This window comes from Hevea brasiliensis, chromosome 17 (assembly GCF_030052815.1).
Source record: "Hevea brasiliensis isolate MT/VB/25A 57/8 chromosome 17, ASM3005281v1, whole genome shotgun sequence".
NCBI lineage: Eukaryota > Viridiplantae > Streptophyta > Magnoliopsida > Malpighiales > Euphorbiaceae > Hevea > Hevea brasiliensis.
The window spans coordinates 18674456-18816558 of NC_079509.1; the positions used below are offsets into that span (position 1 = coordinate 18674456).

Genomic DNA, 142103 nt, shown 5'->3' on the forward strand with positions numbered 1-142103 from the left:
GAGAATATAATTTAGATTTAAATTCGAATTTGAAACCTCATAGTCATGAGGAATTTTTTTTTTTTAAAAGTCATGAGGATTTAGGTATCACAATTATTGGAGAAAATATTACATAGAAAAATTAAAGTAAAATATGAATTGACATGGCAACAAATATGGGTAGGAAATTTTTTTGTTACTTTTACAAAAGAATGAAGGAATCAAATGCAAGCAAAGGGAAGTTGGAGATGAAGAGGAACTGATTCCAAATGAAAAATCTTGGCAAAATTTCTTCGATTCTTTTTACTTCACCATGTGCACCTGGACTGCATAAAACCTACTCTAAGGAAATAAGCTATGTGAATCCAGTAAGCCCTGCGACGTATGCTTTCAAGTCCATGTGATGTGAGCATCGACTACTTGCACATTTTATTTAAGGAAAAGGGTGCCAGAATTTGAACCTTAAACATGCTTTCACCACTGAATTACCGCGCTGAATGGGAGTTTTCGTCCCTTTCGAAGCAGTTCCTGCCAAAGAATAATTAGGAAGGCCCCATGCAGGAGCAGGCTTATCTAAATCTCTCAGAAAATATCATCATTCTACACATGGGTGGGAATAAAAAGTGTATGTATATATATAGGCCTAGCTCCCAATCTCAACACAACAAAACAAACACCAATTGCTGCATGCTACTTCACATTTGGAGCCTTCAGGTTAGAATCTGCGTCTTTATCAGGTGAGAGAAATGAGCTGGGCCGGTGGAGACTGGATGTGCAGTGCATGCCAATACATGAATTTTAGGAACCGGGAAGCATGCCAACGCTGTGGGTACCCAAAGTATCAAGGCCCTGATCCAGCAGGGTGGACTAGGATCTTGCCTGGAGACTGGTATTGCACTGCCTTCAACTGTAGAGCTCACAACTACGCTAGCAGGCCAAGCTGCTACAAATGTGGTGCAGTAAAAAACTATTATGCTAGTGGGTGTGAAGGTAGCAGTTATGGATCAGAAGGCACTTATCCTCCAGGATGGAAAACTGGCGATTGGATTTGCCCTAGGTTAGTTCACATTAATTATATTCACACTTCATGTTAAAAAATGAAAGGAATTAATTAACCAGAATTGTTTACCTAAAAGAAAATGAACAAAAATCAACCTGCATTGTTAATTTGCCATCTATATTATATATAATGTGCTATTAAATAGTAATTGCACATTTTTTATAGGACGATCATTTAATTATTATTTCTTATTATTTTGGATGTGTGTTAATTGGAAAAATAATTACACAAATATCAGCACATACATAATTAGCGCATGCATGCTTTTGATCTGCTTTTTAATTGCCTATACCTGATTCATCGTGTACTCAAAATTCAATATTTATAATGGAGTTTGCACGATTGTTTTTTGAGTCCATTATAAACCAAGTCTCTAGCTAAGTTTTTTCCTTAAAAGAATATCACTAATTAATAATTCATGCACTTCGAAAGAAAACCCTAACACAGCTAACTTACTGGACTGGACAGAATGGGATGTGGAGAACATAATTATGCTAGCAGGACTGAATGTTTCAGATGCAAGACACCAAGGGATTTTGGTAGGCAATAATTTACATAATCATATATATATATATATATATATATATATATATATATATATATATAATTCCATGCATGAAATTGGTTTTCAGATATGTAACGAATTTGTTTATTTTAACGTTTTCAGGAAGTACGGTTCAATGATTGCAATCAGGTGGACAAAAATATAACATGCAGTGGTAATTTTCAGATGATGAAGCTGTCTCCTCTCTACACAAATAACTCCTTTAATTTCTATTTACTTTTACAGTCGACCCTATTCAAAAGCATATGTAGCTAGCTATGCATTTGCTCTGATAAGAAGAGTTTCCGGCTTTTATTATATGATGCATATATAGTGTAATAATGTCCCAGTAAAGAGTAGTTAATTAATTAGTAGTCAATTTAGATATATGAACTTCTCTTTTTGGCACAGCAACGCTAAATTATTACTGAATGAGCTTGTACAACTTCTGCAAACGAAAAGGGTTTTCATGGTGTGTATTTATATGTATAAAGAGTGACTTCGTGCCCAAACTATCTCACGATTATGGGCTGTGACCTCTAAGTTACAAATGGGATAATTTTACCGTTACACTAAAGCCAATTCTATAAATTATTATGTATAAAAGGGGAAAAAGAAGATATCATTGCAGGACCGGATAAATATATATAAATATCTAGTAAGTGAAGCGGAATCAATGCCAAATATATAAAGGGTATATATATATAAAATTTTGTCAGCACTAATAATTATTATTCTTATCATTGAGTGATCCTGAAATACTTTGAACCTTAATTAGCTAGCTTAATTGAGTGCTAATTAATGGTGAGCAAAAAGTGAAGTTTTCCAATTAATTAAGAAGAGAAGTTATGAAATATGAATACTGATGAGTTAAGCATAGGATATACTCCAATGCCATTTTATATTATCCTGCCAATAACATTATGAACTATGATCATTTTTCAAATTTGTGTAAACCTGTAACAAATTAATTAACACTTGTAAACTGTTTTATATATATATATATATATATATGGATTGAAACTTGACTTTAAATTTTATAATTTTGAAAACGACTTCAATGCTATTGAACTTAAGTTTATTATTTATTTTTTCTTCTTAAAAATATTATATATATAGTCTTCTTCATGAAAGAAAATATAATATTGCTTTCCATTATGCTCCAAATTTAAAAAATCAGTTCTAGTTAATTAATTTGTAATATTAATTACGACAGAATATAATGAAAAATATAATTTTCTTACTAGAGTAAAAAACAATTCACAGGCAAGCTTTTATGGGTGAAATAAAAACGATTTATTATTTTGTAAGCAAATGCATTTTTTAATTTTATGGCTTTAGCCGTTTTGTCAAGCCAGGTATGTATCTCATCTAGATTTTTTCACTTAGTTTTTTGGGTCATAGGTTTTAATATATGGTGCTAATCTGCTGATCAGAGTTAGAATACACTTGTTTAGCTAAGTTTTTCCTGATTTATTAATATATTATATTTTAAAAAAATATCAATGTGTTTGATTTGATCTGGAAAACTAAAAAATTCAAATAAATCAAATTAAATTGAACCTAGAAAGCAAATCAAATTGAGCTGTTTTGGTTGATTTGATTTATTAGTTTGGGATTTTTTTTTTTTTGACTTATTTTAAACTCAATTCAAATCTAATTTTGAGGGTTTTTTTAATTAGAGATATAGTAATAATTAATTGAAAAAAAAAATATTTGATTCAATTTGATTTTATCTAAAAAACGATCAAAACCAAACAAATTGAAATTTTTAAATAAAAAAAAAATCAAATTGATTTTCAAAACTAAATCGGCTCCATCGATTTTTTAAAGAATAATCCTACAAAATTAAATTGAGATCATCAACAAATATTTCCCAAGTAGCAACTTGTCGAAGAGAATGATCCAGAAAGCATTTAACAGTCCAAAAACTAGTGTGGCCACATTCCTTTCAGCACAATTCCGAACAATATCCTCCGCCATATATACGAGAGCATTGTTGCTTTAGGCTGGGCATGATCATCCAGGACAACCACCCATGTATTTACACCATAAAACATGGACCCTAAGCGGAGAAATTATATAGTATGTCTATGATTTCATGTCAACATTTGACAGAAATAGCAAATCAATCATGAAATAATAATTAAGTATAAAGAGAGTCATGTTTTGAAAAAAAAATTATTCGTAACACAAACAAAACTGAATTTAGTGAAATTTAAAATAATTTAACTGTTACTCTATGATTATTTTGTCATTCCATATATGCTCATTTACGTAGAATAAACGATTTATAATATGATTTCTCTCTTAAGAGAGAGTAATTATTCTATGAATTGAATGTGTCATGTCAAAATACAATAGACTCATATTTTCTAATTTAGGAATTAAAATTTTTTAAAATTTGTGCCAATTGTCAAAATACAATAGACTTGTTGATTATTGCATATTATTTCACTTTTTTTTTAAATGCAGTAGACTTTGCATTAAACAAGGTTTAGAGGGCAAAACATACAACAATAGAGCCTAGAAACAAACAAATCAAAAAGTCCAAACTAGTTTCAAAACAAACCAACTCAAATACAAATCAACTCAGCCCAAAATACAGCCAGAAAACCCTAGCCTAGCAGAGGACCTAGCCATCTTTGTATCCCAGTGCCATCACTCACATCCCTGCTCTGAGTTGAAAATACTAGAATGGAAGATTTGAGAACCCATTGTCTTAAAGAAGAAAATAAAACCACCGCACAAAAACCATCAAATGGTCTTAATGAAACCAGAAAAGGATCTTCTTTTCCACGGTTCAGAAGTGTTGCCTGGTTGGGGAGGGTGACGCCGCAAATTAATTGGCCGTTCATTCTCTTTTAGCTTGGGGATCAACATTTAAACAGAGAAGAAGAGGTTTGTATCCTTGGAGTAGCTGATGTCCCTACAATGCTTTGAAGTCCTCCCTTCAGGCAAACAGTAGCTCCTAGGCCCAGATTTCACTGAAACAACTCTTAACTAAACCTATCCAACTTTTAAATCATCAATCCACTTCATGCCCTTTGGAAACTCCAATTGTTAAAACATAATAAATATGTATTTTGACATGGCATATATGATCCATGGTATATTTTCTCTAAAAAGAGTTGTTGTCCCAAAATAGTCCAAGAGGGGGGTGAATTGGACTTTAACAATTTTTCAGCCCTTGCTTGTAGCCTAATAAAAAATTGTGGCTTTGTTCAACTAGGTGCTTCTTAATATATAATGACAGTGATATGTATTTCAATAAAGTGTCCCTAAGTTGCAAGTCAAGCTTTAATCAATATTTATAGCTACCAAAACATGCATCACAAGATTTTCAACTAATTTCTCATCATACTCATAAATCCTCAAATATATCAACTCAATATATTCAATCAACATTCAAGGTCATGTATTAACATTAAATTGCATAAAAGTAAATAGGTTAAGGTTAGAGAGATCAAACACAATGATTTTTATAATGGTTCGGCTTAACTAGCCCACATCCACTCTCTCAAAGAACCCTCTTTGAGTCTTCTCTCCACTATTTGCTCTTTTAAAGGCAAAAAACCAAAAGCCCTTTACACTTTTTCAACACCAAGCTTTTACCAAGGCAGCTTGAACCTTTGACAAGTGCTATCACAAGCACTTACTCTCTCTCAAGCTTCAATAGGTGCTTGTACAACCTCTCTTAAATGCAACTTAATGTTTTAACACTCACTCTTACTCAATACAAATCAAACTATAAAGAAGAGATGAGTTGATTTGCCAATGGTAGCTCAAAGACTTTAAAGCTCTTGAATGAAAGCAATAAATGAAAATCAAGGTTGGAGTTCAAAACTAAGCTTTCATCAAGTGTAAAATGAAGTAAAGAAGATGTATTTATAGTCCCAAATCATTTTAGACTGTTTGAAACCTTTTTGGAACGTTATACACACTACTCAGGACAAAATAGCCGTTATTTTGTCCTTTTGTGCGAAGTTGAGCAGCTCTGATCATTTAGCAAACTAATGAAATTTTGGCAACAGTAGTAAACTGGTTAGTAAACTAATGTTTTAGCAAACACATTAGCAAACTAATATTTTAGCTAAGCAGTTAGCAAACTAAGTCAACAGCTACATGTCTCAACTTGTAATATTTAAAAACAAAGATTTAGACCTTAAAAGAAAAATAAGTTCCAATAGCAGTATCCAAGGTCATGATGAGAAAAAGTAATTAGAAAATAAAATTTCATTTTTGAGCTCCATTCGACTAAATTCTCATCTATTCTTTTCACATAAGACCTAAGACTCAATCTCTAACTTTATGACTTTCATACCTTTACTTTGAGTCTTGGCTTTCATAATCTTGTTCTTTTCTCATTTTGGATTTGTCTTGAGATGCCTTTGAGTATTCTTCCTCCTTAGATGCAACTTCAAAAATTCTTTATGAATAAGAGAAGGAATCTACACATTACTTTAAAGCTGGGTTAGATAGATTCTGTTTTGAGTTTTGTTATCATTAAAATCAATGCTCATTTTGAGCTACACGGGGTCAATAATCTCCCCCTTTTTGATGATGACAAAACTCAATTGAATCAACAATCAGAAATAAAAGTGTGTGAAAGTTTATGTGAATATGTGAATCCATGCAATATAGTATGCCGAAAATGCTCCCCTTAAATGTATGCATATAATAAATTTATTTGCTGTACAAAAGCTCCCCCTGAGTTTATGCTGTAAGAAATGTTCACAAAATATTCACAATATTCTCAAAAAAATAATATGCATATAAACATACTTCCATTTGTCACAAGTATAAAGTATAAACACATATCCATCAACACAAGTATAAACACATATCCATATCCATCCTATTCTCCCCCTTTTTGTCATTAATCAAAAAGGAAACAGGAGAAAATAACCCAAAAAGAATCATGTTAGCCCAAATTTAAACGCAGTAAGGGAAACAGTAGCAAACTAAAAACTAATAGTAGCAAACAGACTAGTAAACTAAAAATCCAAATAGGAAACTAAAAATCCAGATGAGATGCTAATCATTTAGTCTTTTGCTCTTGCGAGTGGCTTTGGAAGGCACCATCTTTTTCCTGGTGGGTTTAGCAGCTGGTGGCTGAGAACCTTGGTCAGCCAATTGGTCATGCCTCTGTGCCTCATCTTCATCAGATGGTGGTTGAAGAGCAGCAGCTAGGGACTGGTATGGATTTGACGCAGTCGACTTAGACCTTTTTCTACCTTTCTTGGCTGCAGGGGCAGCAGTTGCAGATAGTTGAGATGGAGCACTTGCTTGGTGATCCTTTAGAGAGGCTTCCTGCTGCTGCGTAGGGGCAGCTGCAGGTTCAAACAGTGGTGCAATTGGAGGTTCAACAGGTGGCTCACTTTCTGGTTCTATAATCTTTTCACTATCATGCTCAATAGGGACATCAGTTGCAAGACCAACTTCAGGTTCAATGACTTGTTCACTAGCATGTTCAACAGGAGCTTCAGCTGCAGGTTCAAGTTTAGATTCAACTACTTGGTCACTTTCATGTGCCACAGCAGCTGGAGACTCACCAACCTTATTACTTTCACCCTTATCAATATTGTGAGCAGAGACTTGAGTAGCAGCCTCAACTTTAGTTGGGAAACCAGTTTCCTTGGCCTACTGAAGATCCACAATTAGCTTCTTTAATTCCTCATTTTGAGTAAGCAAGTGACTCACTTTGTAGTCAACCACATCCACAAATTTTCTCAGAAGTTCAATGGACTGATGGGTTGAACTAAATTGATCATTAATAGCAGCTTTTAGCCCTTGTAGCTCACTCATAAACTCATTTGTAGAATCTGAACCAACCTTAGCTGAGGAAGAATCACCTTTTTCAAACCTTTTTTTTCTTCCATCAGTGTCAGAGTGAATTTCTCTAAGCACAATCAAATCAGTCCTAGAACTTTCCTTAGAGACATTTACATTCAGCTCTTTAAACACAGCAGTCAAAAGATGTGCATAAGGCAATTTTCCAATCCCATAAGCTTTGCACATGTTCTTAAAAATCAAATAAGCCAGATTCATCCTTACTTTGTTAACAATATGCCACATAATACACATGTCTAGGTAGCTCAAATAACCATAACTGCCAGACTTAGGACAGAAAATGTAGTTCACCATACTGTGAATGATTTTAATATATTGAAAAGCTTTTGTACTAGTGGACTTTTTATTTGTGGCAGTGTTGGCAGGGAACACTTTATTTTCAAACTCAGCCAAATTAAAGCCTGGAACCCTAGCAACATCTCTATGAGTGGAGATTTTATTTCCATCATTAGGCAAGTTCAAAGCCGTAGCAATCATCTCAACAGAAACAACATACACACTATCATTCAAAACAACTTCAAATTTGTCCTCATCATCAACTGTTCTTAAGGTTCTATAAAAATCTTGAACAAGTCTAGGGTAATACGCATTGGTGCACTCACAAACAGACATCCATTCTTGAAACTCAAAAAGTTCTTTAAATTGAAAATTTACCTGACCAAAGTAATCCCATTTGATGAATTTGCAATCATGCAGCGCTTTATCCACTAAACCCGAAGATTAGGCAGTGCCCTTTTTGCGTTGGGTTTCAATCCCTCGCATTTTTCTTCCCTTTTTCTTTTTTGGTGCCAATACAGTGGGTTCGATAACCTTGGATGGGTCAGAAGATGCACTAGTTGATTTCAATTCAGGTGAGTTCTTCTTTCCCTTCAATTTCTTTCGTAATGTGGCGACAGGGATATCGTCGGACGCTGATGAGGATGACGAAGCAGCAGCAGCAGCAGCAGTAGCAGGGGATTTGCGTTTAGCGCAAGCCATAGACAGGGAGAAAAAAAATTGTGAAATCTAAAATGGCTTTCGGTAAGTGATGAATGAAGAAGAGAAGAGATAGATGAGCGGTTAGATGAGAATGGGTTTGTTTTGCCAGAAAGAAAATTTTTGGAGGTGTAGAAAACCAATGCAGAGGAGAGAGGGTGACGGTTTCGTGTGGCAGAGGATTTAAGTTCTCTTGAGTCCCGCGCTTTTCTATTCCAGTGTACTTTATCTAAACTTATTTATTTATTTATTTTTATTTTAAATTTCAAATATGTCTCTTTATCTTTAGATGCACATATATATATTTCTACATGTCTGACATAGCACTGAGAATGTGATACCAACTGTGAATAGGTAAGTGCATTGCTGGACACGCAGAGAATTTTAAGCACAATTATTTTTTTTTGGTTTGAAATTTGAACAGTACATGATATAGCAAACTAATTTTAGTCACACAACATTAGCATAAAACTTAGTAAACTAATTTCTCGAGTACACAAACAAGTTAGCTAATGTTCTTTAGAGATTTCTCAGCAAACTTATATCACAGCAGATCACTCACACATTGGATAAAATGCAAATACATGAAATTATTATGACTTAAATTTCAAGCAAGTGGTTCACACATACCAATTTCCCTTCTGATCTTACAAAAGGTTTCCTCATTAAGTGGTTTTGTAAAAATATCAGCAAGTTGATCTTCAGAGGCAACAAATTCTATTTTGATATTTTCATTTTGAACATGATCTCTAATAAAATGATGTCTAATCTCAATATGTTTTGTTCTTGAATGTTGGACTGGATTTTTGTTCAAGTTTATGGCACTAGTGTTGTCACACCTAATTGGAACAAGATTATATTTTAAACCAAAATCTTCCAATTGTTGTTTCATCCATAAAATTTGAGCAACACAACTACCAGCAGCTATATATTCTGCCTCAGCTGTAGATAAAGCTACTGAAGTTTGTTTCTTATTGTGCCAAGAAACTAGTGCAAGACCAAGAAATTGACAAGTACCTGAAGTACTTTTTCTATCCAATCTACTTCCAGCAAAATTGGAATCACTATAACCAATAAGATTAAATGATTCACATTTTGGATACCATAAACCAATTGAGTATGTGCCAATGAGGTATCTAAAGATCCTTTTAATGGCACTTAGATGGGATTCTTTTGGACACGATTGAAGTCTTGCACACAAGCAAACACTAAAGTGTATGTCTGGTCTACATGCAGTAAGGTACAAAAGAGAGCCAATCATACCTCTATAAAGCTTGGTATCTACTTCTTTACCTTTTTCATCATTGTCCAATTTAATTGTTGAACTCATAAGAGTGCTTATGCTCTTCAAATCTTCCATTTTAAATTTCTTTAGCATATCCTTGATGTACTTTGATTGATTTATGAAGATGCCATCTTTCATTTGCTTAATTTGAAGTCCAAGGAAGAATGTGAGCTCACCCATCATGCTCATTTCAAATTCATTCTGCATAATCAAAATATTTTCTCAATTGTGCTCTAGTCATCATCCTCTGAGATGGATCATCAATAATGTCTTCTTGGGGATGATTTCTATGGAATCTCCATTCTTTAGGTAAATCTTCATGTTGGGGCTCAATTACTTGTAATTCTTCCAAATTTGACATTTCTTCACTGATTTGATCATCATTGGCATTATGGGCATCTATTGTAATATCTTCTTGAGTTTCTTCATCTTTGTCATCAATTTGTTCCGTTTCTTGACTTGATGTTATATTTTCTTTTCCAAACACCTGCTCATTATTATCATCACAAACATTTTTCTTTCTGATAGAAGGGTTAGTCTCATCAAACAAAACATGAATAGTTTCCTCAATAGCTAAAGTTCTTTTATTTAACACTCTATAGGCTTTACTCTTTGTTGAATACCCAAGAAAGATTCCTTCATCGGATTTAGCATCAAATTTCTTCAAGTTATCCTTCTTGTTATTTAAAATATAGCACTTACAACCAAATGCTTTGAAATATGAGATATTTGGTTTTCTTCCTTTCCACAGCTCATAGGGGGTCTTTTTCAAAATTGGTCTAATCAAAACTCTATTCAACACATAGTAAGATGTATTAACAGCTTCAGCCCAAAAGTACTTTGGCAAATTATTTTCACTCAACATAGTTCTAGTCATTTCTTGCAAAGTCCTATTTTTCCTTTCTACTACCCCATTTTGTTGTAGTGTTCTAGGAGCTGAAAAATTATGGTTGATTCCATATTTATCACAATATTTCTCAAATAAATGATTTTCAAATTCAATTCCATGGTCACTTCTTATAGATGTGATGCAAAATCCTTTTTCATTTTGAACCATTTTACTAAAAGAGGTGAATTTTTCAAAAGTCTCATCCTTGTGAGCAAGGAAAAATGTCCATGTATATCTTGAATAGTCATCAACAATAACTAAAGCATATGACTTCCCACCAAGATTAGTAGGAGTTACGAGTCCAAATAAATCAAGATGAAGCAATTTTAATAGCCTAGTGGTAGACACAATATTTTTAGATTTAAAAGATGCTCTAGTATGTTTCTCTAGTGCACATGCTCTATATTGAAATTCATTTTCATAATTAATCCTAGGAAGACCATTAACAAGTTCTTTCTTAGATAATTTTGAGAGTGTATGCATGCTTGCATGACCCAATCTTCTATGCCACAAATAACTAGAGTTATCAAAAGATACTAGACATGTACCATGATTAGTTTCAAAATTATTCATGTCAAGCAAGTAAACATTATTAGATCTATTGGCAATGAACAACGTGTCTTTTTCTAAGTTATTGATAGTACATAGAGAAGAAGTAAACTTTACCTCAAAACCTTTATCACAAAGTTGGCTTACACTTAGCAAGTTGTATTTCAAACCTTCAACAAGTGACACATCTTCAATACAAGGTTTGGTTCCAATTGTGCCATTTCCAATTATTTTTCCTTTTCCTTTATCTCTAAATTTTACATATCCTCCATCTTTCATTGTGATTTTTGAAAACTTGTCCTTTTCACCAGTCATGTGCTTTGAACAACCACTATCTATATACCATTTTTCACTTTCCTTCATCCCTTTGAAACATACCTGAAATTTAATCATTGAACTTTAGGTACCCAAGTAACTTTGGGTCATTGGGGGTTAGTGACCTTAGGTAAGGTTCCCTTTGGTACCCATACCTTCTTTACCTTAAGACAACCTTTCCTAAGTGCACAAGAACTAATCATATGACCTCTTTTATTGCAATAATAACATGTAACATTAGGCAAGGAAGATGTAGATGCTTTAATGAAATGATTCTTATATTTGTCATAGTTCATGAAACTATCAAAACCAATTCCATACTTTTCATTTGAAATTCTTTGGTTTCCAAGAAGTACATCTAGAGTTTCTTTTCCTTTTGTAAATTTTGCCAAATCATTTGTCAAAGACTCTACTTTAGCTTCAAGAACTTTATTTTTCTCAATGAGCATTTCACAAGTATCTTTTGAGATTTTTAACTCTAAATCTAGTTCTTTAAATAAGGCAATTTGTCCTTTGTAAAATTCATTTTCTTTATACACATTGGACATGACAATATTTTGTGATCTCAATGATTCAATCTCTAAATTCATTTTAGTGCACTTTCTCTTGTAATTTCTATACTCATCATATACTCTAGCAAATGCAAGTTCAAGTTTTTCTACATTAGGAGATTCATAAGAATTTACCTCATTGTCACTTTCTTCTTCCTTTTGTGAACTCTCGACTTTCTCTTCAAGTGCCATCATACAAAGAAGAGCAGTTTCTTTGTCACTTGATTCATCATTTGAAGATTCTTCACTGTTGCTCCTTACTACTTTCATAGCTTTCTTGCTCCTATCTTCTTTTCCTTTCTTCTTCTTGAGTAATGGACATTTGGGCTTGATATGTCCAGGTTTGTGACACTCATAACATACAACTTCTTCTTTTGAATCTCTGAAATGTTTATCCTTGGGAGTATACTTTTTCAAGAATTTCTTGTATTTGCTTCCTCCCTTCTTGAAAGCTTTTCTTGCAAGCATAGCCATTTCATCATCATCATCACTTGAAGCACTTGAGTTGTCACGTGAGTCAACTTTGAATGCAACTCCTTTCCTCTTATCTTCATCCTTGTTTGACTTGAGAGCAATGTTTTTCTTCTTCTTTTGCTCATTTTCAACTTCATCTTTCTTATATACCATCTCATGTGCAATGAGAGATCCAATGAGTTCATCATAAGTGAATGTTTTGAAATCCTTGGTATCTTGGATAACTGTTGTCTTTGCTTCCCAAGATTTTGGAAGTGATCTAAGAATTTTCCTCAAAAGTTCAGCTTCCTCAAATTTTTTACCAAGTGCTTTGAGAAGATTTACAAGATCGGTAAACCTTGTACTCATATCCGCAATTGATTCTCCTGGCTTCATTTCAAATAGCTCATAATCTCGAATAAGAAGGTTTGCTTTGGACTCTTTGATGACATCAGTTCCTTCATAAGTGACTTCAAGCTTATCCCAAATTTCCTTAGCAAATTGACATCCTGAAACACGATTGTATTCATTAAGGTCAAGTGAGCAATGCAAAATATTAATAGCTTTAGCATTTATAGAAATTTTCTTCCAATCATTGTCATCATATTCATCTTCATGTTTTGGAACTTTTGTGGTTCCTGGACCATTCTTTTGAGGAACATGTGGACCATTTTTAATAATTCTCCATGCATCAATATCTACAGATTGTATGAAATTTCTCATTCTTACTTTCCAAAATGAATAATTAGTGCCATTGAAGAGTGGTGGTCTAGTGATTGAGTAGCCTTCAGCTAGTGGTGCGGGCATACCGGCAGTATTGCTAGATGAACCAGCCATTATGGATCACTCTAAGGTTGTAATACCCTAAGCAAGAGAGACAGGCTCTGATACCAATTTGTTGTCCCAAAATAGTCCAAGAGGGGGGTGAATTGGACTTAACAATTTTTCAGCCCTTGCTTGTAGCCTAATGAAAAATTATAGCTTTGTTCAACTAGGTGCTTCTTAATATATAATGACAGTGATATGTATTTCAATAAAGTGTCCCTAAGTTGCAAGTCAAGCTTTAATCAATATTTATAGCTACCAAAACATGCATCACAAGATTTTCAACTAATTTCTCATCATACAATTAAATCCTCAAATATATCAACTCAATATATTCAATCAATATTCAAGGTCATGTATTAATATTAAATTGCATAAAAGTAAAAAGGTTAAGGTTAGAGAGATCAAACACAATGATTTTTATAGTGGTTCGGCTTAACTAGCCTACATCCACTCTCTCAAAGAACCCTCTTTGAGTCTTCTCTCCACTATTTGCTCTTTTAAAGGCAAGAGACCAAAAGCCCTTTACACTTTTTCAACACCAAGCTTTTACCAAGACAGCTTGAACCTTTGACAAGTGCTATCACAAGCACTTACTCTCTCTCAAGCTTCAATAGGTGCTTATACAACCTCTCTTAAATGCAACTTAATGTTTTAACACTCACTCTTACTCAATACAAATCAAACTATAAAGAAGAGATGAGTTGATTTGCCAATGGTAGCTCAAAGACTTTAAAGCTCTTGAATGAAATCAATAAATGAAAATCAAGGTTGGAGTTCAAAAGTAAGTTTTCATCAAGTGTAAAATGAAGTAAAGAATGTGTATTTATAGTCCCAAATCATTTTAGACCGTTTGAAACCTTTTTGAAACGTTATACACACTGCTCAAGACAAAATGGCTGTTATTTTATCCTTTTGTGCGAAGTTGAGCAACTCTGATCATTTAGCAAACTAATGAAATTTTGGCAACAGTAGTAAACTAATGTTTTAGCAAATACATTAGCAAACTAATATTTTAGCTAAGCAGTTAGCAAACTAAGTCAACAGCTGCATGTCTCAACTTGTAAGATTTAAAAACAAAGATTTAGACCTTAAAAGAAAAATAAGTTCCAATAGCAGTATCCAAGGTCATGATGAGAAAAAGTAATCAGAAAATAAAATTTTATTTTTGAGCTCCATTCGACTAAATTCTCATCTATTCTTTTCACATAAGACCTAAAACTCAATCTCTAACTCTATGACTTTCATACCTTTACTTTGAGTCTTGGCTTTCATAATCTTGTTATTTTCTCATTTTGGATTTGTCTTGAGATGCCTTTGAGTATTCTTCCTCCTTAGATGCAACTTCAAAAATTCTTTATGAATAAGAGAAGGAATCTACATATCACTTTAAAGCTGGGTTAGATAGATTCTGTTTTGAGTTTTGTTATCATCAAAATCAATGCTCATTTTGAGCTACACGGGGTCAACAAGAGTCTACCTCATTCAGTAAACGCCATCTCAATTTAGTAGAAAAGTTTTATTAATTGGCAAATCGTATATATCTGATGGATTTTTCTTATCTATTCCTAATTTATATAGTGAAATTCACTTGTTAAACAAATGAGTTTCATATATTTACATCTTAAGTCTATATTAGATGAAATTTAAGCAAAAATTTCTCATATCTGATATCCAAATTTCCTTCTTTTTACAGAAAAATCACCGTAAACTAATTAATAAGATGAATATTTTAGTGATACCATCATGATTGAAATATTTACCAAAGCAAAAGCAAAGATTAACTCATATTTTTTTTTTTTACAAAAAAATATATATATACCAAAGGCAGATCATAATTAATCAGCTTTAGTATTTTAAAAAATTAATTAAAATCATTTTGTCTTTGAATGCAAAGTTTTGTAATGATGCGTAGTGAAAAAATAAAATAAAAAGCTAGCTAGAAACGTGAAACAAACAGCTGAAAATGGTGGAAAGAAAACAATAAACAAAAATCCATCAGCTACATTAACCATCCACACCCAAGGTCCCAACCCAAAACCATGAACTATAAAGAACAAGTTCCTGTGTTGGGAAGTAATCTGAATCACGCGTGGCAGTCTAAAGGAGAGCACAGGAGGCATCCAAAGAGCAGAAACGGCTATGACAAAGACAAACCATTGTTAAGATTAAGAAGCATACCATAAATGTGCCTGAAATCTATGTGCCAAATTCAATTTTCTCTGCTTTGTTAATTTCATGGTTATAATGTTGTTTTTGTTAGATTTATAGAACTATTTTTAAAATATAAGTTTGAGCTTTCAGGTTCCACCTGAAAGAACAAAAACTTCATTTGAAAAAAAAAAATTCATTATTTTGATTTTTATTTCTTTTAAAATAATTTTTTTTAAAATTTAAAAGAATTAATTGCATTCTTTCATTTCAAATATGAAAATTAACAAAAATAAAAATTAATTAAACTGAATTCTTATAAAATTCTAGTTTCCAATCAAGGAAAAACAAGTGACTCTAATGTTGAAATTTGTCCGAAACCAGCAGCTAACTCTGTCTAACTACTGTTCCAAAACATCTATAAATATGCATGCAATTGTTGCAAATTCCATTACCTCTCTAATTTTCTTGTTTTTATTGATCGTCTCTTGGAATGGCCAAGAATGTGGCTGCTCAGTCTACTCTAATTAATGAAAGTGATAGCGCAGCTTTATCATCGCTTGACCAAAAGCCAGCCATGGCAAAACGTTGTTCTCATGGTATGCCATTAATCTGTTCTTTAATTATGTAGTAATTAATTACTGTGATTTTTGATGGAAAATTTTGCTCTCAATTATGGCACGTTTTGATGGATCAACAGAAGCTGTAATGGCTGGAGCTAAAGCAGCCGCGGTTGCTACTGTTGTAACTGCCATTCCAACTGTAAGTTAATATATATATATATTCTTTGGTTAATAAAGTTAATTATTCTGGTAATTTAATTTTGGTTAATCTGTATTAATGTAGATGGCAAGTGTAAGGATGCTGCCTTGGGCAAGAGCCAATATCAATCCCACTGGTCAAGCGCTCATAATCTCTTCAGGTCAAGAACCATTTATAAATGAAATTTGACATTGGATTTTTTCTTTTCTTTTTTATTAATGAAATTTGACATTGGATTTGCAGTTGCTGGAGCGGCATATTTCGTAGTTGCTGACAAGACTGTTCTAGCCACAGCTCGAAAGAACTCCTTCAACAAACAATCTAAAGTGTAATAGCTATGTAGTTAATTAACCTAAGAAGCAGCGTACCCAAGCATGCATAAATAAAATTGAGTGTTTATCCCTTTTATGATGATCATCTGCGCATTTAGAATTGATTTGAACATGTTTATATGTTCAGTCTGATGACATTAATTCAGTTGGTATGGTGAAATGAATCATTTACGTATCAAATTGGACTAATATTTTAAGGAAAATGCATGCTTGGCGGTATACATTTTACATCACGATTTGGTTTAATATTTTTCTTTAAAATATAAATGAGATCACAATATCTTTAATGAAAAAGATTAAAATTTGTGACTTGTCACGTGTCCCATGTGTCAAAAATAAAAATTCTCAAATTAAATTATGAGTTTTTTATAAAATTTTTTTAATTTTAAAAATTAGGATTAAATTATTTAAAATTAAAAATTTTAAATAAAATAAATAATAAATATAAAAGCTTAAATCTATCACGTCATTTCACCTTTAATCTTAGATGATGTAGCATGTATGTTTAACTATTTAATAGTAAAAAAGTTACATGTCATGGTATTACATCAATTTTTTTTCAAATTTAATTTTAAAATTGGGTAATTTTTTTTAAAATTTTTAAAAAAAATTATATTTTTATGTTAAAATTAAAATAATTAAATTAAATAAAAAATATTTAATTTTTCAGTATGATTAGGCGATTAATTAATGTGGCAACGCGTAATCGTCATATTAATATTTTATATTATTATAGAAATGGTGTCCCCCTAGGTGGACCCCAAATGATTATATATATATATATATATATGTGTGTGTGTGTGTGTGTGTGTGGCTAAAAGATGGAATTTTTTTTTTTCTCTCTTTCTTTCAACGCCGCCATGGTGGAACTGGAACATGCCAACCAAATATCCGTTTATCCATGGAAGACTCGCATTTATTTGGCCTCTCAATTAACTTTTCATTCTCCATTAATTTACCAAATGAAATAGTGTTTTATTGAGCTTCCAATTTTTTTAAAAAAAATTTGACAGATTTTATAACCACTTTAACAAGATTCTATTAACTTTTTAATTTTAATTTATTAAGTGCTAATTTGACAAAAATAACTTGCATAAATAACTAACAACATCAAAATTATGTGATGGTTAATATTTTTAATTATATTTTAGGTGTAACTGTTGCAAATTTGAATTTATATAAAGACGAGTATAATTATTTTTATATTAAATATTTATATTGAGATTTATATAAAATTAATATATTTATTATTTTAATTATATGCACATTTTAATTAGTATTGTATAAATATAAATATTTGATATAATTACCATATTGAAAGGTAAAAGTGCTTTAGAGATGGAATCATTAATTTATGAACCAATTAATTAAAGGTGAAATTACTTTAAAGATGGAATCATTAATTCTTTCTTCTAACATTTGTTCTCTCCTAAAGTCTCTCAATGGCTATCTCTATTCCTTTCTTTTCTCTTTGAGGGTCTCTTTCATGCAAAGCGTAACTTAATTCTTCCCATGCAAAACTTCTTTAGAAGCATATTGAAAGGCTTCTTTTAATGGGCATTGGGACCATGCAACTGGTAGAAGGATATGTGAAGGTTCCACAAGCCATATGCATTCCTTGAGAAGCTTTGAGAGGATGAAACCGAAGAAATTATAGTGGGAGAGTATCCATTTTTCCAATCTCTCAAGTTTCCTGATTAATTGCTATGTATAAGAAAAATTTTACCTGAATCTAGTGGATTTCAAAACATAAATATGTGAGTCTCATTATCTACTTTATATATTTGAATCCCACTTATATATAATGTATTTTTAATTCATAATAAACTAAATTTAAATAAAAATTTCCCAAATTACATTACATTCAACTTCTTATGCCTCAGATTCAGCTTTACTATGTAGTTTTATTAAGTACCTAATTGAATTGCTCAAACTTAAAAAAAAAAAAAAAAATTCCTCAAATTCAAGACTATAATAAATAAAAAGACTGAAACTTTTTTTTTTTTTTAAAGGAAAATACAAATGATTTTCTTATCGTCAGTAAATCAATCTATTTAATGTTGGCATCTATTCTCATAATCAAGGATGAAACAATTGCTATAGACACATATTTTAATTGTGGATTGGAATTAAGTTCTAGTTGAAGAGATTGTCATGCAGCAGGAAGAGAATATCCAAAATTGAAAAGCAACGGCTATATTTTTCACATCAAATCGCCCCCTCCCCGGCCTCCATATATATATAGGATGTGGATTCTCAACAGTATTATTAAAAGGAGATGGACCCTTCTGAAAGCAATCACTAGCAGAGAATAAAGAGTTGGAGCATTGAGTAAATGTATTTTTTACACGGAATATTCACCATGTCTGGCAGAAAATTGGTGATCATTAGTAGGATTCCTACTTATCGAACGCCAGGTCAACACGCAAGCATCTTTGCTTACTTGGAACTCAATATGTTTGCCATATCAGCATGCCCATGGGACCCTACATATCTCATACAATTGTCAATGTTTCATTGGAAAAGAAAATATATTTTGCTTTTGTTTAAAAAACTTAAACTATTTTTGAAGTGATGCATATGGAATTTGGATTTGGTTAAAGGCAGCAGCTTGACTATGCATGTTCATATAACTTGGCCATTTCAGGTACGTACTACCCCATAAGCTGATAATATAATAAATAAATTATAAATGCTAAAGTTCATGGCTGCATAGGTCCATCCATCTAAATATATCTAATAAACAAACCTATAATTGAAAGGACTATTAACTAATTTAGCCTTCAAATATATTCCCTAGTCGAAAGCAGCCTAAGAATTCCAATATGCCTCTTTTTATTATTCTTGTTGGTGACAAAAATAGGTGTATGTATAAATAGTTTGATCACACACTAAGTAAATCACACATCCGATAAAGAATATTGCACCTTTCATATTTATACACATTTTGGTTACCATCTCTACCACATTTACATCAAAGCTAAAACTTAGAATATTTTTGTAGATGAGTTAATCGGACATAAATATGCTACCACATCAAAATATCAGTGGTAAGATTTGAACATAATCTAAGATCTTTTAGACTGAATTAATATCTCTTATCACTTGAAACAACCCTTTGAGGGCTACCACTTTTTATTACTTGATATAACTAGACCATAACCTACCGCTGCCCATTCTTCCCAGCGTCGGTCCGCCGCTGTCCAAATTCCAGCAAAAATATGCAGGGCATTCCCTTTCTTTCTTGTTACGAAAAATAATGAGAGGGGCTGAGGAGAGTTTGGCTGGCCTTACCTGTCTGTGTTTCATGGTCAGAATCTGAGACTTTCGAACACGTGGCGGCCCGTGAGACGCACGGAATGAACACATGTTGGGTCGAGGTGTCTAAATCATATGTAGCAAAGGAATATAGACATGTATATACACTTAGATATCGAGTATAGAAAGGGAGAGCTATAGAGTGGGCAATGGATATATGAATCTTCCTGCTGCTGTTGCTTTTGAATTATTGCAAAGTAAGGAATCAAATACAAGGAAGAAAAGAATTTGGCAATGGATCGATGTGCATTATTTGTATGGAACTTATTCCAATTTCTAAATGTTTTAGCTGCACCATGCCCACCTGACCACATAAAACCTGCCTATGGATAGAAAGGTTTTATCTGCCATGAGGAGAGAAGAATTCCTGACGTATGTATTCACGTATGATTCCATGTCAGCAAATAAGGAGCCAACCACCCATGTGAATAATATTAAGATTAGGATGCATATTGTTTGATGCATGCATGCATGCCACCCTTCAAATAACAACTTCCCCTTATGCCACCTTACTATATATACAAACGACCATGGACTCATCAATACAAGATATTAGATCCTATGTTCCATGTAGATAATTTTACCTGTTTTTCTTACTCTGAAATTTATGCTTTTTTGTGATAATGCTGGGGATCAATCTAAATTAACTCAAACTACAAGTGGAATTTTTCCTTTTTTAAAAAAAAAAATTTGTACATGCGCTTAATAATAATCAATTGCACTTTTAAAATTATTAAAAATTAGCTAGGTTGATATAATATATTTAAAATTTTTCTTGTTTAAATTTGATTCACTATGAATTTAAGATATATGATGTATGATAGGACTTATCTATTAAATATATAAATCTCACATATTTATATATTAGATTCATAATAAACTAATTTTAATAAGAATTTCGCATATATTTATTTTGTATAAAAATATTTAGATTACACACGCAATGTATATATACCACCTGTTTTATTGTTAGATATATACGCAATGTATATCGATGTTAGTATTTTGACGACTACTTATTATTAATATAGAAAATAACTAATAAAAATATATATTTTATTATTTATTTTATGATTGAAACAGATATAATTATTAATTTATTATACTATATATATAAGAATTAAAAAAAAATTTTCAATAAAACAGTAATTATTTTTTCATTTATATATTATTTTGCATCTATATACTTATTTTATCATAAAAAAAATGAATATTATATATAACCAGTTTAATTATTATTTATAATATTTTATACTTATCTACTATCTTTTATAATTATAAATAATTATTTAATGTAAAAAATTAACTTGAGACAAAAAAAAAACATTTTAATCAATAAATTTTAAAAGGGTAACACATTTTAAGTAAAACATAAAATTAAAAGCTCATATTTCAGAGCTGATACGAACTGTAATTAATAAATAGTTTAATAGCTATTAGCTAAAATTTTAATAGATTTATCCAACAGATTAATCGATTCAGTTATTCGAATATCTATTAGTTATGAGCTGCATTTAACAACCAAATCAAATAGCCCTATATGTAGGAAAAGAAAATTTTATAATTATTTTCTTTTTAATAAAACAAATCTTACTTTTTAAATAATGTGTAAATGAATCGAGTCAAGCCATAATTTGAAGAGCACAAGCTTGCCCCATCAATAATTTTTCAAACTTGAACAAAACTCGAGTTTAACTTGTTCTTTAAACGAGTCAAATATCAATAAACTCAAGTTTGGCTTGATTAAAAATCAGCCAAGCTAAGTTGAGTCTCAAACAACTTACGAGCAACTCAATTCAATTATAACCCTAATAAGTTTTAAGTTTAAAATTATAGAATTCAAAAATATGGATTACCTTTAAGATATTAAATTTAAAATTAAATAATTTTAGTACTGAAACAAGTCAGTTTGTGAGCTAACTTGTTAATTTATAAAACAAATCAGCTCATAAATTTTAATAAGCCAAATACTAATAAGCTCGAGTTCAGCTTATTTATTAAATGAACTTAAAAATTTAGCTCAAGTTCGATTCATTTAAAAATGAATTGAGGCAAGTCGAGTCTCAAATGAATAGCTCACAAAAAGCACGATTTATTTACAATCTTATTTCCAAATAATCATCAATTAAATGAAATAATAGTATATCTGATGATAAAATTAATAAAGAGTAAAAAAGTGAATAAAACATAAAATAAATTAAAAAAACAACTATAAAATACATCATATATTGAAAAATATATACTATAGTAGTTAGAGTTTGAGATAACTTAATTGTTTTTTTATTTATTTTAAATGATCATATTTTAAATTCGAGTCTCTTGATTTATTAATTTATTACTAATAATTATTAAATTGAGAATAATATATTGAGGTCAGGTCAATTAGTGAATCTATTAGTAGTGATTGGTGGATAACATGGTAAGTTTAATACACACACCGCATTCATTCAGACTGTTTGCTATTTTCTATCTTAAATGAGAGAACACATATATAAAATTTTCAGTGATAGAAATAGATCACTATTAAAATCATTGGCTAATTTTAATAGGATTCTTATTTTCATAAAAAGTCTATACACCCACACTTCGTGGGACGCCGAAGCGCTCTAAAAGTCTATTTTTGTGAACATTATGTAAGGGAATAATATAAAGCAGGGGGCATAATTGGAATTGTGCTTAAAAGCAAGTGATGTATGCACTAACCAGTGCAGTTCTCACCTTCAGGAGCCCAAGAAGAATAATTTCTAAAGAGGCAGACGTTATCTAATAAATGATTTCTTGGAATCTGAACTTGACGGAAACAATCTGCAGAAAGGCTGAAAGGCAAAGCTAAAAATGAAAAATGATAAGACAATACCATAAATGGTCCAACTCATGGAGTAGTGCAGCCTGTGCAGGGTCTGGTAACAAGTATATAAAGGCCTTCCAACCCAAACACCAGAGTCACCAGCTGCATTGGCAATCTCTTCTGCAACTGCTGTAGACACTACTATTTTTTTTCTTCTACAGCTACTGTAAACATCAGTAGTGTACTACGTACAAATTCTCCAAGCTTTCAATTTCCCCACAGGTTAGTTTATTCTTCTTCTTCGTCTTCAGCCTTTTACTGCTTTCCATATCTCAAAAACCTTGGAGGATATGTAGGTATTCATCCTTGTAAACGTTTAAGGGCAAGAAACTTAACATTGGGGTTCTTAAAATTTATAATAGAAGGAGATTGGGCTTAAAACTGTAGTTTCAGTGTTCATCATCGCCATCAGGTTTTGGTGCACCTATGGGAGCAGTAGTGAAGAGGGACCTCAAGGGTCTAGATTTTTAATGCTAGTCCAAGCTTAGAAAGGATGAGCAGAGATGGGTATTTTTATTTTTTACACAAGAGTCTTTCAGGCCTCTCAATAAATAAGAGCAAGATTTCAAAATCAGGTGTAGCTCGGTCTACTTGTCATAATGAGGATTGCAGTTGAAACATAATTAAGGACAGGGGAATAAATCTATTAATTATTAGTTTCTGTCACTAATTTCCTATTCTTTCTGCAGCAGGGTTAATAATTAGGAAAATGAGCTGGGCAGGAGGAGACTGGATGTGCCCTGCATGCCAACACATAAATTTCAAGAAAAGGGAAGCCTGCCAACATTGCAGTTATCCCAAGTATGGTGGCCCTGATCCAACCACATTCACATACAGGCGGCCAGGGGACTGGTATTGCACAGCCATGAACTGTGGATCCCACAATTATGCAAGCAGGTCAAGCTGCTACAGATGTGGTGCAATGAAGAATGATTATGGTAGTGGGTATGGAGGAGATAGCATGTACGGATCAGATGGCAGTGCTCCGCCTGGATGGAAAACTGGTGACTGGATTTGTAGTAGGTGAGTTCAAATTGCCATGCATTTGCCTGTACTACTACTGCTGCTGCTAATTAATGCTTTTGTCCTGAAAAAAGATAAATGATTGTAGAAATATAACAATGCTGCAAATAATTCTGGGTTCCTTCTAGTGTACTAATTCCTCAAGAAAGAAAATTACCTAACATGGTCACACCTTGTATTTTTAATGAACAGAATGGGATGTGGAGAGCATAATTATGCTAGCAGGACAGAATGCTACAAATGCAAAACACCCAGGGATTACGGCAAGCTATTTTACAGAACTATTATTCACCATGCTTAATTACTATCTCTTTGCTTAATTATGAAAATAATTCCATTATTTTTGTGTTTTCAGGTGGAGTTTAACCAACAAAAAAGCAATTACAAAGTCCAGCTTTCTTGCCTTTTGTTTGCAGAAGCCTAATAACGAGCTTTAGATTGTTTTCAAGAGCATAGCCATGTATTTGAATTTGGAACGGTTTCTGGCTTTGTGTATGATTATTGATGTTCTTACATGAAGCTTATAGTATCCCTTCTTCTTCTTCTTTCTTTTTGTTTGTTCTCTTCCATAATTGGATATGGTAAATGCTTTCCCGGGATCCATCGAAATTACTCTTTCTTGGAGTGTGAGTTGATGTTTAATTGGTGTTGCAGTAGCTGCTTTTTATGAGGAAAGTGGTGGTCCAAGGAATGTATAGGAGTGCTAGCTAATATCAACAGAAGAATTCAAGTCTCTGTCATGGACCGCCATTAGAGAGAGCTTTGGATTCAACCAACATTTTTCAGAAAATAATAACTTAAAAACACAAATTGGACATGAGATTCAAGGAATCTCTAGGAGTATATAGTTCACTTCAAAAGAAAGGCTCTCTCAGATCAATAATTTAGGATCCCTTTAAGCATCAAATCTACAAGAACTATAAAAATTATGCAGATAAGAACCTGATGCTCATCATTCTTTAAAAGAATAAATAATGCAACACCAATACCAAGTTCAAATGTGAGTCAATTCCAACTTTTTTTTTTTTTTTTGGCTCTTTATTCTTTTTTCCAAAATCAGGAAATTACCAAAATTAAGCTTGGAATTCCATTGGGTCATGTTAGATTGTGGCTACACCTAATGCTATTTGTTGTCTCCCATCCACTAAACCATTAAAGCTTTTAAAATATTCTTGACTTTCCTTTTAGATAGCTTGAAGTTCCTTCAATTTGCTTTTGCAAGGTGTCAAGCAAATGCCCAATTTCAACCGAGCAAGTTCCCTTAGCATTTATGTGTGCTCAATTTACTATAAACCATTAATAAAAATTTCTCATAGTTTTTTTATCCCACATCACTTGCTTAGACCTCTTTATAATTTATTAGTCCGTCTAACTATTATATATAGGTTTTATATATGATTAGACTTGAGTTTCTAATATAGTATCAAAATCTATTATTTTTTTCCTTTTTTAAATCATTTCTTGTAAACTTAGATAAGAGTGAGTCATTAACAAAAAAAAATTTTCTTAATTTCTTATTTTACATCGCCTTCTTATAAATTCTAGGATTTTTTTTTATGAACTATTACTCCTCTAATCTTTGCACTTGAATTTTAAGATGGAAGTTGTGTATATTAATTATTTTGGAAGAATTAAGACCCCATATAAAAGGAATCTTTACAATAGGTGAGTTTCATAATGATGAAATTGAAATCAACAGAGTTTTTGTTGTTATGTTGACACAATTATATATATATATATATATATATATATATATATATATATATATATATATATATATAGACATATTAATTAAGTTTGAGAACATAAATTGAATATTCACACTCAATATCCTATTCTTATTCCTCATACATGTCAAAAGAAATTAAGAAAAAAGACAAGTCGAACATGTCAACTTTCGTTCCTTTCTTCATAAAATCTAAGTTCTAGCCATTTCCATTGTCCCAATATGAAACCTTATTTGCCTGAGCCTCTTGTGCTGGGAGATCTCGTTGATATTTTTGGGCCTCTCTTTCATGGTTAAGACTTTAGGGCCCATTCAAAGAACATCATACAAAAGAAATTATTACATTGTTTTCATTTATTTAATTAATTTTTTATGATTAAATTTTTTTTTGTTTTAGTTTATTTATATATATATATATATATATATATATATATATAATATATAAGTATATATTTAGCTTTATTTTTCAAATTTTCATGAAAAATTAAATTAGAATTTAATTAATTAAAAAATAAATAAAAAAAGTTGCAGAGCTGTTGTTGGCAATTAATGAGTGGGACTTTGGTCGTATGTGGCGCAACAGTAGGATTTGATTTAGGGTTAAGCGGTCGACTACGTCTCCCGTTTGAACTTGGTTAGGGTTTTAAACGATAATTTGTTGCCCCCTTCAATTTGGCGGCTAGGGTTTTTGACCTATTGCTTCTGTCTACCATTTATTTCCATCTTCCCATTTGTATAGGTTTTTCCATTTGGACATATATATATATATATATATATATATATATATATATATATATATATATATACAAAGTCCTAAGCTTTGATCACTCTCACATAGGTTCAAGTAGGATCATTTCTCTTCTCTTGATCCTCTCAAATTAATCTCTTTTTAGGCCAAAATACTCATCTGGGTATTCTTCAATTTGTCCTATTCCTTGATCATTACTTCTCTCAAGTAAGTTCCAATTCCCTAGATTTTTTGTCAAGTTTTTTTGTTTGGTTTTAGTCCAAAAATCCTTCTGGGTGTAGTTGTAGATTTCAATCTGGATTTGTTTCTTGATTTAATGCAAGAATAATAGAACAGAAAATTTTTTATTTGTTTAATATCTGGGTTTGAGGAATCACAATCTGCTTGCTCTTTGATCATTGCCTGATTGAGATTTATTGATTATTAGATTGCGTTATACATTGATCTGTATTAGGTTATTGATTCCAGTACCCCCATTGATTAGTGCATTCAATCCTTGAAATTTACCAAAATGAGTTATCCAGACTCTCGACCTCCCTTTGTGTCAGCACAGTATCCATATCAATCAGGCAGTGATGCCATTGGCGTCTGGCCTCAATTCCCTATAAACAGCAATGAGCAATTTGACTCGCTTTCGCAATTTGAACAACTCCAACCCCCATATAAAAGACCAAGAAACCCTGAGGATAGCAGCAGCCAATCCGTGAATTCTAAGATGCCCCTGCCCAACAACCTCCCAATTAATAAAGGAACAACAAACATTTTTTTCAAGACCAGAATGTGTGCGAAATTTAGGACTGGTAATTGTAAGAATGGTGAGAATTGCAACTTTGCTCATGGTATGCAAGATTTGAGGCAGCCCCCACCCAACTGGCAAGAACTTGTCGGTGTAGGTGTACGTGCTGAAGAGGATAGATCAGCAGGCAACTGGGATGATGATCAGAGGATAATTCACAAGATGAAGTTATGCAAGAAGTTTTATAATGGAGAGGAGTGCCCTTATGGGGATAGGTGTAATTTTCTTCATGAGGATCCATCAAAGTTTAGGGATGATATAGGGAGGTTTAGGGAGAGTTCTGCAATAAGTATTGGGACTACTGGGCAGCCAATGGTACCAGGAATTGGTGGGTCGAATGCGACTGAAGTCAACAAGCCTGTCAATAACTCTTGTTCAGATGCTTTTCGAGCGAATATGAAACCCGTGTATTGGAAGACAAAGTTGTGCACCAAGTGGGAAACTACAGGTCAATGCCCATTTGGCGAGAAATGTCACTTTGCTCATGGACAAGCTGGTATGTGCTGTTGGTTAAATTCATAAATTTGAACTTGCAATGGTCTTATGGTTTCCTTTCTTTTGGAATTTATTTAAATGGTACACATCTTGGCAGACCAAGAAGTTTAATTTGTAGAATGGGGATTATCAAATCAAGTGAGAATTTTGGAATAGATATTATTGATAAATTGAAAGCGCGTCATGCATTCTTTGGTTTATTTTTTATGAAATGAAGAGACATGGTAAGGTTTCCCATCTTGGCTTCTGTATAAATATCATATCTAGTTGGTTTTATATATATAGTTTCCCATTTGCATTATTAGGCATGCTCTATGTTTATTTAGGTGTCTTAAGAAAATTGTCAATTTTGGTTTTGTGATCCTACTGAGTGAGCTTGTGTCAGAGCTTTGCGCAAGGTCCATAGAGTGCCTCCCCCCAAGATATAAGCATGCAATATAGAACAATGTATGAAATAATTAGCATTTACCCCCCTCCTCTTTTCCTATTTTATTTCAGGTTTAGAGAATGATTATATTCCATTTTAAATGTGAAAAAAAAAGGGTGGAGAAGGCTCATAAACTTAGTGAATTAGCTTTTGCCCTTTCTGGAATCGTTGTGTTGTAAAGATTGTTGTTCTCATACTTCTTTCGCACTGAAAATCGGCTTGCATTTCGTTTCCTTCTCTTCTGTTCTCCTCCTATCTCACTTTCTAACGCCCTTTTGTGCATGTTTATGTAGAAAGAAATAGGAAAAAGTAATAAGTTTTGTTATAATAAGGAGTTTAGACCCTTTTGGAAACCATTCTGAATTAAGCTTAATTATCATTCATACATCTCTTCTCCACTGAAAATGTGTTTGCTCTTTAAAACGATGCTTAAACTTACTTTCGAAAACAACAACTAAGCATTAATCCCAAACTAGTTGGGATCGTCTATATGCTTAAAATACTTTGTTGGATAATTATTTATTACTATTTAACATAAACCTTTTATTGATGTCAGAGTTAAAAGTTCCTGGTGGACGTGCTGAAGGGGAAAATGCAGGCTCAATTTTGACCAAACCACCTGTTCTTGCTAATAATGCATCTCCAAGTACGACTGCAAGTGTGCCTAATGTCATTGAAGAAGCGCAGAGTAAGAAATGCTTGTTGAAGTGGAAAGGACCCAAGAAAATAAATCGTATCTATGGTGACTGGCTTGATGATCTTCCATTAGTGCAGAACTTGACAAACCAAGTTGAGAGTTGAGCTGAAACTTGAAATTGTTGCATTGTAATTATTTTTTGTGAGCTGCTTCAAGAAAATTTTGATGATTTCTGCTTCCAAATCTGAAAATTTTGGTCTCTAGGATTTTTTGAGTTATTGCAAAGGCCTCTGGATGAAGAGGTGAGATTTTTGCCCTGCTTTTTCAAAGACTAGTAGTTGCTGGATTGCTACTGTTTCATAAGTCCTTAATAGGTTTCCCCCTTGCTTATTCCCATTGTTTCTACTTTCAATTTATTGGTGAAATTCGAGATATATGTTTGCAAATTGTAAGCAGTCATTGTTTCTTGATTGGAACATGACTTTTCTTGATTGGAACATGACTTAAGAAAGTCTTCAGTGAATAAAATAGATCAATCATTATTCGTTTAATTTCTTCATTTATATTTTATTGCATGCTTTGGGAGTCCATCAATTCTTTGATATCTCCAATTTTATTTCATGAAAGAAAACAGTGTCTTTACTCCTAACCTAAGAAAACATGCATGATTCTCAGGCAAGTGATTGAGGGTAGGGTGAGTATTGGTTGATTCGGTTTTGTTTGGAAAATAAAAAGAAAGAAATGAAAAAAGAAATGAACAAAGTGAAAGTTTTAGTAAATTAAATTAAGCTGAACTAAATTAGGTAGAAAATCAAATTGAAGTTTTCAGTAGACTGAGGCTCTGTTTGTTTCATACTCGAAAATATTTTTTGTATTTTCTGATGTTTAGAGATAGATGGAAAATATTTTCCTGATTAAAGGGAAAACTAAGTCAATTTTAAAGAAAATGAAAAAAAAGTTATTTTTTATTTTGTAAATTTTGATAATTTTATATGTAATTTTAATAATTTTATTAAAATATGAGCATATTTATACATAAATGAAATAAATATATATCATTAATTTAATATTATAACCAAATAATGAAAAATATTTTCATAAAAAATATATTAGAAAATATTTTTCATATACAAGTTATTTTCTGTCAATTAAACGGAGTCTAAATCAAATCAAATTAGTTTAATTTGATTTGATTTGAGCTTCAATCAAATCAAATTAGTTTGATTTGATTTGATTTGAGCTTCGTCTTAAGTTTATTTTCTAAATTTATTTTGGACTTATTTAAGATTAATTTCAATTATATTTTTATTTTTAACTTTAATTTAAAATTTAATAATGATTAATAAAAAATAAATCATTTGATTTTTGTAATAAGGAAGAAAGTGAGTAGAGAAAAGAAAAAGAAAATTAATTTCCTTGATTTGTTAAAAAGAAAAAAAAAGAAAAAAAAATTAAGTCATTAAAAATTTATAAGAATTTTATGTGGAAAATATTGAAAAGCATTTTGAGTCATTTTAGACAGAAAAAAGCAACTATACTTTCATATATACTTCTACAAACTATTTTTTAATTTAGTTTATTTTAATTTTAATTTTATAAGCTATTTTATTTTAATTTTTAATTTCAAAATAAAATATGCCTAATAAAAATATTTATTCATATATATATATATATATATCAAAACCTAAGTTTGATATGAAAATAAATTATATGAAAATAAATTATTATTCAATTATTATAATTTTAATATAAATAAAGAATTATATTATAAATAACTATTTTGAATAAAAAAATTATTCAACTAGAAAATTATATTATAAATAATTTATCATACTATTCCACTGTAAAATTATATCTTACTATTCAATATAGTCATTTTTTAATATAATTTTATTTATTTAATATAAACATAATATTAAAAATGTAATAATTTTATTTTCTCACTTTTTTTCCATGAAAAATATGTAAATAACTTTCTTTCTTTTTTTTATAGAAAAAAGATTTTTTATATCCTTAAAATACTGAATTGAGTCAAATAAATTGAATATTTTAAAATTAAAAATCAAATTATTAAAAAGTCAAATAAAAATTTTAAATTAATTTATTTAATTAATTTTTTTTACCTTACTGGGCTTCCTTTTTCTCAATGCAGGTATATATATTAACATGCATTCTTACATTAAAAGTCAAAATTGGCAAGAGATACAAAATGAGTCTATCAAAACAAAAGAAACTATGCTCACACTGTGGAACAAGAAATAAGCCCACGAGAGTCAACCATCCCAAATCGAACCGATTCAACTCAACCAAACCAACCTAACAACCAATCCTTCCCCAACCTTAAACCTTAATTGTAGGGATGAAAAAAAAAAAAAAGAAAACATGCTGCTGACCATCTTGGATTCGCTTCTATCGAAAGAGCTACACTGCAATCGAAGCCAAGCACATTATCGGCCACACAAAGAGCACAATTCCCATCATAGTTCGACAGCCCATCCAACAGCGATGAACACAAAGAATTCCAAAACAGAGTACGTCAACTCTATCTTGGTTAAGGATGTTGCTGCGGAGCTTTTAGACCATCGTTGGTCCTCAAAACAACCCAATCGTAGTGTAGAAGTGTATTCTAGAGTTGCAACCAACGAATCATGAGAGTTGTCCTCAATCACATAGAATAAACCAAGACTCATACCGAACTTCACAGTCAAGCGATGACAAGCGAAGCATAAAGAAGCTATCAGCATGGCCTATGGACCTCCGAGAAGACAGTTAGCTGAATATTTTTGTGAGATAAATAATTACTAACCTTTAACTCTTTCTCGTGTGAATTCCTTATGTGAACTATATGTCCCTTGGACCTATTCAATTCCTTGAAAATGAATCAATAAATTGATCTAATCCAATCTGGCAAGTGGATATTGAAGTCCGTGAAGCCATCCAGAATGCTGACTAATTTCTCTCACAGAATATGGATAATGGTCCAAGCATTTTTTTGAAATTGATGACTCGGATGATTCTGACCATCAAACTCTCAACCTGTCAATAACTGCATAATTAAAGTTAAAAGTTTATCGGCCATGTTATTATAGTGTGTATGTTTTACTTTAAGAGTGTCGGTAGCAGGTTACTATCCGACTGCCTGTAAAAATTAGAGTCTCTCAGTCTATATAAGGAGACTCTCAGCTCAGTTGTAATCAAGCTTTCCTCTAAGAAATAAAAAAATCCCTCTCTTGTTTCTATTTATGTCATTTTAATTATTCTTTATTCTTCTAAAAACCTTAAAAGGTGTATTATATTTGTGCAATCAGAGTCACGTATATTCTACACTTATCCCGTCAGAAGATCTTGTATATCAAAAACGTCTTTATTATGATATTAGATGCGATAATCCTTTTATCATGCATATAAGTTACAAAATGACACGATCAAAGTATATTTATGAAAAGATAATATACATAACATGAGTAAATTACACGTATAGTGAGGCCGACAGACCTCCATTGGATGAGGTAGACCATTATCTTCTCCTCCCCCAAAGGGCAAGGAAAGTCTTTGAAATCTACGAAGCTTTGCTGTTCTCAGAGAAAAGTCGGAAAGAAAACCAGCGGAGAATAGATAGAACAACTTTACCACGATGCAGGCACGCATATCCATGCTCAATAGATTTGTCGGGATCGGAACACACGCCCAAAACATTCAAGCCCATAGTCCATACCATATCATTAAAAAATATATATATATATAATAAAATAAAATAAAATAAAAACTCGTCTGCTAGTGCAAATTCACAAATCCAAATGGGATACCAATAGCTGCCACGCGTGTCCTAAATTCTAAGTCAGGGCCAAAACGAGTCATCGTACTCGTCATTCATCACCGAACTCTTTCTTTCTGTGTCTTCAAACAAAAAAAACTAGCAAAATTTAAACCCCCGATGGAACAAAGAGAATCATGTTCTATCTCCTCTTTTCATCTTCTACAACTACTCTCCTCTGTCCTCTCTCCAAAAAACTCTCAATCAATAGCACCTTAACAAGAGCTGTTCCATTTTTCACTGCCACAACGACCACCATGTCCATAAACCTTAAATCCCATGCCTTTACTGGCAACCCTATAAGATCCAAAACCCTCAAACCTACTGATCCTTTATCACCTACCTTAGCCCTTGAAACCCTCAAGACTCAACTTTTGGACGGTACCCACCAATTATCGTCCGTTAATTTCAAGGTTTTACCATTTAGAAAGGGTAGGCCGCTTGCCTCTTCCAAGTGGTGATGGTGATTTAGTGCCAAATTGGCACCTTGCTTGGATCAGTTTGGTTGATTGTAAAAGTTTGTTGGCTAGTGCTGGGGTTGAATTGAGAGAAGAGAGTTTGGTTTATCTGGGTTGAATTAAATTGAGCAGAACTAAATTAGGTAGAAAATCAAATTGAAGTTTTCAGTAGACTAAATCAAATCAAATTAGTTTGATTTGAGCTCTCTTAAGTTTGTTTTCTAAACTTATTTTGAGCTTATTTTAGATTAATTTTAATTATATTTTTATTTTTAATTTTAATTTGAGATTTAATAATAATTAATTAAAAAAATAAATTAATTGATTTTTGTAATAAGGGAAAGGGTAAATAAAAATAAAAGAAAAAAAATTAATTCTCTTATTTTGTAGAAAGAAAAAGAAAAAAAAAATTAAAAATCTAATTTCTTTATCTTGTGAGAAAGAAAATAATAAAGAAAAAAATTTATAAGAATTTGTGTGAAAAATATTTAAAAAAAATGAGTCATTTTATTTTTAAAAAATAAAAGCAGTGTTATTTTTTTTTCTCTATACTCTTATTTGTACTTTTGCAAACTATTTTTTATTTAATTTATTTTAATTTTTAATTTCAAATTAGAAATATGCCTAATTAAATTATTTATTCATATATATAGCAAAACATATATTTAATATAAAAATACATTATTATTTAACTAGTATAATTTTATTATAATATAAAGAATTATATTATAAAAACCTATTTTGAATAAAAAATTATTCAACTATAAAATTATATCTTACTATTCAAAATAATCAATTTTTAATATAAATTTATTTATTTAATATAATATTAAAAATATAATTATTTATTTTCTTCACTTTTTTCCTATCAAAACATGAAAAATACATAAATAATTTTCTTTTTTTTATATGAAAAATATTTATACAAAAAATAGTAATTTTTATTATAGAAATTTTATTTTCTTTACAATTTTTTTTCTAATTTTCTTTTTTATAAAAGGCCCTTAATCTATTTTATACCCTTAAAAAAATTAATTAGTCAAATAAATTGAATTTTTTAAAATTAAAAATTAAATTAAATCAAATTATTAATTTTAAATTAATTTTTTGATACATTAGTGGGGCACCCTTTTTATCGATGCAGGCGCTCACGTTAAAAAGTTCAAATTAGCAAGGGATTCAAATGAGTCGATCAAAAACAAAGAAAACTAACACTTTATTTGCGAGAAGTGTAAGGAAATAGGGTGAAATTTTTTAGAAAAAATTATTATTAATTATTATATTTTGATGAAATTAATTATTTAATTTTTATATTTTAAAAATTATATTATTTAATTTTTTTTTGTTTTCGTTAATTTATTAAATTTTTTCATCAAATTTTTTTGTTAGTAAATGTTTATCTAACCACTATTTTATTCTTTTATTTTAATACAATAAAATAGTTGATTTTGTATTTTAAAAAATATTACTATATAATCTATCTATTTTAGTGAAACTAATTAATTAGTCCATATATTTTGAAAACACAATAATTTAAAAATTATATTTTTAGATAAAAGTAAAATTTTACTTTATGGAGACTAAATCTGAATTTATATATTTTTTAAATTGTTCAAGTAGTTTTATTCAATTTTCTAGATATTATTTTTATATATTCTCTATTAGAAAATAACTTTCCTAAATTATTACTTTGATTTATTGAAAATCTAGAGAAATTGACTAACTTTTTTTTATGCACACAGTTTATACTAATTTATAGCAAAAAGATTAAAAAAAAATAAAGAGAAAATGAGGGGGAGAAGGGTGTGAGTGTAAAGAAAAAGAAATATAGAGAGTGAGAAATAAGAGAAAGAGGGACAAAATAATTTGGGTATAAAAAAAATAACATGAGGAACTAAAGAGTTAATGGAACTAAATTTCATGGATTAACTAATGTATTTTTTAAAATATAAAAATTAATTAATTAATTTCATTAAAATAGAGTGAATAAATAGTAGTTTGATGATATTAAATACTTTTAACTATTGAAAAATTTGGTGGAGGGACTAAATAGTTTAAAATAAATAAAATATAAGGATTAAATAGTATATTTTTTAAAATATAGAGATTAAATAGTTATTTCATTAAAATATAAATATTAAATAATAATTTTTTAATTTTTTAAAATAAAATAAAATAATATAAGATAAGGTATAATTTTTTAATGTTATTGTATTTAAAAAGGTACAATAAATGATAATCTACTTAAATTTATGTTGTTTGGATAAAGATAAAAAAAATAAAATAATTATTAAAATTATAAAAATAATCTTATTAATTTTGGATTGGGTGTTGCGGCAACCTATAAAGGTAAGGATGTTGCGGCAGAGCTCTTGGACCATTATTGGTCCTTAAGACGACCTAATCATAGTGTAGAAGCATATCCCAAAGTTGTAACCAACAAATCGTAAGAGTTCTCCTCAACTGCATACAGAAAACTAAGACCCATACCGAGCTTCATAACTAAGCGATGACAAGCAGAGTAGCCACAATTCAAATTAACACAAAAACCTTATCCTTTTCGCCCAATCGTGCCAAACCATAAGACAAAATCACTATTTACTCCCATCCAGATAAGGGAGGACGAATCTCAATTAGATGAGGAAGACCATTACGTTCCCCTCCCTCAAAGGGCAAGGATAGTCTTCGAAAATGTACGAAACTTGGCTATTCTAAGAGAAAAAAGGGGAAGAAAACCAAGGAAGAAAATAACTATGTCTAAGGCTTACTGCAATGCAAGCATTTACGTGCTCAATGGATTTCTCAGGATGGCAATACATCCAAAACATAGTCCATACTATATCATATATTAAAAAAAAAAAATTTCTGTTAGGACAAATTTAATAATCCAAATTAGATAATTACCGCACGCAATTGTTCAACTTTATAAGTATTTTTATAAAAATTATAAAATTTTAATTTTTTTTATAAAATTTATTAAATTTTAATTTAATTTTATAAAAATTACTATAATCAGAAATTAAATATTATAAATAAAATTACTTAACTATATGCTAGTGGTTAATGAAGAAGAAATGAAAAAAAAAAAATTTGATGGCAATGAAAGTAATTGAATGTATTTTATATATCTTATTTTGTTTTAAAATTAATAAAATAAAATAATTTTTTTTATAAAATAATTAATAAGTTAATAAATTAAGTTGAAAACTCTTAACCATATATTATAATAATTTTTATGAAATTAAATTAAAATTGAGAAAATTATATAAAAAAAAATTAAAATTTAGTGATTTTTATAAAAAAAAAAAAAAAGCATAAAATTGAGACAGCGCGCATATTTACCCAATTCAAGTCGGATAGCAATAGTTCCCGCGCGTGTCCTAAGCTCTAAATCAGGAACCGCGTCATCGTATTCGTCATTCATCACCGAACTCTTTCTTTCTGTATCTTCAAACAAACAATACTAGCAAAATTTAACCGGCCGATGCAACAAAGAGAATCATGTTCTCTTTCCTCTTTTCATCTTCTACAAGTACTCTTCTCTGTTCTGTCTCCAAAAAACTCTCAATCAATACCACCTTAACAAGAGCTCTTCCATTTTTCACTGCCACAACCGCCACCATGTCCATAAACCTTCAATACCATGCCTTTGCTGGCAACCCTATAAGATCCAAAACCCTCAAACCTACTGATCCTTTATCACCTACCTTAGCCCTTGAAACCCTCAAGATTCAACTTTTGGACAATACCCACCAATTATCGTCCGTTCATTTCAAGGTTTTACCATTTAGAAAGGGTAGGCCGCTTGCCTCTTCCAGTGGCGATGGTGATTTAGTGCCAAGTTGGCACCTGGCTTGGATCAGTTTAGCTGATTGTAAAAGTTTGTTGGCTAGTTCTGGGGTTGAATTGAGAGGAGAGAGTTTGGTTTATCTGGGTTCAAGGGCTGAGGAGGATGTGGTTTATTGGGCAGTTGATGTTTCTACGGAGGGTAATTTGATCACTGAATTTGGTAGCAAGCAATTTTGCTTTGTTGAGTTGAGGACGCTTATGGTGGCTACGGATTGGGCTGATAAGCGGGCCATGGGGGATTTGGCTATTGCGGGTCATGTAAGTCGTTATGGTTATTAAATTAGAATTATAGTTCATTTACATTCTGGTAATTAATGTCTTGTTTTTGGTGTATCTCGTTGGATTAGTTAGAATTCCAAGACCTCGTTTTATCAGATAGAGTTTGGGATGAGAGTAAATTTGGTCCAACTCTAGATTGGGTTTAATAGTAACATGAATTTGCATCTTTTGAGTTTTATAGTTGTTCATTTAGCAAAACATTGGTTAAACTGCATGCATTTTGTTCAAAGTCAGAGATGAAAATCTAAAGTTCTGATTTCAGAATTTAAGCTGTTGTATCTTCTTACTTGAGACATGTTTACTGGGGTTAGCATAGTTGGTGCAATTTTTGTGTTCATTCAGGGTGGCCATGGATTGGAGCCAGCAGGGGCGTAACTAGAAATTTGGCTTTTTTTTTGGGGAGGGGAAGGGCGAAGAAGGGGGGGCGTAGATCGATAAAAATAAAAATATAGAGATTAAAATAAAAATATAAAATATTAAGAGATTATAATTAGATAATATAAAAAATCTGAATGAAATTGACTATATTGAAGGGGCAAACAATAACTTTTTGTTTAATGGTAAAGTTGTTCCACTTGTGACTTTAACGTCATGCCCTCTTCATGCATTGGGTCACCCTTTTAAATTTGTAGTTGCATAAATCAACGTCAATAATTTAGTCTTTCGTAGTCTAGGTTGCTATATCTTAAATTTGTGACTCTTTCCCCCCATATTTTCTTTAAAATGATGAATTATTGTCACACTTGCATTCATTTTTTCCTTAATCTTTATAAAAGATTTGAGTTTTTCACTAAGGGTTAGTACATGGTTGAGATTCATTTACAGCAAGACAATTTTACACATCATTATATCATTTTTTTAATGCATCATACAAGCATTTTGCTTATAAGGACTTTGGAAGATCCTCATAGGTGACATAAATATTCAGTGGATAGTTATTGATAATCTACTTTGGAAAGTTTTAGTTTTATTGATCAAGTTTATGACACGTTCTTGTCCCAATTTGTTTATCTTTTTTCCACATTTAATAGAAAATCTCTTGCCATAGAAATTTGTTTACTTAATTGTTTCTTCTTGGGTTTACATTTGGAAACCTTGTTGTTGATGGCTTTATGGCTTTCTTCCCATTATCTTTCCTCATTCTTATATTATTCAAAGTTCTACTGATCATGTTGGATCCTTGTCTGCTAGCATATTCCTATTCAATTAGTGCATATGTTATGCCACTTGACTTGTTAAGGTTTGCATATATATTATTTGGTTTTCATTTCGGTTAGGCAAGGGCATTGCTAGAATGGCATAATTTAGCACGTTTTTGTGGACACTGTGGAGCAAAAGCAGTCCCTATGGAAGCTGGGAGATGGAAGCAGTGCTCTAATGAACTATGCAGAAAGATGATTTACCCTCGTGTTGATCCGGTAGAGCATCGCTTTTGTCTCTTGGCTGCTACTGTAGTTTGAAATTCTTAGATGGTTGATGCATTAATTTCCACATTGCTTTCTTGACCCCATGTTTTGTTACAATAAGGTGGTGATCATGTTGGTTATTGATAGAGAAAATGACCGTGTCCTTCTAAGCAGACAGTCAAGATTTGTACCCCGAATGTGGAGTTGCTTAGCTGGTTTCATAGAGGTATGAGTCTAGGCCACCTTCAATTTTTGTCTAATGTTTGAAGCATTCCTTTAATATAAAGCAGCGCAAGTGGTGCTCATAACTACCCAATATAGCTGTGTGATTCTATCACTAGAGATAAGTTACCCGTTATTTTATTCTCTCTCTTCTCTCTCTCAATTATTTTCGTTTTTAGAATATTTCTATTGCCTTTAGCCAGGAGAAAGCTTAGAAGAGGCAATTAGGAGAGAAACATGGGAGGAGACTAGTATTGAAGTGGGAGAAGTTGTCTATCATAGTTCCCAGCCATGGCCAGGTATCATCATATCCACATCTCATGTGTGATCATTTTTATGACCATTTGTTTGTATACTTAATTTTGATTGTAGCAGTAGTTTAAAGAATAATAAGATAATTCAAGAGACTAAATGGGTAGGAGAGAAAAGTGAGGAAGTGGGTAATTCATGGTACAAATTGTGGTTTATCGGAAAGGAGAGAAAAAAGAACGGAGTGGGCATAATCATAGACAGGACATTAAAAGATGCTGTAATAACTGTGAAAAGAGTAGGAGATAGAATTATACTAGTAAAGCTAGTACTAGAAGAAGAAACAATAAATGTAGTTAGTGCTTATACCCCACAAATAGGACTAGATAGTGAGAGTAAACGAAGGTTTAAGGAAGATATGGATGATTTAATGCAAAACAGATCGAATGAAGAGAATGTTTTCATCGGTGGAGATTTGAATGGACATGTAGAAAATGATAGACAAGGTTATGAGAATACTCATGGAGGTTTTGGTTTTGACAGCCGAAATGAAGAGGGAAAAAGTATCCTGGATTTTGCTATGGCATATGACTTAATACTAGCAACTACCTACTTTATAAAAAGAGAGTCACATTTAGTTACTTTTAAAAGTGGGCAATATAAAAGCCAAATTGACTTCCTCTTAACCAAAAAGACAAATAAAGCTCTATGCAAGGATTGCAAGGTCATTGCAGGAGAGGCTTTAATAAGTCAACATCGGTTAGTGGTATTGGATGTCAAGTTTAGGAATAATTCAAGTAAGGTTAGAAGAAATAGTGTAGCTTGAATAAAGTGGTGGGAGTTCAAAAGAGTAAAGCAAGTGAAGTTCAAAAATGAGCTTCTCAAGTCTGAAGCATGGAAGTTGGATGTGGAGGCAAATGATATGTAGATACAGATGGCATCAAAGATTAAAGAAGTAGCTAAAAAAGTATTTGGAGAGTCTAGAGGACATGGACCACCCTCAAAAGAGAGATGATGGTAGAATGAAGAAGTACAAAAGGCAGTGAAGAGAAAGAGGGAATGGTATAAGAAATTATCTAAGTGTGATAATAATGAGGTATATGAACAGTACAAGATAGCAAAGAAAGAGGCAAAAAAGACAGTTAGTCAAGCAAGAGCGCAGACCTTTGAAAAGTTATATAAGAAACTTGAAACTAAAGATAGAGAGAAAGATATTTATAGATTAGTAAGGAGGAGAGAAAATAAATGTTAAGATCTCAATCAAGTTAGGTGCATTAAGGATAAAGAAGGAAAAGTATTGGTGAAAGATGAGGACATTAAAGAAAGATAAGGATAAAGAAGGAAAAGTATTGGTGAAAGTTGAGGATATTAAAGAAAGATGGAGAAATTATTTTGATAATCTCTTTAACAATAGTCAAAGTGGTAATAGCGTGAATATAGATTACAGAGCAATAGAAAAGAATGTGAATTATACTAGAAGAATTAGATTTTTAGAAGTAAAGGAAGCACTTAAGAGAATGAAAGTGAGTAAAGCCTGTGGACCCGATGGAATACCAATTGAAGTGTGGAAGTGTTTGGGAGATATGAGAGTAGCATGGTTAACTAAATTATTTAATAAGATTCTAAACTCAAAGAAAATGCCTGATGAATGGAGGATGAGTATTTTAGTATTTATTTTTAAAAATAAGGGAGATATACAGAGTTGCTCAAACTATAGGGAAATTAAACTCATGAGCCATACTATGAAGTTGTGGGAAAGAGTTATGGAACATCGACTACGTCATGACACTTCTATCTCTCCTAATCAATTTGGCTTTATGCTCGGTCGTTCAATTATGGAAGCGATCTTTTTCATTAGAAGCTTGATAAAGAAATATAGAGATGTGAAGAAAGATCTACACATGGTTTTTATCGATTTGGAGAAGACTTATGATAGTGTTCCAAGAGATGTTATATTGAGAGTGTTAGAACAAAAGAGGGCATCTATTAGATACATAAAAGTGTTAAAAGATATGTATGAAGAAGCAACTACTATTGTGCGCACAGTGAGAGGAGAATAAGAGATTTTCCTATCTCAATTGGATTACACTAAGGTTCAGCTGTAAGCTCTTACCTTTTTATATTAGTTTTAGATGAATTGACGAAACATATACAAGAGAGTATCTCTTGGTGCATGATGTTTGCAAATGATATAGTTTTAATAGATGAGATGCGAGAAGAAGTCAATAGAAAGCTAGAGCTTTGGAGACATACTCTAGAGTCAAAGGGTTTTAAGTTAAGTAGAACGAAGACAGAATACATGCATTGCAAGTTCAATGAAAGCCGAACTGGTGATAGGGAAGGAGTTCGTTTGGATGGAGTGGTACTGCTCCAAAGTAATCACTTTAAATATCTCGGCTTAATCCTTCAAGTAGATGGAGGATGTGGGGAGGATGTTAGTTATAGGATTAAAGCGAGAAGTGCCACGGGAGTTTTATGTGATCGCAAGATTCCCAATAAGTTGAAAAAAAAAAATTTACCGTACAACCATACGACCGGTCATGTTATATGGTAGTCAGTGTTGGGGACTGAAGGCGTCGTATGTATCTAAGATAAGAGTTAAGAATATGAGAATATTAAGGTGGATGAGTGGTCATACTATACTAGATAAAATCCGTAATGAGAGTATTAGAGAAAAGGTAGGAGTGGTGCCAATTGAGGATAAGTTGAGAGAAGGGAGATTGAGGTGGTTTGGTCATGTAAAGCGTAGACATACGGAGGCTCCAGTTAGACAAGTAGAGCACATTAGGTTAGCGGATAGAAAGAAAAGAAGGGGTAGACCTAAATTGATTTAGAGGAGAGTAGTACAACATGACTTAGAAACATTACACATTTCTGAGGATTTAATCCAAAATCGTTTAAAATTGAGAAAGAGAATCCATATATAGCCGACCTCAAATTCTTGAGATAAAGGCTTAGTTGATTGTCTAAAATCAACCTGTCTTTGCCGGCCTATATTAAGTAGTGGTTGCTAGTGTGTTGTTCCACTGATTTCTAGGGCCTTGGTGCTTACTTGTTTTTTTGCAAATTGCAATCATGTCCTTTTTTTACTGATTCATGTCCTTTTTGTGTTCTTGCATGTACTTGAAATACATTAATTTGCACCATGGCGTTATTCACCCATGTAGTATTGGTATTCAATGCATTTGTTCCATTTTATCTAAACTTTCTGCCCTTTGCACCCACTTTTTTTTTTTTTAATTTATTTCACACAAATTTAGTCATTTATTATATTGTTGCTTGTTGCCTTGTTAATTTTTGTTTCAAGTTTATTGTTGTATCCATAATTGCCAAAACCAGACTGGACCAGATGGTCGGTCAGACCAGGAACCGGACCACTAGCTGGTCCAGTCTTGTTAAGAAACCCATTTTCTCGAAGAACCAGATTTAAACCACCAAATTACCCAAGTAAGAGTTAAACCAGTCAACCCAGTGACGGTTTAGTGGGTTAACCAGTTTTTGATGGGATGATGTGGCACTTAAGGCAGCTGCCACGTGACTTCCATTAAAAATAAAATTGAGACCTTGGCTTGCCTTGAGAGTTGAACTATGATAATGGCAAAGAAAGCTGAAAGTTTCTCGATTTCGTCAACTTCTTGACTTGATTAACTAATGATATCAATAAGTTATTTATTAGTATGTTAAATTGAATATGTTTAATTATTTCTTAATCTTATTATCTTTTACATTGCAAAAAGTATATAAAATTTTCTCTAATTTATTCTACTGTAAAATTTTAATGTATTGAAGTTTATTTTTCATTAATATAAATTTATTATTATGAAAATTTTATTCTTTCTTTTACTATAAAATATTACCATTTAAAATCTAAAAATCCAATTAAAAATTTTAAATTACTTATTAGGAAAAAAATTTACATTTTGAAATTTAACTCGATTTAATTTAATTATTATTTATAAAATATATCAAACTACTAATTGTAATTGTTAATTGTTAGTTTGATCCTGGTTGAACTTTAAACTTTTAATCATCGGCCTTCACCGGTTCAACGACAGAGCTAAATGTGAAAACCTTGTTTGTATCTACTATTTACCTTAGAGATAGTTGATCATTGTTCTTTTTTTCTCTCCTGAGATGGAGTGTGGAAGTCATTGTTTAGCAGGTGAAATAATATGCTTCTGCATTTTCATAACTGAAATATGTTGTATTTACTTATGCAAACTTCCATGGTGCATATAGCTAGTCAATTTTTATTTGTTTATATAATATACTGCTAATTATCGTACTCTTTATTTGATTTCTTGTTAGTTGGCCCAAATAGCATGCCATGCCAGCTCATGGTGGGTTTCTTTGCCTATGCAAAATCACTTGAAATAAATGTAGACAAGGCAGAGTTGGAAGGTACTTGAAAATGCAGAACTTTGTTAATTGTTTTGATCATTTATTGGAACTTTACCTTTCTCTGAATATAAATTAATGTCTTACTGCTATTTAGCTAGAGGTTCTTCCCCCCCCTATTTTTATCTTGTTTATTCATGAGAAAATGGATGTGATGAATATTTGTCGGGCTTTGGGCATAATTGCTGTATGATATGAGTTAATTAAGTAATTCATGCAAGAACCTACAGAAGCGAACTATGGAGCAGTAATGTGCCAAATTTAGTTACCTCTAGATGGGTTATGGGTCTACAGTCTACACAACACTGATGCAGATGGGCTGAAGCTTTGGACACCTAATATGGGAAAAAGGAGGAGGAGAGAGAGAGGGGAAGAGGAGGGGGGGGGGGGGGTGTGGTTGGTGTGGATGGGACAACAATAACAATGACAAATAAATAAACATGTTTACAACTTGACTCTCAAATTTTACCTGATTGATGGAACATATGGAAATTGTCAAAAGAGTGTATGCGTCCTCTCATATGGAAAAAAGTGTGGAGTTCATGTGTTGTTCTAATCAAATTCTGATTCCATTCCATTTTTCCTTATAGCTTAACCCAAAAATACTCCCTGTTGTATTTCTAGTGACACTTATTACATATTCAAGCTGCATTAATGAGCATTATTTTATTACTTTCACTTTATGCTCTCTTTAAGTTGCTCTTAGAAAAATTTATTTTAATTCCAGGCTTTCTTGGTCAAACCCCATTTTCATTTTAAATGCTATATTGAACGGAAAATGCCATGCATTCATCTTATGGTTTTTGGTTTCTGCATTTGTTATAGGTAAAGTGCCTGATAAGGAGTGTTTGCTCTATATTAATGAAGAAAAAAAGAGAGAGAGAGAGAGAACTTTTGCATTCTAGCCTGAGACACCACCACCCCCCAACCACCGCTGCCCCCCACCCCACCCCATCCTCCTTCCTTCTCCGGGAAAAACCCAACTTTTTGTAATTTCACATATTAAGAATCTGAGATTTCTTAACAACAACAACTAAGGCTTAATCCTAACCAAAAAAAAAAAAAAGAATTTATATTTCTTTGCATGTAACTAGTGGAAGTTGCAGATGTGGATATCTCGTGTTTAGGATTCAACGTTTTTGGACTTATGATTCTGATAGCTGGTAATTGTCGAAGGAATCACTAAAGCTAGCATGGATTTCTAAGAACGATATTGCTTTAGGTCTGGCAGAGATGTTAAATGATGATATTATTGAATTTACCATTTTTCTAGATGCTACTTGGCACAGCAGAGAAGATGTCCAAAAAGCATTGATGGTTGCAGAATATGAGAAGGCACAAAGAACAGCAGCTGCCAAGGTTGATCAGATGTGCAGGGGTGTCGAGAAAGGACAGAATTTATCGGCAGATTTTAATGTAGAAAGTGGTGAGCTTGCTCCAATGTTTTTCCCTGGCCCCTTTGCAATTGCTCACCGCCTAATCTCTTCTTGGGTTAATCAATCTTCAACAATTGGAGTTGAAGTTAAATGGAAACAGCCAAGCAGTTCACTGTGTAATTTGTAGCAGTCATGCTTTTCAATGAAATTGGTAGAAACCTAGCCAGTGATTCATAAATGTATTACGTATACATGCCAATATTATGGTTAGTAACTTAACCTCATCACATATGCCTGTATGTAATCTTTTATATGAGATGATGAAAAAAATTTTAGAACTAATTGACATTGAAATTAAACATATTTTTTTTATTGTAAAGATGGTATGATAGTTGATGCTTTTCCCCCCCTTTTCTATAGAAAGAAATCATGAAGGCAATGAGCCCATTATGAATTGCTGCTGGCACACAGGATTATAAGTGAAGGAACCATCGTGAAGAGCTTTTTGCCTCGTGCACAGCTCTGTTACAGGAACGTTTTACAAAAGAGAAAATAACCAAGTCCAGGCCTTTGCTCAGCTCGTGGATATCATGAGCCACACTTTGAATGTCCGCCAGAATCTGCTGCATGAGAGCTTTGATAAGAATTTCAGTCTCCTTCCAAGATAACTTTTCCATCCCCTCAAGCTGTGGCTAGTGAGATTGCTTTCCGGCAAGCTAGGCTTTCCAAAATCTCCATAATCGAAGGATCAAACAGATGGGGATGGGTTGGGATCGGCAGCTCCAATCCATGAGGGTATCCCCATGATCACAAAATATGGTAGCAAAAGCTCCTATCATTTTTGCTTCCCACAGCTGCATCAAAATTAGCTTTAAGCACATTCATGGGTGGGGGCACCCACACTTGAGGAGCAACAGGCTGGGGATTATTCCGGGTATGCAATTCTGATTTTGCTGCATCGAATCTCTTGGTAGGAGAGAGGTGAGTAGATCCCATCCTGAATATTCTGCTTTTGACCTCTGAACAAAAGCAAGTTGCATTTCCAAATGCTCCAGCATAAAAACATCACCAGTTGGATAAAATTATCACCAACAAGGTGTGCTGAAAGAGGATTAATCAGTTCATCCCAACTGTGTAGGATAGAAGCACCCTTGAGTAATGTAAACCAGAATCTGAGAGGAGAGTTGTACTAAATGGGAAAATCGGAAGAAAAAGTGCTTGAGAGTTTCTTTTTCGCCACAAAATTGGAAATGCTGAGGTATGCTTGGCAAACTTTTGTTGACCAATTCACTGGCTGGTAATTTTTCCTTTATTCCACGAGAAGATAGATACCAGCTACTATCATCACTTCTGGTTTTCTTCACTTGGTAAAGCCCAGAAGCAAAACATCTTTAAGTAAGCCCTTGTTTAGTTTCTTAATTGTGTAACAGAAATGAAAAAAAAAAAAAACAAACAAACGAAGTGGAATGTTTTCTGAAGAAATTTATTTTGACTATCAAATAATCACTCAAACAACGCGGAAGAGTCATAAAAATTTAATGAAATCTTACAGAATTTGCTGAAATAAGCGAATGGCACCAAGATGCGAAAACTAAGCAGGAAATACGAGCAGAATTGCTATTTGCAAAATACTGCAGGCGATTGTGGGGGAAATCTCAGGAACCCTTTACACCTCAAATCAGCAGATAGTGATGATGATTGCAATTTCCCTTCAAGTATTCTTATGTACCTTGCCTTAATGCCTAGCCCATCTTATGGCTGACCTGGCCAATGCATCCATGGGGTCTATACATTTTTTCAGAAGAGGTTCATCGTGAGGCAGAAGACCCTGAAGTTCATCAGAAGCAAGAATTACTACGTTCACTGCCCTCACCAAAAGAATCTGGATTGCTATTCTTAAGAGATTTCTTGCCCCTTCCATGTCTCTTCTACTCAGTGCTTCAACTGCAGGAATTAGAATGTGATCCATGGTTGCCCTGTCTGGCAACACAACCTCAAATCCCTGCACATTCTAATATTAAGAGAAAATACAAAGAAGCTAAAAGTTTTTAAATAATTAGTATACTAATTACTCAACAGAACCAGTTCATGAGTGTACCTGATTCTGCAGTTTTTCCTGATAAAAGCCAGCAGTTAAAATTGAATTTGAAGCAAGCATCCCAATTCTCACATTACTCCCAGCTTCGAGTGGCTTCAACTTAGCTTCCTTGAGCTCACTAGCAACACAATCACCTACATGAAAAAATGGCAGCAAACAGTCCTCAGATATCTTATCATACCACGCATGTGAAACATGGCATGGCATAACTAGGCAACGAGCACCAGACTGCTCAAGAAATTTCCTTTTACGCTGCAAATTCTCAATGAACACGCCAACATTTGATTCGATCCGAGCATTTCTGCTGGTAAATGACTGTGATGGGAGCACTCTAGCTATTGAAGGATCGCTGCACACAACAAAAGGAATACATTCCTCTCCGTCTCTTGAGCTCCACCAGACAAGCTTTTCTAGGAAAATAAGAGTAGATAAAACAGATACACCTCCAATGATGCCAACTGTATTTGCCTGTTTAAGCAGGGAATTGGGGTTCTGATATCGTTTTGGAGCAGTACCTGAACCTGAAATCTTCTTGGATTGTGGCGAATTTTTACTCTCATCAATTTGTACGAGAACTGATAAAAAGTGTACATCCACAGGTGGATTTGATCTTGCTCTATAGTGAGTCCTATTCTTTTGTAAATTACCTGCAAGAACTGATGAATAATTTAATTTGTGGAACGTCAATGCCATTCCTCCATCAAACATCCCTAAACCCAGATCAATTCTTTCCCCAGGATCCTGCTATGCGGGGGAGACAGAACAGACCTACACCATAAGGCTAAATACCTGGAAAATCCTTTGAACCTTAGAACTAAAAGTCACAATTTAACAGAACTAAACCATTTATAGGCTAGTTTCAAATATTAAAGTTGCAGAATCAAAACCCTCCTATTCAACTTTAACCCTATGAATCAAACAAGAGAACCAACATGGATATCTTATCAGAAGCATGAGGGGTGATGTTAAAGGCTAGCAAGGACAAGATTTCTCCCCACTGTGGGTGGCCTTTTCAAGTATGCATTTATGATATTGAATGACCAATGATGAGAAGGAATAGGGAATCAAAATAATTTCAATACCCACGCATCATCACCAACCGTTCAAAACGCACAGATAATATATATAAAAAAATAATAATAAAGAAATGATATTTAGAGATACATATCAAGACAAGGCATCTATTTCCTAGCTCTGCATTATTTTATTTATCACTGCCTGACAAATGTGACAAGAATGGAATTATATCAGGATCGAAAACATTAGAGGCAAAGCAAATTAGCCAATAAATACAGCTATTGTGTCCCACCGAACAGTAAACACCAAGAAAAATCTTGGCAGAATCCGGCAGCTGAAGTACACCTGGCCTATCATAGCAGTAAAGTGAGGTTATATTTTGGAGCACTTATAAATTTCAAATCTATCTTTTCCATAAACATGGAGACAACAGCATCAGTTGATGAATTAAATGGTGTCTTTGCTTTAGGATATTGGTGGGTACTAAAATTATTGACAAGAAAATGTTTGTGAGAGAGACAGGAGTTCAGTAGAACCATGACACGCAAGGGCTCTGGTCAATAGCACAGCACGCTGGCTTAATTGTCCACCTCAATCTTTTAGATCTTATTCAGATTGTAAATTATATTTTTTTTTACAATTTACTTATTCACTTTTAAGTTATGCGAAGCATTAGTCAATAGCACAGGTACTCGTCTCTCTCTTTCTCTCTTTTTCTGATTGAAAGCATGTTACTATCTCTAGGACAGCTTGAGTTCCTCTCACTATCAATCATTGAAAAAAGCGGCTTAGGAGTTGGGATTTCTAGTTTCTTCTAGTGGGATTTGTTTTCTTGGCTTGATGCTTCATAGGATTTTACAAAAGGTGAAATATTAAACCAACAAGTTATTTTGAGGTCCCATGAGTTTGTCTGTGAGACAGCCTATATAGACCAGGCCTGGAGAAATATTAACTCTGGAAGATTATTATATCAATTAAATAAGCTCAACCGAGGACTCCAATTCTTATTGGGGTCACAAATTCACACACGGCAATTTCAAGCTTTCAAGCAATCTTACTCAATTTAACATGGAGTTAAGGTGTCTTTTGCAGCCTAGGAGCCTGGCCCTGCGGAGCACTTGAAGAAGTAAACTTTGCTTATATGTAAACCATATTAAAGCCTGTGAGATTTCTGCACCAATGATGATTGTGGCGAAATTAACCTGCTTGTTAGCTCTATCATCATATCATGTGATGCTCTAGTGTCCAAACTCATGATTTATGGTTGATTCTGGTGCCTTGTCCATTCTTCTAATGTCTCATTGAAAACTTGGACGACTAACTTTACTTGCACAAGACAATCCATTATGGGGACGGTGCTTTGACAAGAGAATTATGTATATATATATATATATATATATATATATATATATCTCTGATTGTCAATATTACAAAAATTATTAGAAAAATATATAATTAGGTCACCCTTGATAAGAAAGGAGATTAATTTCCTTACTTTTTTTCTGAGATAGAAAAATTTCATTCAAATATCTATACATCTATACTTATCAACAAAACTGAAAGAAAAAAGATATCATCACAAAAACTCACCTTAATATTTATGATTTCATTTTATCCATTAGATAGATTGAGGTAAAAAATTTTAAGAATTGTAAAAGTAATTCTTTTTTCAAACTGAGAAATCCACCTAATTTTCACTAAAGAGAGTTAAAAATACTAAATCTATAAAAAAAAAAAATCAATTAAAATATCTTTATTAATAGTAAAAGATCTTGTTCGATAATAATTTTTAAGATAACATTTAATATTTTGTTAATAGTCAAAACATTACCTCTTTTATTTATATTATTTGATAACATAATATTTATATTAGTATTTAAAAATTAAAAAAAAAAAGTCCATAAACTATTTTTATATTTAATAGCTAATTCAATAATTTATTTATTAAATATTATTATTTTAAATTACTATATAAATAATTAATTACTATCAAGTAATATCTAATAACTAATAACTGACCGTTATTAAAATAGTTAACTGCCAATAAACATACCCAAAAGTAGGAAAAAGAGTCATAGTAGGTCAAAGAAAGTCAGCAACAGCCCTTTAAATCAAGAAGAAAAAATGAGGTAGTGTTGAGAGAAAAGGAAAACTAGAAAATTACTATTTTGCCTACACGTTATAATTTAATATTTATTTTTTTTTTATATTTCATATTTCAAAATTACATTATAAAATTTTGTTAATGTTAAAATACATTATTTGTATTATTATTTTTTAAATTATTTTATATATACCGATTAAATATAAAAAAAATAAAAAATAAAAATTTCACAATCTTTGAAAAAAAGTAAAATAGATAAAGAAAATAAAGGGAAATGAGCAATTTTTTAAGACTAGAACAAAAGCCATCTTCTCCGTGAAGTTTCTTTTTCCCCCTTATTGGGCCGACTAGACAAGCGAAAGTCCATCTAAAAGTGTGGCCCATGAAGGGAATCGATGAGTTGTGGCATCGTATAATTGGCAGAAAAATTTCTAATGGTGATTTTACGCCACAGGTTATCATTCCTCCTTCCTTCCCTGAGCTAAAAGTGGATGGTCAAAACCCTGCTTGCTTGTTCATTGGGTTGTGCTCTACTAACGCTGCTCTGCGTCTCCTTTGTCCTTGAAAAATGGCCTCTACATTCTTCAGGAGAATGGCGAAAGCTGTTCCAATAGGATTTCGGGGGCAACACAAGTCCAATTACGGTGCGTTTCGCATTCCTTTTGGAGCAATTGCAGCAGTTTCTGGTGGAATCTCCTATGTGTACTACTACTCGTCTCCAAACTTGGTAATTTCTCACTGCTCCAAGTGGGTTTTCTTTCAAATGTACATTTATGCATTCACAGTCCCTTTCTTATTTTATTCGGTCCAAACTTGATGGAATCGCATTATTCAATTTTGGCATTGCTGTATCATGGTGTTTGCTTACACACTGTTTATTTATTTATTTATTTTTCATTCTCTCTTTTGAAATGAAATGTCATTTGGAATTGCTGAGAAGTATAGCAATAGCATCGGTAGCCAGGAACAACTGGTTTCGTTTAAGCAAAGTTTGTATTTAATAAAGTGATTTTATTGCAATTCTAATTGTTATATGGTTATTCTGATCGATTAATGTGCGTGTTCGTTACCGGATAATGAATTAAGTTACCACTTTCTGCATATGCATGTATTGCATGTATATGTGAAGGATAGTGCATTAAGGGTGATGGTTCATGCTCATATAAGTTCTATTGCTTTTTATCTATGAATTTGAATATGATATGCTGAATGTGATTTTGCACTGGATATTGTGGTTGATAAAGTTTTGAACTGTATATATCTTGAACAAAATATTTTCTTGGTGTTTTTATTATGCGCGGTGAAAGTGACCTAAATAATGAGAAAATTAGTGCCAATATTCATTTTGGATTTTAATTTGAAATGGTTAGCATTGTAGTTCAATCGCAGTGTGATTTAAATGTGATCTTTAGATGAAATATTCTTAGGGAGTGATTGAATTATCTTACAATTAGCAGTTTTGTTTTCTGACGCAAATTTAAAGATTTAACCAAAAGATGGTTATAGATAAAGTATTGGGTTCTTTAATTTTTTTAAAATCGAGAACTTAATTACTTCCATGCTTTCTAATAACAGGCTCATCTTGACCAAGTCAAAGAAGATACTTTTCCAAAAGTTGGTTAGTCTCCTTTTCCCTCCTCCTTCCTTTCCTTTTTCTCTTTTATGAAAATGGAAGATACTTTTTTAGCAAATTTAGATTGGAAGGTAAGATTCCTCAAGTTGATTTGAGCGACTCATGAAAGTATTGCTAATTTTTAGAAAAACACCAGTTTAGATGCCACTACAGAAAAGCAATTTGAAATTGTCTTATAAATTTTAGAGTTTTTATGACTAGAGCATATTAAATTTACCTTGAAGGTAATTTTCAATGGCCTTTAGTCAACATATTAGGATGTTGCTTTTCTAAACTGTAGTTCAAATGAAAAAGCTAAACAAACCTGTTTTGAATTTGATTAAGTTTTAGCAATTTTAATTTGAAAGCAGAAGATGCGTCCATTGAAGTACCTGCTTTACCACTACTGGTTTTTTCCTCATATGTTGCAAGCTCAATCCATGCATTCTTGTCTCTTCAGCTCTTAAACCAGATAAGTGGATTGAATTTAAGTTACAAGACACTGCAAGAGTTAGCCATAATACTCAATTATTCAGGTATCACCTCTTGGTTCAATCACATATTTGTTTGACATTAGTTGATTGGGACTTGCAAATGTATGATCAGCTCAGTCAGATTATATCAGAGCTCAACCATTGAAAAACAATTCTGTGCATATGAAGCTGTCCCTACTTAAATTGTTATGTAACTCATTGTTTCCTTATTGCCTCTTATGGATGAACAACAGAAATTTTCATGTTTCCAGTTGCTTCTGATATTTCACCTCAAGGAATGAAAGATAACCTTGATACTGCAGTTTCAGATCCTATGTTCACATTTATTTGAATGCCTTGGAAAGGCAGGATACACTTTCAAGTTACTTGAATTACTGCACACTTAGTTTTTCATGTGAAGTCTAGATGCCACCATGGAAAAGTTTAATAATTCGCTACGAGTGATAAGTTTTCACCTTCTTGTCAAAATGGTAGGTTCTCATTTGATCCCTCTGCCAAGTTGGGTTTGGACATTGCCTCATGCATCCTTACAAGGTATGTTTTCTTGTTCATACTTGAGAAGAGTGTTGCCACACATTTTTATTAGAATTCATTATTTGGGAGCAATTGGAACATCAAATTACACTTTGCCGGAAGTCCACTAGTATATTCATTGTTTCAATGTTGTTATAACTGCAGGGCTCCATTAGGACAAGATGCTGAAGGAAAAACAAAATATGTCATACGCCCGTAAGTCTTCCTATTCATAGTGCTTGATTTGTTTTGGTTGTTTTTATTCATGTTGACTTTCTTTGGATTAGATATGCCTTTTTACTCAATTTTTGATGCCCTTTATTTGTCATTAGCAGAAATTTGGTTTTATATAAGGTTTATTACATCTTAATGTGCCCTCATATGTAAACTATTGCATAGAGCTGGATGTCCTTAATAAATAGGAATAACATGCTTTGCAAACTGTTCTCAATATGAAACCATAGTTACCTGATTTTGTTCCAATTCGCCAGACGTTGGCGTCCCAAATTGCTTGAGGGCGTGATGTGGATCACCAAATCAAGTATTCCATTTAGTCGGCACAAAATCAAAGGGCTTTGCTTAAAATTAAAGGGAAAATGGACATGAGAAGAAGAAGATGAAGAATATGAAGGATTGTAGCTGATTCTTCATTGTTCTGAGTATTTTTTTCTCTTGATTTTTTCCTTTCATAACATAACAGTACCTGTGAGGTTCATACCATAGTATACAGTAAAGTAGAAGAAAAAAGAAGGAAGAACAGAGAAGAATAAGAAGCAGCAACAAAGCCCAAAGAAGAAGAAGAAGGAGAAGTATTCGACTCTCTGCATGCATCGCCAGAGGAATAAGAAGAGTTGTTAATATATATGCATTGCCAGAGGAAGAAGAAGAGGCGTCAATTAACATCTCTGCATTGTTTGGATAAAATTGGACTCTTTGATATAATTTTTGTTGGGTTACATGAGACATAGAGAGTAATACAAGGCTGATTGCTTTAAGCCCTAAGTTACAAGGCCTGAAGCTAAAAGCTTATTTTATTCAGAATATTATTATGTTTTGAAATTTAATTGATAAACAAATTTAATAGTATATTTAAAAAATAACAGATTTTTGGGACTTTTTTTTTAATATTAATCTTTTAAAATGTATACATTATAAAAAATTAAAAATTTTAAAAATATGAAAAGTAGATAGAAATTATTTTTTGATTTGGTGTTTTTAGACTTGAGGATTTTGCTATTTTAGCGTAATTCACTTGGTGTGATCTAAAACGTGCCGCATTCTAGGTAACTATGTATGAAACTAATTTGACTCCAATTCTTATGGGGTCCATGACATGGAAAATTTAACAGTGCAGGTTTTTTTCTTTTTTCCTCATCACCATTTTTGTTCTTCCTCTTATTCATTGTCATTGTCTTATTCTTTGTCCTTTTGGCAAATCAGCAAATGGCAAAAGGAAAGAGAGAACTTTTCTGGTTGTTTGTTCTTCTTTTGAAATGATGAGATGGTGTTGCTTGTAACATGATTGGTTTGCTGTTGGGCTTGTTCAAAGTTAATTTTTTGATGTAGTTTGACTTCTATATGTAGGTATACTCCTATATCAGACCCAGATGCCAAGGGATATTTTGACTTATTAATTAAGGTATGCAGTTATTGATATGGGCAGTTTTTCTCTCTCTCTCTCTCCCCTTCAGTTTAGACTTTTAAAGATATTTCCATCATAATATAATTCCCAAATTCCCGCAAATTGTTGCAGGTTTATCCTGAGGGCAAAATGAGTCAGCATTTTGCCAGCTTAAAGCCTGATGATGTTGTTGAAGTTAAAGGGTAAGCTATTCACTTATATGAGTTAGCAGAAATTTTACTGTATGCCATCTTTAATATTGAAATGTATCTGCCTGCTGCAGGCCCATTGAAAAGCTTAGATATTCTCCCAATATGAAGAAACACATTGGCATGGTAAGAGCTGGTTATCTAGAAATTTGAAGCATATCCAAATCAATGGCAGAGCCATGTTGGGAACAGTTGGGGAGCCACGGCCCCCCCTACTACCAACAGCTTCCCGTTAACTTGTTAGAAGAAATCTTATTTAATTAACAAATACTATATAAATATATGAATATAAATAAATAATTACTTAAATTTATTCAATGGTTTTAAATTATTCGTTATAATTTAATATGGTTATTAAAAATTTTTACGATTCCAATATTTTTCTATTATTAGCTTGTATTAATTAAATAAATATTTCATTTTGATTTATGATTTTCAAAATAAAAAGTATACTTTAATGAATCTTTATTAGGAAAACATGAAATTGACTTTCATTATTAGTTTTGTATATTCAAAGGGATTTTCTAATGAATTGGTGGTGTTATTTTTTTTTATTAATTTTAATAATTTGATTAATTTCTCATTATATAATTAATGTGTCCTATATGAGTGTGTGCAAACGCATATATACAAGTACTGCACTTATAATATTTGTCAATATATATGTATTCTGTTCATTTAGATTGCAGGTGGAACAGGCATTACTCCAATGCTTCAAGTAATTGAGGCTATCCTTAAGAATCCCGATGACAACACTAAGGTTTTTGTTATTTTCTGCAATCTTTGCCTTATGCCGTATTTTACATTTATTTCCATCCCCTCACTTAATAAATGATCGAATTCGTTATCATTGGATGGACTTGTTGCAAAAGTTTTTTTCACATATGATAAGTTTCAAGGCCATTTGTTTTTGTATATCCAATGCATTTTAGAAACTTTCATGTTTGGACTCCCCGATAAATCAATCTTGATTAGTTATTATCTCAACAGGTTTCCTTGCTTTATGCCAATATCTCCCCTGATGACATCCTACTTAAACAGAAGCTTGACTTCCTTGCTACTAGCCACCCAAATTTAAAGGTGTCAGTTACTTGATTTTTCAAAAATTGATGTATTAGCCAAAAAGGGCTATGTTTCTCCATTGAAAACTACTAGCTATTTCTGTGCTAAAAATTTTGCAGGTATTCTACACAGTAGACAATCCATCAAAGAACTGGAAAGGAGGAACAGGATACATATCAAAGGATATGGTTGTGAAAGGCTTACCTGGTCCTAGCGATGATACACTTATCCTGGTAAGTAAAATCTACAGCTTCACCTCTACAAACATAGCTAGTTCAGCTAGATGATGATCAAATCTGTACTTGAGTTGTACTCCATTGACTTGAGCATATATTTTCCCTTTTCAATGTGTTTATTCAATTTGAAAACTAAAAGTAGGGCATTCTTGTTTATCAAAATTGTTTTTGCATCCTTGTATCATGTTTTCTCTTTCTCAAAATATCATTTATTCACACTTTTGGGCTATTTTAATCTCATTTTCTAGAAAAAATTTAAGGTGTCAATCAACCTGATGAATTTTCATTCATGATGACAGACAAACAGAAAAATATAACAAACACCTTTTATTTTGTATCCTTTATTTGAGCTTTAATGCTTTATTCAAGCTAAACTGAGATTCATTTTCGCAGTAGTGCATTGCTGCTTGACAGTGGAGCTGTGGGTCTCTTTTATTTTTCCAATGCTTTTAGTTCCATAACTGTTGCATTATCTACCTTTTGCAAGTCTTGCTTGTCCATAGTGATTTCTATTAACTATTTTTATTATTATTATTATTATTATTATTATTACTTATTGGCATGGAAAGTGCTACAAGAGTATGACTTGTTTCAAATGCCTAACTCTTGTTTGCTCATTCAGGTATGTGGGCCCCCTGGAATGATGAAGCACATATCTGGTGATAAGGCTAAAGACTACTCGCAGGGAGAGGTAAGAAATGGTGTTTCTACATCTTTGTTCTGACTGGTTACACAATTGTTGGTTTTTGATACAAGCTCCCTTTTATTTGCTATGTTGCAGCTCACTGGCATACTCAAAGATCTCGGATATACTGAGCAAATGGTTTACAAATTTTAATAGAGACATTTAAGCATGTTATTATCAAATTTTGAATAAGGCAAAAGGCTTTCTTTGCCCTTTGAGTATCTCTAAAATGTCCTTTAGAGTCAAATAAGTCATTTAACTGTGTCCAAATAAATTTTATATTTTTTAATTTTAATCCAATTAAGTTTAATTTAGTCGCTTGTATTACGTGACTGTTATCTAACAGTTCTATAAAATGTTACCCTCAAAAAATTAATATAATATTATTTTAACAATTTTTTTTTTCATTTCAAAACTAAAAAATTTCAACCGAAACTAACGAAAATTTTGAGCTAAAAATATTTAATGTAATTATTTTTTTATCAGCTTGGGGTTATTGCGTTTTTTGTTCTTTTTTAATACTGTGGTGAGTCCATCTAATTTTAGCTCTAGATTGGTGGATTGGATATATTTTTGTGAGTTGAACTCGTTAAGATCAGTGGGTGTGTTTACCACCATGCGTGCTGGTAAGGAATGTCAATGGGGCGAGAATCTGTTAGAGTTGAGACTTTTCCACCGGAGGTCGGATAAATTTTAACAATTGTCCTTGAATTTATATAGTTATAATATTTAACAATTGTCCTTGAATTTATATAGTTATAATATTACGATTTTTTAACTTTAAAATGTAACATAAAGCCTTCTAAATTTTTAAATTTTGTACAGTAAAATCTCTTTAACTTTTAATTATTGATTTTTCAATTAGAAATTGATGTGAATAGCTCGTACATGGCAGTTAGTCAATATTTCTCTCATCTCTTTTATGCAAAGTGTAAAAATGAAAAATTATTCTGTCTATAGAGAGAAAAAGGATTCAATTTATACATGATTTGAGAGAGAAAGGAGAAATACTGATTAAATTTCATGCTGAAATTGTCCAAGTCAGCGTCTAACTGAAAAATTAGTAATTTGTGGTAATTGGAGGTTAGAGGGATTTTACTATACAAAATTTTAAAGTTGATAGAATTTTATGTTACATTTTTAAGTTGAGAGATTGTAATGTTACAACTAGATAAGTTTCGGGATAATTGTCAAAATTTATCCTGGAGGGCAGAGTGGGTGGGTTTTCTCACGAAGAGTTTAATTTTATTTTTTTTTAATTTATTTATATATAATATAAATTTATTTATTAAAAAATAAAATATAATTAGACATATAAATTTTAAATATTATTTTAATAATATATTTATATATTTTTTAAAATTATAATATTTAAATATATAAATATAAAAAAAATTATTTTTAATAAAAATATTAATATATTACAGTACGGTGTGCGGGATGAGTTATAGGTATTTGGGGAGGGGAGAAGGTTTTTCTGCCCTGGTCTCTATCCTGCATAAATTGAGGTTGAGGCGGTATCGAAAAAAATTGATCGGGTTTGAGTCGAGTCGGATCGGGTCTCGAAACCAATCTGACTTGCTCCGAATTTGATTAATTTTTCTCAAAACCATCTTTATCTCGATTTTGTAAGGCAGGGACGGGAATACTTTTTTCCCGTCCTGAATACACATAATACAACCTGCACAATAATATATTATTATTTTTTATTAAAAAATAATTTTTTATATATTTAAATATTATAATGTTAGAAAAAAATAAACATATTGTATTCTAATTATATTTTATTTTTTTATTAAATAAATTTATATTATATATTAATAAATTAAAATAAAAAAGAAAATTCTCAGCTGGAAAATCCGCCTCACCTTGTTTCCTGTAGGGCTATTTTGAACTTTTATGAAGCGAGGATGGGAGGAGTAATTTCTGCCTTCAATTTAACCCATTGTCATTCCTAACCACGATGCTTAATATTGCTTATGTTCAAAGTGCGATATAAATCGTAATGGTTATTTTAAGCGTGTCATATTGGGATTAATTTGAAGCTCAATAATAGAATTTTTCTCTGAGGGGGTTAAATTAATGGTAATAAAATCGTTTAGTCGCATATCTTAGATTTGGAGGCCAATATCCGTCACATTTGAGAGCTTTTAATTTGTGCAAACTAAAAAAAAAAATGATATATTTTAAAAGATTGAGTTTAATTTTGATGATATAAAATATGAATTTTGTTTAGGAAGGGTTTTCATAATGTTTGTGATTTCAAGATAATATTTTTCAAGCGTGGTTTATTGAAATTGCATGAGAATTCAAAGTCAAGAAATAAAGATGATTTGTTGATAAGCAAAATCCCTTTGAATCCAAATAGCGTTGTTCTTGATGTTGATGAATATGGAAGAGAATGCGGTGATGATGATGATGATGGTGATTATGGAAGAATATGGCGTGAGGAATTTAATGTAGTTGCGTTGAGAAGATTGGTCAAAATTGAGAGGAATTGAGCAAAAATGGCTTGTGTAGAACTTGAGGAAAGATTGGCTTTTGAATTCACAGCATAGGGGCAAGTAAAAATTGGTTACAAATTGCATTATTTTAGTTTTTTTATTAGATTTAATTAATATTATTTTAAAATTTTAGTTTTTAGTTTGATTTGATTACTTTTATTAAAAAAATAAAAAGCTAAATCAATTATTTTTATTGATTTTATGAACTTTTATGGAATATAATATGTAATTTATAGTAGGCATAAAAACAAAAACATTTAAATTTAAAAGATTTAATAAAATAAATTCAAATTGATAAACTAAATTGAATTAAAATTTTTCAATTTAAATTGATTTGTTTAATATTATTTTTTAACTCTATTTTTAAATTATTTTAATTTAATTTGAAATGAAATTTTACCGTACAGTCATATGACCAGCCATATTATACAGTAGTGAGTGTTGGGCACTGAAAGAGTTATATGTGTCTAAGATAAGAGTTGCGTATGTGTCTAAGATAAGAGTTGCGGTGATAAGAATGTTAGGGTGGATGAGTGGTCATATTATACTAGATAAAATCAGTAACGAGAATATTAGAGAAAATGTAGGAATAGTGCTGAGGTGGTTTGGTCATGTGAAGTATAGACATACGAAGGTTATAGTTAGACAAGCAGAGCACATTAAATTAGATGATAGAAAGAAAATAAATGGTACACCTAAACTGACTTGGAGGAGAGTAGTATAACATGACCTAGAAATATTACACATTTCCAAGGATTTAACTCAAAATCATTCAGAACGGAGAAAGAGAATCCATATAGCCGACCTCAAATTCTTAAGATAAAGATTTAATTAAGTTGAGTTGAGTTAAGATGATTGAAAATGAAAAAATTGCATAGAGTAAAATGAAGTAATACCAATAGATTATTTGGTGTGATTCTAATGTAAATTTTATTTGTATTTTTAAATATGGTAAAAGATTAAGAATTTTTTAATAATATTTTTACTTAATTAAAATATAAAAATTATTTTATTAACATAACTAATTAATATTATTAATTTTATCTTTATTTAAATAAAATTAAAAATTGAAAAGTTTATTTGACTTGGTAAAAATCTACATTGCCAAATATAAAAGTAATTGCAGATGAGTCATTGTGATTTTAACCCATTCAATTTTGATGATGTTTTTGGTATCTTCGACTTCAAAAAATGTCTTAATTAGTTTAAAATACTTTATTTTTAAGAAAATATACTTTTCATAAAGTATATTTTTAAAAAATCTATTTTCTAAAAAATATGATATAAATGTATTTAATATATTAATTAATTTATCATGAAATAATTTATTTTTAAATTATAAAAGAAAATAATATTTATGATATAATTTAAAAAAATAAATTAAATGATAAATAAAAACTTATTAAGTTTCATCAAGATAAATGACTTGACTTATTTCCCTTGTAAACAAAAATAAAAAAGTTTATCTATTAAAAAATTTATTTGATAATGCAAATCAAATAAAATTTTTATTTATTTTCCGATAAATTTTACTTCTTAAATTTGCTTACAACAATTAACATAATTTAGATATTATTTGCCTAGAATTAATTAATTAATTAATAATATATTTATAATTTTTTATTATTTATAAAAAAATAATAAATATAATTTAATATTAATAAAAAAATAATTACTAATTAAATATTATTATAAATAAATGATATAATTAATAAAATTTTAAATTAAAAATAACTAAATTAATCATTAAAAAAATTTTATAACTCGGATAGTATTGAGTCTCGAGTTCGATTATAAATCGAAATTAATTATAATAATTATAATGGTAACTAACAAAGAGGGATGCTGAAAAGGCAATTTAAACAAACGGAAGCTCTTCTTTCTATTTCTTTTTTATTTATTTATTTATTTATTTATTTATAAACACAAACTCACACGCTCTTTCTTCCTCAGCTGACTCATCATCTCTTCTCTTGCTCTCACTGTATTTTTCTTTTCTTCTCTTCGATTAAAAATGGAGGAGGAATTGCAGAAGCATAACACTGATTGTGTTTATTTCTTGGCCTCTCCTCTCACATGCAAGAAGGTTCCTTTTCTTTTCTTCTTTCTTTTCTCTTTCAACCTTTGCGTTTCCGATTCTGTTTTAGCCCTCTGCATTTCTTGGATCAATCAATTAGGGTTTTATTTCATTCACTTCACCTGATCAATTGTGTTTTTCATAAATTTTTAATTTCCAAGGTCTACAAATTTTGATTTGTTTGCTACTGTTTATTTCTATTTTCTCACTCTAAAACACTGATAGATGGATTTTACATTGGGCTTGCTTGTTCTGTTTCGTATTCTGTTTTTGTTCTTATTTCTTCCGTCTGGAAAGATTTATGCCTTCATTACATGTTCTTTTGTTATATAACAAACTCATAGCTTTTTTTTATTATTATTATTATAATTTTTTCCCCAGGGAATGGATTGTGAGTATCGGCACAATGAAATTGCAAGGCTTAATCCTAGAGATTGCTGGTACTGGTTGGCTGGGAACTGTGCTAATCCAACCTGTGGTTTTAGACACCCTGTAAGCATATCACTTCTCTTTATATCTCTTGTGTGTGTCAGTGGGTGCGTGTGTGAATTAGAATTTATTGAGTTTGACTGTACTTGATACGAATTGTACATTTAATCTCTGAATGCTGGTGTTCACTTCTTTTATATTTTCAAATGGGAATGTATTGATATGTCATTTTCTGTATGAAACATTTGGATTGTTCACTTATTTAGCCCCTTAGGAATGATATATTCTTGAATTTTGTTTTTTAAATTTGTGCATCATAGATATCCCACTCTGTTAATGATATGATCCATGTGGCTAGGCGACATATGCTAGTAGGTTGCCAGTTCATGCTGAGAAAAAAGGTTATGATGGGGGAACAATGTTTGAAATTAAGTGTACCTTTTATTTATATACATTTCATTGTTAGAATTGTCTTGTAAAAATCACAATCAGCGCCATAATTTCCTGATGTTTGACTGTTTGTTATTGCCTCATTAAAAAACTGTAAATAGCCAGGAATGCCAAAGCTTAATAAAATTTGTCTGCTTGCCTTTGTTTTTTAGTGGCTTGGGGGTAGGGGCCTGGGGATGGGTTCTAAGCTCTAACTATTTAAAGGACGAATATTGGATTAGAGAACTCCCCCAATGAACATCAGTGCACTATTTTAGTTGTGTAGGTGACCATAAAGGACTTGGTGAGGTTGTAGTAAAGTCTAAATGTGTGGAGATTTTGAGAAAAGAGCAACTACCAACTCAATGATAGATCGAGTGAATACTTCAGATTGTTGATGGGTATAACATTCTTAGAATTTTCAGAAATAAAAAGCCAAAAAAGAAAAATCACTTGTTTGAAATGCAGGCTCTCAGCCTATATTTAGGCCCTGATTGGCATTAAATTTGAAGGTCTAAAAGCGCTTTTCAGGAAAAAAAAATTATTATTTTAGATGTTGAAAAAAAAACAATTTGGAAAAAAATTGTTTCGTCATTTTAGTATTTGTATGGCTAAAATATGTCAAATTTAATTTTTAATCAATTTTTAATACTCTAACTAATATATTTAAGAAAGTGTTTTTTCTCAACAACAACTCTAGTAACAATGCCAAATAGACCCTTAATAAATTGAGAAAACTATTGTTAGAAAATAGCTTATTGGGGCTTGGTCTACTCTGCCAAGAAGTCCTCTGTAGTTGTAAGGAAAGTAATTAAGAGAAGTGAGAAGATGAATGACATGAAGGAGAAGAAAACGAAAGTGAGAGTAAAGAAAATGAAAGTGAGAGTAAAGAAAACAAAAGAAAGAAACAGAGAGCTTAGCAGGCACATCTTAAAGTTTTGTTTTTGCAATGTATTATTTCATATTTGTGGATTTTTTTGTTAATTGATGGCTGTATTTTTAGCCATTTATTATTCTTCTGGCATCTGTTTTGTATTATTTGAAATATATCTGTTATTTCAACAGCCATTAGAAAGGCATGCTGAAGCACCATCAGAATCTGGATCATCTTCTCTACCTGCAAACAAGACCAGCATCCCCTGTTATTTTTATTTTAGTGGTTTCTGCGGTAAAGGTGACAGATGTTCTTTTATGCATGGCCCGGATGCCAGTACACGTACTGGGAAATCTGGCAATACCTCTTTAGCATTCAAGGAAGGCACTCCCTTGGATAACAAGACATCTGTAGGAAATGTTGTGTCTGCATCAACAGAAGCATGTGCTAATCTATCTAAAACAGCTTCAGGTTTGATGTTGCAAGCTAAAAAGGACATTCAGCTTCCAGCTCCCAAAAATGTTATAGTGCAAAGTCCCTTTCCAGAGGTTGTTTTGAGGCACTGTGAAGAAGCTGTTGCTGTTAAGTCAGATTTCTTGCTTCAATCAGACAGCTTTATTCAAAGCAGATCTCATGTTTGCACAGATTTGAGTTCAGTACAGCAAGTGGATGGCTATGTTGAACCACAGGAGTGTTGGGAATCATCCCCTGGTTTTGATGTTCTTGTGGATGACAAATCAGGGAATTTGGTTTACGAGGATGATCAAGAATATTTACTGGCTCTTGACAGGGAACACAGGGAGCTAAATAACCATTTCCAAGGGTATGAATTTGAAGACCTAGAGTATGACCGTACATACTGTGATACAGAAGTTATGTATAAGCAAGAGACATACGATTCATTTGATTGTTTGGATAATGTGCACATCTTTGATGATGTTGGAAACAGCTCTGGCTTCTCTAGTGACCGAATTCTGGATTCTTCATTGCGCCGGAAGAGAAAACTCTTGCCAATGGAACTGAGGGTTGTGGATCTTCAAGACCGCTGGAGGAAACACAGAGTAAATAATGGCCTTCCAGTGATTAGATCAACAAGAAGGCATGACTCAACTCGTCTGCTTGGTCGAGGTCGGGAAAAGCCTCAAAGACCTGGGTTTAGCCGGTGGCTGCAAGGAAGGTTGGCATCAAAGGTTGGAAAGAATGTATTTGATTCATTTGAAGATAATGGAATTTTGTTAAATTGTGCTAACCAGAATGGCTGGCGAAGGCACTCAAGGTTGAATAGGTCCAGGCTGCAAAACAGGGGAAAAAGGCAGGCTAAAGGGCAATTTCTTTCTTCTGAAGTGCTAAGGAAACCAGTTCCCAGAGAGAGGAAATATAATAATTCATCCACTGAGTTTACAGGACCCAAGTCCCTTGCTCAGATTAAAGAAGAGAAGAAAAAAGCTGAAGATAATGGAGATTACACTGGGAAAACTGGTAATTCAAATAGAATGGCGTTAGCTGACTTCGAGGGTCCTAAACCTCTTAGTGAAATCCTCAAAGACAAGAGGAAGATGGGTACTGTGGAAGATGATGATGGTAGTACATATGACTAAAAGGTGATACTACAAAGACTGGAAAGAATCAAGAACATTTAGTACAAGTTGCTAATTTTGTACAAGATAATGAAGATAAAATTCTTGTTCGACAGAATGATACAGCATATCTTCCCAATTCTTGAATGGCTGCTTACCATCATTGGATGAAGAATATTTTGTTCATTCCTGTTGCTGGAAGAAGACATTGAGAAGAAAGCTTTATCGTCACCTAATTAGGATTGTTTTCGTGATCTCTACCAATATGCTGGTTACTGAATAGAAGCTTTAAACTAGAACATGCTGGTTTTTGCTCATACATTTCAAAGAATTTGATTACTTCATAATGAGCTTGTCCCCATCTTTTGTACAGAGTTACCTGTAAAATGCTTGAATCAATTCATGGATCAGTAAATTGGCATTGAGAATTCCATCATCCTGCTTTCTTTTGCAAGTGTTGATTAATCTTTGAACATTAATTCATTTTATAACTCTACTCCTTTAGCTTCTATGGATATGCTTGATATGTAACTATACAATGAGTTCCTTGAAACTTTTGAGTTGATGCCATTACAGTCATGCTTCTGATAAATGATGGAAAGTGCTTTTTTTTTTTTTTTTTTTTTTCACCTTGTTCAGAAGACGAAGTTCAGCACATCATTTTGTTCAATTCAACATCAACAACACTACTGAGCTGGGAGTGGTGAATTAGTACTTCCAGTAATTCAATTTTAAGATTGTCTATTCTCTTGTAAATGGAACACAGGTCTATAGAAGTGGTGTATTCTTAAGAAGTATTTACTCATAATCATTGAAAGAAAAACATTGGTTGATTAACTTGAGACTGGGGTTCTGCCTGGTCAATTTATCATGATTTTTTGGTATTTAATTGGTAGGTTTAATACAAAACTTGCCAGGTAGGAGGCAAAATGTATCTGTCAAACCCTCCTTGGAGCATAAAGGAAATTGTATGGAGCACTCTCTCCTAATTTTTGTTGCCAAGTACAAAACGGCTGCTTCCTAGCTAGTTGTTAAGTACATATAAACCAAACCAACTTGATTTGTAATGAGCTAGTTGTCAGGCAATATATCATTAGGTATCATCGGATATTAACTATTTAATTATTTTGGCCTTAATTAATTTTATCAGGTCCAAAACTAAGGAGAGCTTGGTAAATGCTTATACAAATATATAGATTCCATTTCGTGACTGTTTTTTCTTATGCCTCATTTTGTCATTTTCTTCTCTCTCTCTCTCTCTCTCTCTCTCTCTCTCTCTCTCTCTCCTCTTATAATGGAAAAATGACTAACATCATATAGTTGGACTCCTACCCAAGTTCTTGCACCCACCAAAGAATGCTCTAGACCATTTTTCTACCTCATAGACCACCATCTACACCCATAAGCATACGCATATTATATACCATATATATATATATATAACAGAGAGGGAGAGAAGAAGAAGAAGAAGATGGAGGGTGGCAGCCTAAAGAGGTCTACAACATCCTTTAGAAGACAAGGATCCTCGGGGTTGGTATGGGATGACAAGTTCTTATCAGGAGAATTGAAGCAAAACGAAGAAAAGGCAGAAATAAGTAGTCCAAGATCATCAAATAATGGAAAGATGCAACGCAGTCGCTCCGCCGGAGGAGCTATCTACCGTACGGTCAAGGTTTCATCTTCACCAAACGTCGACCCTCCATCTCCTAAAGTCTCAGGCTGTGGATTGTGTGTCATTTTTGGCAAGCCAGTTTCTACCCATCAACGAAAGTCCTGTAAGCGTTAATTAGTATTCCGAATTTGCTTGTGCATCACTCGCATATAGTTTTCAAGGTTAAAAATACCTACTCAAAAGGAAGGACTTTTAATTTCTCTCTCTCTCTCTCTCTCTCTCTCTCTCTCTCTCTCTCTATATATATATATATATATATGTATATCATGTGTGATTTTTAGTTTTAATCTGTATTCTTGACTTTTGAGAAAATTGTTAATTAGTGTACAAAGAAGCTAATTACAATTAAAAACAGTACTTTTGCACGTAGTAGTTGCCTCATGGTTTGGTAGTATGATGAAGAAATTAAAAGGAATTCCAATATAGCCATTATCTAGGGAAATTATATGGAAGTACATAAATTTACTGTTCCCTCACTCACATAAAAATTGGTACCTTTTGAAATAAGGAGAATGAACCCTACTTTGTATGAGTGAGAGAACATACACACCCTATAATAAATAATCTCTTCTCAAACTTTTTAAATTTCTAAAAACTTAAATCAGTCAATAATGATTGAGCAAGAACTCTCTCTCTTTTTTAAAAAAAAATTAAGTACAATATATAGCAAAAGCTTAATATATCAAATATCATATACCATATGATGCTGCTTTGAATTCATTCTCGAATCACTGGACTAATCTTTTGTCACTTGATATTAAAAAAACAGTGAGATTAGTGACCTAACGGCAGCCACTTTGACACTTAAATTAGATAGTATTTTTGAAGTGCTTTTAAAGCAATGAAACAGTGTATGTTTTGAGAGTGTAAAAACATACTTGGTATAGCGCGTATTACTTAATTATAGCGCCTAAGAAACCGTTAAAGTTACTACCTACTGATTGAAGGCATCACACTTCCTTACACGTACAATTTTGTGATGCTCGTTGTCTATACTAATTATTTTGTCCTACAATAACATAATTCTCACTGGTAATTACCCTTGCCCTAGTTAATTAAATTTATCTTCAGGTCACCTTACACCAAGTTCAGGTTTACTGAACTAACATTTTGCCAAGTCTAATTGGACCGAGCTAATTTCATTTGAGCTATAACTTGATTAAGCAATCCGACCGATCTCTCTACTAAGTGTTAAACTTGGTTAAGATCAATTATGAGACCAATTTATCAAATTCGAGTTAATTTGCTACTAGATCCAACCCACTTCAAATCGAATTTTTGAGCGAGCTATGTATATGTATATAAACAAACGTTTGATTATTAGGTTGTTTTAATATATTATTATGATTAAGATTATATTATTATGATTAAGACTGTAACGTGGCTAATTTTGTTTTCATTTATCATATATTAGATTATATTATCTAAATTTTATCGGCTAACCCTAACTAGCAAACAAGCTGCCGGCCAACACCACGTTCACGTAAGCCTATAAAAAAACACTTGAAAATTATTATACTTTTTATATATTGGAAGCCTCATAATTATCCTAATTAACACTGAAATTACAGGATTTTTAAGTGAAATTAAAATTTTACAATTTTCTAACTAATTACTTTCAATGTTAATTTTATAATAATGTTAAAATTAATTGTTAATCTGAAAGAATATTAAAGAAAAGAGAAAGGAAACAAGAGAATAAAGAATGAAATTAAAAAAAATAATAATAATTATGAGATAAATATTTATTGATAAATTCTAAAATTTATTGGTCAATCAAATAATTTTTTTTTTATAATATTCATTGAAAATTCATTTATATTGATAAATTGGTATGTTAAATCTCACGATAGAAGCAAGTGGGCGGATAAACATCACGTATAGATAAAGATAAAGTTAAAAGAGTTGTAGACAATTACCCAATAGATATTGTTGAAAGTTGAAACCCAAATTACATCCTAATCATACATTAATTAATCCACTGACGGTTCTTAATTAATTTTAATGTCAAACTAAGATAAGTTGTGGGCCTCCCCTGGCGGCTTTTAAATACCATCATCAAATGATGGTGATGGGAAATTTAAATTTGTATTATTATTATTATTATTATTAAGGAGAATGGAGGAGGGTGAACTCTAGGGACGGAGTTAAAAATTTATTTTTAAAAAGGTTAATATTATTTATTATTTAATATATTTATTTTTAATATATTTTTTTATTTATTATATATTTTGAATAAATAATAATAATATTCTCTTATTCGTCTCTGATAAACTCGAACTTAATTTTATGATCTTATTTAATTTAAAATATTTTACTTTTTGAAATGTATATCTCTCGAAAAGTGCACTGATAGGAAATTTATTTCATGAAAAGTATTATATAAATATGTTTTGTATAAAAATTAAATTATAAAAAAATATCTTACTTTTAAATTATAAAAAATAATAATATCTATAAAATAATTAAAATATAATAAATTAAAAAATAAATTAATACATTCATTATACTTAACCACAAAAGTGTAATTTACCTAAATAAGTTGAAGTAAAGTGCTCTACTTATCAGAAAATTAATTCGATAAAATAAATTAAATAAGAATATTTTATATACTTATTATGAAGTTTTACTGCCGTAGTCTACTTACTCTCAACCTAATAAGATCTATTTAATGAGTAATTTGCCTTCAGCTATTTAATTAGGCCAAGCTGGGTTATATATATATATATATATATATATATATATATATATATATATATATATATATATATATATATATATATATATATATATATAGTTTTAAAAAAGATAAATAACTGATTATAATATATATTTTGTGTATATTTTTAATATAGAAAATCATTCAAATATTAAAACAACAAAAGGTAAAAATCAGGTGGAAAATAGGCTTCAATTTACATAACCTGTAACCTATAATAAGGCTAGAAAATAACTCAGTTCGATTACAGCAGCTGCTGCTTCTTCTTAAAGAATTCATTAAAATCTTGAATTAAACATCAGTTCTCCAAAGCTCTTTGAACTTTTGTCTTAAACACTAAAATGTAGAGATTCTCCATTGAGAAATAGAGGAAACAACCAGTTGAATGGGTCACAAATGAACCAAAACTTGAGCCCACAATGCAATGCCAGGCCGGCCCATACACTTTGTCCAATTCCTGCGTCCAGAATAATAACAATAATAATAATAATAATTTAAATCTGTTATTTAATAAATTTTAATTAATAAATGAATCAAAATAAAAAAATTGTAATATATAATTGTACTGGTGAGGACACGTGGGTTGATAGAGAGAGATGTTAATTGATTATTAGACCATAATTGTCTTCATAATTATTAATTATGTAATCATAGGTTCTATAATTAGTCTGTACTGCACCACATGGGATGCTGGATCCATTGTATTATTCTGTAATATTTGACAGTGGTAAATAATTGATAAAGAAGGCTGACTAGGGTTCTAATATCCTAATTTAATAGGAAAATTTAACAACTTAACCAAATGGAATCTAAATAAATCATTTTATTCTCAATTAATTGGTTGTATAAGTTATTAATGTCATAAAGTTTAGAGGGTTTTTAGCTTACTTTATAAAAATTAACTAATTTTATAAATATTTAAAATTTTAAACAGTAACATATTTAGTTAAAGTATTTATAAGTGATCGATAAATTATTAGTGTGTTTGATAAAAAATAACTTATAAATATGTTTAATATTAAAATAATCAAAAAGCATATTAAATAAGATTTATAATAAAATTTTAAAAATTAAATGAAGATAATATAATAAAATACTTAGTCAAACTAACTTATAAGCATATAGTTTATAAGCACCAAAATAAAAAAAGATGAATTCTTCGACTTATTTTTTTTAATTTATAAACTCAATTTATAAGTTCAAAAATTATTATGAACAAATATTTTTATTTAAAACTTATAAGCTGATTTAGTAAGATAAACACCTTCGTATTCGTATTTGACTGGAAGGTTAGGAAAAGGCTAGGGGAGAGTAGTTTTCAGTTTAAACTGAAAAATCGAACCGAACCGATTCAATTCGGTTCAATCGATTCAATTTTAAAATTTAATTGGTTCGATTCGATTTATAATTTTAATAATTTCGATTAATCGGTTCGGTTATTTTCAAAAAAAATTAAAAAAAGCGAACCAAAATCAAAGAAAACCGAACCGAACCTTAAGATTTTTGAGTTTTGATTTCTAATTTTTTTTGTTTTTATGTTTTTATTATTTAGATTTAATGTTAAAAATATGAAATTTTATAAATTTCGGTTTGATCGATTTAAAATCAAACCGAACCGATATTTATCGATTTGATTCGGTTTGGTTTTCTCTTATTAATCGGTTTAGTTCAGTTTTTAAAGTTTTTTATTTTCGGTTTTTTATTTTACCAGTTTGGTTCGGTTCGGAACCGAACCGACCATTTGCATACCCCTAGAAAGGCTACATTTACATAAAAAAATTAAATCTTAAATTTCAAGTATTGGTGCTTTTCTTCTGCATTATAAAAAAAATATTTTCTTGCCTTAATATTTTTAAAATATTTTTAAAATTATGGAGTTTTTAATTTAAATTTCAATCAAAATTAATGGTAATTGAAAATTTTTAATTTATAATAAAAATAAAAATTATCTATCAACTGTTGCCACCATTAAAATTCACATTCTTGTTCAACAAATTATGGTTAATTTGGAAGCAGAAAATAGAAGATAAAAGAACGAAAATCGTAGGTTATAGATAAATAGCCAATCATCTTAAAAGGAAATTCCAAAAAGAAACGCCAAGAAAATATATGATTTCATATAAAAGAAAAAAAAATCCATATTCCTGCCTATTTTCTTCTTGTAAACAATACAACAAATTTAAAGAGAAATGAAATTAAAAAGAAAAAAAAAAGTGAAAACTTACCTTCTTGATGTTATAAGCCATGTGTTTAGAGCTAAATCTGTCCAAGCTATCGTAAGTTCTTCTTGCACACCTGAAGGCATGAACTTGCATAAATCCAGGCATGTCCGTCACTAATACCTTCACCTGAAGAAATGAAGCCACCGATCCTAAATTTGTTTCCACATGAGACACCGACTTTCTTCCCTCCATCAGCCGACCTCGTCCTCCCTCCACCACCCTTGCACCGCCATGCACAGTTTCTTCATAATTTTTCGATTTTCTTGACAAAAAATTATGTGACAACTCTGTATTATTTGTCATAATATTTGGCTGCTGGTGGGATTTCTGCCTGGACTTGTAGAAATTCATCATGAACCCTTTCTTTTGATTCTCATGAGGAGCCATTGTTCTTAGGCTTCAATTCTCTTAGAGGGTATGTGTTATATATGTTCACTGAACTATTATAGCTAAGGTAATCCAAAATGTAGGTTATAATATGTGAAGGTGAAGTGCTTGGAATCATGATGACCACAAGGAAAAGATCCATTAAAATAATGTTGAACAGAAAATTGGTGATAAAATACAATTTATATAGCAACAAACCCATGTGTTGCTGCCTGTGATCAAGGTTATTAAAGTGGCGTATTGCTTTGTGAAAGATTTGATGTATTTCTTTGTTCTCTTTTGAACTAATATTTAATGTTTTTTCTGCAGCAGAGCATTAGTCTTTTTAGGGCATATTTGTTGTCGCTAATGAGTTTGTTTCAGGACAGCCAGCAGGCCCAGCACATATGGTATGGACCCAGGACCCCTCTCCCTTTATTAGGTTGCCAGGATCAAATGATGAATCCTATTCATATAAGAATTCCTTGATGCAAAATTATTTCTTTCATGTTAAATCAATTCATTCACCAATCTTTTCACAAATAGAATGATAATAATAATACCTGAAGGGAACTAAATTGGGTAATGGACATTATGAAAATAATTGATGTCTACTTGGCCTTAGAAGATAGGTTCAATTGAACATGTAGCTAATTCGTTTTGCATGTTTGGAAGTATTCATTGTAGTAGTAAATTTGAATCGAGATTGTTACGTATTTTTTAATGAGGAGGTTAAAAGAATGGAGACTCGAACTTAACACCTGCCGAGTAAATAATATATTTTTAGCTGTTAAATTAAATCATGTTAAGCATATTATGTATTTTTAAAAATACCTTATAGTAGTAAATTTGTATTAAAATTGTGTTAATGAATATTTTTAATATATAGTATCATGATAGTGGCACTCAAATTCTAGAGGGTCAATTGCAGTTAGGTGATATAATGAGTTTTCTTTCAAACATTGTATTCAATTCATATTTTTAGATTTAGTAAAATTGTGATTATATATATATATATATATATAAAAGCACACTGCCCTATAGGATGGTGTGTATAAAAAAGATTTTTATGGTTTTTGGTAGTGATTTTGGTGCTGATACTTGAGGATTCCCTTCGATCCACTTGCGGTTTGTTTTGCTGTGTGTGTTCTGTTTGCTAGTTTTTCTTTAAATACAGGGTTAGAATATTGGGTTGGAGGCTTAAGTGTCTCTTTCAAATTTAAAGCATAGTGCTTCTTGGAATTGATGGGTTATGGTTTTTAAGTGCGTGGTATCTCTTGAGGATATTTTTGGTATCATCATCTCGATATTCAATCCTCAATTAATATTGTGGATTCCCCTGAGTTCAATTTCTTTGGTTCACATGGCTCTAAGGTCTTGTTCTTAGGCCCTTTTGACTTGCTCGTCAATTGGAAAGTGTTCTACGAAGGGAAATCTCGTCTATGTAGGCTATGGCCATTTTTTATTTCTCAGTGGCCGATTAGTGTTGCTTCATCTTCTTCGGTTGATTTTGTTAGGTTAGGGTAGTGGAAGGCGACGCTCTCTCCTTTACCTGTTTCTTCTCCAGCAGGTCGAAGCGACTCCAATAACTAAGGTTTTATTTAGGAATGGTAATTGGGTGAGTCGAGACGGGGGATCGCTCCTCCCATCTCCACCCCACAAGAGTTCATGGTTGAGGCAGGGACTTACGTGGAGGGAGTGGTTTTCTACAATAAGTTTTCTTTTTATTTTTTTCATTTTAATTTGTTAGCATATACTATAATTTTATTTATTAAAAATAAAATATAATTAGAAATATAAATTTTAGATATTGTTTTAACTATATATTTATTATTTTTTTACTAAAATTACCATATGTAAATATATAAATATATAAAAATAAAATTTTTTAAATAAAAAATAATAATATATTACTGTACAAGAAAGTTACGTGGATTCAGAGCAAATAGAAGATCTTTTCATCTCTATTCTGCATAAAATAAGGTAAAAAAAAAATTGATCAGATTTAGAGCGGAGCGAATTAGATTTAAAAACTTTTGTTATTCCTATTTTGATTTTGGGTCTTTAACTGGGCTGGCCAATAAGGCCTTTTTAGTAGGACTTGACCTTTTAAGCGCGATTTTAACTGCATGTTTTATGGGTTTCTTAGCCAAGTGAACTCATGGGTCTGGATTTATGTTGTGTTCTGTTTTCTGGATTCCTTTTTGAATCTTTCGGGTCCAGGCCTTTTTTCTTGCAACGACTTTCTATGCGATAAAAAAAAAAAAAAAAAAATTAATAGGGCCAGGGCTCCTAATCATAGTCGCATTTGTTTTCAGTGACCCATTAATTCTTGGCCAGAATATCTGCCAAGAAAGATGATGGTAGGTATATATATATATACACACACATACGAACAGGTAGGGTACATATGAATGAGATATTTGTATTTCTTCCATTAAAGAAAATAGATAAGGTAGGACAGTACATTACAACGGTTTTAATGAAAAAAAATTAAATTGAATTGATTTAATTTAGTTTTTAATTTAAGTTTCTGATTTATTGATTCAATTTTAATTATTTTTTAAAAAGAATTTTCAGCTTTTTAGTTTAATTATTAAGATTAAAAGCTGTGTGATACCATTTTATTCAATTGTTTGTACAGGTGATCGTTTTTAGTTAACTGTATCAATTAATAATTCACCATAAATTATTATAAATATAATAATAACTAAGCACGTGTAGTTATCAAGCACGTTTTTTGTACTTTTCCTTTTTTTTTTTTTCGAAAACGTTTTATGTATTTACTTATTATAAAAGTTAGTGAAATAATATAATGAGTTAGCTCTGACTCACATAATAATCTATACAGCCTAAAATATTTTATTAAATAATAAGTAACTTATAATTCACTCATCAACCTCTCGTGGGTTGGCCATGCTAATTAACACGTGGAAGTGGAGCTCAGCTGCCAAGTTTAAATCATTTCTTTTTTTTTTTAATAGAAAGATTGAGGGAATGGATACTTAGAGTTAATTTGTCATGTGAGCGGTGAATTTTTTTAAAATAAACTCGTTTTATTATAAATTTTATATATTTTTGAGTTCATGATAAATTTAATTTAGATGAATATTTTTAACCATTAGACCAGCTAAGAAGCTTAAATCATTTTTTAATAATTAATCAATAGAGTTTTGATAGATAATTGCATTATTTGCTAGTTCACCTCATGTATATTTTAGCTCTTAATTACATGTATAGTTGGATTTTGCTGGATGGATTATATAAGCTGTCCATCACAATTTTCTGATAGCAATAAGTTCCCCTTATTATTCAAGAAATTATATACTAATATTCTTATTAACTATATATTTCTTTTAATTGAAGTGGAAGGTATTATAAATTAATTTTTACACATAATATTAAGAGTTTTTTCTATTATGATCTAAAATATAAGTAAGGATGTCAATAGATCGGATTTTGTAGGTATCCAATTTGGCTGAATTCTAATAAAACGGATTTGAGTATTATATAATTGGGTTTGAAATAAGTTTAAATTTGAAAATTAATATTCATAACAGGTCGGTTTAGATTTTATATGCTAGGTCTCTGTTATTCGAACACGTTTATATAAATACTTAATTAAATATAAAATATATATTTTTATAATAATATTTATAAATTTTTATACATTCTATTTTAAATAAAATGGAATTAAATATTTTATGAAATTATTAATCAAAATAATTTTATATAAATTATTAATTAAAATATATAAAATTAAATAAGTTCTATTTTTATTTTATGGATAATAATAATTGGGTTTAGGATAAATTTGGATAGTTAATAATAAATTTTAATAGGGCTTGGGATGAGTTTAGGTTTTGATAATATTAATCGGGTTCGGATACTCTATCTGTTATCATTTCTAAATATAAGATATATAATAAAATTCACCTATTAAATACATAAATCTAATTAAATACAAATCACTTATATTATAAGATTCCACAAATCTTTTATCATCTTTTATATAAGCAAATTGAGAAGCAATTGCAACAAATGTTTGACAATAATTCGAGATTGTCTTTTCTTCGTTTTTTTTTTTTTTTTACTACCTATTGAAAAGTTCGTTGGAGTTGTTAGAAGAATCAAAAAAGTATCCATCTAATCAAAGCCATACATGATGAAAATGCCTATTTATAAGTCAGCGAAAAATAGATTATTATTATTATTATTATTATTATTATTATTATTATTATTATTATTAAAAATAAATTTATATCTATTTTTACAAAATTGATTTTTTTTAAATATTTTTTTACCGAACATAAATATGCATAAATAAATTTAGAAAAGGGACACATTCTCTAAGATAACCTTGTCAATTTTATTAAAGCAAGTGAATCTTTATAAGCCTGTACATATATCTATTTATAATCGATGTGAGATCTCGAAGATCAACAATTTGACAGATTGAGAAGGTTGCATTTTTACTAGTTGGATGTGCAATTTTGATTCTCCACACAGCACATGTACACTGTCATTTTCTGATATTACCAGACGAATTGAAAAGATAGGTGCGTGCATGTGGTTGTTTGTCATGACCCAACCTATGGGCCGGACTAGCACTAGGACCTGGGCCAACCTAAAGCCCCTGAGGCCCGTAGTAAGCCTAACTATTCCTCAATCAAACTCTAAGGCCCATTTGGGCCCAATTTCAAGAATTCAACCGGACAAAGTTCGGCTATAAAATGGACCATTTAATGGGGAGTTTTTGACTCGCCCGACTTGTAAACACAATATATAATCATTTGGGGAGCTCAGCTCACCCTCCACATAATCAAATGTCATGAAAATAACTGGGAGCTCAGCTCCCTCATCCAATCCAACCATACATGCATTTAATAAGTTTACAAGTCTAACATGACAATTACATTACAAACCCAATCAAATAAATATTTCTAACACATGCGGAATGCTAGGAGTTAACAGAATTACACAAACATTACAGACATTAATAGACGACCTGCGAGGGAAAGAGGCAGGTTAGAACTCAACAAGAAATCTCATGTATCCTAGAAAAATAAAGTGAACAAGAGTAAGTGTTCGACTCAGAGAGTAAAATATCAATTCTAACCATAATCTCTATAGCTATCTAAAGCTAATGCATCATATGAAGTGAAATACAACATCGTCATAATTTTCATACAAATCATATCAAAAAAGGCAATTTGGAGCATGCACACACCCGATAATGTCAAACAATACATATATGGGAGCTGATCCCCTATACAGCCCTCTTAATCCAACCTCTGCCAGCGAAGATCTCAAGCCGGACTTTCGCTTAATAAACCAAATACGGGGTCCCAGCGAAAATCTCAAGCCGTGTCTACCCCGAAGGAGCGGGTTCCAGCGAATATCTCAAGCCGTGTCTACCCTTCCTGTCCATATCCAGTACCATATCACACGCACGTCAACGCACGAACACTTCTCTAAATTACCACAAACAACATCCATGGCAATTCATCAATTAAGAATGCAATATAAAACGTGCCTAATGTTTAACTACATAGATATATACATATAAGTGATGCATGAGCATGCCTGAACATATAATAATATTGAAATTATAATTAAAATTAATATTTTACTCACAAACTCAAACGAAGTCACTGTGGCGGCTGGGCGGGGGAGAAAGGCTGTCCTAGATCACCTGATAATTTTATTACAATTATTTAATATATTTTACTCAATACAAACTGAGAAAAGACCAAAGATGTCCTAAGTCATACTAAAAATCTGGCAGAGTCTCCCCTATACCTAGGACCTACCCAACTTGCAAAATGACTTAAAACGCACTTCTATATCTACATACCATACACCTACAACTCAATCACATCACACAGCCCCTCCTGAGCCCATCCAAATAGTCATCAATCACAATACGTAAAATTATAGTTTAGCCTTTATAATTGACCCTATTGCAAAAACTAACCAAATGAGCTCTAAAATTTCTAAAACTTTGTCCCGCGATTCTTAGCAATATTACTAAGCTAATGCAAAAGGAATCATAAATTTCTGAGCTACCATGAATATTTTATGGATTTCTAATCTAATTCAAGCACTAGACAATTAAGAAAAAGTAAGGTTTGGGTTTACCTATGCCGATTCCGACCTCGGGAACGAGCTCGGAACATCTGACAACGATGGGATAGCCAAAATCTCAACTCAATTCCGAGACTTTTTCGATAGCCTGTCTGTCTAGCCCGAAATTTACAGACCTGGGCAACCATTGAATTTTCGTGAATTGAAGGTACCTACACAAATCCCACAACATGGGGGTTAGTATATAATTTTTAAGGAATTTTTAGAGCTCATTTAGTGCTCAAAAAATACTACGAAGTTTCATAGGATCCACTGAAAAACGGTGACTGAAAATTTTGAAATTATATTATCGCGAAGCTCTCGACGAGTGGAGCGCTCTGGTACTCTCGGTTTTCTCATGGGGTTCATGGTTTGCGAGAAATCTAGCCCAAAAATCGAAATGGGCTAAAACTTCCCTGACAAAAATTGGGCAAACTGCTCGATGGATTTTGGTGTTCTTAGTGTTTATGGAAAGCTCTCGAGGTGTAGATGAAGTTTGTCACAAGACCCGATCCGATCAGTGGTTGGATTAGTCGGATTTTGGCTGGAAAGCTGAAACGGTATAGGGGTGCAGGGGAGGATTTCGCGCGTTGTTTCCGGCGGCCTGGAGCATAGGCCGGTGGTGGGGAAGGGTTGGGGCGGCGCACTAGCAAGGTGGGGAGGCTAAGGTGGCAGCTGGCCTGCGAGGGGAGGTGAGAGGAGAGGGAAAATGGGAGGGGAAGGAGGGACATCAGGCGCATGCGAGGGAGAAAGAAGAAGAAAAAGAAAAGGCTGGTCTGATTGGACCGGTCTGATCCGGTCTGATCAGATTTAACCGGTCCGATTCAAGATACAAAAGTTTGAATTTTTACTCTGCCTTGAGATTGAAAACGAGGCCTAAAAATTCTGAAAAAATTTTAGAAAACTCAAAAAAATTCGTAGAGTCTAAATATATTTTTAGTTTTGCCACATGGTCTTTAAATTAATTTTTAAAAAATTATCAAAGTTTTATAATTTCAGAAAACCGAACCCGATTTCTAAAATTTGAAAAATTTCAAATAATTTTCTAAAATTTAAATAAAATAAAATATTAATATTTACCCACAAAATAGTAAATTTAAAAATTAGGGGTGTTACATTCTTCTCCCCTTAAAGAAAATTCGTCCTCGAATTTTACATAAGGCAGAATAAAGTACAAAATTACACATTGAATAGATAAGTGTACTTGCTACGCATGTCCCGCTCTGACTCCCAGGTGCACTCTTCTACTTACTGGCTCCTCCGCAAAACCTTAACCATAGGGATCTGTTTTGATCTTAGCTGCTTCACTTGGTAGTCCACTATGGCTACAGGTTGCTCCTCAAACGTCTAGTCTTCTTTTAGCTCTACTACATTCGGCTATAGTACATGAGAAAGATCAGGTATTTATTTCCTGAGCATGGAGATGTGGAATACAAAATGAACATGAGAAATGTTGGGTGGTAATTCCAACCGATAGGCAACCATTCCAACTCTATCAGTAACCTTTAAAGGTCCAATATATCGAGGTGCCAACTTGCCCTTCTTTTTAAATCTCATGACTTTCTTCATCAGAGAAACCTTCAGGAATACGTAATCCCCTACTGTAAACTCTACATCCCTCCGTCTGGGATCTGTATAACTCTTCTGCCTACTGAAAGCTGTTTTCAATCATTCCCTGATTAAAGAAACTATCTCTGAAGTGTACTGCATTAGGTCTATATCAAGCATCCTCGCTTCTCCCTTTTTCGTCCAACACAAAGGAGACCTACACTTTCTGCCATATAGCGCCTCATAGGGTGCCATCCCTATGCTGGAATGATAACTGTTGTTGTAGGCAAACTCCACCAAGGGTAGCTGATCATCCCATTGACCTCCAAAATCCAAAACACACATGCGAAGCATGTCTTCTAGTGTTTGGATTGTCTTTTTGGACTGCCCATCTGTCTGAGGGTGGAAAGCGGTACTAAAGTTTAACTGTATGCCAAGTGCTTCCTGTAACTTTCTCTAAAATCGAGAAGTGAACTGGGGCCCCCTATCAGATATTATAGAAGCAGGAACTCCATGCAATCTGACTATTTCTCGAATATAGAGCTGAGCATACTGTGCAATAGAATATGTGGTCTTCACAGGCAAGAAATGAGTTGATTTAGTCAGACGGTCTATAATTACGTATATCGAATCATATCCTTGCGTGGTACGAGACAACCCAGTCACAAAATCCATAGTAATCATTTCCCACTTCCATTCTAGGATAGGGAGCTCTTGCAGCTTCCCTGATGGCCTCTGGTGTTCAAAGTTCACCTTCTGATAAGTCAAGCACTTGGACACAAAGTCTGCTATGTCTCTCTTCATGCTATTCCACCAGTAGCTATCTTTCACATCATGGTACATCTTGGTGGAGCCTGGGTGGACATTGTATAGTGTATAGTGTGCCTCTCACATGATTTTATTTCTGAGATTGTCCACGTCGGGCACACATATCCTACAACCTTGCATAAGGGCGCAATCATTGGCAAATCCAAACTCACCACCTTCATCTTGCTGTACTCTTTCTATGATCTTCATCAATTGTTGGTCTCTGTGCTGGGAAACTCTGACTCTATCTCGTAAGTCTGGCCTCACTGAAAAATGGGCCAACAATACCCCCTGATCTGAAAAATCTATGATCAGACCTTGATCCATCAACTAATGTACTTCCTGAATCAACGGTCTCTTCTCCACTGATATGTGCGCCAAGCTACTAGAAGATTTTCTACTCAAAGCATCTACTACTACATTAGCCTTCCCAGGGTGGTACTGGATGGTACAATCATAGTCCTTCAGAAGCTCCATCCATCTCCTCTGTCTCAACTTTAAATCCCTCTGTTGGAAGATGTACTTCAAACTCTTGTGGTCGGTGTATATCTCGTACACTTCACCATACAGGTAATGTCTCCAAATCTTTAGTGCAAAGACTATAGCCGCCATTTCCAAATCATGGGTGGGGTAGTTCTGTTCATGCCTCTTTAACTACCTTGAAGCATAAGCCACTACTTTTCCATTTTGCATCAAAACACACCCTAGGCCAACTCTGGAGGTATCACAGTATGTGGTATATCCTTCACCACTCGTCAGTAGTGTCAACACTGGGGCGGTGGTAAGACATTCCTTAAGCTTCTGGAAACTCTCCTCACAATCATCTATCCAAATGAATAGAACATTCTTCCGAGTTAACTTAGTTAGGGGAGCTGCTATCCTGGAAAAATCCTGCACAAAACGCTTATAGTAGCCAGCTAGGCCCAAAAAATTTTGCACCTCAGTGACTGTTGTAGGCCTAAGCCAATCAGTTACAGCCTCAATTTTCTTGGGATCCACTTGAATGCCTTCACTAAAAACCACGTGTCCCAAGAATGAGATGCTTTCTAGCCAAAATTCACATTTTGAAAATTTGGCATATAGCTGGTGCTCCCTCAAAGTCTGCAACATCATCCTCAAATGCCACACGTGTTCTTCCGTGGTCTGAGAGTATACCAAAATGTCATCTATGAATACGATAACAAAAGGTCCAGGAATGGCCTAAACACCCTGTTCATCAAGTCAATGAAGGTTGCTAGTGCATTAGTGAGTCCAAAAGACACCACCAAGAACTCATAATGACCATATCTTGTCCTGAATGCTGTTTTGGACACATCCTCATTTCTGATTCTCAACTGATGGTAGCCTGATCGTAGGTCTATTTTGGAAAAGAATCTAGCCCCTTGGAGCTAATGAAACAGATCATTGATCCGAGGAAGTGGATACTTGTTCTTCACAGTCACCTTGTTTAGCTGTCTATAGTCAATACACAACCTCAATGCCCCATCTTTCTTTCTCACAAATAGAACAGGAGCGCCCCAAGGTGAAGTACTCGGACGTATGAAACCCTTATCCAAAAGCTCCTGTAGTTGCTCCTTTAGCTCTTTCAATTCTGCTGGTGCCATCTTGTAAGGCGGCATTGATATGGGGTTTATACCCGGCACAACATCAATGTAGAACTCTATTTCCCTTTCTGGTGGCAACCTTGGAAGCTCCTCAGGGAAGACATCTATGAATTCTCTGACAACAGGAACATTTTCCATGTTGATACCTACTACAGATGTATCTCTTACCAATGCCAAATACCCTTGACATCCACGCCTCAATATTTTTCTAGCACTAATTGCTGACACAAAATTATATGGAGCCACGCTCCTATCACCATGAAACTAAACTCTTCCACAGCAGGTATGTGGAAATACACCTTTTTGTTCCTGCAGTCTAAAGTGGCATAATGAGTTGCCAACCAATCCATTCCCAAAATTACATCGAAATCCATTACTGGTAGAGGAACCGAGTCTGCTGGGAGGATTCTTCCATCCATTACTACTGGGCTACCCGGAAAAACCATATCTATATCTATGTTGTCACTAAGTGGGTAGCTACAGATAAAGGGAATTCTAAAGTTGTAGGGTTCTTACCCAATCTCATGGCAAACACTGGGGAGACAAATGAGTGTGTAGCACCCGGATCAATTAAAACACGAGCTTCATAAGAACAGACTAGAAGAATACCTGCGACAACTGCATTGGAAGCCTGAGCATCCTGGTGGGTCAGAGTGAAAACTCAAGCTTGAGCCCTACCCTGCGTTGCAGAATCCTGATACTGACTTCTACCTCCTGATCTGCCTCCAAATCCATGTCCTCCTTGTCCTGGGCCCTGTTGGCCACTGAACTGATTGCCTACCATGCTGGAAGCACCAGGATACAACTGACGAGGAACATTTGCAACAGAACCTGTGACCCCATCTGTGGCTCGCTGAACACAGGGCATTCTCTAGCAAAGTGACCTTATTGGCCACACCTGAAACATACTCCTGAACCCATCATACAAGGTCCTAAATGTCCTCTTCCACACTGTGCGCAAGGTGCAAGGGAGGATCCTGAACCAGACCCAGAACTACTGTATCCCGAATTGTGACCATTGCTGGATCTATACCCTGGTCTGAATCCTTGAGATTTGTGTTTAAAACCACTCTTCTTGTTCCTATTTCTTCCTCTGTAATGACTTTGGCCTCCGCTATCCGTAGTACCCATGTGGGGAACACCTGAAGAACCCTCTGCTCTATTTTTCTTTGCCCTTCCGCTGTCATCTCCTGTATAGCTAATCTCAATCTGTCGGGCTCGATCAACTACCATATCAAAAGACTGATCAGACATCATGGCCAGGTTTGCATACCTCCTGTCCAGCCCCTTTAGGAACCTTTTTACCTTCATACTTTCTGTAGCCACTGCTGTAGGGGCATACCTGCTCAGTTCCAGAAATTCTGTAGCATATTCATCTACAAACCTGCTATTTTATCTTAAGGCCTCAAAGGCCCACTGCTTTTGATCTCTGAAACTTTTTGGCACAAACCTGTTGATAAACAGTTCCACAAACTGAGTCCATGACAAACCTTCCATCCAAGGTAATATATAGTCATTCATCTATTGCCTAGGCATAGGCCCCATGACATGCTACACACACTCTATTAGTCTCCTATCAATTAACTGCAACTCCATCCCTACCTGTTTGCAGGAATCCAAAAACCGATAGGCATCGTTTGACACATCTTAAGTACTCAGCACCAACTTCTTGAAATTAATTATTTATCTGTAAGGTTCCCCTCTTGGTGCGGTGGACTGCTGCTGTTGGGGAGGGTGGACCATATACTATGCCATCATATCGATGGTTCTCTGCAAACCAGCTAGAGTAGCTGCCATTGAGTCCATGGGACCCGGGGCCACAAAAGACTGTTCCTAAACTGGTGGTGGCTGCTCCTCTACTTGAGCAGCTCTAGGCCTCCTTCCCTGCCTCCTCCGGGCAGGCGTCTCATCCTGTGCCGACACCTTATCAGGCATATCTGGTTCTGGTGCAGTGGCAACTCTTCTGCTTCTACGCATTTTCCTGAAATTCAACAATTTTAGCCCACAAAATTTCAAAACTGCATGTTACACAGCTCTATAGACTCATATTTACACACCATTATATAAAGCAGAAACTAGAAGCAAAGATGACAATACATGACGAATATGGACCCTATTCTCCGCATGTGACTCCTATTAGACTCTTCCCAACACTTTAGACAATTTTTTCCTATGAATCTGAAGCCTAAGCTCTGATACCACATTTGTTATGATCCAACCTATGAGCCAGATTGGCACTAGGACCTAGGCCCGCCTAAAGCTCCCGAGGCCTGTAGTAAGCCTAACTATTCCTCAACCCAACTCTAAGGCCCATTTGGGCCCAATTTCAAGAATTCAACCGGACAGAATCCTGCTATAAAATGGACCGTTTAATGGGGAGTTTTTGATTCGCCCGACCCGTAAACACAATATACAATCATCTGGGGAGCTCAGCTCACCCTCCACATAATCAATGTCATGAAAATAAAGGAGAGCTCGGCTCCCTTATCCAATCCAACCATACATGCAATTAATAAGTTTACAGGTCCAACATGATAATTATATTACAGACCCAATCAAATAAATATTTCTAACACATGCGGAATGCTAGAAGTTAACAGAATTATACAAACATTACAAACATTAATAGACGACCTGTGAGGGAGAGAGGCAGGTTAGAACTCAATAAGAAATCTCCTGTATCCTGGAAAAATAAGGTGAAAAGGAGTGAGCGTTTGACTTAGAGAGTAAAATATCAATTCTAACCATAATCTCTATAGCTATCTTAAGCTAATACACCCTGTGAAGTGAAATGAAACATCGTCATAATTTTGATACAAATCACATCAAAAAAGGCAATTTGGAGCACGCACACACCTGATAATGTTAAACAATACATAAATGGGAGCTGATCCCCTATACAGCCCTCTTAATCCAACCTCTGCCAGCGAAGATCTCAAGCCAGACTTTCGCTTAATAAACCAAATACGGGGTCTCAGCGAAGATCTCAAGCAGTGTTTAGCCCGAACGACCAGGTCCCAGCGAAGATCTCAAGCCGTGTCTACTCGTCTTGTCCATATCCAGTACCATATCACACGCACGCCAACGCATGCATACTGCTCTAAATTACCACAAATAACATCCATGGCAATTCATCAATTAAGAATGTAATATAAAACGTGCCTAATGTTTAACTATATAGATATATACATATAAGTGATGCATGAGCATGTCTAAACATAAAACAATATTAAAATTATAATAAAAATTAATATTTTACTCACAGACTCAACCGAAGCCACTGTGGCGACTGAGCGGAGGAGGAAGGCTGTCCCAGCTCACCTGATAATTTTATTATAATTATTTAATATATTTTACTCAATACAAACTTAGAAAAGACCAAAGATGTCCTAAGTAGTGTCGAAAATCTGACAGAGTCTCCCTTATACCTAGGACCTTGCCAACCTACAAAATGGCATAAAACGCACTTCTATATCCACAAACTATACATCACAACTCAATCACATCATACAGCCCCTCCTGGGCCCATCCAAACAGTCATCAATCACAATATGTAAAATTATAGTTTAGTCCTTATAATTGACCCTTTTGCAAAAACTATCCAAATGAGCTCTAAAAATTCTAAAACTTTGCCCCGCGATCCTTAGCAATATTACTAAGCTAATGCAAAAGGAATCATAATTTTCTGAGCTACCATGAATATTTTATGGATTTCTAATCCAATTCAAGCACTAGACAATTAATAAAAAGTAAGGTTCGGGTTTACCTATATCGATTCCGACCTCTGGAACACACTCGGGATGTCTGACAATGGTGGGGCAGCCAAAATCTCGACCCAATTCCGAGACTTTTTTGGTAGCCTGTCTGTCTAGCCCGAAATTTACAGACCCGGACAACTGTTGAATTTTTGGGAATTGAAGGTACCTACACGAAGCCACAACACGGGGGTTAATACATAAATTTTACGAAATTTTCTAAACTCATTTAGTGCTTAGAAAAACACTATAAAGTTTCGTGAGACCTACCAAAAAACGGTGTAGAAAAATTTTGAAATTTATATTTCCGCGAAGTTCTCGACGAGTGGAGCGCTCTAGTACTCTCGGTTTTCTCATGGGGTTCATGGTTTGTGAGAAATCTAGCCCAAAAGTCAAAATGGGCTAAAACTTCCCGAACAAAAAAAAAATGGCAAACCGCTCTATAGATTTGATGTTCTTGGTGTCTATGGAAAGCTCTCGAGGTGTAGATGAAGTTTGACACAAGACCCGGTTGGATTGGAGGCCGGATAGGCCAGATTTTGGCCGGGAAGTCGAAACGACGTGCATGCACAGGGGAGGATTTCGCGCATCATTTCCGGCCACCTGGAGCGCTGGCCGGCAGTGGGGAAGGGTTGGGGTGGAGCGCCGGCGAGGTGGGGAGGCTGGGGTGGTGACTGGCCGACAAGGGGAGGTGAGAAGAGAGAGAAAACGGGAGGGGAAGGAGGGACGTCGGGCGCGCGCGAGGGAGAAAGAAGAAGAAAAAGAAAAGGCCGATCCAATTCGACGGTCCAATCCGGTCTGGTTTGATTCGGCCAGTTCGATTCAAAATATAAAATTTTAAATTTTTACTCTGCCTTAGGGCCGAAAATGAGGCCCAAAAATTTCGAAAAAATTCTAGAAAACTCAAAAAAATTCGTAGAGTCCAAATATATTTTTAATTTTGCCACGTGGTCTTTAAATTAATTTTTAAAAAATCATCAAAGTTTTATAATTTCGGAAAATCGAACCCGATTTCTAAAATCCGAAAAATTTCAAATAATTTTCTAAAATTTAAATAAAATAAAATATTAATATTTACCCACAAAATAATAAATTTAAAAATTAGGGGTGTTACATTGTTGGTGTGAAGTAAGCTAGTCACAATTTCTCACTATAGCCAAACCAACCTTGTGGACTTAAATCTTTATAAGCTTGTACATTTATTTATTTATAATCGATGTGAGATCTAGAAGATCAACCGTTTGATTGAGAAGGTTGCATTTTGACTAGTTGGATGTGCGATTTTGATTCTCCACACAGCACACATAAACTGTCATTTTCTGATATTACCAGACAAATTGAAAAGATAGGTGCGTGCATATGTGGTTGTTGGTGTGAAGTAAGCTAGTCACAATTTCTCACTATAGCCAACCCAACCTCGTGGACTTAAATCTTTATAAGCCTGTACATATATCTATTTATAATTGATGTGAGATCTCGAAAATCAACCGTTTGATCGAGAAGGTTGCATTTTGACTAGTTGGATGTGCGATTTTGATTCTCCACACAGCACACATACACTGTCATTTTCTGATATTACCAGACGAATTGAAAAGATAGGTGCGTGCATTTGTGGTTGTTGGTGTGAAGTAAGCTAGTCACAATTTCTCACTATAGCCAACCCAACCTTGTGGACTTCTCAGCATGTGGTCCTTATTTCAGGCTTCCCTTTTCAAATCCAAATTCATTTTTTGTTTGTGCACTTTATTGATATTTTGATGGTGTAATCTAACTTCTCGCCATTGCAATAATAATTTAATGGTTTAGCACTCATCTCATACTATTTAAAGCCATGAATTTATTTCCTAAAATAATTCATTTCTTCACCAATCATGCTTTGGTTTAGTGATAAAATTAGATGAGACTGAGATTTTCATACCAAGAGAGATTATGTTCAAGTCTCAAAATTTTTTTTTTCATATTTAGCTCATAAAAATGGGTAAATTTTAAAAAAATTTCATGAGGCAATTGTACATTTAAGTACAAAGTACTCACAAGAGCGCAGGATAAAAATATAGATATTAAGATGAATATATAATATTATTATAATAGATAAAATCGAAAATAATTAAAATAAATTAAGGTGCTTTAACCATATTTAACATAAAATATTGAATACTCAATATGAAAGTGTAATAAATTATCAGTGAAATGGGTAAAAAAAGAAAACTTAAAACAATATGGAGAGATAATATTAAAAATTTTATATTTTTTAAATATTACTATAAAATTTATTTCAAACAAGTTAAACAACGAAAAATAATTTATATAATTCACTTCGACTAATTTAAAATTAAAACTTAATTGCTATGTACCATTCCTTAAAGTTTTGGATATATAAGAAAAAAGATTGCTATTCCATGGAAGAGTCAATGACTTGGACTCAATCAATGCAAGTGGTTGCTTACAGATTCTGCCTATGCAGGCTACCAAATGAACCATATTGAGAAAAGCTAACTGGGACTTTTAGAGGGAAATTGTCTCTTCTATTGGGAATCCAATATTGATAATAATTAATAACTATATATATATATATATATATATATATATATATATATATATATATATATATATATATATATATATATATATATATCAGTTCAAGAAAAATAAAAAAAAAAAAAAACATAGCTATATTTATATATAGCTCATAGTGGACAGATACAAATAATACTACTAATTGCAACAAAACTTTCACCCACTAAAGACAATAGTATATATAAGTAAATAAAGAATTGCCCTTGATCAACTTGGCCAAATCAACATCTGCAATTTATCTTAACAAATTAAGCACTTACTAATTAAGCACTTATTAATTAAGCACTTACTAATTATCTTCATCATCATATATGGTCCAAGTCCATATATATAGGGAGACTACTGCCTAATAACTGGGGCGGAGCTGGACCACGACATTCACTATGCAATTGTATAGAGATATCAGGCACAAGGAAGATAATCTTCCTGCATGTGAATATTAGGCGGAGAAGGGTTCATCGGCACAGCCTTTTGAATCTGCTTTTTCTGCTCCTGTTGGACATTGCAGTTCAAGAGTGAGCATGATAGAATTGCCTCTCCAGCTAGTGGAATGACAGGAAGAACATCACAGTTGCATATTTCGATCATGAAGCCATCTGGGTCATGGAAAAATATCTGATCAACATAGATTACACCCTCTTCTACCCTTCTCTTCACGTACTCTATCTTCATATCCTTCAATTTTTTCTCCACTGTTGCCACGTTCTCACACTGCGTACATACAAATTTGGTTTTGTAAAACTTGAATTGAAAAAAACAAAATTTCTAAAATAATGAAAATTTGTTATAGTTTCTGGAGAAACAGAGAGAAGTTAAAGATATATACTTGGAAAGAGATGTGGTTGTCCTTGGGATTGATTTGGCTAATCTTGGGCATGTTCTCAGGATCTTCAGATTGCAGTAGGTGTATGCCAATGCCATAGCTGAACAACCTGCCGAGCAGAAAGAAAAAAAAAAGGAAATTAACCAAATATATAGAACAAAATTAAAAAGGTCATGCTTCCAAGAAAAACAAATCTTGAATTTTACACATACATACCAGGCACCATCAAAGTCAAAGGAGCCAGGCCTCCTGATAGGAAAGAACCCAAGAACTTTTTGGTAGAAATCGAGAGATTTCTCCAGTGATCTACAAACAATGGAGATGTGATTCAAAGACTTGAGATGCAGAGGGTTATTCATCAAGTTTTCCTTCATTTTCTATGTGCAAATCAAAAAACGAGTGTGTATACAGTTAAAGACAAAAAAAATGGACGTCGGAGAAGAAAAACATAAAACAGAGACCAGAAGAGAGGAGATGCTGAAGAGATTTTCACGGCTCTTCGCTCCTATATATAGAAAAAATGGTGATGTTAGGACATGGGGTTCTATTTCTGCATGTATATTTAATTATTTTTTAGGTAATTAACGTAAGGTTTGGGATAGTGATGTCCTATTACACGTAGATTCCACGTTTGTGTGGCTTCGACAAAGGCTGTCACCTCCTGTAATTATATTACTTGACAAATAGGTTGTTTTGCTTATGGGACTTCTCCCTGGACTATTCAAAACTCTGTTCTTCGAGGAGGTTTCTCTCATCTCTATCTCTCTGACTGTCTCCCTCTTTCTTGTTTGCTTACCGATTATCCCCACAAATTTACCACTTTTCATTTCAATACAGAGTCGACCGAGGTTCACGGGTTCTTTGTGCGTGCGCTGCTCCATCATAATCCTGCAATGAGTTACAATAGCCTAAATACAACATGTTGATTCAGTCTTAAGTGACTCAAGAATACTATTAAAGGATGCGAATTCAAGTCGCGTATATCTGTCATAATCTTAGATTAATCGCGTGGACTAGAAATAGAATATGATTTCTTAGCTCAAATTGTCACACGCCGCTTCTCCCTCCTGTCCAGGCTCCTACAGAAGTGCTAAATGATTAGGCAATGTTACATTGGGAAATTCTTGCATAGACTTAATGTAAAATTTAAAATGTAAATATACGAATATCTATATCTTTAATCGGTCACTTTGAATTTCTAGTAGATAATTTATATATCTCAGGTGAGTAGAGATATCAGTTATAAATGCAAGTTTTAAATCCAAGGTAGATCAGGTATAGAAAAAAAAAAATCTCGTTAATAGTTTAGTTGACAAGCAACATTAGCAACGTTAACAACACCTTTGCCAGTTACTATAGAAATGTTTAATATAGGATATATTTTTTTGCTTTCTTCCCTTTGTAATCAAAGTACAATCTAGGAAAATATGCACTTAACTTAATTTGGCTAGAAAAGTACATTGAAAAAACTTTAGTAGACGCAAGGACAAGGGAAATTGCCTTTGGTCACATATCAAATGCTATGGCAATTGAATACTTGAAAAGGAAGCTACAGTCTGTTCTATTTCCTCAGCTTATTGAATATGGGGCTTCTGTTGGTCACTGCAATTCATTAAGATGACCATGACGAAGTGGCTTCTTCTCTGGCTGCCGGAATCACTGGGAGATTATCGCAGTTACAAATTTCAATCATCAAGCCATCCGGGTCGTGGAAGAACAATTGATCAACATAGATTCCATCTTCCTCTACTCTGCTTTTCACGTACTCTATTTTCATCTCTGTCAACTTTTTCTCCACTGCTGCCATAATCTCACACTGCATGCCAAGTGCCAACCAAAAAAGACTCTACCACTTCAGCACATATCAGAGAAAAAAAAAAAAAAAAAAACACTTGGATGGTATATATATATATATATATATATATATATATATATATATATATATATATATATATTGACCTGGAAAGAAATGTGGTTGTCCTTGGGATTAATTTGACCAATCTTGGGCATATCTTCAGGGTCATCAGATTGCAGGAGATGTATGCCAACGCCATAATTGAACAGCCTATTTAATTTGCATTAAAAACCAGGAGATAATTAGGCAAGGATTAACCAATGTGAACTTAATTAAAAAAGGGCTTAATGCACACTTTATTAAAAAACAACAAATGGGTATCTTCTCTCTTTTTTTCCGCTTGTTATTAGCCACTTCTTGATGTTTTTACCATGAACCATCAAAATCAAATGAGTGAGGCCTCCTGATAGGAAAGAATCCAAGAACGTTCTGGTAGAAATCAAGAGATTTCTGAAGCGATCTACACACAAATGAGATGTGATTCAATGACTTGATACGCAGAGGATTGCTCATGCTTTCTTTCATCTTTATGTGCAAAGATCAAAGGAAGAACGAGAGAAGAAGAAACAAAAGAAACGGATATGAGAGAGAGAGAGAGAGAGAGTAGACCAGAGCCACAAAGATGTCAGTGGGCACCTATGTACAGCACGAAATAGAAAGAGTTTGGTAAGAGCAAGAGATGAGTACTGCGACACCCCTTACCCGTCCAAAGTATAGCCGAGCAAGATATGCCTACCGGAACATCATATTTTATCTTAATTATTTTTATCTTCCTTAATTTATTTCTTTATGGTTATGAAGTGTAAGTTATGAAATTTGACTCATTTAAGTCATTTATTAAAATTATAAATTCATTTGAGGTTTCAAAAATTTTATAGAAAATCCGACAGAGTACCGGCTAAAAATGGATAAAACAGTTCTTCGGAACTTGTCAAAAACACTTCCAGTACATTTTCAATCATTCCCAAACTTCATTATATCAACATAATCTCAATATTTCTCAACCATTACTAAAAAATTCTTCTATTTATCGTTCATTTATTTCACATGATAATCATGTACAAATTATAAATAAATACTAAATTTTCATTTATAAACATAAATTACAAATATTTGCATTAATACTAAAATATATTACATGAGTTTCAACTATAAATGATAAAATAAAAGTTTAATTACAAAATGCAAACAGCACAAAATACCAAAATGGGACCTAGTGTCCTACGAATGCGCTGAAGTCTGTAAGGTGACATGGATACTATGTAGATATGTGAACAGGCCTCACCCAGTCTGTGATCTGCTGAGCTCTCTTTTAGTCTCTCCAGAACCTACGCGTGGCAAAAAGTAACACGCTAAGCAATAATACTTAGTGGTGCCAATAATAAAATAAAAAAAAACTAAAAGAAAATAAATATGCAGTGTATATATTGATGTCTCATGCTGATAAATTTTTTGTAATTATTTGTAGTCTATTTATTTGGCACTTGTTATATCAATTATTTCATTAAATTTATCAACTTCCATTTTTGGTTGTCCAAGTAACCTATACTGGATGACTAGACTGGATAAATGATTAAACTGACACTGGGTATCAAGTACCTCGGGCCGTCACACCATCGGTCACAATGTGTCTCCCGGTGTGCAAAAGAATAACTAATAAACTGTAATCAATATTGGGCACATGACCAAGTATCATCACACTGATATCAGAATGGCTAAAAGCCATAAAATCGCAGAATGGCATAATGCCATATGCAGTACTGCTAACTGAACCCTATTGGCATGCCAACCTATCCAAACCAATCTTACTAGGTGTACTATGGCACATTACAAAGTTATTGATTGAATTTTCATGTTTTACATGTAAGGTTACTGTTCATTTTACTATTTATGTCAAATTATTGACTTTTCAATGCATAATAGTTACATGAGTCCTAATCACATAAATTTACCATATTTTGGTTCCCAAAAGTATTGGCATTAGTTGTCAATCAATACTTCTAACCAATGGAAAATAAATCAAAAATTTTAGTTTTAGGTGCTATAGTTCACTGTTCTATTAAGCCATTTTACAGTGAAAATTTGATCAAATATTCTTAATCAAAGTTGTTTCTTATTATATCTAATTACATTTCACTTTTTGAATCACCCCATTTGGAGTTTTATAGCTCAAGTTATGGCTATTTCACCATAACTGGTCGGATTGCCTTTACCCAGAATTTCTGAGCAATTTTGGTTCTGTCAGATTTAATAGTTCAAATTTGGCTAGCAATTTCATTTAGTTAAATCTAGAATTTGAGTTTGTATTCTACATGAAAATTGTTCTAGTTTGCCTAAGATTTCCATTGATATAAATTTCAAGTCAATTGAACCTTTTTACACTGATTTATGACCAAATGAATGAACACTGTTCATTTGATCATTTTGCACAGATAGAATTGGTGCTACCCGGATTTGGTCAATTTTTAGGGCATCTTAAGTTTGTTTTCTGGATAGGTTTCCTTCACCAAAGTTGTGCCATTATGTGTCTAATTTTATGTCCAATTAGCCTTGCACCAATTGAACCTACACAACCCAAGTTGTAGCTACCCAAACATGCTGGACTTACATCCAGACCTGCAGGACACTCACCCAACCTCAAATCCAAAGCTACAATTCACTTCAATTCCTCATTATACTCAGCCAAATAGTCACTAATTGACCATTAGAACTTTCATTCACAACACATGAGAAAAATCCAAATTTTGTGCCCCAAACCCTAACTCCATACTTCACATCTCACATTACTCATGCAATCTTCAATTATGGCTTAAGTAAAAATTGTAATTGATGCTAATAGACAAAATTTAATCAAAAGAAAACATCAAGATTATCAACTTCCTTTGCTGGCCGAAATTTGGGTCTCATCATTCATGTATAAGTTTCAATTTTTCTCATGAAATTTATACTTAATCACCCTTAATTGTAAGAATAAGGAAGAAAGGAAAGGAGGGATGAGCACTAACCTTGCTTAGGAGAGTCCAAGCTGCCCTAACCTCTTAATTCCTTCTTCTTTTGCTACCTAGAAGTTGTTTAAGGTGTGAGGAAAAATTTTAGTGAAGATAGGGAGGGATTTTAAGGTGAGATGAAGTGGGGTATAAAGCTTGATAAAGCTTTAATAGAGGAATGGGTGAGAGATGGGTTTCGGCTGGGTTGAGAGGTAAGGGATGACAAAATTTTTCTTTTTTAATTTCAGCCCATTTTACTCTTTTTAAGTTAGCTTATCTAATTGTGATTGGTTGGAACAATTTTAATTGCATCACTTGATGTCATTATTTGATTTTAATTTCCATTTAGTTTATTTTTCTTTCTTTTCTTTACTACTTATTTTTAATTTCATTTTTAGCAATGTTTATTTATATTTTATTTCATATAATTTATTTACTTAATTGGATAAGTTGGTCAAAAATCATCTCTAAAGACGAAATGACCAAAATGTCCTCCGTTTGGTTTAATGAGCTAAAATTGTGTGTACCGATTGATTAAATTTTCCTTAGCAATTTATTATCATTGAGACCCCAATAATCCTTCCCTGAAATCCCAAAAATTATTTCATGGAGTTTTCCCTGGGTCTAGGGTTACTAACGGCCTTCGCCGTCATTTCTCGTTAGGGTCACTCATCATGTAACACCCTAAAAATATTAAATTTATGAGCATTTTTGGTATTTTAATTTTATTTAAATTTTAGAAATTTTTTTGAGATTTTTCGGATTTTAAAAATCGGGTTCGATTTTTCGAAAATATAAACTTTGATGATTTTTAAAAATTAATTTAAAGACCACGTGTCAAAACTAAAAATATATTTGGAGTCTACGTATTTTTCTGAGTTTTCTGAAATTTTTTCGGAATTTTTGGACCTCGTTTTCGGTCCCGAGGCAGAGTAAAAATTCAAAAAAATTTTGTATTTCGAATCGAATCGGCGGAATCGAACCCGACCGGATCGGACCGGTCGAATCGGACCGGTCCTCTTCTCTTTTTCTTCCTCTCGCGCGCGTTCCTTCCTCCTTCTCTCTTCCTCGCGTTTTCTCTCTCCTCCCCACCCCCAGCCGCCGGCCAGCCACCTGCCCAGCCCTCCCAGCCAGCCGGCCGCCGCCCAAACGGCCGGAAAAACGCGCGCGAAACGCCCCCCTGCGAGTCTTGTGTCCACAATCCGGCCAGCTTCCCCGGCCAAATCCGGCCGATCCGGCCACCAATTGGATCGAGTCTTGTGTCCAAAATCATCTACTCGGCGAGAGCTTTCCATAGACACCAAGAACGCCGAAATCCATCGAGCGGTTTGTCCGATTTTTGCTCGGGAAGATTTTAGCCCATTTCGACTTTTGGGCTAGATTTCTCGAAAACCGTGAATCCCACGAGAAAACCGAGGCTACCAGCACGCTCCACTCGTCGAGAGCTTCGCAACGACATAAATTTCGAATTTTTCCGACACCGTTTTTCGGTGGGTCCCACGGAACTTCGCAGTATTTTTCCGAGCATTTAATGAGCTTAGAAAATTCTGAAAAATTTATGTACTAACCCCCGTGTTATGGGCTTCGTGTAGGTATCCTCGATTCGCGGAAATTCGATTGGCCAAGATGCGCAAATTTCGGGCGAACGGATCCGTTCTGGAAAAGTCTCGAATTAGACCGAGGTTTTGGCTACCCCATTGTCGACGCGTCCGAGTGCGTCCCCGAAGTCGGAATCGGCAAAGGTAAACCCGAACCTTGTTTTTACGTAATTTTCTAGTGCTTAAATATGATTAAAAATCCGTAAAATATTCGTGGTAGCTTAGAAAATTACGATTCTTTTTGCAATAGCTTAGTAATATTGCTAAGGACCGCGGGGCAAAGTTTTATAATTTTTAGAGCTTGTTTGGGCAGTTTTTGCAAAATGATCAATAATAAGGACTAAATTGAAATTTTGCGTATTGTGATGGATGACTGATTTGATGGGCCCAGGAGGGGCTGTGTGATATGATTGAACTGTGGATATATGGATTGTGAATACAGAAGTGTGTTTTGAGCCATTTTGCAGGTTGGGTAGGTCCTAGGTATAGGGGAGACTCTGCCGGATTTTCGGCACGACTTAGGACGTATTGGTCTTTTTCTTTGTTTGTATTGAGTCAAATTTATTAAATGATTGTAATAAAATTGTCAGGTGAGTCGGGACAGCCTTCTTCCTCCCCCCAGCCGCCTCAGTGACCATCGTCAAGTCTGTGAGTAAAATATTAATTTTAATTGTAATTTCACTATTATTATATGTTCAAGCATGCCCATGCATCACTTATATGTATATATTTATGTAGTTAAACTCTAGGCACGATTTATGATGCATTGATAAATGTTAAAGTGCCATGATGTTGTTGTGGTAATTTGGAGCAGTGTGCGTGCGTTGGCGTGCGTGTGATGTGGTGTGGACTATGGATAGGACGGGTAGTCACGGCTTGAGTTCTTCGCTGGGACCCGATCCTTCGAGGGGTAGTCACGGCTTGAGTTCTTCGCTGGGACCCTCGATTTGGCTTATTAAGCGAAAGTCCGGCTTGAGTTCTTCGCTGGCACCAGGTTGGATTTAAGAGAGCTGTATAGGGGATCAGCTCCCATATGTTATGATTGATGCTACAGGGTGCGTGAGTGCTCCAAATTACCTTTTTGATGTCATGATGTGAAAATGATGTGGATGTTGCATTTCACTCTACAGGGTGCATTAGTTTTAGATAGTTATAGAGATTATGGTTAAAATTGATATTTTACTCTCTGAGTCGAACGCTCACTCCTGTTCAATATTTTTTTCAGGCTACAGGAGGATTTTATTTTGGTTAACCTGTTTTTCTCCTTCGCAGGTTGTTTATCAATATTTGTGTAATTTTATTTACTCCCAGAATTTCCGCATGTGTTAGAAGTATTTATTTGATTATGGTCTGTAATATTATTATCATGTTGGACCTGTAAACGTATAATGATATGCATGTTTGATGGATTGGATAAGGGAGCTGAGCTCCCATTTATTTTTATGAGGATATGAGTATGTGGAGGGTGAGCTGAGCTCCCCAATTGAGTATTTGTCATGTTTACAGGTCGGGTGAGTCGAAAACTCTCCGTTGGAAAGTCCATTTTATGGCCGGACTCTGTCCGTTTGTTTTCTTGATATTGAGCCCAAATGGGCCTTAGAGTTGGGTAAATGAATAGTTAAGGCTTACTACGAGCCTCGGGGGCTTTAGGCTGGCCCAAGTCCTAGTGCCGGTCCGGCCCATAGGTTGGGTCGTGACACATCACTGGGGCTACGGCTCATTTAACCTTAGTGCATTTCATTTCTAAAAATTTTCTTTAATTTTTCTTATCATTATTTGATTTATTTATGACTCCTCACTCTAGGCTAATATTTTTTCAGATGTTCTAGCTGTCCGGACCAACACTGGTCTCACTGGAACAGTAGAAAGTATGAAATTACTACAGTGAGAGTGTTACAAGTACACTCTAACTGTGACGCCTATTGGGAAATGGAGAATATTTATTAATCCCAAAGAAAAAAAAAATTCAAGAATTTAATATCATTGAGCATTTTATTGCAGCTTCTGCACTTGAAGCTACAAAGTGCAATCAAAACCTTACTGTGCTTCTAAATGATAAGGACTTCTCAAGAACATGCAGAACATGACAAACAAAAATTTGAAGCGTGAAAAAATCATGCATATATGCATCTCTGTCATTCATGAATTCAACTGATGGGTGCATTAAAAAACTTCACAAATCTGAACTTGAAATTCCCTTATATCGATTCCGCGCATGCCCGTCCCTTGTCGGTACGCGAATGTGAAGCCTCTGCCACCCGCAACTTGCTACTAGTTTTGTCGGGTTCAGAATCACACACACACACATACATATATATATATATATATATATATATATATATATATATATATATATATATATATATATATATATATACACGCGAATTTGCAAAATTTTAAAGATTTTTCTTATAACCTCGTAGTTTTAAAGACGAAACATTTATTATCCCTACCCCAACTATTAACAGCTAAAATCAGAGATTCCAGATCCGAATGGAACTATGTACAATTAATAACTTATAAAAAACATATGGTAACATGGAAGCGTAAATTTTCAAGGTGACATAAAAAATCACCGGCGTTCTTGGTGGACTAGTTGGTGCGACATTTAGAAGTCAGTCAGTTCAGTTGTGTACGTCGTTATTGATAGTGACGTGGTCCTGGTGGAGGACAAAACTAGGCCACCACAAGCGAGGAGGTAAAGCATATATATAACCTCAATTAAGAAATAGTATTGAACTGGGGGAAATTAAGGAGGCGGCTTGGATATTATCAAAGTGCTATTTCACAGTTAAGTGTGTTCTCTCTTTCTTAAATTTATATTTGAAGCAATAGCAACATTGCAATTGATTTATATGTATTTATTTGTGCTTTTAAATTATTATATATATATATATATATATATTAGGAAAAAGGAAAATAATAATACTTATGGGTGTTATTGACTCCAATGAGAGAATTTTTAAAGGAGTGCAAATTGAGTTGCATGAAAGAGTGCACATTTCTTTCTCAATGTGTCGACTATCAATGATAGAAAATAGAAAATTCTAGCCAAGTCATTATTGTCTAAGGAAGATTAAGAGCTTCCAACTAACTTCATTTGAGACTTATACCATTTCGAGAATTTAATCTATCTAAATAGAGATTGATTAGAGTTTTTTTTAAGGAAGATTTATTTATGTTAATATTAAAATATTTTGTTTATGTTAAACATATATATTTTGTGGATGTTGATATTTTGCTTTCAATGCACATTTAGTTGTTTATATATATGGCTATATTCCAATGTTGTTAATTCCCACTATTTTCATTTTGTAAAAAGTAAAATGTAGAAAACATTAATGTGATAAATTTAGGATAGAATAAATTTATTAATTTCTTAAATTTATATAATTTAAGAATTTAAACCTTACATATTTAATTATGGTAATATTTATTACAAATTACTAATTAGGACCATAAAAGATAATCGAAACGTAGTGAATTTTAGACTTTAAATTTAATGTAAAATTTATTATTAGTATAATTAATTAGTGTTAAGATAATGTATATATGCTTATTAGGCATCAATTAATATGTATAAAATGTCTCCATGCCATAATTTAGTGTTCAAATAGCACGTGCTGCTAAAAATATTATGATCAAGCTTAATTAACGTGAAAAAGCTAAACGCCGGTAGCGTAAGAAAATTCAATATGTACTTAGGGGACAACAAGCTCTAGGGACTTGAACTTTTCTTGGAAATGCATGAAAGTGGCGATGTAGTCCAGCATAGGAGTGACTGTGAGGCTTGCTAAACAGTATTGAGGACTACATCATGTGCAAGATCTGAAAATACCATATTGTTAAGGGCTTGTAATCCATTATGAAGTACAAATTCGAGAGCATATCAATTACTAAACTTAGGTCTCTCGCCACATTTGAGAGATGCCTTAATCACTTAAATGCACCGGCGCTTGAGTCAAATGTCAAGTATGATTAGTGAGCTAAAAGTTGTCGGTAGGTTTAACTCATTATCTAATTTTTTACTCTCGTTTATGAAATACTTTTGATCACAATATGAATATCATAACAATGAACGATTTTTTTTTTTTTTTCCACTTAGTTGACTTGTTTTTATATATATATATATATAGATGGTAGATTATATTATAAATAAATTTTAATTTTTTTTATTAATTGACAAGTCATCAGCTAGCCCAAACAAAGTCCATAACACTAAAAGGGGAGTGCCTGTGCTGTGCCTTCTTCAACCCTCGAGTTGAGACTGGAAATGGCAACAGGTGGATCGAGGCGGAAATCACTCCTTCCGTCTCCACTTTACAAGAATTTATAGTCGGGATGGAATAGGCTTTCCGCAGAAAGTTTTCTTTTTATTTTTTATTTTAATTTATTAATAGATCAGGGTCACAGATTGATTATAATCAGGAGAAAAATTATTAAGTAGAGGAATCAAGTAGGGGATTAGACAACTTGAAAGAGCTTCCCATATAGATTAATGGAAAAGAGTTGATGGTGAAAATAAGGTGAATGATTTGTGATTTAGTTAGGAGATGAGGGCAGTAAAGGAGGAAAGTTTTCTTCATGTGATTATTCTAAGAACATCATACATAAAGCTACAATGGATAACACCGAAGAGGTGGTGGAGCTGTTTTTAATTTTCTATTTTTGGCTCTTTCTTTTTTTTAGTATTTTCAGAGCAATAAAAAATAAAATATAATTAAAAATATAAATTTCAAATATTATTTTAATAATATATATATTTTTTTTATTAAAATTATTATATTTAAATATATAAATATATAAAATTATGAAAATCTGAAGCAGAAAAAAAATCTTTTCATTTTCGCCTTACATAAATCAAAATCAAGATAAAATTAAAGAAAGTTGATGGAGCTTGATGACAGTTGCATTGGGTGGTGTGGGATTGGGTTCATAACTTTTGCCGTCCCTAGTCGAAACTGTTTTTTAATGTTTAGGGACAAAATAGGTATTCTGAAATTTAACGGAATACTCGCTCGGCAGTCGGCACTAGCGCCTTGGTCTCTTTTGCTTCGAAAATTTTTAATTTTCGCGGAAAATCTCCAGAGATAATGGATGGCAAGGTAGAAATCTCCCTGACAAGCTCCCCATCAAGTGTATGCAAGCCATAGAAGAAAACGGCTACGAACGCTTCCCTACATACGCTTCTTTCTTCCCTTTATTCTCACTCCTTTGGCTTCTCATAAATACATTATACAGATTTTAAGCTATTAACATTTGCAAATATCATTTTCCTTTCTTTTTTTCCACTCCTTTCTCAGTTTCCAAATGGATAATTGAGGGCAATTTCGTTTTCCTGCTTAAATCCGTTGTGATTATGTGTAAATAAAAGCAAAGTTGGGTCAGAATTTAAGCCCTAATGAACATAGTTTAAATGGAGATAAATATACATATTTCCCCATTTATTACAGCTTGCTAAACGGAACTCTCTATTCATATATTACTTTATGGAGAAGTAGATTCAAACTAGTGTTTATTCGTTGTTTTGGGCTACAGTGATATTGGATATGATGAGAAGAAAGTATCAGTGATTCGCTGAATGCTTTTGCGTGGGCAGTTGAGAAAGAAGACGAGGAAAAGAAGAAGCAGAAGAAGAGCTGAAAGGAGAGCTCCTCTACATCATGGCCATGGCAGAGCATGGTGGAGAACTTTCAGTTAGCTCATCAGGAGCTCTCTGTCATTATAGATCTCATCAATACTGTGAGAGTTACTCACTTCACATGTATTGCTCTCCTCTTTTTCCCACTTTTCTGTATTCTGCGTTATTAATTTTTGTAGAAGTTCAATTTGGAGGAAGATTCATTTAGCTGAAATTATGAGCTACAAGGGTGTGTAACATGAATGGAGAGTAGTATAGTTTTTTATGTGAAGCTGGAACTTCTTGCATTATGAACATATTTCTTTTCTAAAGTAAACAAGAGGTTTTGCAATAAGAGTAGAATTTGGTATTTGTTTGTTCGTAGGGAAGATGTGGAGGATGGATAGAAATTGAAACTTTGAATGCAAAATATAGTTATGTACATTCTTAGGACTTATAACCTGAGAAATCATAAATATACTTTATAGCTAAATTGATACACAATGTGGGGTTTGGGTGTATGGAAATCTTTTGAAGGTCTTGAAAATATGTTGCATTCTTTCCAACCAGAACTGAATCGAAGTAGTTTTAAGAAAATTTTGCCTCCATTAGAGCCCCATCCATTCCTCCAAATAATTCTAACTTTTGAAGGGCTAGGTCTAAGGATTAGTTTGTTTTGTCCTATTCCTAATAAATTAACTCCAAAATAGTATATCCAAATTATAAGAAAACTGATTGAAGTGAAAATTGTAGAATTTAAACCCTCCAATTTTATATTTGTTATGAAAATAAATTGTGAATATGGACCACCTAATAAATGTCCAAGTTTCTTTTGGGTCCCAAAAAACACAAATTTTTGGGGTTGAAGGGAAATATCCAAATACATGTTTTATTCTTTTCTTTCAAATTTAGTGATCCGCTTTTGTTTTATTCAGACATTTTGTATTCATGAGCTTTTTTGCTAAAGAAATGATTATGATGATTCCTTTCTGATGAATTTGAATTGGTTCCATGTGATTTTGTTTTGGATTTATTATGTGTAGGTGGAAGCTAATGATGCTCTAACAGTCATGACCGGGCCAAAGCTTGCTCAGTGAGCATCTAGCTGACCTTGCTGTGTCTACAGCAACAAAGCTACAATGCTATTGGGTACATTACTCTGTCTCTTGCTCTTTTCCTTTTCTGGTTGGGGACGGAGGTGTGCAGGTGCTTTGGTGCATTCATTGTCATTATAATTCATTCTATGTAATGTAAATTGGGCCAATACATCTATGGGATTGCTAAATAGAACTTGTTATTGTAAAGCATTTTTTTTTTTCAGGGCTCTTTTGTTCTGATATTCTTACATATTCTTTCTGTCAAGCGTCTTATTATTTATTACTCTTATTTCTTACAGTATCTTGGTATATATTTTAAGCAGTCTGCCAAAGCCTTGGAACAGCAAGTTGCAAGGGAAGCAAGATTTTATGGTGCTTTAATCAGGTATGTCTGCCCTGTTTACTTTAGTATTGAATTCAGTATATGGGTCTTTAGTAGACCATCTCATAATCTCCATTTGCTCATTTTGACAGTATTAGGACACTGTATATCATCTTTTTAATTACTCATTTTTATAACTGAGAATACTGCTGTCTTCAACAATCTTGTCATTTCGTCTTTTACTGACAAGCTGATAGATTGCAGCAAACTGAAAGATTCTGGGGGCGGATATAATTGGTTATCTCAAATTCTGCCTCCTCCAGTTCCTAGGCGGTTACACTCATCTTTCAATTTTTTTTTTTTTAAAAGAGATAAAATCCATTTTAAATTTTAACTTTCAAGCTAAGCAACTCTATTTGCCTCCATAAATCTTCCTCCTGTTGCTACCCAGTCTTCTGAGGAAGCTGCTCCTCCTGTTGATAGTTACTTTTTGAGGTTTAGGAGTGATAGTGTAATAATCATTTACTTATCCATGTGTAAATCCTCATGTTTTAATATCTTGTCCTGGACATTGGTTATAGGTTGCCAGCCAGTTTATTCACTGGCTTCATGAGGAAGCTCTTAAGGTGCAAATAAAAGCAAGCTGTGACTTTCTATGCTTGTCATTTGAGTTAGGGCAGGGTGAAGTACTGAGCCTGGTGGCACGTGTGGTCCCCGAAGATGCTGAAGGGTGCGTGCCGTGGTGGTTAGCAACGGAAGATGGTTTTGCGAGAGGAGAAGAAACTTCATATGAACATTACAGATGGAGCATCTGAATATAGGAAGTTCTTGGGGTATTTACCTCTTGATGTCATGTACTCAACTCTTGTGAATCTAGTTTGTTTGTGCAGTGGTGGGAGCCATTGACAACATTATTTCTTGCACTAGTTTGATTGGAGATGATCCAGGGACCACCCTACATGTAATATTTTCCTTTTTTTTTTTTTTTTTTGTGAAATGTGATTGTTTTGTTAGTGTAGTACAGATTGCAGTCGCATAGATTAGCAAATGGTGCCTTTTTGTTGTCATTTTCATTGCTGTTGGCGATGATAATGATAAATACAATCAGAATTCTCAAGGATATAACTAATCAAATTGTAAAATTTTAATTTTTCCCTAAATGCCTGGGAGTTATATTCACGTTCATTGCTGGAATTGTCATAGCTGAAAGCTGGCTCAGTTTAGATTTGGCATAGTAGCACTAACAAGATTATAGTGAGTTTACTGATTATCCATTAAGAAGAATGGTTTGTAGGACTTGACCTCATAACTTAAAAGAGCACTAATTAAGTCTTATTGATTGAATCAACCTTTGTTTTTCTGTTCTCTATTACGGATGGATAAAAATTGAATTTTGTTAATTTAGTTACATGCCATTGAAGCATATCTTTTTGTTACCCTCTTTTTTCCCCTGAAATACGTTTCCTAGAGGCACCAGCCCATCATCGCAGATTTCAGATGTTATATGATTATATGATATTGATCTTATCCAAACCCTAAAATCAACCAATTCCAACTCAAAAACAAGAAAGCAACAGAACAGACCCACTTTCAAATTTTATGAGCAAGCTTGAGCTGGATTGATAAACAACAGAATCTTTTAGTGTCTTGCGAAGCAAACCTCAAAATTCCACCCAATTCTTTGCTGCCCTTGTACTTACCTACGCAAAAACACACAAATTTTGCAATAAAAATCTAAGAAAAGACTATACTTGGACCAATCAGCTTCCACCATGTGTCAACGGTTTACACATGCTTCGCTGGTTAAAACTAATTAAATAATTAATTAATGAATTGTTAAAAACTCGTAAAAATTAAATTAAAGAAAAAAATTATAAAAATGGAAATTAAGATTCCAAGCTCCAATCTGTACATTCTTCAAAAAGAACACGAAACTAATCCGCTCTTTTCAAATTCCTTTAAAGCATTTCGTTATAAATGAACAGCCCCTCTTTGACGCCCATGAGGGCCTCACTGTACACTCCTGTCGCTCTCTGTTGCCCAGCTTCAAATGACCCAACTGCCCTTTCTGTCTACCTTTTATTACATTCTTTTAGCCATCAGAATTGTTGTGTTCCTTGCATTGGTGGCTGGAATCGGTGAAACCCATAAGAATTTTGAGTATTAAAAGGAATTAGAATCTGAAATTTGGGGCATTTGATGAGCAAGAGCTTGTGTTGTGGGGTATCGATTACCAGTTCGGTTTGAGTTTTTTTCCCACTTCTTTTCCCTTTTAAGGCGCTTCTTTGATTCTCCCTCCTTTTTGTGAGGTCTATGAGGAATTCAATTTCTCTTCTAGGATTTTTTTTTTCAGTAAAATTCATTCATTATATCATTTTTTTAGTGTTTTTGGTAAATATATAATCCCTCATGTATTTTGTTTCATTTTTTTTGGTCATTGATACGAGGGTTTAGGAGTAGCTAAGAGCTGAAATTCTTTGCTTAGATTCTTTAGATAGTTGAATTTCATTTGTGGGTTTTGAATTTAGACTGCCTTGGTGGAGGGGAGAAGTTTTTATTGATTGATTTCTTCCTTCATAGATTTTTCATTTCGAATTGCGAGTGTCATTCGGTAGCTGTTCTTCTGTGTGTGAGCATGTCTAGTGGTTCGCCTGTTGGCGGTGGATATATGAGGCAGAGACATAGCCAAGGCTATGCTTCTGGCGGTGATGATCTTGAGGATGATGCATGCTCTAGGCCACAGCCGTTTTCTCCACCTAGCCCCCGAGTTCGGTCATGGGCTGAGATTGTGGAGAATGTGCTTTGGATTGCCTCCGCAATCTTCATCGTTTACTTTGGTGATAGACACTCGAATTTAATTTATCTCTTGTGGCATGATGGACGAATAAGAAGGTAAACAATTCATTAGCTATCATTCACTTTTTGGATTGGATTTTTTTATTTTCTTAACGGCTGCATCTTGTGATATACTGATATTTCATGCTATAGATACCGAATCTCTTTAATATTCGAATATTTGTGGAACTGCTTGTAGACTTATCTCATTTTGATGATGCAAAAAGATTATCAGATTTATTTCTTTATGTTTCTCTGTTGACAATGAAATGTTTTAACATTCTGTATTGCTGTGCTGTCTCAGTCAAATTGTAGTTGAAACTGTGCCAAGAAAAATTGAAAATATAATTTGAAATGCCGTAATTATAAATTTGCATTGAAACAATTCAAATATGACCAAGGAGCTTTTTTTTTATCTCCAAAAACTAGCCCTGTGAAGCACTGTTGGAGGTTGTTCTGAGGTTTATTTGCTTACCAAATTGAGAGATGTGTATATGAAAATTGAATGCTAGATCATGTATTTGTGTTAGGTGCAGGTGCATTTCTGTGTATCAGATCCATCTTATACTTTCTGAAACCAAGTTGTACATGCTTGCTATTCCTAGGTGAATTTAAGTGGAACATGAATTTGATATGGATAAGTTGCTTACAAAGATGACCTTTAAATTCACCCATGTAGAGAAGCTGTTTATTCACATTGACAAAATTGTAAAAGGATGAGACAAGAAAGATGGTAAATAGAAGACGAAAAAAAGGAGGAAAATGTAGTAAAATCAATGAGAAACGTGTTTTTGACCTGCTGCAATGTTTTTTTTTTTTCATGGAAACAAGCTGTCAATCTCGCAAACATTATGTGTTGATTTTGGCCATCATGGAGCTTTTTTTTTTCCTCTTTTTTGTTTTTTTATTTTTATGGCCACCATGTTATATACTTGCATCAAATAGACAGATTTGTAAGAATTTTACTGAAGGGCTGCACTACTAAAACTTCTGATGAATTATGGTGATCTTAATCAAAGGTCTTACTTTGATATGTTAATTTTGAAGTGCTTTCAACTAATATTGTGTGTGTGTGTGTGTGTGTGTGTGTGTGTGTGTGTGTGTTTTCTTTCTTCTAGCCTACAAGTAAAGCCCATATTAAATTAATAAACACCAAGATATTTAGCCACAAAACATTTAAAAAATATTCTAATAAAAGGCTAAAAGAGTGAAGCAAATTTTAGGGGGAGGGAGTTTAAAGTGTAATGGCCCTTAGAGCTGCTGTAAGGTAAATGTTTCTTTAAAACCTATTAGATAAAATGAAGACCTTTTTTGACACCGTGATGAGAAAGAAATGGTCACCCTCCTAAAGATCTGTAAGAGGATAGCTTTGGATAGAGACAAACTAGGGGAAATGAATTCATCTGGTTGTCTTCACTATCTTAAACTTAGGCCACCTTTTGCATTTCAAGTAGTTTCAGTTTCTCTCATTAGTAAGAGAATGAAGGCTGTTGTGGAAAATTTACTTTGCTAGCTTTATGTAGCAAAAAATTATGAATCTATTGACCCACAAAATGGCAAAAGATGTTGAACGCTGAGATTTGATAATGTTTACTATGTGAAAAGCTAATTACAAATGTAACGCAGCATATTGTAAATTATTTTGAACTTTGCTACAGCTTGAGTACTGTTCAACATCTCAGCTACATTTGGGCTGTGCTTCCCGGTTTTTGGGTCGTGGTCACTCAAGCTGAAGTTAAGTTCCCATAGCTAGTTTGATAACTTGAAAATTATGCATGCAGCTGTAGAGAATTGAATTGGCTTTGAATAAATAATATTATTGAGAACTACTTCATGGTATGCAAGTAATATAGCATGGAATTTCTGGATCAACCCATGGAATGTCCTCCAATAATATTGAGATTGTCAACAAAAAATTGATGCATCTTTGGAACCATCTCAAAATAATTAGCTCCATAAATCAGCTAGTTCTTTGTTTATTTATCTTTTTAAACTCGTAAAAATGGTTTGATTGAAAAATTTTCTTGCTGATGGTAGCATCCCACGTCCCTCTGAAAATGAATTTATTTATCATGAATTGGGGAGTGGTACTCTCTCTCAACCTTCATGTTGATCCTTTAGAGCATAGTTTTATATATTCTCAGTACATCCAATCGCTCAGCATCAAACTTAATTTGTCCCTCTTTTTCGAATGGAAACATTCTTCATTTGCAGTATATTGGAAGATCCCAGCTTGATCAAATTCCTGAAATATCTCTGAAATGTGATAGTTTATGATCAATTAGTTGTCTAGAGTGTAATTTTAACATGTGACTTTCATATCATGGGTGGCCTATATCTGTATGTGTGGTAAAGCAAACATGGTTATGAGGTAAATTATCTTCCAACAGTGTATGAACTATGAATTTCTTTGGTTTTCTAATCTTCCAAAACTCTCCATGCAGATTACCCTTATATCTTGGGATGGTAGGTGCTGGGTTGAATGTGGTTATATTCGTATATACAAGTATGTTTGCGTGGAGTGTCAGGAGATTTGATGAAAAATGGGAGCTGTCAAGTATAGCTGCTTTGCCATTTGTTACCCTATTGGGACTCATCTCGTTTTGCTTGTAAGACTTAACTTTCATGTCAGTTTCTGTTTCAGTTACTTTATTTGTATGGCTTATATTTCTGGACCAATCCTGCCTCTGAAGTCTGAACCTCTTTTCATGTAGGTTTGCCTTTGCTCTATGGCCGATATGGAGTTTCTTGACCCTTCCTCTTCTGGTACATCTTAGACCATTTGGTTTTTGTTCCTTTCTGTCTGTACACTAATTTACGTGTGTAGACTTCCTAATTCCTCTTTCCATTGCTGCAGTTCACACTGTTCATGGCTTGCATGGTTATCTTTCCCCATATCATGATTGTGACATTCAGGCAGCCAAATGACTCATTCCGTATAGATTAATAGTTCCAAGCAACGGCTACTGACTTAGATGAAGATTTTCTAACTCGAATACGAAGTTGATGCCTGATGGCATTGGTTATGTATCATGCAATACGTCTCCTTTCTAGTTTTGCCATCCTGGTGCTAACAACTAAAGCTGAGTGTCCTTCAATTGGTCAGTATTCATTTCTCAGCTCGATACACCACATTTTATGCCCTATGGTTTGTATCACTGGGATAACAAGAATTTACGACGGTCAATTATTAATCAGATTCTGCTGAGGTATCAATAGGCATGTGGAGACATTGAGCCTTTTAGGCAGTCTCCCATATTGTGCCAAATTTTGTCATCCAATGTAAGCCTTGGTCTAGTAACAGGTTCATCTCTGGTTTACGGAGGTGGTGGTGATTCTAGCAGGGAGATTGAATGTTAATACTATTTTAGCCAATTGGAATTATCTTCTGCTTCTAGTTTCATATTGTCTTGTCATGAGTTTGTTGATGTGGCTAATATAGGCCAAATGTCAACACAGGGGTTTGATTCCATGTAAGATAGCTTATATGGAATGATAAACCAATTAAAAAGACAAATAGATAATAGTGTTCCTGCAAAATTAAGTTTTATTTTTATCTACTAAACAATTATTATTATTATTATTATTGTAATTGTATTTTTATGCTGATTTGTCATTGTTTAATTGACTTGTTATTCCAAGTCTAACTTCAACATGGAATCTCGGTATCACAATATAAATTCTCTAAACTCTTCTCCAACCTAGCATGCTTATATTTCTTTATAAAGCTTTTTGGAAATTGAGGTTCAAAAAAAGCTTTTTAATAAAGTACTTTTTTAGATGCAGTTAAAAGTAGTAGTTTGCAAACATGTTTGTTTGCTGGCTTGCTTGTTCGGAAGTTTGTGAACATTCAGGCAATTTGAAAGAAAATTCTCTCTAAAAATACTTTAGAGATCGTGTTCCCATAAAAGCTCTAGCAATTTAGTGAAATTCACATTAGCATCCCTACTTTTTCAAAAGTTCAATGAAATAGTTTTAATCCTTTTATTACAATTTAGGGATTGAAGTAATTGATATTTTAATAAACAATTAAAGTACTATTTAAGATAGAAGTTACAACTAAAATATTTTGAGATTTTTTTTTTTTTACCCTAAAATTTACCATCTGAAGTGAACAGTTTGGCTTAGTAAAAGTAATGGAAAAATCTTTGTATGGAGTGGGTTGGGACAGCAATAGGTTTTGTATGTAAGCAGAGAGCAGGATTCTGATTCTAAAAATATGCATTTATGAATAAGTGTGTTTTGGGCTGAGACAAGCCATAGGCAAGACCGCCCTAATTCCTATCAAACTGCATATCTTCTTGCTTTATCTCACTTTTTTTTTTTTTTTTTCGGGAAATGACAATTTCATCGATGAAGTGGGTAAAGATACAACCTAGGGCCATAAGGATACAAACCTTAAAAAAAAAAAAAAAAAAAAAAGAGAGTTCGAATTACAAAAAATGGTAAACAACTAGAGGCCCACAACTAAAAGGGCCTAAGCCCACAGTCTTAACCCTAGCTAATAAAAGGAAGAGAACTGAAAGCACAGTGCCACCCATGTCACCAATCCCGCTTGGAAGATGAAGCACTTTTGGCTTGCAAACCAGAGGCCAAGGATCACCAGAAGCTTCATTTGCCAAACAAAACAAGGGACCTCAAGAAGAACTCAAAAACCTACAACAACTCTTGACCTTAGAGGTTCCACGGACCAAAAGAGAACGGTTGGCTAAAAGGACCCTTGAGGTACTCTTCCTCATGGCGACACTTGCTTCCTCCTTAGGGCTAAGCAAATGGTCCACCAAGCAACACTAGCTTTGAGACCCATGCAGTTGACACCCACTCTCAATTATCTCTGATGGAGTTGAAATGAGCATATCAAGAAAGCCCCTCCAACAATCAAGTCTGATATGCAACAAAAGCACTTTTTTATTAAGCACAGTAGGTTGGGAGGGAAGATTCACTTTTAGGACTGGGGGAAGCAAGGCCCCCTGTCATAGGAGAAATCGCTCAAATAGCGGAAAACAGAGGGCGAGCCTCAAGAAGAACTTTGTAGTTTTGAGAGAAAATTTCTCTCTTTATCGTCTAGAGAGAGAAGGATACTTGTTTCTTGTATAATTAGTGAAATTCAAATTATAACACTTATGCCTTGGCAGAACACCCCTGATTCCTATCTAAAAAATTCGGATTCTTACGCCTATACCTTGACATCTCCATATTTACTGCTTAGGCCAACACACTCAATTCCTTACCTGTGTGATGATTTTCTTTTCACCAATGTAAGGAAAGTAAATGTGAACCCCACAGGAGTGACTTTCAGAGTCCCCACAAAGACCTCAGCCATGCCTTGTCTCCCAAGTCTGGAAAGGCATCCTTCAATACCTCCTCTCCAAAAAGGAAAAGTAACCTTATAATTCTAAGCTTAGTGCTTTGAATTATTCTTGTGTTTGCATCACTTTCTTTATTTCTTGCATCACATTCTTAATTTTTTATATCACATACCGAAATTCTGATAGAAAAAGAAAAGAAATTTAACTGTTTAAGATAACCAAATGCCCCCAAAAAAGCATCATCTTTTTCAGCACAAATGGAGCAGAAAAGCGATCGTGACACGTATGTTTAGATGCAAAATTTTCAATCTTATCTATCATAAACCTCTCATTTGTCGAAAGCATGATTGGATGGAAAATAAAAAAAGGATGGATGACTTCTATAGAAAACGATAAGCTCAAGAAAATTAGCTGTTTCAAGGAATGCTAATGGCCTCATATTAGTTGGTCTTGGTTTACTTTTTATGTTATTATCAGCATACAAGTTCAAGTGGACTAGGCAAATTTAGTGGTATTTATATAAACATCAATCAATTCTGTTCCATCTCTTTCATGGGTGAGGACTAAGGATTTCATGAAAAAAAAAATGTATATTAAAAATAATAAGAAGGGAGGTAAGGGCCTATGATTTTCCATCACTAATGATTTCTTTTTCTTCTTTTGCATGGTGGGAATATTTTTGTATCCTTTTTTTCCACTGGAATCACATGAGAGTTAAGGTCAAGCCTTTCAGGTAAACAGCAATGAAAAATTGTTGGAAAGAATCAAAGAATATTACACTAATATGATGATGAACAACTCACTCTGAAAGATTAAGGCTAATTATCAAGTTCTTGTTGCTGAGTGAGTTTTTGTCTTATCTTTTTTGTAGTTTGTGTGGAACAGTAGGGAGTGTCCATTGATGTGAACTGCTGGCCTGGTTGGACTTTTTGAATGGAAAACAAAGAAAATAAATGGATCAAAAATATTGAAAAATAAAATTAAGCAAAAAAGAAAAAGGAAAGAAAATTGTAGCCAACCAATGGAGTATCTCAGTCAAATGGTTAGGAAGGAAACCACAAATCTATGTAGAAGGAACCTTCATTTGTCAAAGATGTAAGCTTGTGAATATCTTCCTTGCAAGAATTGTTCAATATTATGTGCTATATGGAAACAATCAAGTACCCATATGGTGAAATTTCCATTGCGTACTTGTGTGAAGATATAGCTAATTTCTAAAGGAAACTCCACCTTGAAATTTTCTTTTTTGTGCACCCATTACTTGGAACTCAATTTCCTACCAACAAAGTTAACATGATGGGATAAAATAAAGCCTCCATCAGTCACTGCATCCAATCTCATATTTGCCCGAACAGATCCCTACCAAAAGGAACTTCCCTCATGGAGAAGGTAATATGATTAAAAAAATAGTAGTTGTGGCAGTTGCCATGCCATTCCCAGATGTGAAACATCCAATGAGAGAAACTAAACTTTCATCCACAACCCAATTAATATCAACTTATATTAATAAATAATATCAAGCTTTGTTCAAAGACAGAAAGTACCCACTTAGTAAAAGTGTACTGCACTCTTTTTAACACACAACACATGAAAAGAAATGTGTAGTTGCAACTCTCAATCTAATAGAGTCAAATAATTGGCTTAGTGCACCAAATTATTATGTTGATCTACCGACTAATTGCTCAATTTTTAAGATAATACAATGAAGAGGAAATAACATTTTATACAAATGTTTTTATTTTGCATGGTGTAGATCATCACTGGCTATTACCCATTACTCTCATAACAACACTTCAATTCTCACGCCAATTTGTAATGATTTGGACTCCAAAAAACATGAGAATTGAATAAAAAAATTAAAGAATTTATTCAAGAGTAATGAAAAGTAGAGTATGGAAATGATGGGTGTGGTTATCATAATGCAATCACAAATGATCAAATTCACTATGAAGATCTAGAACCCTGGGCCCACAAAGATCACCAGCATAGGGTTTGACAAGACCCAATTTTTTCCAACGACCAAAATACACTTGTGGAACAGGAAGAAGTAAGGAGTAGTAGAAGAATAAATTATGATGGTGGGTCAACACATGCATACGCGTACAATAAATTGGAAAATCTTCTAAAAATTAGAATTTGGTGGAGTAGTGTGATATGTGCATGGTGGGCCGTGATTTATTTATTTATTTATTTTCTTTTTTTTTAACCTTTTTAATGGAGCTAAGGGAAAAATAATAATAGTAAAAGTGAGAGAAATAGTCACAAAGTTTGGGTTTTTATCTTCTGATAAAAAGAAAAAGTTTGGGTTTTAACTCTCTCTCTCTCTCTCTCTCTCTCTCTGCCAAAGTCTCAAACCAAAGCAACCAACAACAATCTTCCAATTCCATTTGTAGTGATTTGTTCTTCATTTCTCCAATAAAACAACCACCCAAGTGTCATCATTCAAGTTTTTGCCTTTCTCCTCTTCTCCAGTAATGGTTTAGGTTTGCTTTTTTGTTTTTACCTCTCTTTCTCTCTCGGTGAGAGACATCCTCTTGTGCTTGGTAGGTTGTGCCGTTGAGGTAAATGGGCCCTAAACTCCACTGAAGATTTAATGTTTGAAAAGAAGGGTCTCCATCTCCTCTTGCAGTGCTCCCTTGCCCCCATTTTAATGCTGTCTCGCATTTGGATCTTTTGTGTTCTTTTATCAGAAGATAAGATTTGGTTTTCTTTTTTCTGCTCTCTCTGAAGGTCATGACTCAGGTTTTTTGCTCTTTCTGGGTTATTGATTTTGGAGATGGGGTTTGATGATAATTTATTAATGGTGTTGGCTTCATAGGATTTGCCTCTCCGATATATTAATTAGCCAGTTTTAAGTTGGTTTTTCGGTTGACTATTAGTTGTCTTGAGCTGGATTGTTTACTTTCAAGGTGCAATTTGGAAGCTTGAGAGGTTATATCTCCTGAAATTCAATTGCTTACAAACATTTGTGAAAAGTTTGCATGTTGGAGGTGGGTTCTAGATGTGGACTGGTGCTGCTGATCATCTTTATGCATTTGGGATTTGTTAGTTTCTAATGCAGGGGATAAATGATTGAGAGACTGGTTCTTTAGTTTTGAAGTTGGGAATTTGATAAATCAGGTGTTGGCTAATCCTTGAAGCCGAAACTATGGATAGAACGATTCAACCTCCTCTGGTAAATTGTTTGTTTGCTCTTTGATTAGTTTTCTGCTTTACTATTTAACAGATATATGTTTTTAGGAATCCAATGTAATGATTAGGTCTGCCCTTAGCAACTTCAGAAGTTGGTGATTCAAACAATTCAAGCCTTGAAATATTTTTCAGTATTTGTAGTATGGACTCTTTTATGATGCAGTGATTTTTTTTTTCTGTTATTGCTTATTTTTATAGTCTAAGGATCTTTGGCTGAGGTATTGTAGAATTTTAACTGGCCATAGATCGTCCTATGACTGTAAAATAATCTTTTATCTTTTCAGGGAATAATCTCAAACCTTTTTAGAATGAACATACAAATAAATAGCGCAGAAATTGCTTACATAGTCTAATAGAAATGATTAATGGTAGAATGAAGTGTATTCAATTTCTTTAATCATCATAACGTTTTTCCTCTGCTAATCATAGGCATATGACAATGAGTGCACTTTCTTATCCTAATTTCTTAGAATGGTAGAGACCTGAGGTGATGAAATGAAAAAATAAAGCAAAGAAGTCAAACTGATGATAAGTGGAGCTTTGGAATCTGCACTGAAATCTTAGTCTATTTGTGAATCTAATCTTTTTCTATACATATGATTTTTCCTTTTTTTTTAGGTAGACGTTAATGAATAATTATTTGTTTTGTTGTTTCTTCTGTGGCGTTGCCTGCTTTACGGTAGAATTATTATTGCTTCTATGGAAACGATTGCACCTTATTACTTGCACGTCAATAGCTTCTTATATGCAGGAATACTGCCAAGCTATAATGTATTGTATTATATTATTTAAATCTAAAAGGAAAAATGATATCCGTAGCTTTCTTGAAGGTTATTATTCTTTGTTCAAGTGAAATAACTTTTGAGTATAAGGGAAATGTTGCTTATGCTGATATAGAAGACTAGTTAGGTGGAAAACATAATTAGTAGAAAGTATGGGCAATAGCATGCAATTGATGTTTCGTTTTTTCCACTCTTGCAAGCAAATTAGATAAGCTTAAGTTTTTTTTTTTTTTTTTCTCCCTACCATCAAAAATTCAAAATGAAAGACCATTGCATCTGTGTAAATTAGTTATATTTGATTCTGATTTTCAGCATAAAATGCTGGGTAGGGCGTGCTGTAGAAATGGTAGCCTGAAAGAACATCAATTAACTATTCTTCATGTATATTTATAGGTTGATACCACAGCTTGTCTATGTAGAGTAGATGCAGGCCTCAAAACGGTTGCCAGTGCAAAAAAATATGTCCCTGGATCTAAGCTCTGCCTTCAACCAGACATTAAACCATCCATTCATCCTACTAGGAGCAAGCCATCACGTGGTGACAGAAGCCGAAACCAATCTCCTCTGCTTCCAGGACTCCCTGATGATCTTGCTATTGCTTGCCTGATCCGGGTCCCAAGAGTAGAGCACTGTAAGTTACGGCTAGTGTGCAAAAGATGGTATCGTCTTTTGGCTGGAAACTTCTTCTACTCACTTCGGAAAAGCCTTGGAATTGCTGAAGAATGGATATATGTCATCAAGAGAGACCGAGATGGCAAAATCTCATGGCATGCATTTGATCCAGTTTACCAACTCTGGCAGCCCCTTCCCCCTGTCCCAAAGGAATACTCTGAAGCCCTTGGATTTGGCTGTGCAGTCCTCAGTGGCTGTCACCTCTACTTGTTTGGTGGTAAAGACCCTCTAAAAGGATCAATGAGAAGAGTCATATTTTATAGTGCTAGGACAAATAAGTGGCACCGTGCCCCAGACATGCTTCGTCGACGGCATTTTTTTGGTTCATGTGTGATAAACAACTGTTTGTATGTGGCTGGTGGGGAAAATGAGGGGGGCCATCGATCCCTGAGATCAGCAGAAGTTTATGATCCTAACAAGAATAGATGGTCCTTCATTTCAGATATGAGCACAGCAATGGTGCCCTTTATTGGGGTTGTTTACGAGGGCAAGTGGTTCCTGAAGGGGCTGGGATCTCACCGACAGGTTCTAAGCGAAGTCTACCAACCAGAAACTGATAACTGGTACCCTGTTTATGATGGCATGGTTGCAGGCTGGAGAAACCCGAGTGCTTCCTTAAACAGACGCCTCTATGCCTTGGACTGTAAGGATGGCTGCAAACTTAGGGTTTATGATGATGTGACTGATTCATGGAGTAAGCATATTGACAGTAGGATGCATTTGGGGAATTCCCAGGCATTAGAGGCAGCTGCACTTGTTCCATTTAATGGAAAACTCTGCATCATCAGGAATAATATGAGCATATCTTTGGTTGATGTGTCAAAATCTGAGGATTTGAGGGGAGCCACTGCTGAGCATTTATGGGAAACTATATCAGGGAAAGGACAGTTCAAGACCTTGGTCACAAATCTCTTGTCAAGCCTAGCAGGCAGGAACCGACTGAGAAGTCATATCGTGCACTGCCAGGTTCTTCAAGCGTAAAGAAAAATAACGCATCAAAAATCAGTGGTGGCTTCTTTGGCTTCAAATATCTCTTTATATATTGGTTGACATTCATGGAAGGACAAAAGAAGCCCATTTAGCTGGTGAGAGAGCAGCACTTACAAGTCCATTTTAGTCAGTTATTGTTGGAGGATCCTTATACCAGGAGTGTGTATGGGTAAGGATGTTTGTTTTGCTAGAATTTAGTGTTACTAATATATGTAAGATACATAGTAGTTGCATGTTAAAAATTGAAGAGCAAATTATCCAACTGACTTAGTCTTCTTGTCACAAAATGGCTGTTAACTTGTTGCCAGTCAAGTTCAGCGTGTATTATACATAAGCAGGTCAGTTGGTTATTGATCTTTCCCAACAAATCCAACTTGGGTTTTTATTTTTATTTTTATTTTCAAGGCTACAGTGCTATTACATGTTTAGCAGTTCATGTCCAATTTCTAATGAGCATTATAGGTTTTAGCCTTTCCAACTTCCACGGTTAGGTTTGCATAGAAAAGCAAGAATGCAAGAAACATTTCAGGGATTGAATAAAACCATCCAGCTAGAGTAAACCAGGTCTCAATATATTCTGCCATGTATAGTTTTATTTTATTTCCAGTGGTTAATTTCATCAATATAATTGATATTTTCCTGACATGCATCAAGATTCATCCCCAAAAAAAAAAAATCCCATTTTCTGTTTCTTTAATCGAGCACTTAGTTTGAATAAAAATAAAACAAAATAATGAGTATGTTCATTGGGACATGCAAAGTTTCAATTAAAAATATTTATAAAATAATAAAATAAAATAAACCTACTTGTAAATGAGTTTTTTTATTGACTTTCCACAGTTTAGCTCGGATATCTCAATCTCGTGAGCTATGCTTCTCAGGGACCAAAAAAAAAAAAAATAGAAGCCCTATTGGAGACAAATCCCTAGGGAGAACTAATATATTTTTTTTTTAATACAGAGAATTTTAAGATTTTATTCCATAATTAATATTATCATATGAGTCAAAATCAATTTTTTTAATGTGACTCAATATTAATTGATATTTACTTTAATTAATATAAATTCTAATTATATAATAATTACTTTAATTAAAGTAAATCCTAATTCTAATCGTATAATGATACTTGATAGATGTGCAAGATTAAGTTTTATATATATATATATAAGCTGGTCCTCTAAGATCACACACATTCTCTTTCATAAAATCAGATATATATCAGAGATATTAGAGTCATCCCAAGAATTAAAGAGTTTCTTTTAATTATTACAATGGCTCGGTTAAACTCCGCATCAATTACGCTTTCTAGATCTGTGAGAATTTATTTTTTCAAAATTCATTATTAGGGTGATGGTTGAATCTTATGTTTATGATTCACATTATATTTATTATTGTTATGATCTATTAAGAATTTTACATGTGGTGTCACGACCCAACCTATGGGTCGGACCGACACTAGGACTTAGGCTAACCTAAAGCCCCCGAGACCCGTAGTAAGCTTAACTATTCCTTAACCCAATCCTAAGGCTCATATTAAGCTCAATTTCAAGAAAGCAATCAGACAGAATCCGGTCATAACATGAACCATACAACGGGGAGTTTTTGACTGGCCCAACCTGTAAGCACAATATATAATAATTTGGGGAGCTCAGCTCACCCTTCACATACTTATAATGACATAAAATCAAATGGAAGCTTAGCTCCCTCATACAATCTAATCGTACATGCATCTAATAATTTTACAGATCCAACACGACATTATATTACAAACCTAATTTAAACAAAACATCACAGACATTAATAGAAGACCTGCGAGGGAGAGAGGCAGGTTAGAACTCAACAAGAAATCTTCTATATCCTGTAAAAATAAGGTGAACAGGAGTGAGTGTTCGACTTAGAGAGTAAAATACTGATTTTAACTATAATTTTTATAGTTATCTAAAGCTAATGCATCCTAGAGAGTGAAATACAATATTATCATAATTTTCATACAAATCACATCATAACAGCAAAGAGGTAATTTGGAGCACTCACACACCTAATAATACTTAAACAGTACATATATGGGAGCCAATCCCCCTATACAGCTCTCTTAATCCAACCTCTGCCAGCGAGTACGTCTCAAGCCAGACTTTCTCTTAATAGACCAAATGCGGAGGCCAACGAAATCATCTCGAGTCGTGCCTACCCCAACTTATCCATAAAAAGATCAGGTCCCAGCGAGTCAAGCTCCAGCCGCGTCTACCCGTCCTGTCCATATCCAACACCACATACCACACGTACGCCAATACACACACACTGCTTCAAATTACCATCAAATAACATCCATGGCACTTCATCAATTAAGAATGTAATATAAAACGTGTTTAATGTTTAATTACATAAATATATATTTATAAGTGATGCATGGGCATGCCTGAACATATAGTAATATTGAAATTATAATTAAAATTAATATTTTACTCACAGACGTAAACTGAAGTTACTGCGGCATCTAAGCGGAGGAGGAAGGCTGTCCTGACTCACCTGACAATTTCATTACAATTATTTACTATAGTTGACTTAATACAAGTTTAAAAAAAAAAATCAAAAATACTCTAAGTCATACCGAAAATCCGGCAGAGTCTCCCCTATACCTATAACCTACCCAACCTGCAAAAGGGTTCAAAATACACTTCTATATCCATAAGTCACACAAGCACAACTCAATCACATCACATGGCCTCTCCTAGGCCCATCCAAACAGTCAACAACCACAATTTGAAAAATTACCATTTAGTCCATATAACTAATCATTTGGCAAAAACTACACAAATGAGCTCTAAAAATTCTAAAACTTTGTTTTGCGGTCCCTAGTAATATGATTAAGCTAATGCAAAAGAAATTATAATTTTTAACCTACCACGACTATTTTATAGATTTTTAATCGAAATCAGGCATTAGATAATTAAGAAAAATGAGGTTTCGGATTTACCTATGCCAATTTCAACCCTTGGGACGTGTCTGGAACTTTTGAAAATAGTAGGGTAGCCTATAACCTCGATCCGATTCTGAAGCTTTCCCAGTAGCTTACCTACCTGGCCCAAAATTACAGACTCGAGCAACTGTTGAATTTCTGCGAAATGATCATACCTACGCGAAGCCCACAACACAAGGGTTAGTACATAATTATTACGAAATTTATTAAGCTCATTTAATACCCAGAAAAACACTATGAAGTTTCATGGGACCCACCGAAAAACGATGTAGGAAAAATTTGAAATGGGTATTGCTTCGCCAAGGGGAGCACTCCGGTACTCTCTGATTTTTTGTGGGGTTCATGATTTACAAGAAATCTAGCCTAAAAGTCGAAATAGGCTAAAACTTTCCAAACAAAATTTGGACAAACTGCTCTATGAATTTTTGTGTTCTTTGTATCTATGAAAAGCGCTTGAGGTGTAGAAGGATTTTGGGACAAGACCCAGTCCAATAGGCGGCCGTCGGCCTGAGAAGTTGGAGTGGCTCGCTACGTGAAAGGGGAGTTTTAGGGCCCATTTTTCGGCGATTTTAGGCAGTGGCCGGCAAGGGAAAGGGTGCTAGGGTGGTCGCCGGCGTGAGGGGGAGCGCTGGGTGGCGGCTACCAGCAGTGGGGAGGAGAAAGGAGAGAGAAAATGGAGAGGGAAGAGAGGCAGTCGGGACGCGCAAGGAAGAAGAGGAGAAAAGGAAGAGGGTCGGTCCAATTCAATCGGTTTGACCCTGTTCGGTTTGATTCGGCCAGTCCGATTTAGGATATCCAAAATTAAATTTTTGCTCTGTCTTGGGACAAAAAACGAGACCCAAAAATTCCAAAAAAAATTTCAGAAAACTCAAAAAAATTTATAGAGTCTAAATATATTTTTAGTTTTGCCACGTAGTCTTTAAATTAATTTTTAAAAATCATCGAAGTTTCACATTTTCAGAAAATCAAACCCGATTCTAAAAATAAAAAAATTTCAACAAAATTCTCAAATATTTAATACAATAAAATACTAATATTTACATATAAATTAATTTATTCAAAATTTAGGGGTGTTACATGTGGTATCAGAGCCCTAGGTTTTGAACAATTAAATTTCTCCATTAAATTTATAATGATGTACATAATATTGAAGATTTTACTTGTTATTAGATATATGTAGAATTAAAGTGTAGACCGTGAAAGTTTTATTATTAATGTTAATGATTAAAATAATTAAAATAATATTATTAAAATTTGACCCAATTAAGTTTTGGGCATGAGGATTATTAACATGACAAAAAAATAGTGTTAGAAAGAGTTTTAATTACATAATTTATATGTATGTCTTATGATATTTGTTTTAGTTTGTTAGTCACTAAAGTGGTCAAACTAAAATAAAATAAAATTAATAATTTGTTAGTCACCAAAGTGGCCGAACTATGAATAATGTTTACATGCATATAAAAATTATCAAATATCTATGCTAATAGATGTCTATAATAAAAAAATGGATTAATTGATACTCACTAGTCATCATAACTTAAAAATTTTACCCAAAGGTAAATCAATTATTCTGTGATAATGAGAATTATAAGGACAATAATATTTTATCAAATATAATTGAATATCCAAAGACAACATGTATATTTGATAAAATTTAATTATTATCCAATCAAGTTTAAAGATATTTATTTTAAGATACTATATTATAGTATCTACCCAAAGGAGAACTATAGTATACTCTAATTTTTAAAGTTATCTGAACCTATTTTGAGTATATAAATATAATATTGCAGCTTTTTCTCTTCATTCACAAGCTTAATCTGTTATTGTTTTAATGGGTTGAACTTCTTTGAATTGTGTGAGCAAGTTAAGCTCCATTTAGGTGTCTTGGACCTTGACTTCACATTATTGGAAGGCTAACTTGCTGTTATTATGGATAAAAGCAGTAAGGAAGAAAAGTTATACCATAAGCAATAGGAATTGGTTTGCGAATGACTATTGCCAATAACATTACGACTACAATTTCACAAACTAAAAATGCAAAAGAATACCTTAAACTTATGAAATATATGTTCTATTCTGAAGCTAAGTCACTCACTGGTACTCTAATAGCATAACTCATGACCATGAAGTATGATGGATCAAAGAGTATGTAAGAGCACATTATTGAAATGAGTAATATTGTAGCAAGGCTAAAGACTTTAAGGATGACAGTTGATGATTCCTTCTTGGTGTAGTTCATTATGAACTCATTACCTCTTGAATATGGGCCATTTCAAATTAACTATAACACTGTTGAGGATAAGTGGAATGGCAATGAATTGGCCAATAAGCTAGTTTAGGAGGAAATAAGGTTGAAAAATCAAGGGACTCATTCTGTCAACATTATGGGTCAAAAAGCTAATAAGGGACTTAAAGTTAAAGCCTACAAGTTTAAGAAGAAAAAAAAGAAAGGATCTTCATATGTTACTCAAACCGAGTAAAATGAACAAATGGTAGATGATTGTTGCTTCTTTACGAGAGTAGGAAACTATCAGAAAGATTGCCAGAAAAGTAAAGCTTGATTTGATAAGAAAGGTAATCTTTATGCTTATGTATGTTTCAAATCAAACTTATTTGAAGTTTCTAATAATACTTGGTGGCTTGATTTTGGTGCTACTATTTATATCTCCAATGTGATAAAAGGATTCCTTACGATCCAAATCGAAAACCCAACTAAGACTTCATATTTGTGGGGAATCATATGAAGGCTCCAATTGAAGGCATAGAGACTTACCGTTTGGTCTAAGATAATGGCTATCAACTAGACCTATTAAAAAACTTCTATGTGCTTTCAATTTCTAGGAATGTCATTTTTGTTTCAAAACTTGATGAATTTGGGTTCAATGTTAAGTTTGGGTATGGATGCTTCTGTTTATTTTATAATAATGATAATTCCATTATTGTTTTTGGAATCTTTATTGATGATCTATATATACTGAAACTTGATGATAATTTTGTTGAATCCTTGCCTGACACTTATAACAATATTGGAATTAAGCATAGTAGACTAAATGAGAATTCTGTTTTCATGTGGCATAAGCATTTAGGTCACATATTCAAAGAAATATTAGAAAGGTCAATAAAGAATGAAACTCTACCAAGTTTAGATATTCTTGATCTTGATGTGTGTGGATTGCATTAAGAGAAAGCAACCCAAACACAATAAAAAAGAAGTCACAAGAAGCAGTAAGCTTCTTAAAATTATACACACTGATTTATGTAGGCCTGTTGATACTCCATCTTTTGGGAGAGAAAAGTACTTTATTACCTTTATTGATTATTTTTCAAGTTATGAACATATTTATTTGCTTAATAAAAAATCTTAATCAATAAATGCACTTAAAGTGCACATAAATGAGGTTGAGAGGCAATTAGATAGAAAAGTGAAAATAGCAAGGTCAGATAGAGGTGGTGAATACTATGGAAAACACACTAAAATGGAACAATGTCCTGATCTATTTGTAAAGTTCTTAGAAAGTTATAGCATATGTGCACAATATACTATACCAAGTACTCCTCAATAAAATGAGGTGGCGAAAAGGCGAAATCAGACTTTAATGAATATGGTTAGGAGTTTGAAGAGTAACTCTTCTTTACCTATATCTTTGTATATGTATGTACTTAAAACTGTTGTACACTTGTTAAATAGGGTTCCTAGTAAGGCAGTCTCAAAAATACCTTATGAATTATGAACTGAAAGGAAATCTAGTTTAAGGCACCTGCATGTTTGGGGTTGCCGAGTGAAAGTAAGAATTTATAATCCACATGAAAAGATATTAGATTCTCGAATGATAAATGGATACTTTACTGGTCATCTAGAGAAATCTAAAGGGTATAGGTTTTATATTCCAAACCATAGTATGAAATTGTGAAAACTGGTAATGCTAAATTCCTTGAAGAATGATGAAGTTAGTGGGAGTGTTGAAAGACAGGATGTGGATATACAGGAAATTAAAGTTGATTTTCTTATGCCTATTTATGTTTCTATATCCAACCTTACTCCAGGTGTTGTTCTAGCAGTTGTTGAATGTTTACACAACATGATGATGAAACACACCCTTAAAAAGCTAACCTATGAAGAACTAACAAATGTGATCCACGAAAAAAAAAAAGCCATTAAGAAGATCTCAGACAGAAAAGAGATTGGCAATTGCTAATCATTATGTGGTTTAGCTAAAAGAGTTAGATTTTGATATAAGGAATCAATAAAGATTAAGTTTCATTTTCATAAGCCATAGGAAAATACTAAGTCTAACAAGTGGTTAGACACTATGAAAGATGAGTTAAAATCTATGGAACAAAATAAAGTATGGGATCTAGTCAAATTGCCTAAAGGATCTAAACAAGTTGGCTACAAATGGGTCTTTAAGACCAAGCGTGACTTAAATAGCAAAATCGAATGATATAAAGCAAGACTTGTTGCCAAGGGTTATACTCAGAAGGATGGTGTTAATTATAAAGAAACATTTTCACGAGTCTCAAAGAAAGACTCATTAAGAATTATCATTGCATTGGTGGCTCATTATGACTTAGAGTTGCACCAAATAGATGTGAAAACAACCTTTCTAAATGGAAAACTTGAAGAGGAAGTTTATATGGACCAACCTGAAGGTTTTTCAGTTGAAGGAAAAGGTCATATGGTGTGTAAACTTAAGAAATCAATATACGAACTTAAGCAAGCTTCCTGTCAATGGTATATTAAGTTCAATAATACCATAAAGTCTTTTGATTTTAAGAAAAACGTCGTTGATCAATGTATATATTAAAAGATCAGTGGGAGTAAGTTTATTTTCTTAATTCTATATATTGATGATATCTTACTTGCTGCAAGTTTATTTTCTTAATTCTATATGTTGATGATATCTTACTTGCTACAAATAATTTTGGCATATTACGTGAGACTAAAGATTTTCTTTCAATAAATTTTGAAATGAAAGACATGGGAGAGGCATCCTTTGTGATTGGAATCGAAATATTCCGCAATAGATCACAAGGACTGTTAGGATCATCCCAAAAAGCCTATATTGATAGAATTCTAAAGAGATTTAATATGCATAAATGTTCAGCGGAAATTATTCCCATACAGAAAGGGAACAAATTTAGTCTCGATCAATATCCGAAGAATGATGTAGAACATAAAGAAATGGAATCAATTCCTTATGCTTCAGTTGTGAGCAATTTGATGTATGCTTAAACCAGTAGAATTTTTTATCATGGAATTGATCACCAGAAAGCTGCAAAGAAAGTTTTATGGTACCTACAATGAACTAAAGATTTTATTCTCACTTCTAGGATATCTAATCATTTAGAAGTGATTGGATATTTAGATTTAGATTTTGTTGAATGTGTTGACAATAAAAGTCTATTTTGGCTACTTATTCCTATTAGCTGAAGGAACAGTATTGTGGAAAAATGCTAAAAATAGTCTGTCATAGTTTCATCCATTATGAAAGAAAAATTTATGGCATGTTTTCAAGTTATAATTCATGCATTATGGATGCGGAATTTTATCTTAGGACTTGAGGTAGTCGACAATATTAGCAAGCGGCTGAGAATTTATTGAGATAATTCTGCAGCAGTATTTTTCTCCAAGAACGAAAAATATTCCAAAAGTGCCAAACATATGGAATTAAAGTATTTTGCCATTAAGGAGGAAGTTCAGAAATGAAGAGTGTCTATTGAGCACATTAATACTGATCTCATAATTGCAAATTCGTTGACTAAAGGTTTACAGCCTAAGACATTTAAAGAACATGTGCTTAGAATGGGTCTTGGTTGTATTAATTAATAGTATATTGGCTTTGACACTCTGAGCTCATTGATGTGTTTTCTAACATATATTAATGGATTTCTTGTTTTCTCATAATTGTGTACACATAATATCTTGAGTGAATGATAACAGGAAAAGTTTTTTCAATACATTATTGTGGACCACAATATGATATACACATATCCATTATATACCTACTATAGTAAGTTGCTAGTGTTGCGGTATATGAAAGGAAGTATGTGATTAAATAATGTACAACCGTCATAACCCACACTTTAGTAATTTATTATATGAAGGTAATTATGAAGAACATTATGGAAATAATTTGTTTATTTCATGCACGCTTAATATTTATGTTATTAAAGTTTATATCATTTCATTATTGTGCCAAGTGGGAGAATGTATGATTTTGTCCGGTAATTAATATTACCATATGGGCCAAAATCAATTCTTTTAATGTGGCCCAATATTAATTGATATTTACTTTAATTAATACAAATCCTAATTATATAAGGATTACTTTAATTAAAGTAAATCCTAATTATAATTGTATAAGGATATTTGATGGACATATCAGATTAAGTCTTGGATATATATATATATAAGCTGGTCCTCTCTCTACTCATAAGGTCACACGCATTCTCTTTCATAAAGTCAGAGATATTAGGGTAATCTCAAGAAAATCTTCCATCACTAAAGTTTTGTGTATGAATTAAAAAAGATTAAGAGGGAGAAATCAGTTTATTAAATCAAAGAGTTTCTCTCAATTATTACCATGGCTCAGTTAAACTCTGCATCAGGTACGCTTTCTAGATCTGTGAGAATTTATTTGTTCAAGATCCATTATTAGGGTGATGGTTGAATCTTATGTTTATTATTCACATTATATTTATGATTGTTATGATCTATTAAGAATTTTGCAAGAATTATAGTACACTGCGACTCCTAATTCAATATATATCGTTCTCAACTTCCTTTTTAACTCGACAGCTACAAAAGAATATTATACAACATCATGATATCTAACTGGACTCGGGGAACTTTGCCTAACAGTCCTCCTGTGAAGAAAAATGGGAGAAGAGAAAATGCTGGCGAAAAGAAGAGAAACTCAATCAAGCTTTCATTAAGTATGACTGAGGAAAAGAAGAGAAAATACTGAGAAAAAGAAGAGAAACTCATCTCTGAAAACTAGTTTGCAAGGGGAGGTGCTTCGAAATTTATTAACCTCTCACCAAGGTTGTTTCTTATTGATGTGGGATCATAACATTACCCCACGCTTGAAAAATCAATGTCCTCGTTCATCATGGCCATGTTGGTCACGACTAGCACCCTATACATTGAACCACATGTCCAACCACATGTCCTTACACAATAGGTCTAGGCTATCACTATGTGAGGCACTACTCCGAGTGTTGGATTTCACAAGATGGGGCTGGCTCTGATACCAATTAATATAAACTATTGAGCAGCACGAGTCGCTGAGGTTCAACCATGTGAATAATAGGCTACCTAATAAAACTCACCCCTAAAAACTGACTTGCAAGGGGAGAGTGCCAAAAAAAAACTTAAAGATTGTTCCTCAATGATATCTGCTTTCTAATAAAGGTCATCAAAAGCATTCAAGTATTCTTGCAAGGAATCCGTTTGCTTCAAGTTCCTCAATTCCGCAATTGGGTCATCAAAAGCATGATATCAATCTAGCTCCCAATGCCCTCACATACTCATCCCAATTGGCATAAGCCCCAGCTCCTTTGGTTTTAATAAAACCCTGATGCCACTGAATTGCATGACCCTCCAAATGCAATGCAACAACTTTTACCCTATTTTGATACTCAATTGTTCCCACTTCAAAAAAATATTCTGCCCTCAATAATCTTCCTTCTAATCCCTCACCATTGAACCGAGGAAATTCCAATTTGGCAGAACTATTCCATGGATTATTTCAAATAGATATTTGTGGTTGTTCATTACAATTCTTCTGTCTCGCCGCTTCCACATTTTGACAACTTAATCCTGCAATCAAGGATCTGAGCTCATCTATAATTCCCTTAAACTTCACTTCTTGGCTAGCTACCATCTCTTGTAGCCTTGCCTCTTGTCTGTGCTCTACTTCTATCACTATAGAAGCTATCTCCTTCCACCACTCATGTGAATGTGTTTCCACTCCTACCATAGCCATGGATCACTGCTCTGATACCAATGTTGTGATGAAAAATGAGAAAAGAGAAAACATAAAAAAAAAAAAAAAAAAAAGAAGAGAAACTCAATCAACTTTTCATTAAGAAGAATCAAGAATGATTTACAATACAACAGTTACAAATCTTATAGCTAATCTGCTAACAGAATCTAAAAACTCTCAACAACTACTCTACTTTTCCCACCCATGTAACTACTTACTCTATAATCCCATTCTCAATGGCTAACACTCCGACCAGCATAACAACTTGCCCAACAACTAGGTAACTTGGCTGGAGACTATTGACATTACCATTGCCAATACACACCGTATCATCTAATCAAGCCAAGCCACTAACTTATTCGCAACACATTGTTTTACTATTCATATCACAACAAGTCCATATAATACAGAACAATGCTGCTAGCAACGCGTGAAAATGACCAGAAAACTATCCACTCCCACATCCTGAGAGGTAAGAACGTGCCAGTGAGCAACTCTTTTCCTTCTGTTTTTTGTATTCATTGTATCGCAAGAAGAAATAGCCAAGATAATCAAAATCTATTGGAGACATCTTTGCCTGTAAACACAAATAAATCATATGATCAATTTGTGTGGTGTGGTGTAGTGAGCTTGAAATGCAGAGGTGACGGGTGGAGTTACCTGGATTATTGCCCATAAGGCCCAAAATAAGTGCGAAGCTAACATGAAAGTATTTGTCTCTATGTATAAAGCTTCAAGGTCCTTGTCAGATACCTGTCGAAAAAAACATAATAAAAATTAAAAGCAACTCCAGCTCTGTAGGTACACATCCCGAAAATCACAACAGAAAGTAGGTAATATAGATATGCAGGACCTTGCAACAAAATAACTCTGTCTTGAGAACTGCCAATGATGATCTCAAGTCCAAGATAGAAACTATACGTACACATCCCAAAACAATCAAAATTTAACTTCCTGAACTAACAAATTCCTAAGCTAGAAACCCTTTTACAAAGCCATGAAAATAAGAATTTGGAGCCCAGAGAATACCTCATCCAGTTTGTCAGGTCGTAGATAATGCCTAAAGAAATGATATTGTTCATCCTTACTTGGGTATCTACATTAACACAATCCAACAATCAATAGAATGAAATAGAAAATGGAGAGAAAATAAAAGTTTCTTTACATACAAGCTGTAGTCACAATCATAACCCGCATATTCATTGAAGTGATTTCCAATGTCAAAACCTCTGTAACTGTAGGAACCGTACTCAAAATCAATGAAGTAGAGTTTACCTGGATATTCAGGAGATAAAAGAAAAGATCAATATGAAAAAGAAATATCAAAATTACACAATAAAGCAAATTTTCAGCAATTTATTATTTCCTCTATGCAAATTGGGCACCATTTCAAGAACCAACCCCCCCAACAATTTAGGTGTCTTATGGGCCACCATTTTAAACATTATGAGCTATAATGATGGCAAAGCACCAAAAGCACGTCAGCATTCTGATAACATACCATTAAGCGACACAAAAATCAAAGTAACCTCTAAGATTAGATCACAAAGAAATTCTTATGTTCATGAATTGCATGCCATCAATTGACCAGAAAAGTTCAACCGAGAAAATTGCATTCATTATAATCCACATTTTTAGCATATATTAGTCCACAATGCAGACAACCTCTGCATATTTGTTATCTCATAATATATCCTTCATATGTCATGCATACTCATACTTGATGTAGCATATATGGGTACAGCAGACTAAAAATCCATTGTCCATGGCCCTGCATCAATACTCTACTACTTAAAAGATCCATCAAGTATGATATCTACATGTGTACTAGTACCAGATACACTACCATCACATTATCATTTGAGTTTACTAATGGCATAGATAAGAAAATTATAAAAATAAAATAAAATGAAAACAATATATAAAAGTACTTGGAGAGTCTAAAGGACATGGACCACCCTCAAAAGAGAGATGGTGGTGGAATAAGGAAGTACAAAAGACAGTGAAGAGAAAGAGAGAATGGTATAAGAAATTACCTAAATGTGATAATAATGAGGCATATGAACAGTACAAGATAGCAAAGAAAGAAGCAAAAAAGGCAGTTAGTCAAGTAAGAGCGCAGACCTTTGAAAAGTTATATGAGAAATATTTATAGATTAGAAAGGAGAAGAGAAAAAAAATGTCAAGATCTCAATCAAGTTAGGTGCATTAAAGATAAAGAAGGAAAAGTGTTAGTGAAAGATGAGGACATTAAAGAAAGATTGAGAAATTATTTTGATGATCTCTTTAATAATAGTCAAAATGGTAATAGCGTGAATATAGATTACAGAGCAATAGAAAAGAATGTGAATTATACTAGAAGGATTAGATCTTTAGAAGTAAATGAAGCACTTAAGAGAATGAAAATAGATAAAGCCAGTGGACCGATGGAATACCAATTGAAGTGTGGAAGTGTTTAGGAGATATGGGAGTGGCATGGTTAACTAAATTGTTTAATAAGATTCTAAATTCAAAGAAAATGCCTGATGAATGGAGGATGAGTATTTTAGTACCTATTTTTAAAAATAAGGGAGACATACAGAGTCGCTCAAACTATAGGGAAATTAAACTCATGAGCCATACTATGAAATTGTGAGAGAGAGTTGTGGAACATCAACTACGTCATGATACTTCTATCTCTCCAATCAATTTGGCTTCATGCCTGGTCGTTCAACTATGGAAGCAATCTTTCTAATTAAAAGCTTGATGGAGAAATATAGAGATGTGAGAAAAGATTTACACATGATTTTTATCGATTTAGAGAAGGCTTATGATAGTGTTCCAAGAGATGTCTTATGGAGAGTGTTAGAACAAAAGGAAGTATCTGTTAGGTACATAAAAGTGTTGAAAGACATGTATGAAGGAGCAACTACTATTGTGCGCACCGCGAGAGGAGACACCAGAGATTACGTCAAAGTTCAGCTGTAAGCCCTTACCTTTTTACATTAGTTTTAGATGAATTAACAAAACATATACAAGAGAGTATCTCTTGGTGCATGATGTTTGCGGATGATATAGTTCTGATAGATGAGACGCAAAAAGGAGTCAATAGAAAGCTAGAGCTTTGGAGAAGTACTCTAGAGTCAAAGGACTTTGAGTTAAGTAGAACGAAAACAGAATACAAGCATTGTAAGTTTAGTGAAGGCAGAACTGGTGATAGAGAAGGAGTTAGTTTAGATAGAGTAATACTGTCCCAAAGTAATGACTTTAAATATCTCGGCTCAGTCCTTCAAGTAGATGGAGGATGTAAGAAGGATGTCAGTCATAGGATTAAAGCCGGATGGTTGAAGTGGAGACGTGCCACTAGAGTTTTATATAATCGCAAAATTCCCAATAAGTTGAAAGGAAAATTTTACCGTATAGCCATACGACCGGCCATGTTATATGGTAGTGAGTGTTGAGCACTGAAGGAGTCGTATGTGTCTAAGATAAGAGTTGCGGAGATGAGAATGTTAAGGTGGATGAGTGGCCATACTAGACTAGATAAAGTCTGTAATGAGAGTATTAGAGAAAAGGTAGGAGTGGTACCAATTGAGGATAAGTTGAGAGAAGGGAGATTGAGGTGGTTTGGTCATGTGAAGCGTAGACATACGGAGGTTCCAGTTAGACAAGTAGAGCACATTAGGGTAGAGGATAGAAAGAAAAGAAGGGGTAGACCTAAACTGACTTGGAGGAGAGTAGTACAACATGACTTAGAAGCATTACACATTTCCGAGGATTTAACCTAAAATCATTTAGAGTGGAGAAAGAGAATCCATATAGCCGACCCCAACTTTTTGGGATAAAGGCATAGTTTAGTTTAGTTGAGTTGAAAACAATACATTTGCAAGAGAGCTTACATAAGTAGAATACTTAACCAAGAATGACAAACGTGGTTAGTGAAGAGGGAAAAAGAATATTTTAGATCAGGGTTAACACAGACCTTCGTCTTCATTAAGCATAAGATTCCCCGAAAGCAGGTCATTATGAGAAAAAACCATGGGAGCATTAAGACGACCTGTCAATTCCTGTTCAATTATCAGGAAAATTACCACCATGAATAGAAATGAAGCTCTTCAAACATAAACAAATATTCAACCAAAAATAAGCATAGAATAAAGGTGATCCAAGAAGGATTTCCAAAGTTAATAAATGTTAGTACCTTCATCCACACCACAGTCTCAATTTTATAAATGCCAAAAAGTTAGTGCTCTCATAAATAACTATTGCCACCGAAGAGAAGAAGAGGAAAGGCTAAGGCCTAAAGAAGCTTAATTCCAAATTTTGAGACTGGACAAACATCATGCCTTCTGCCTCACATACAATGGCATCCATTATTTTCTCAGGTTCCATCAATATAAATAAATATCTCCAGAAATTTAAGATGAACATTCTAAATTGTCTGCAAATGACAAATTAATGTGTCTGACATTTAAGAAGCTATTCAACTGGATGTTTTCTAGATGTTCTGGTTTCAAATCACGAGCAAGTCAGTCAAGGAAATTATCAAGCAGAATAACTTCATCTGTTATCTAGGGCATACTAGTTTATGGAGTGCAATTGTGCATTGAATCTGTGTTATGCTTCATTTTCCAGCGAAAGATAATCATTTGCACCAAGGAAAACTCTAACTGCTCAAAAGGCAACAGCCTTATGAATTATGATAACAAGCAAAACAGGTTCATTTGATAACCTAAGCTACAAGTGGTTTGCTGTCAGATAGAGATAAAGGGCCTTCCTTTAACCTCAAAACTGCATGGGAGAACCACAAGACACAGATTACAAGCATGAAAATTTTATGGAAGAAAATATTACCTTGATTTCAACTACTTCATCATAAACTTCTTTGAATAAAATTGTCTCAAATTTTCTTTGCTTCTCAATATCATCAAATCGAAGAATGGATGCTGCAACAAGATTTGGTAGCTCAAATAAGAAAACTATGCAATAATTCTAGGGTATACAATAGTCAAACTGCTCAAAGTTGAAAATAAGTGCTGCTAAATCTATTTCAGATAAATATGAAACGCAAAATAGAGGAGGCTAGAGAAGTAAGAAAACATACCATTCTCATAGAACTTGAAGATGTCATTCCATAACTGAGGTTCTTTAGAACCTGGAATTTCCACTGCATGGAATTTACGAAGTTGCTTGGCAATTTCTGCAGCCAGCTTTGGCTTTCTCACATCTGCCACAAAGAAACAGCCAGAGTAAAGTAAACACAATGTGTGTGTGTGTGTGTGTGTGTGTGTGTGTGAGAGAGAGAGAGAGAGAGAGAGAGAGAGAGAGAGAGAGCAATGGGTTTCAAATCACATAATTGCATACGTTTCAGGTTGCAAAGAAACTTTATTAACCCCTCAATTCAACAAATAGTGAAAATAAAGGAACTTCTAGAGGGAACAACGGATACTCCCCACTTGGAACTTTAGGTGAGTACAACACTACAAAGTCAAAAGGTTCTATTTATAGTGTTCAATCAACATATTAAATTCAACAATAAGTAAACTCAACTGTGGAATTAAAATTACATTCATTGCACAAGATAAGTTTTGAGAAGACATTAAATTAACCCCAGTTTTGTAACATAATTTTTGAAATCAAAGCCGTTGTGGCCATTACACTACATTTCTAGCAAACTTGACCGAAACTTCATCTTAACTTTTTTTTTCACAAAGATTTACAACAAATTAGCTCAAAATTTTAAAATAGATCTATGTAGCTTTAGCAAGATCTAAGACTTATATTATATTGATGGAAATATGTACAAAAACCTCTGACAAAATTATCTAAAATGTACAGTTATACTGATTGCAAAATGAAAACTTCTTTAAAAACAAGTCAAGCAATATATGTTTGATTTTCTAAAAAGGAACATTAAAATTCATTGAAAATATTAGCGTAGCAGCATTTCAAATTCTAGTAAACCATGCATTAGAGGCAACTTGCTTATTGGAGGGGGATCAAGAAAGTCACCAAACTGCATTCCAAACCACAACCATGATTTTAAACCATTAGTTAAGCTACAAAAGTAGATGAAGCAATTTTAAATTTTAGGTTGATGTGGATTTAAAAGCTTTTAGGTATCATATCAAATTCAGAGCAATTGCAAAAATAAATAAATAAGATTGTGAAATTTGTAATTTGGTTTGAGAGCATTCTTGCTACCAGGCCAGACTTCTTCTATTCAACACTTGGATTCTTAACTGCTTTAGCACTTGGCAATCTCTGATTAAATTATATGACCAAGACAACAGAATATTATATCTGATGTCCCCACAAAATTGGGTGTAATTGATGGTTCATTCTCAGAAGGTCCTTTCTATGAAGTATTAACTATACTATGTTATCCGACTCAACCCATGCTTACCTGCTGGAGTTAGTGTCCGTGCATTGATAAAAGACTGCACCATGCCATTTCCAAATACACCAAGCAACTTAGCACCAAATCCAGCTGCTGATAGGTATTTGATAGCCTGAACACAATATGTGTTAAGCAACTATAACATAACAAATAGTGTAGTAAAAAGTAGGATAAATCAAATGAATTAATTGTAGCTTGCTCCAGATAGAAATAATTTTAATGCTTCAAAAGAAGATGCTGTAATGAACAATGATGACGAACTTAGCAATAGCATAGTTTAAAGTTCTTTGTATTACAAAATTTCTATCCATTTTCCAGTTACCCCACAACATTACTGCATATACTTTTGTGTGGGGATATGATATTAGTAACTAAAACATGTTGGTTTCTTTGATCATATAAAATTGTTCCAAGGAGGACTGAAAGCCAGCCACTTAATTTCTTTAAGGAAGAGATTTATATCATGATCTAGGAGAGCCACAGAATCCTTCAGAAATTGATTAGACACCTGTATTCATTCAGTTGCTTGACCGGTCAGACACAATTATAGAAATGAAATTCCAATAATAACTATGTAGTAGATTCAAAGAATTAATATTTTCGTGAAATTCATTAAATTTCAACCCTGAAAATCATTCTTGATTTCTTGTTCAATCATGAGAAAGTAAATGAATCTAGGCCGCTTTAGGAAATCACCTGCAACTCCCTCTCACGATTGATAAAATAATCGGTGTTAGGACTATATAATCTGACAGTTACAGATACCTCATTTCCATTTTCTTCCTTCACAGATACCTTAAGCACTGCAGGATCAAGTAACAAAACGAATTATTAAGACCAATGCTAAGAGGCTAACATGCTTTTGCAGGTGATTTTCAGTGCAAAAGTTAGCGAAGTAAGGTGAACGATTTCTTCAAATCAAAAGTTAATAAATAGCAAAAAGGCAAACAAAGAACTCACATAAATTTGTTATACCACCAGAAACCGTCTCAATTGTGAAGCAAGAATCTTCCAATCTTGACCATTTCTTGAACAGATCCTTGCATAACTCTCTGTTAAAACACAATTACGCCGATAATTTCCTGTTTAGTCTCGCTTCTTACTTATTTTCCAAAATTAAAAAGATTCTAAAGAAATGAAATGCTGATTAAGTCCCTATATTTTCTTGGCAGCCAAACATCAAACAGAGCTAAGACTTGCAACAAAAAATCAAAAAACCTAACCAACAAAAGAAAAGCTAAGCTAACGCTTAAATTCACGAATCCACTGCATAACAAAAACACAAAAATGCAAAGTGAAAAGAGACGAAAGAAAGAAGGAACGAACATGAGACGAGGAGACATATCAGATAGAGAAAGAGAGGTGTCAACGGTGAGTTGCGAAGAATGAATGTCAGAGCTGCAACAGTCTCTAGCTTCCTGTGCGACCTCCATAGCGTCCCAGATCTTTCGCTCGGCTACCATTTTCGTGCCTTCTATTAAAATCTCAAAACGCGATTTTCTCGGGGTTTCAGGTTTATACAACAACATGCACTAAATTTTATCCCTTTTTTTCATTTCTTTTATTTAATTTTACTTTATTAAAATAATATTATTATTTCTGATACACAAAATAATATTATTATTTTATCTACTTTCTCCTTTCTTTCTTTATTTCTCTTTCTTCTCTCTTTTTAATTAAAATAAAAATTAATAAAAGTTGAAACTAATCATTAAAATATAAATTATTTTTAAAAATAATAATTTTATTTATTAAAATTTTAAAATTTTATTTTTTATTACTTTAATTACTTATATTTTATGTATCAAATAAAAATAATGAAATAGATTTAAAAAAAAAAATTAGAGCGGTGCTAATAGTTGGCAGTTGAAGGTTTTTACACACGTGGGCCAACTGGCAGTGCAGATTCTTTAAATTTTTATATACAAGCAGAAGCTGGATGAGGATCTTGGCAAGGGAATCGGGCTTTCCACTAATTTTATGCCGCTGGGAAGCGGAAGAGAAATCATTAAGTGTACTTAACGCGCGTGCATATATATATATATATTAAATTTATTTTTTTATGAAAAAAAAGTAAAATTTTTTAAAATTTTTGATATATTTAATAATTAATCAAAGCAAAAATATTCTAAGTCATTATCCTCTTTTACAAGTCATTATTATTTTATTTTTTATTAATTTTATTTGAATTTTATTATTAAATTAATTAAATATTTATAAAATAAACTTTTTTTTAAATAATTATATAATAATTTTCTTGAGATATACATTATTTTATGTGAAATTAACAATTATCAATATAATTTCACTAAAAGCATTTTTCTTTTTTATTTAAAATATCACCTGATAATCTTGCTTTTAATTATATTTTATTTGATACTTAAATTTTATAAAAGCATACTCGAAAGTATTAGATATTTTATCATATGACTATTTATACTAATAAGGTATTTGATTTAGTTTATAAACCGATCAAACCTATTTATAAGTAAAAAAAATAAGTAAATTACTATTTGACTTGATTTAAAAGTTAAAATCGTAATTAAAAAATGACTAATTTTTAACTTTTGACTTAGAATATATCTTTTAACTTATATATTAAATTAAAAATAAGTAATGAATTATTTAGCAATATTATTTAGAATAACTTTTAAATAGTTCAAATATTTAGTTAAAATGTGTTTAAAAGTAATTTAATTTATTAAATTTATCAAAAAGGATGTATAATTAAATATTATAGACATTAAAATATGATAATATTGATATTTTTAAAAATTATTAAAATAATATAATATTTTATTTGATCAATGAGTAATTTTAGAATAATAGATAAGTTATAATTAAATTATTATTACTTATAAATTCTTATTTATTTTAAGTAATTTTTTTAATTTATAAATCAAATCAAACTGTAATTTATCTATAACTTTTTACTTATAAATAAGTTTAAACAATTTATAAATCAAATCAAACATCTTTCAAATGTCTTGGTATTAATCATTTTTATATTTTATTTTTGTTTTTCCTCCTTTACCCTATATCTATTTTCTTTTCTTTTCCCTATATAAGAAGTGTCTTGTGTTGTATCATCTTCATAATACAATAACATATCAACTCTCTCATTAAGACATTTCCATGACTTTCTAAATCCTCTTGCTTTGCTGAAAATCTAAAACTATATCTTGTTTATGCATTTATCCATTAACGCATAAATATATTTTAAGAGGATTTAGTGTATGAGAAAAATATTAATTTATTTATTATTTACTATTGTCAATTTTATATAATAATATAAAAAGATAGTACCTCGAGATTTGTCATAATTTTAATGGTTAATGATTATTTTGATATTTCACGAGTATTATTATATTTTATCATATAAGAGTACTTTCGCTAGTGACTTTAATAATAATATGTTTATAAGTTAAAAGAAAATTAATAGTTAATACTTTTTATAAAGTTTTGGTATAAAGTGAGATATAATTAAAGATAAACTTTTCGTGGAAAGCTAAAATGCAAAAAGATGATTTATGCCAATTTTCTTGAGATTCATATGCATGGAAGGGGGGGGATTCCATTACCAATTATCTCAAGCCACGCATTGCACGAAACCAATGAAAGGGGGAAAAATCATGGCTGTGAAATCATATATAATTTTTTTATTATTATTTAGAATGAATCATATTAATATGATTCAAAAAGAGTTCAATTAAATTCATTTTTAATAATTAAACAACAAAGAAAAAACAGAATTTGATATTATATAAATTTTAGATTCTTAATTTTTATAATATAAGATAAATATTTAAAGTGGATTTTATAATTATTTTATTTTATATTATTTTACAAAATATATATTAAATCAATAACAATAATATTAATTTCATACAAAACAAAGAATATATAATTATAGCAGTTTTTAAATAATATAATAAAATATTGTTTTAAATTAATAAAAATTAATAAAATTATTTATATAGAGTAATAAAATATAAATAACACCATATATTATTAATAATTTAAAATGATATTTATTATTATTAATTTAAATTAAATTTCATTGTATAAATTAATTAAAAATTATATATATATATATATATTGAAGTGTCACAATTTTAGTTTAATTTAATATATTTTTCATTAAATAATTACCTTATGAAAAGAGAATATTATTTTATATAAAATTTATAAAAAAAATAAAATACAAATTTTATAAATGTTGAAATTTTTTGAAGTAAATTATTTTATTTTAATTAAAATAATTATAAAATCAACAATATTTAATTATCAAAATAAAATTTTAATAATATATATTTTAATTAATTTAATTTCATATAAAGTTTATGTTTAAAATCACAAAGCATTATAACTTTTTTTTTCCCTACATGATAAGAATGGGGTAAAATTCTACACGTGTTTTAAATGATTTTTTTTTACGATAGAATTTAATTTAATTTTATTGCAAAATTTAATTCAAATAAGTTTGCGAAAGAATTCATGTGTTTGAATTACTATTAAAAATTTAGAAGTGTGCAAATAGTCAGTTCGGTTTTGAACTGAATCAAATTGATAAAATTAAAAATAAAAAATTAAGAATTTTAAAAATTGAATCAAATCAAACCAAACAGATAAATATCGATTCAGTTCGATTTAAATCAATTAAATCGAATTTTATAAAATTTTATATTTTCAACATTAAATCTTAATAACAAAAATATAAAAAAACTTAGAAATTAAAACTCAAAAATCTTAAGGTTTCCTTAATATATATATATATATATATAATTACGATTCGGTATGATTTTTTTATAAAAATAATCAAATCGAATAAATTAATTAAAATTATCAAAATTTATAAATCGAATCAAATCAATTAAATTTTAAAACTAAACTAAATGAACTGAATTAACTTGATTCGATTCAATTTTTCTATTCAGACCAAAAATCTGCTTACAACTAATTAAAATAATAACTTTCATTTAATTTTTATATCTTGGAAATTTTGATAAGTGAAATTAACAAATTTTTTTTAAGTAAAACAAATTGTGTTTTTTATGTCAGCTATTCTTTATCACTAAATAATTAACAAGCTCTGCGATTATGTTATTGATCTGTCTCAAAATAGATATAACTTAATTATCAGTGTTTTAAGTATTTAATAGGAAAATTCATTAAATGAATTGAATTTTTGCTAAATTATATCACTTTTCACATAAATTTATTTCTTTCAAAATGATTTATTTTTTTAAATTAAATTTTAAATTTTGATAATTTTAAACTTTTCAAATATGACATTTAATTAAAAAAAAATTCAATTGAATATAATTCTTTTATTTTTACACTTTTTGAATACACCCTTACATCCTATTTAGTATAAATAAATTTCACAAAATATTGTAAAATTCATTTATAAATCCATTCATGTCATACGTGGTATAAAACAAAATTCACTTATAAATTTAAGGGATAATATAAAAAAGTTATTATGTAATTTCTAACTTTAATGTGTGAAAAATCATGGTTTAATTTTTTTTAATTTGATATTTTTTATTTTTTTTTATTAGCGAATATGGTGTAAATCATTGGTTATTGTTAAATAGTACTAACGTGGTGACACATGACTAATCCATTTAATTCGTTTATTTTGAATCGAAATTGAACTTATTTTGTATTTAAATGAAAAATAATCTTAAATTTTTTATTTTTTTTTTAATTTTAATTAATTATATGAAAATATAAAAATATACTTTTTACATTTTTTAATTTAAATAATTAGAATTAGTTATAATCATAATTTTTTATTTTTAATTAATTAAAATGAAACTAAAAAATAATAATATTATTATAATTATAATTTCAATTGTTAATTTTAATTAATTTAATGAAAATATAAAATATTAATTTTAAAATTTATTTTAACTAATAATAAGAAAATATAAAAATTGAAACATCTTAATGACTTTTAGAATTACAATTTTTCTTTAATATGATTAAAACCGTCCCAACCCTAATATCATATGGGAAGAACAAAGAGAATGTCTCTCCATCTTGAATTCCTATCACTTGCCTAATATAATAATATATTGTATTTTTTATTAAAAAATAATTTATTAAAATTTTGATAAAAAATGTGTTTTATTAAAATTTTGTTTAAAATTAATATTCTTTAATTTATAATTTATTTTTAATAAATAAATTTATATTAAAAATAAAAATAAAAGAAAAAATTTCCCACGAAGAAACTAGCTCATCCCCTCCAGCACTCTAGTTGGAAGTCCTTATCCATCCTGATTTTTCATGGGCAAGGACTGGGATAGCGATCTCTGCTCTATTGCCATTCCTATTAACTGTGTAAGGGGGATTGAACATTTAGCCTTTAGTAATGTAACTATTATTTATCATTATTTTTATATTAAAATATAAAATTATATTTTCTTTATAATTTTGCATAAAATATTATAAATTTCTATAAGATAAATAATTTTTAATATAAAATTATAATAAATAAATATATTTAATAAATTAAAACAAATGCAATACTTGTAATTTATTAAAAAAAAAAATCAGGTTTTGCACAAGCAACGGGAGCAGGGAGGTGATGGGTCAAGCCAAACAGATCAGTGATTAATGATCAACGATCAATCATCATTGGTCATCACCAACAGTCAAATGAGAGAACATGTGAACCAATGTGATGCATTCAGTAATTCCTAAAATATTTGTCCTCGCATTCGAAACAAATACCAGATTGCCACGCGGTCAAACAGCCCCACGAACAACCAAGATATTTTCTAGAGTTATACTCCTCTGCGACACTGTGCTGCCTTCTACGTAAGAGGCATCACGGGTTTTATCTTTTAACGCAGAAGGGCAATTTGGTAAAAAAAGGCAGGAGGAGAAAAAAGAAGATGCAGATTATGGAGGCAGAGACGTTTATACACGCGAAATCAATGACGTTGGGACAGAAAACAAATTTCATTCTATCGCATTAATCTCTTCTGCTGTGGGAAATGGCTTTTCCTTTCCTTTCCCTTCCTCTTCAGTCTCTTCTCCTTCGCCTAGATAGTGGTGTAAGTGACTGCTACTACACATAGGGTTTTGCAGCTTTTTTACGGGGAAGGAGAGGGAGCTCATTTCCCTACACTCCTTTGTATACCTAACACTAAATGCACACACGTAAATAACCCATTTCAAATCATCCCTTATATATAGAAGGGTCTCTCCATTTTTGTTTCTTAAAGCCTTGCATTCTCTTCTTCCTTCTGTTTGGCTTTTTGGGGTTTCATTTTCACCTTAAGCCAAAAGGGTAATCATGGCTTGGACTGATATGATCACGGAGTCTTCCCGGAAACCAACTCGCCCGACCCGACCTTCCTATGTCCCTCCACCCTTCAGAAACACCGCTACCACCACTTCATTTGGTTATCCCACTGAGTCGATGCACTCTGGGAGTTTTTCTGGGGCTGTGTATGGCTTCGTCCGCTCTTCAACCAGTCAACCCGGTTCGTCTCGTCGTGGTGGTGGTCGTTCACGTGGTCGTGGCCGTAGCGGTTCTCAACGGTGGCCCTCTGTCAACCAAAATTTTAACAACCAGCGCCTAGTTGACGTAAGTGAAAATTTTGACGAGCTAGAGATCACAGAAGATGATGGTAGTAACATTAACACCAAAGAAAATAGTGCTATCAACTTTGATGCGTATGAGGATATTCCAGTCGAAGTCACTGGCTCCCACATACCTCCACCGGTGAATACCTTCACTGAAATTGATTTGGGACAAGGTTTGAATGATAATATTCAGAGGTGCAAGTATGTGAAACCAACTCCGGTTCAGAAGCACGCCATACCCATTGCGGTTGCTGGGAGGGACTTGATGGCTTGTGCACAGACTGGGTCGGGGAAAACTGCTGCCTTCTGTTTTCCCATTATTTGTGGGGTTTTGAGGAACCGGTTTCAAACTGCTGGGTCGGGTCGTGGTAGGTCTAGAATGGCCTATCCCTCTGCACTCATTCTATCTCCTACCAGGGAGTTGTCTTGTCAGGTCAGAATTTCTATTTGCTTCTGTTATTTTTTATCTTATGGTTTATTTGGGGTTTCTTAATATGTTTGTTTCTGCCAGATTCATGAGGAGGCGCAGAAGTTTGCTTATAACACTGGAGTGAAGATTGTGGTGGCATATGGGGGAGCACCCATAGTACAACAGGTTTAAGGATTACTTTGTTTCATGTCGATTTTTTGTGATATTTTTTTGTCTTTTGATCAGTGAACTCAGTTCACTTTGTGGTTTTAAATTTTGGTTTTTTTGTGTGCTTTGGTTCCGCATTTATGTTATTTTTTAACTAAATATGCATTCTTTTGATGCAAGGATACGGTCTTTTGACCATGGAAGCACTTGGATTGACCAAATTAGTGTATATTGCTTCTTTGTCATTGCTACTTTTGCATCTCGTTCTGTTCATGTGTCAAATACTTGAGTTGCGTTTCTATAATGGCTATGATCAAGCTGTAAGGCTTAGATGGCTGAATTTTTAATGTCATGTTTTCGTTTTGCTGATGCTCTTACTCCCACCTAAATGATTTGAGGATGATGTACTTACAAGCTATGTGCTATTTGCCAGAATGTTGCTGAAATCCTAGTTTACCATTATGCAGTTTCGCAATTTGGAGAAGGGTGTTGACATCTTAGTTGCAACTCCTGGTCGCTTAGTTGATATGATTGAGAGAGCAAGAGTTTCTCTTGGGATGATAAAGTATTTGGCCCTAGATGAGGCTGATCGAATGTTGGATATGGGATTCGAACCTCAGATACGGAAGATTGTCCAGCAAATGGACATGCCTCCACCAGGTGAAAGGCAGACCATGCTTTTCAGTGCCACTTTTCCACTTGAGATACAGGTTTTCTCTTTCGCATTCTTGACTTGCCTTACTTTTTTGATGGTCAACTGTAGATGCTTCAGGATTTGTATAATCTCAAAATGCACAAGGAAGCTGAGGTGAAATAAATAGGAAATTGCATGAGCTATTGGGTAGCTTTAACTGATTACTTAAAAAATCCTGTTCGATTCATTAAATCTGTATATGATATGGATATTCATTAAATCAGTTAAGAAGAAACCTTCGTAAATGGTGAATCTACCTCAAGACA

General features: G+C 33.0%; 17 protein-coding genes across 29 annotated transcripts in view; 12 read left to right on the plus strand and 5 right to left on the minus strand.

Moving 5' to 3' along the window:
* Positions 1-673: 673 nt before the first annotated feature.
* Positions 674-1978, plus strand: LOC110655624 (transcription initiation factor TFIID subunit 15). The gene is made up of 3 exons (XM_021812018.2): positions 674-1036; positions 1508-1578; positions 1707-1978. The coding sequence occupies exons 1-3, from the start codon at positions 726-728 to the stop codon at positions 1721-1723; spliced, it is 399 nt and encodes a 132-aa protein (XP_021667710.1). The 5' UTR covers positions 674-725; the 3' UTR covers positions 1724-1978.
* A 13944-nt stretch (positions 1979-15922) lies between these two features.
* Positions 15923-16523, plus strand: LOC110655615 (early nodulin-93-like). Its single transcript, XM_021812006.2, has 4 exons — positions 15923-16028; positions 16130-16191; positions 16276-16351; positions 16435-16523. Exons 1-4 carry the CDS (start codon positions 15923-15925, stop codon positions 16521-16523), a joined length of 333 nt encoding a protein of 110 aa, XP_021667698.2.
* Positions 16524-22704: 6181 nt separating this feature from the next.
* Positions 22705-24321, plus strand: LOC110655623 (RNA-binding protein involved in heterochromatin assembly dri1). Of its 2 annotated transcripts, none has more exons than XM_021812016.2 (4): positions 22705-22911; positions 23379-23712; positions 23905-23975; positions 24068-24321. In XM_021812016.2, exons 2-4 carry the CDS (start codon positions 23399-23401, stop codon positions 24076-24078), a joined length of 396 nt encoding a protein of 131 aa, XP_021667708.1. In that variant the 5' UTR covers positions 22705-22911; positions 23379-23398; the 3' UTR covers positions 24079-24321. The 2 variants fall into 2 exon arrangements, with proteins under 2 accessions (XP_021667708.1, XP_021667707.1); XM_021812015.2 differs by having other exon boundaries at positions 22707-22911; positions 23382-23712.
* A 1692-nt stretch (positions 24322-26013) lies between these two features.
* LOC110655677 (zinc finger CCCH domain-containing protein 39) lies at positions 26014-29025 on the plus strand. The gene is made up of 2 exons (XM_021812110.2): positions 26014-27478; positions 28461-29025. Exons 1-2 carry the CDS (start codon positions 26698-26700, stop codon positions 28703-28705), a joined length of 1026 nt encoding a protein of 341 aa, XP_021667802.2. The 5' UTR covers positions 26014-26697; the 3' UTR covers positions 28706-29025.
* A 7156-nt stretch (positions 29026-36181) lies between these two features.
* On the plus strand, positions 36182-44971 carry LOC110655675 (nudix hydrolase 19, chloroplastic). The gene is made up of 6 exons (XM_021812106.2): positions 36182-36920; positions 38219-38359; positions 38469-38573; positions 38769-38868; positions 43127-43219; positions 44490-44971. The coding sequence occupies exons 1-6, from the start codon at positions 36315-36317 to the stop codon at positions 44777-44779; spliced, it is 1335 nt and encodes a 444-aa protein (XP_021667798.2). The 5' UTR covers positions 36182-36314; the 3' UTR covers positions 44780-44971.
* On the minus strand, positions 44941-47920 carry LOC110655676 (uncharacterized). Of its 2 annotated transcripts, none has more exons than XM_058140267.1 (2): positions 46691-47920; positions 44941-46603 (listed from the first exon to the last, which is right to left on the minus strand). In XM_058140267.1, the coding sequence occupies exons 1-2, from the start codon at positions 47396-47398 to the stop codon at positions 46328-46330; spliced, it is 984 nt and encodes a 327-aa protein (XP_057996250.1). In that variant the 5' UTR covers positions 47399-47920; the 3' UTR covers positions 44941-46327. The 2 variants fall into 2 exon arrangements, with proteins under 2 accessions (XP_057996250.1, XP_021667801.2); XM_021812109.2 differs by having other exon boundaries at positions 44941-46594; positions 46691-47902.
* A 2334-nt stretch (positions 47921-50254) lies between these two features.
* Positions 50255-56557, plus strand: LOC110655674 (NADH-cytochrome b5 reductase-like protein). Its single transcript, XM_021812103.2, has 13 exons — positions 50255-50538; positions 51387-51429; positions 51884-51959; positions 52392-52451; positions 52596-52646; positions 54015-54069; positions 54184-54254; positions 54335-54386; positions 54943-55020; positions 55251-55340; positions 55442-55555; positions 56181-56249; positions 56340-56557. The coding sequence occupies exons 1-13, from the start codon at positions 50380-50382 to the stop codon at positions 56394-56396; spliced, it is 975 nt and encodes a 324-aa protein (XP_021667795.2). The 5' UTR covers positions 50255-50379; the 3' UTR covers positions 56397-56557.
* Positions 56558-60662: 4105 nt separating this feature from the next.
* LOC110655673 (zinc finger CCCH domain-containing protein 34) lies at positions 60663-66005 on the plus strand. The gene is made up of 3 exons (XM_058139559.1): positions 60663-60833; positions 61206-61316; positions 62748-66005. The coding sequence occupies exons 1-3, from the start codon at positions 60762-60764 to the stop codon at positions 64152-64154; spliced, it is 1590 nt and encodes a 529-aa protein (XP_057995542.1). The 5' UTR covers positions 60663-60761; the 3' UTR covers positions 64155-66005.
* On the plus strand, positions 65605-65919 carry LOC110655622 (MAPK kinase substrate protein At1g80180-like). Its single transcript, XM_058138965.1, has one exon. It carries the CDS (start codon positions 65605-65607, stop codon positions 65917-65919), a length of 315 nt encoding a protein of 104 aa, XP_057994948.1.
* A 2755-nt stretch (positions 66006-68760) lies between the features above and the next one.
* On the minus strand, positions 68761-71133 carry LOC110655621 (uncharacterized). Its single transcript, XM_058139211.1, has 2 exons — positions 70750-71133; positions 68761-68981 (listed from the first exon to the last, which is right to left on the minus strand). Exons 1-2 carry the CDS (start codon positions 71131-71133, stop codon positions 68823-68825), a joined length of 543 nt encoding a protein of 180 aa, XP_057995194.1. The 3' UTR covers positions 68761-68822.
* Positions 71134-87607: 16474 nt separating this feature from the next.
* On the minus strand, positions 87608-88865 carry LOC110671726 (glyoxylase I 4-like). Its single transcript, XM_021834279.2, has 3 exons — positions 88569-88865; positions 88356-88461; positions 87608-88240 (listed from the first exon to the last, which is right to left on the minus strand). The coding sequence occupies exons 1-3, from the start codon at positions 88724-88726 to the stop codon at positions 87932-87934; spliced, it is 573 nt and encodes a 190-aa protein (XP_021689971.1). The 5' UTR covers positions 88727-88865; the 3' UTR covers positions 87608-87931.
* An 851-nt stretch (positions 88866-89716) lies between these two features.
* LOC110671724 (glyoxylase I 4-like) lies at positions 89717-90785 on the minus strand. The gene is made up of 3 exons (XM_058139933.1): positions 90578-90785; positions 90312-90417; positions 89717-90168 (listed from the first exon to the last, which is right to left on the minus strand). The coding sequence occupies exons 1-3, from the start codon at positions 90730-90732 to the stop codon at positions 89965-89967; spliced, it is 465 nt and encodes a 154-aa protein (XP_057995916.1). The 5' UTR covers positions 90733-90785; the 3' UTR covers positions 89717-89964.
* Positions 90786-99729: 8944 nt separating this feature from the next.
* LOC110655614 (mediator of RNA polymerase II transcription subunit 17-like) lies at positions 99730-102991 on the plus strand. 4 transcript variants are annotated; one of them, XR_009145753.1, is made up of 4 exons: positions 99730-100556; positions 101456-101618; positions 101809-101894; positions 102413-102991. XR_009145753.1 is itself a non-coding variant. In XM_058140214.1 (4 exons), the coding sequence occupies exons 2-4, from the start codon at positions 101552-101554 to the stop codon at positions 102644-102646; spliced, it is 363 nt and encodes a 120-aa protein (XP_057996197.1). In that variant the 5' UTR covers positions 99745-100556; positions 101456-101551; the 3' UTR covers positions 102647-102991. The 4 variants fall into 4 exon arrangements, 2 of the variants coding, with proteins under 2 accessions (XP_057996197.1, XP_057996198.1); XR_009145752.1 differs by having other exon boundaries at positions 101456-101561; XM_058140214.1 differs by having other exon boundaries at positions 99745-100556; positions 101833-101894.
* Positions 102992-103750: 759 nt separating this feature from the next.
* On the plus strand, positions 103751-108069 carry LOC110655670 (uncharacterized). The gene is made up of 4 exons (XM_021812099.2): positions 103751-104723; positions 107111-107275; positions 107381-107432; positions 107524-108069. Exons 1-4 carry the CDS (start codon positions 104467-104469, stop codon positions 107611-107613), a joined length of 564 nt encoding a protein of 187 aa, XP_021667791.1. The 5' UTR covers positions 103751-104466; the 3' UTR covers positions 107614-108069.
* A 4206-nt stretch (positions 108070-112275) lies between these two features.
* On the plus strand, positions 112276-116039 carry LOC110655669 (F-box/kelch-repeat protein At1g55270). The gene is made up of 2 exons (XM_021812098.2): positions 112276-113150; positions 114343-116039. The coding sequence occupies exons 1-2, from the start codon at positions 113124-113126 to the stop codon at positions 115600-115602; spliced, it is 1287 nt and encodes a 428-aa protein (XP_021667790.2). The 5' UTR covers positions 112276-113123; the 3' UTR covers positions 115603-116039.
* A 10617-nt stretch (positions 116040-126656) lies between these two features.
* On the minus strand, positions 126657-134491 carry LOC110655668 (probable ethanolamine kinase). 8 transcript variants are annotated; one of them, XR_009145634.1, is made up of 12 exons: positions 134288-134491; positions 133922-134013; positions 133658-133764; positions 132968-133073; positions 131666-131788; positions 131416-131507; positions 130544-130618; positions 127752-127857; positions 127612-127678; positions 127436-127497; positions 127243-127335; positions 127097-127159 (listed from the first exon to the last, which is right to left on the minus strand). XR_009145634.1 is itself a non-coding variant. In XM_021812095.2 (11 exons), the coding sequence occupies exons 1-11, from the start codon at positions 134422-134424 to the stop codon at positions 127031-127033; spliced, it is 1068 nt and encodes a 355-aa protein (XP_021667787.2). In that variant the 5' UTR covers positions 134425-134489; the 3' UTR covers positions 126657-127030. The 8 variants fall into 8 exon arrangements, 3 of the variants coding, with proteins under 3 accessions (XP_021667787.2, XP_021667789.2, XP_057995737.1); XR_009145635.1 differs by lacking the exon at positions 127436-127497 and having other exon boundaries at positions 126657-127159; positions 134288-134490; XM_021812095.2 differs by lacking the exon at positions 127436-127497 and having other exon boundaries at positions 126657-127159; positions 130544-130628; positions 133727-133764; positions 134288-134489.
* Positions 134492-139861: 5370 nt separating this feature from the next.
* LOC110655619 (DEAD-box ATP-dependent RNA helicase 52C) overlaps positions 139862-142103 on the plus strand; it is a 4665-nt gene continuing 2423 nt past the window's right edge. The window contains exons 1-3 of the mRNA XM_021812010.2: positions 139862-140999; positions 141078-141161; positions 141611-141853. Of these exons, the coding sequence (XP_021667702.2) occupies positions 140274-140999; positions 141078-141161; positions 141611-141853 (1053 nt within the window). The 5' untranslated portion in view covers positions 139862-140273. The remainder of the gene's footprint in view (positions 141000-141077; positions 141162-141610; positions 141854-142103) is intronic.

Excerpts from the sequence above, each read along its gene's own strand:
- LOC110655624 (XM_021812018.2), top strand. The coding sequence starts at position 726 with ATGAGCTGGGCCGGTGGAGACTGGATGTGCAGTGCATGCCAATACATG. Across the intron at positions 1,037-1,507 it reads GGCGATTGGATTTGCCCTAG|AATGGGATGTGGAGAACATA; the intron begins GTTAGTTCACAT and ends TGGACTGGACAG.
- LOC110655615 (XM_021812006.2), top strand. The coding sequence starts at position 15,923 with ATGGCCAAGAATGTGGCTGCTCAGTCTACTCTAATTAATGAAAGTGAT. Across the intron at positions 16,029-16,129 it reads GGCAAAACGTTGTTCTCATG|AAGCTGTAATGGCTGGAGCT; the intron begins GTATGCCATTAA and ends ATGGATCAACAG. Across the intron at positions 16,192-16,275 it reads TTGTAACTGCCATTCCAACT|ATGGCAAGTGTAAGGATGCT; the intron begins GTAAGTTAATAT and ends GTATTAATGTAG.
- LOC110655623 (XM_021812016.2), top strand. The coding sequence starts at position 23,399 with ATGAGCTGGGCAGGAGGAGACTGGATGTGCCCTGCATGCCAACACATA. Across the intron at positions 23,713-23,904 it reads GGTGACTGGATTTGTAGTAG|AATGGGATGTGGAGAGCATA; the intron begins GTGAGTTCAAAT and ends TTTAATGAACAG.
- LOC110655677 (XM_021812110.2), top strand. The coding sequence starts at position 26,698 with ATGAGTTATCCAGACTCTCGACCTCCCTTTGTGTCAGCACAGTATCCA. Across the intron at positions 27,479-28,460 it reads CTTTGCTCATGGACAAGCTG|AGTTAAAAGTTCCTGGTGGA; the intron begins GTATGTGCTGTT and ends TATTGATGTCAG.
- LOC110655675 (XM_021812106.2), top strand. The coding sequence starts at position 36,315 with ATGTTCTCTTTCCTCTTTTCATCTTCTACAAGTACTCTTCTCTGTTCT. Across the intron at positions 38,574-38,768 it reads GCTTAGCTGGTTTCATAGAG|CCAGGAGAAAGCTTAGAAGA; the intron begins GTATGAGTCTAG and ends TATTGCCTTTAG. Across the intron at positions 43,220-44,489 it reads AGACAAGGCAGAGTTGGAAG|ATGCTACTTGGCACAGCAGA; the intron begins GTACTTGAAAAT and ends CCATTTTTCTAG.
- LOC110655676 (XM_058140267.1), bottom strand. The coding sequence starts at position 47,398 with ATGTTTGATGGAGGAATGGCATTGACGTTCCACAAATTAAATTATTCA. Across the intron at positions 46,604-46,690 it reads AGGAAAAACTGCAGAATCAG|AATGTGCAGGGATTTGAGGT; the intron begins GTACACTCATGA and ends TCTTAATATTAG.
- LOC110655674 (XM_021812103.2), top strand. The coding sequence starts at position 50,380 with ATGGCCTCTACATTCTTCAGGAGAATGGCGAAAGCTGTTCCAATAGGA. Across the intron at positions 52,452-52,595 it reads GCCTCATGCATCCTTACAAG|GGCTCCATTAGGACAAGATG; the intron begins GTATGTTTTCTT and ends TTATAACTGCAG. Across the intron at positions 55,556-56,180 it reads GCGATGATACACTTATCCTG|GTATGTGGGCCCCCTGGAAT; the intron begins GTAAGTAAAATC and ends TTGCTCATTCAG.
- LOC110655673 (XM_058139559.1), top strand. The coding sequence starts at position 60,762 with ATGGAGGAGGAATTGCAGAAGCATAACACTGATTGTGTTTATTTCTTG. Across the intron at positions 60,834-61,205 it reads CTCCTCTCACATGCAAGAAG|GGAATGGATTGTGAGTATCG; the intron begins GTTCCTTTTCTT and ends TTTTTTCCCCAG. Across the intron at positions 61,317-62,747 it reads CCTGTGGTTTTAGACACCCT|CCATTAGAAAGGCATGCTGA; the intron begins GTAAGCATATCA and ends TTATTTCAACAG.
- LOC110655622 (XM_058138965.1), top strand. The coding sequence starts at position 65,605 with ATGGAGGGTGGCAGCCTAAAGAGGTCTACAACATCCTTTAGAAGACAA.
- LOC110655621 (XM_058139211.1), bottom strand. The coding sequence starts at position 71,133 with ATGGCTCCTCATGAGAATCAAAAGAAAGGGTTCATGATGAATTTCTAC. Across the intron at positions 68,982-70,749 it reads TGGCTTATAACATCAAGAAG|GAATTGGACAAAGTGTATGG; the intron begins GTAAGTTTTCAC and ends TTCTGGACGCAG.
- LOC110671726 (XM_021834279.2), bottom strand. The coding sequence starts at position 88,726 with ATGAAGGAAAACTTGATGAATAACCCTCTGCATCTCAAGTCTTTGAAT. Across the intron at positions 88,462-88,568 it reads TTTGACTTTGATGGTGCCTG|GTTGTTCAGCTATGGCATTG; the intron begins GTATGTATGTGT and ends TCTGCTCGGCAG. Across the intron at positions 88,241-88,355 it reads ACAACCACATCTCTTTCCAA|TGTGAGAACGTGGCAACAGT; the intron begins GTATATATCTTT and ends GTATGTACGCAG.
- LOC110671724 (XM_058139933.1), bottom strand. The coding sequence starts at position 90,732 with ATGAAAGAAAGCATGAGCAATCCTCTGCGTATCAAGTCATTGAATCAC. Across the intron at positions 90,418-90,577 it reads TTTGATTTTGATGGTTCATG|GCTGTTCAATTATGGCGTTG; the intron begins GTAAAAACATCA and ends CAAATTAAATAG. Across the intron at positions 90,169-90,311 it reads ACAACCACATTTCTTTCCAG|TGTGAGATTATGGCAGCAGT; the intron begins GTCAATATATAT and ends CTTGGCATGCAG.
- LOC110655614 (XM_058140214.1), top strand. The coding sequence starts at position 101,552 with ATGCTATTGGGTACATTACTCTGTCTCTTGCTCTTTTCCTTTTCTGGT. Across the intron at positions 101,619-101,832 it reads TTGGGGACGGAGGTGTGCAG|TCTGCCAAAGCCTTGGAACA; the intron begins GTGCTTTGGTGC and ends TATTTTAAGCAG. Across the intron at positions 101,895-102,412 it reads TTTTATGGTGCTTTAATCAG|GTTGCCAGCCAGTTTATTCA; the intron begins GTATGTCTGCCC and ends CATTGGTTATAG.
- LOC110655670 (XM_021812099.2), top strand. The coding sequence starts at position 104,467 with ATGTCTAGTGGTTCGCCTGTTGGCGGTGGATATATGAGGCAGAGACAT. Across the intron at positions 104,724-107,110 it reads CATGATGGACGAATAAGAAG|ATTACCCTTATATCTTGGGA; the intron begins GTAAACAATTCA and ends CTCTCCATGCAG. Across the intron at positions 107,433-107,523 it reads TCTTGACCCTTCCTCTTCTG|TTCACACTGTTCATGGCTTG; the intron begins GTACATCTTAGA and ends CCATTGCTGCAG.
- LOC110655669 (XM_021812098.2), top strand. The coding sequence starts at position 113,124 with ATGGATAGAACGATTCAACCTCCTCTG. Across the intron at positions 113,151-114,342 it reads GAACGATTCAACCTCCTCTG|GTTGATACCACAGCTTGTCT; the intron begins GTAAATTGTTTG and ends GTATATTTATAG.
- LOC110655668 (XM_021812097.2), bottom strand. The coding sequence starts at position 134,424 with ATGGTAGCCGAGCGAAAGATCTGGGACGCTATGGAGGTCGCACAGGAA. Across the intron at positions 131,789-132,967 it reads ACGGACACTAACTCCAGCAG|ATGTGAGAAAGCCAAAGCTG; the intron begins GTAAGCATGGGT and ends TCTTTGTGGCAG. Across the intron at positions 127,858-130,543 it reads TATGCTTAATGAAGACGAAG|GTAAACTCTACTTCATTGAT; the intron begins GTCTGTGTTAAC and ends CTGAATATCCAG.